At 49.0% G+C, this 143076-nt stretch overlaps 1 protein-coding gene and 3 long non-coding RNA genes across 9 annotated transcripts in view; 1 reads left to right on the top strand and 3 right to left on the bottom strand.

The window, feature by feature from the left end:
* Nucleotides 1-12311: 12311 nt before the first annotated feature.
* LOC119871508 lies at nt 12312-21636 on the bottom strand. Its single transcript, XR_005358179.1, has 3 exons — nt 21547-21636; nt 15164-15341; nt 12312-14245 (listed from the first exon to the last, which is right to left on the bottom strand). It is a non-coding gene; the product is annotated as an uncharacterized LOC119871508 (long non-coding RNA).
* Nucleotides 21637-42973: 21337 nt separating this feature from the next.
* Nucleotides 42974-82852, top strand: NEURL1B (neuralized E3 ubiquitin protein ligase 1B). 2 transcript variants are annotated; one of them, XM_038534747.1, is made up of 5 exons: nt 42974-43118; nt 62398-62943; nt 74615-75334; nt 77425-77550; nt 77926-82852. In XM_038534747.1, exons 1-5 carry the CDS (start codon nt 43088-43090, stop codon nt 78168-78170), a joined length of 1668 nt encoding a protein of 555 aa, XP_038390675.1. In that variant the 5' UTR covers nt 42974-43087; the 3' UTR covers nt 78171-82852. The 2 variants fall into 2 exon arrangements, with proteins under 2 accessions (XP_038390675.1, XP_038390676.1); XM_038534748.1 differs by lacking the exons at nt 42974-43118; nt 62398-62943 and adding an exon at nt 68694-68718.
* LOC111095541 lies at nt 61577-107836 on the bottom strand. 5 transcript variants are annotated; one of them, XR_005358175.1, is made up of 8 exons: nt 107590-107836; nt 88627-88745; nt 84896-85097; nt 79131-79238; nt 77110-77210; nt 72211-72355; nt 64740-70804; nt 61577-62313 (listed from the first exon to the last, which is right to left on the bottom strand). It is a non-coding gene; the product is annotated as an uncharacterized LOC111095541 (long non-coding RNA). The 5 variants fall into 5 exon arrangements; XR_005358178.1 differs by having other exon boundaries at nt 64740-64864; nt 107590-107813; XR_005358176.1 differs by lacking the exon at nt 64740-70804 and having other exon boundaries at nt 61577-63044; nt 107590-107809.
* A 29189-nt stretch (nt 107837-137025) lies between these two features.
* Nucleotides 137026-143076, bottom strand: part of LOC102156464 — an 8023-nt gene continuing 1972 nt past the window's right edge. Inside the window, exons 2-3 of the long non-coding RNA XR_005358172.1 lie at nt 138806-138906; nt 137026-137238 (exon numbers count right to left, since the gene is read on the bottom strand). This is a non-coding gene — a long non-coding RNA (uncharacterized LOC102156464). The remainder of the gene's footprint in view (nt 137239-138805; nt 138907-143076) is intronic.

Below are 143076 nucleotides of genomic sequence, written 5' to 3'. Positions count from 1 at the left end.
CTCTCCACTACAAAGTTCGACTATTTTAGATCTCACATATAAGCGAGATCAGGTAGTGTTGTCTTTCTGTCTGGCTTACTCCACTGCATTACATCCTCTAGGTTCATCCATGTTGTTGCAAATGGAAGATTTCCTTCTTTGTAAAGGCTAATCCTCCATTCTATAAATATATGCCATTCTTTATCTACTCCTCCATCAATGGACATTTAGGTGGTTTCCATATCTTGGCTATAGTGAATAATGCTGCAGTGAACATGGGGATGCATATATCTCTCTGAGACACTGATTTCATTTCCTTCAAATTTATACCCAGAAGTGGGATTACTGCATCATAAGGTACTTCTATTTTTAATTTTTTAAGGAACCTCCATCCTGTTTTCCATTATGACTATACCAATTTACATTCTAATCAACAGTACACAGGGATTTCCTTTTCTCCACATTCTTACCAATGCTATTATCTTTTGTCCTTTTGATAATAGTCACTCTAACAGGATGAAAGAAAAAAAACTACATAATTGTCTCAATAGATGAACAAGTTCAACATCCATTCATGATAAACACTCTCAACAAAATAGGTATAGAAGGAACTTACCCCAACACAATAAAGGCCATATATTAAAAGCCTACAGCTAACATTATAATCAATGGGGGGAAATGAAAAGCTTTCCCTCTAAGATCCAGTATAAGGCAAAGATACCCACTCTCACCACTTCTATTCAACATAGTACTGGAAGTCCTAGCCAGGGCAATTAGAGAAGAAAAAGAAATAAAATGCATCCAAATAGGAAAAGAAAAAGTAAAATGAGCTCATTTTGCTGATGACGATCATATATACAGGAAACTTTAAAGACTCAACAAGATAAATCTGCTAGAACTAATAAATTTGGTGAAGTTGCAGGGTACAAAATCACCCTACAAAAATCAGTTATGTTTCTATATATAAACAACAACCTATCTGAAAAGAAAAGCAAGAAAACAACTTTTTCACAACAGCAGCAAAAGAGATAGAATACTTAGGAATAAAATGAACCAAAAAGATAAAAGATGTATACACTGAAAATTATAAAACATTATAAAGGAAATGAAAGAAGACACAGATAAATAAAAGACATTCTATGTTCACAGATTGGAAAAATTAATATTGTTGAAAAGTCCATGCTACCCACAGTGATCTACAGAGCCAATGCAATCCCTATCAAAATCCCAATGGCATTCTTACAGAAATATAAAAAGAATTCTAAAATTTATAAGGAACCACAAAGTACCTCAAATAGCCAAAGCAATCTTGAGCAAGAAGAACAAAGCTGGACACACCATTCTTCCTGATTTCAAACTATATGGCAAAACTACCATAAACAAAGAGTACAGCATTGGCATTAAAAACAGACATATAGACTCATGGAGTGAAACACAGAACCCCAAAACCAGGCCCATGCACCTACAATCAACTGATCTTTGGCAAGGGTGCCAAGAACATACAACAGGGAAAGACAGTCCAGTAAGTGGTGCTGGGAAAACTGGATATCCACATGCAGAAGAATGAATTTGGACACTTATCTTAAATCACATACAAAATCAATTCAAAAATGGCTTAAAAATGGATTCCTGGGTGGCTAAGCGGTTTGGAGCCTGCCTTCAGCCCGGGGTGTGATCCTGGAGTCCCGGGATCAAGTCCCACTTCGGGCTCCCTGCATGGAGCCTGCTTCTCCCTCTGCCTGTGTCTCTGCCTCTCTCTGTGTGTGTCTCTCATGAATAAATAAATAAAATCTTAAAAAAAATGACTTAAAAACTTAAACATAAGAAGTGAAACCATAAAACCACTAGAAGAAAACATAGCAAAAAGCTTCTTGACATTGGTCTGGGCAAAGAGTTTTTGGATATGAAACCAAATGCATAGACAACCAAAGCCAAAAGCTTCTGCACAGCAAAGGATAACAATCAAAAGATTGAAAAGGCAACCTATGGAATGAGGGAAAATATTTGCAAACCATATATCTGATAAAGGGTTAATATCAAAAAAATATAAGAAAATCATAGAAATCAATAGAAAAAATTCCAAATAACCCAATTAAAAAATGGGCGAAGGACCTGCATAGACAACTTTTCCAAAGAAGACATACAAATGGTTATCAGATATATGAAAAGGTGCTCAAATGACAATCACCAGGGAAATACAAATCAAAACCACAGTGAGATATTACCTCATACCTGTTAGAATGGCTATTATCTAAAAGACAAGAATAACAAGTGTGGGACAGGGCATGGAGAAAAGGAAACCCTTGCACGCTGTTGGTGGGAATGTAAATTAATGCAGCCACTATGGCAACAGTATGGAGTTTCTTCAAAAAATTGAAAATAGAGCTACCATATGAGCAATTCCACTTCTGGGTATCCATCCAAAGGCAATGAAATTAGTATCTCAAAGAGATACCTGCCCTGCCACATTCACTGCAGCAGTATTCACAATAACCAAGACATGGAAACAATCTAGGTGTCCATCATCTACTGGGTAAAGAAAATGTGGTATAGAGCTTCTTATCCACACTACCCTTTGTATTGAGAAGCATCCCCATCTTTGCCCCCAACAAACCTGATTAATTTAGATTTTTCTTACTATCTAAATCTTTTTCTCAAAGGGACACTTGTTCACATTATCTTCCTACTAGTAGATGGCCTGACAAACTCATCTTGGCGAGTGTTAGTTCTGAATGCTTTATCTACAGAGTATATACCTGGTATTGAGGTCACTTAGAAATGGTTTCTTGTGAAGATTCTTTCTTCATCATATTCAACCTGAGTGGTTTTATCTTGTAACTGCTTTTTGTGAATGAGGCCTAGTCTGATTTTGATAAATCTAAAGCTTTCAGTTGCTGAAATGACAATCCTCTTTCTTATCTACCATGGGGACCTGTGGTGTGGATATGAACCCAATGGGACACATCCAACATTTTAGGGGCTTCTTAGTGTTCCATTGTGGGAATGTTCCTGTTTTACTTAACCAATGCCTTGTTGCTTGACATTAGTTGATTTTGGTCTTTCACTATTATAGTTAGTGCTGCTATAAATTTTCTTATACATGCATTTTTTAGCATTTATCCAATTACTTTAAGAGTAGAATTTACTGTGTCTAACTTAGAAGTAGCTGCCAATAATAAAAAAAGAAATCACATTCTCATAAAAATCTGATTTCTGACTGATTGACAAGTGAAAAATTCTGGCTGTTCAAATCTTCCTGGGGATAATCACAGCTGCCAGGGGCCTGCTCTCTCCAGAAGTTGGTTCCTTATGATCTTTCCCAGCTCTTGCTCCATTCGAGAGACCTGCCTGGCTTTTGTAGAGTCTGAGTTTACAAATTCTGGTTTTAATCTCTGCTGATTTGATGGCTTTACAATGACATCTGGTTGAAATTTTAATTTACATCTACAAAATTATTGGTGCAATCGATCCTGTCTTTGTGCTTTTATTAGGTGTGTCTTATTTTGTGACTTGCCTGTTCATGTTCTTTGCTCTGTTTTCTACTGGGTTGTCTGTAAGAGCTCTTTATCTATTTAAAGTTAAAAGAAAAGAAAAAAACATCTCTGCCCTAAATTAGCCTCACTGGGACATCAGACAAATATTGGCTGCCTTGTACATACCCAGGAAGCTTCTGAAGTTGTCTGAGCCCAGGTTTGAGGGGCAGAAGTGGACAGACTGGCAAGCAGGTGAGTTGCCTCTCACCATTATCCATGCCTGGACATAACTGGTGCTGGAAAGTCTACATGGACTGAAGGCAGAATCTCTGAATAATATTATTTTAGGTCAACCTCCTGTGCCTTGATAGGACTGTTGTTTTACAGCCCATGGAGGGACTCTGCTCAAACGGATTTCAGTTTTAATCCCAGCTCCACTGCCTCCTAGTTGTGTGATGTTAGGTGAGTCACTTCACCTCTCTGAGCTTTTCTTTCCTTCCTCATGCTGCCTCGAGTTCTTCCTAAAGCCAGGCAGAGCAGCGGATCCTTCCAGCCATAGTCTCCAAGAAAGAAAGAAAGTAATCTTGTACTGGGATAAAGAAGTTTGAAAATGTAGACTGAACTCTGATATTTACTACCCTTGGGCCTCAGTTTCCTCTTTTGTAAATGAAGCAGGGGTCTTGGATGCCATGAGGATCCAAAATGAGAATTAAAAACTGCTGACTATCACTATCTGGAATTCCGGGTTAAGTCAATCACTTACATTGGATTCATTTAGTTCGGTTTAGTTGATTTCGTCTTGATTAGGTCATAACTATGACCTGAGCCCCTTCAATGCAGCAGGTACAAGGTAGGTCAGCAGCTGCAGAAAGGGACAAAAAAGGTGGGGTGCCTGCCCCACAGAACCCACAGCTAGACCAAGGAAAATGAACAGGTTGTAAATTTCTAGGGCCGAGGTGGTATTTACTGAGCTGGGGGTGGAGGAAGGCTTCCTGGAGCAGAAGCCATCTGGACCCAAGAATAAGTGGGAGTCAGATACCCTTGAAGGGGAAACAGCATGGGCAAAGGCTCAGCAGTGAGACGAAAGCGGGAATGGACTAAGTCCAGGGGTGGCAAGCTCCGGGTGGGGGGCAGCCACTGGGGTCTTTGCAAAGACGTTAAGGAACTGGGCTTCCTTCTGGGAGGGAGAAAGGTTTTGATCAGAGGACTGATCAGGCCAGATCCGGATCTTCCAAACAGGACTCTGGCTGCAGAAAGGATGCTGAGCGTGGGCTGGAGGGAGGGAGGCCAGTGAGCAGCCAAGTGGGGATGGAGAGAGGTGGTGGTCTGAGGGACGTTCTGGAGGCCAAATGCTGGTTTGGATGTGGGAGGAGACACAGAGGAAGGCAAGGAGGGTGGCAGCCAGCTCCCTACTCCGGGTGGGGCCTGGGAGAGCAGCTCTGGAGGGAGGCAGACAGCCTGGTGAATGGGGTGGTTGAGAACATTTGGCAGGGAGGACCACCTGAAGTCCTGGAGGACGGGCTCTACAAGAGATTCGGTCATTCACATTGTGTGTGGCCCAGCGGGCGGGTGAAAGAGACCAAGATCGCCGCCCTCAAGGGGCCTCCGTGTGAATTCAGGAGGCCAACAATGATGAGAGACAAGGTCTATGAAGTCTGTTAGGATGTGGAAGGAACTAGAAAGAGAAGAGGGCAGAGACGTGGGTGGAGAGCCACTAGGCTAGAGGAGGAGTGGCAATTCTACATGAGGGGACCAGGGAGGATCTTGCTAGGAAGGAGACTTGGAAAAAACTATCCCTCTGTCCTTGCATCCACCCATCCATTCATTTATGTGTGCCTCGAAATCCAGGGAGGGGCAGCTCAGGAAAGCACTGCAGGACGTACCCTGGGATCCACTGGGGGTGTTCCTTCTCTGAGAGTGAGTCTAAGGAGGGACAGGAGACCTTACTCTGGTCAGGGAAGGGGGCAGAGTAGGGAACCTCCAAAGCTAGCAGCATCCCCCACCAGCTTGCTTTCAAGAATGACCAAAAACTTAAAAAAAAAAAAAAAAAAAAAAAAAGCAGGACAGCTGTTGTTTTACTTGGGATTTTTTTTTTTTTCTATTTATACATTTATAAATCAGGTCTTCTTTTCAACTTTATTTCAAAGGCCTGTGGTGCATCATTCCCCAGTATCCCAGCCCTGGCTCATCCTCCTGTCCCCTCCCTGTGGCCTGGCTGGCCTCTTGCTTTTATCGTTTATAGAATGGCTGAGTACAAGCCTGTCCCCTGCAGTGAGCAGGCTGGAACATAAGATCATGAAGCACAGTTGCCAAGAAAACATCCACAGACTTCAGAGGTTCAGGCCAGGATTCAAATCCCTGCTCTGCCTCTGGCCTGCCATGTGGCCGTGAGGAGGCTCATCACTTCTCTGTTTCCATCTCTGTAAGATGGGCACAAAAATCCAAACCAGACTATCTCCAGAGAGTGGCTAATAGGATCAGATGAAGGAATGGGCTTGGGGCAGAGTACAGATGCTTCTATGTCCCACGCCTATGAGGTTTATGTTTTTTGGAGGAGGGAGACATTAGACAGCTTAAGTCCTGAGCTAGGCTCTGGGGATAGCCTCAGGAGACACAGACGTCTAAACCATGATGAATTAGGACAGAAGATGGAGTTGCAGGAAGCCATCATAAAGAGCAGCACCCCCCTCCCCGGCCTCACACAGAGGCAAAGACCAGGAGCAGCACCCCCTCCCCGACCTTCTGGGGCAAAGAACCCAGAAGGAACCCAGGCAGTGTGGTGAGGCCATGACATGAGATCTTGGAAATGAGCCATTATCGATGTTTTATTTTTATTTTTTTAAAGATTTTATTTATTTATTCATGAGAGACAGAGAGATACAGAGAGAGAGGCAGAGACACAGGCAGAGGGAGAAGCAGGCTCCATGCAGGGAGCCCAACGCGGGACTCGACCCCGGGTCTCTGGGATCAGGCCCTGGGCTGAAGATGGTGCTAAACATCTGAGCCACTCAGGCTGCCCCATTATCGATGTTTTAAAATTAGGTTTTGTTACTGTTCAGGTGTAGCAACAACAGACAGGAGATGGCTGCCCTTGAAAAGCTAGGTTGTGATTACTCATAGTTCCAAAGAGGAGGGGGCGCGCCATGCCATGCAGGGCCATCCAGGGGAGTCCAGGGCTTGTCATGCGGCAGAGAGGAACAAGGGAAAATGTGGGCAAGAGCCCTTCTGGGGGTTATGGGAGGAAGGAATGGGCAAAGCACAATAAGCAGGCTTGAGATTGCCTAGTTTGAATAAGTCCAGCAGGCCTTGGGGTGTAGGGGCCTGCCTTTGTGGCCTGGTACCTGGACCCAGGATATTAGGGCAGGGGTAGAGGCCCTGGGTGTGAGAGGTGGTGAAGCAGTGGGTGTGAGGTTGGTGAGCTTGGATATGGAAGGCATGCCAGAGGTGAGTGGTTTACTATCCTAGAAAATGCTAGTCCCTGCTGGGACAATCTCTTCATGCTCAAAATGGCAAGGCCCCAGGTATCAAAGCTTCAGAAACACCTGGTTAACACAACCAGCCTCTGGGTCCTGCTGCGTGGCCAGAAGGGACTTGCCTTCTCTTCGGCTCAGCTTCCTCTCATTTGTAATACAGGAGTGATCATACCTTTCCCCAGGGTTTTGTGAGTGACTGGAGGTGCCCACGTGCTAGTAGAGGTCTGGCACATGATCAGCTGCTTCTGCCCCCTGCTTCCCAGCGTGCCCACTGGAATGGTAAGCAGGGAGGCCAGCACCCCTTGGTGAAGGCTCTGCTGCTTGGGCCCTTAGTCCTCCACTTGTAGGCAGCATCCTTGACATCTTTCTTCTGACTGCAAGGTTTAATCCTTTCCCAGTGTCCTCCCACTTTGTGCATCGCAGAGCCCTGAGGGGTCTCAGAGAAAGCCAGCCCTAAATTCCTGAGCACCTGCCGTGGGGCTGGGCTCTGACAGCTTTTAACATCATCTCTGCAAGACTGTGTGGTCAGCTTGTTCTCCCCACCTTACAGATGAAGAAACCGTGGCTCAGGATGAAGTGGCTTGCTTATGCCCAGTCAGCAAGCAGGAGCTGTCAGGGCCACGATGTGGCCTGGACACGAGGGCGAATGGGACTGAGGTCCAGCACACACCCTTTGACCGAGCTGGGTGCTGTGGGCTGCCTGTCAGCCAGGAGGAGGGGTGCCTTTACAGCTGGTGGCCCAGAGGATGTTAGGCACAGGTCCACTGTCCCCTCTGCTTCTCCTCTACCAACAGGGGCATTCAGGTGAGTAAATCCCAGCCTCTTCAGGTGAGGCCTTTCCTAACTCAAGTGCTGGAATTGTCTGTCCTGGGTGGGTTGTAGACAGGGGTTGCCTTTGTTATTCTGGGCCTACAGGTTCACTGTGGCTTCCCCCGCCCCTGTCAGGTAAGGCCTAAAGGTGGCCTCCTATACATGCACATCTCAGCCACACACACATGGCCCAGACATACACACTCACTGGACACACACACATACACACACATCAGACATACACATGCATATACCCATCATGCATATGCACACACACACAAATGCATACCAGCCCTGTGGGCTGGGCTGGTCTCCTTGAACTTAATTTTCTAGGCATCCAGAACTGGACTTTCCCCAGCTTATTCCTATGCGGTGTCCTTGGCAGGAGGCCAGGCCTGGGTGTATGCCTGTGTGGGGGCGAAGGTAGATGATTCCCCAGGTGTGTGTGTGTCATGGATAGAGGTGTGTTTTGTGTGATGTTATTGAGAATGTAAGAGGTGTGTGTGTTGGGTGCAGGGTGTGTGATGTTTCACGTGTATGGGGTATGATATGTGCACTGTGGGGGTGGGGGTGTGTCATTTATGAGCAGGCAGGTGGGGGATGCATTGTGTGGGCAGTCTGCTCAGCCCCAGGAGCAGTTTCGTCCCCTGGAATCAAGCCTTTCAATCCAGGTTCTTTCCAATTACTAAGATCAGTCTGGTGCCGAAATTCAAGGCTGGTAGAATCCTTGGGTTCTGGAACTTTCTAGTAGCCAGCTGCTTCATGGGCAAAGTAAGAGGCAGAGAACAATAGGAACACCTACGTCTAAGCCACCAGGAGAGTCAGGTGTTGGGTGGGCAGGGCACTCTGGATACAGGGAATGGGACTGACCAACAGGGATCATTTTCTCATTCAATCCTCTTCATAACTGTGGGAGGAGAGTCACTGAATTGGTCAGGGACACAGCAGAGGGGAGACTGAGGAGGAGTCACTGGGCTTGCTAGCTGTGGGGAGCTGTTACATTCACAGGCCTGGCAAGGCAAGGTGGGGAGGTGAACAGGAGCTGTGGCCTCCTTTAAATGAATGCAGCCACTATCACCCCCTGCAAGGATGGAGCTGGGGATAAATACTCCTGCGTTTCTCTCCTGCCACCCTCTGAGCTCTCCCAGAGCCTCCAGTTGGCCAACCCACCAGGAGTCAGAGGGTGCAGGGGCCTGGGCCATGCCTTGATGGAGGTCAAATTCTGGGGCTCAGAGCATGGTGCTGAGTGGGTTTGGAGGGGCAGGCAGAGATTTCCCAGAACAGTTGTCATCTGGTCTTTATGGAGGGGAACTCGAGGTTGATTCCCCATGTCTCTGGCCCAAGGTCACTTGCCCAGGAGGCTGCAGAACCAGGGCTGAGCCTGGCTCTGGCTGACCACACAGCATACCTTCTGGGTGTCCATGGGCTGGTCACTTAGCCTCTCTGAGCCTCCAATCAGACCCTAAACCAAGTTGGGTCTGTGTCTCAAGACTGCTGGGAGAGGTAAATAAGGTCATGAAATATAGCAAAGCATCTATGATAGACATGGCAAGGAAAAATGTTTTTAGTGCAGCTGCTAAGGGAATGCGGGTGATTGTGAGTAAGGAGAGGATGGATAGGAAGGCAGAGTGCCAGAGGACTTACTCCAAGCCTTGATTTTCACAGGTGGGATGAAGCAGGCCCAGAGAAGTTCTGTGACTCGCCCTAAGGTCACACAGCAGATTAGAGGCAGAGCCAGGGCTAGAACTCAGCAGGGAGCCCTCTCTACACCACTGAGAAGATATCAGCCAGGGGCTAGGAGGTCTTCTCCAAATACTTCCCCAGGGGCCAAGGCAGAACCAGCTTAGGATCCGTCCCCTGCCCTGGAGGTATTCATTGCCCCCTCAAGACAGGATATCATCCAAGTGTCATCAATAGGGGAGTAGTTAAATAAGATATATCTTGGGAGGCCTGGGTGGCTCAGTGATTGAGCATCTGCCTTCGGCTCAGGGTGTGATCCCGGGGTCCTGGGATTGAGTCCCTCATCGGCCTCCCCGCAGGGAGCCTGCTTCTCCCTCTGCCTATGATTTTGCCTCTCTCTGTGTGTCTCTTATGAATAAATAAATAAAATCTTTTAAAAAGATAAGATATGTCTTATAGGGAAATGCTGTATAGGTATTGCAAAGGTTGAAATGGGTCTGTGGCAGGGAAACACCTCCAGGATATATGAAGTGGAAAAAAAAAAAAGTCCATTGCTAATAAGAACCACAATGAGATACCACTTCATACCTAGGATGGCTGTAATCAAACAGATAACAAGTATTGATGAGGAATTCAGGAAATTAGAACCCTCATTCATTGCTTATGGAAATATAAAATGGTGCAGCTGCTGTGGAAGACAATCTGGCAGTTCTTGAAATAGTTATACAAAGAAACACCATATGACCCAGCAATTCTGCTCCAAAGTACATACCCAGAGGAAATGAAACTTGTATACGAATGCTCCTAGTGGTTTTATTCCTAATAGCCAAAGGTAGAAAAAAACCAAATGCCCACCAATTTAAGAATGGATAAATAAAATGTGGTATAGCCATATAATGGACTATTTATTCAATCACAAAAAGGAAAGAGGTATCGATCCATATTACAACATGGATGAACCTTGAAAACATTATGATAAGTCAAAGAAACCAGTCATGAAGAACCATAGACTAGTATTCCATCTACATGAAATATCTGGAATAGGCAAATCTATAGAGATGGAAAGGAGACCAGTGGTTGCACAGGGGTGGGGGCACAGAGGAACTGATGGCTAAGGGGTACAGAGTTTTTCAGAGTACTGATTAAGACAATGGTCACACAACTCTGAATATACAAAAAGCCATTGAATTATACATTTATTTTTAAAAATATTTATTTATTTATTTGAGAAAGAGAGAGAGCATAAGCAGACGAGGCAGAAGGAGAGGGAGAGAGAGAACTTCAAGTAGACTCTTTGCTGAGTGAGGAGCCTGGCATGGTGCTGGATCTCACAACCCTGAGATCATGACCTGAGCCAAAACCAAGAGTTGGACACTCAACTGCACCACCCAGGCACCCTGAATTATACATTTAAATGGGTAGATTTTATGATATGTGAATTCTAGTTCAATAAAACTGTTTTTAAAAAAGCAAGTTGTAGAAGTACTCTCTCTATATAAGGAAAAGGCATATATGTGTATGCCTGTCTGGGCTTTAAACTATTGTCGGAGGAAAGTCACCAACACACTGTCTGCTATGGATGCTCTGGGAGAAGCTTGCTTTTATTTCCTAGACACTGGCCTGACCCCTATGCCCCTCTCTAGTGTCTGCTTAGGATCCTTCTGAGACACCTTTGTCCCCTTAGGATCCAGTCCAAGCCTGTTGGCCAGGCATCATTATCCTTGGAACCCTACCTTCTGCCCACTGCTCCAGCCACTGTCTCCAGAAGGGAAGAATGAGTCCCTATGCTTAGATGGAAGCATCCTGCACCCTGAATGGAGCTGGCTTCCCAAACCACATGGATCCCTAAATAGAAACAGAAGTTACTAAGAGAGGGAGCCGGGAAATGGCTGCTGGGGGCCAGTGGTCAAACATCTATTCTGCATCCTCCCAAAGCTCCCTGTTTGTGTGCCCTCAGGCAAGCCTCTTCCCTTCTGAGCCTCCAATACTCCATCTGTGAGATGGGGGGTGGGGGTGGTTGAGAACTCACCTCCTGGGGCAGAATCTGCACTCACGGAACATTTTGTCCCAGAGCCACTGGCCTGCACCTCGACTTCCCTGCTTATCACCTTCGATCCTGTAGACTCACACATGTCTTTCACCCCTGCTGTCCCTCACTCATGCCCTGGCCCTCCTCAGCAGAACAGGCTGCCGCCAGCAATCAGCCTGGCCCACAGAGGCCTATTTCCTAGCCCGGGCCTCTCAAAGGGGTGGATGAGTCCTACAGGCTCCTTAGAGAAATTGGGCAAGGGGCAGCAGGCCCTCGGCATCCCTGGCCAGCAGGGTTCCCACGAGCACTTTGCCACTGTTCCTACAAATAACCACAGTGTGCATCTTGTCGGCCTGGCAATGCAGATGGGCAGGAGAAACCCTCATAAATCCAGGATAAACCCAGGGCCAGTTAGAGAAACACCGAAAACCAGAAGAAGGTGGTGATGGCCACAGACTCAGTTTCCCTCCCTGTCCCTCTTCCTGTCTCTCTCCAGGTTCTCCCTCTACCTCTGTTTCTCTCTCTCTCTGAATCTCTGTCACTCTCTGTGTTCTGTGTCTCCATTTCCCTCTGAGTGTCTCCTTATCTCACTGTCAGTCTGTCCTTCCCATTTCTTCCTGTCTCAGCTCTTTCCCCCAATTATTAAGCTGCTAGAGAGGTCCCAGCCTACCAAACGCCCACAGAGCACATATTTTAATGCGGCTTCCCAGTCTTCCAGAGAAACAGATGCAACAAATGCGACAGTCTTCCTGCTCCCTAGAACAGCAATTAAAGAGAGAGGCTTGGGTGAGGGGGGTGCAGCGGGGTGCGGGGAGGGGACGGGATGGGGGGGAGAGGCTGCGGGAGAGGATGAGGCAGAGCCCTGCGTGATGGTCTTAGTGCTGGGATGTCCTCCTCCCCTGGACGTCAGCTTGGTGAGGGTGGCCAGGCTCACAGTGGCTCTGTGGGCAAAGCTTAGCTCTGCAGAGATAGGAGGACAGTGGGTGGTCCAGACCCTGGCCGAGTGATATTATAGGTGAGCACAGGATTCTGAGTCCTGCTTTCAAATTTGGGTTGTGCTTCTTGGGCCCATGTGAGTTCAGACAACTTGAATCTACTTGCTTGTGTATTGGTTCACCCTCCCACTCACTCATTCATGAATGTGTTCTGAGCCCCAGGTGTGTGCAGGTCAATGGGTACATGGCAGGACCACGGGTAATAATTACAGAACAACATGAGGGCACATGAACATACCCTTCCGGAGGGAATGAGATGGTTCAAGTCTAAAGAATGGGAAAGATTTGGGTGAATGGGGTGGGGTGAGGATGGGCGTCCAAGGGGGATGAAGTTGCCACAGAGGGGACTGCAACTTACAAATGGGAAAACCAAGGGTCCCTAAGAGCATGAGGGCCCTCCAAGTTTGCACGAGATAGCAGAGGGCCTCCAGGGAGGCAAGAAAGGAGGCTTGGGTCTCAGAATCATAAATATCACCATCAGCCAGGGTTCAGCCTCAGTCACCCCCAGGGTCAGGCAGGATGAGGTAGAGCCGGCAGCAGGGAATCAGCATAACACTCCAGAATTTATGCCCATCGGAAGAGGGCACCAATGGTTGCCATGTGGGACTGGGGGCCCAGAGTTGCCCAAATGTGTAGTTTTTCATGAGAAGATATAAAATACATGATCTGCATTATGTGCATCCAAAAAGAAGAGGATGACACAGATGTTGGTGGGGGAGCCAGTGCAATCTCTCCTACTCCAGAAAATGGAGTCTGAATCCTCATGCCAGCAGCCAGTGAGGCAGCTCTCACACCACAAAGTCTCCCTCTGATCTAACACGTCTGTGGCCAAGCAGCACAGGAAATTGGCACATTGGTCACTGACCTTTAGTTTTACAGACATTTGAGAGAGCAGAGATATCTCGGGTCAGCTATTTCCTCTCCTATGGCTAAGGCAGAGAGCACATTTGAGTTCTTTGCCTTCTAACATTTCATCAACTCATCCACTCAGCTTAACTGTGGGGGGAGGGGAGTGTCAAAAAGTGCCTTGGAGACCATCCCTGCTCTTGAGGAACCCACCATCTCACTAAGGAGATGAAATAGCCACATGTGAGCAGAATCTTCTCATCCAAGATACCAGATCTCTTACTAGAAAGATAAAAGGCAACTTCGAGGACATGTAAGTTAGATCGAGCTACACACACAAATAGTAGAGCAAGAAACAAATGATAATAAATGGATCCATAAATACCACCCATTCACAAAAATCACATTTGAAATTTGCTGTGGTTGGTTCAAGACTGATGTTGAACTTCCTAGCAGCCAGTGTGAAAAGGGAAATTTGATCAGTGACATAAACCATAACAATCACGCCATTTGAACAAACCAGTTGCCCCAGAGACTTATAATAGTAGTTTGCATCAATTGGGTGTTTACTACTCCTCATACTCTTATACAAGAGAGGCACTATTATTATCTTCCCTAATGGGGAAGAAAAAGCTCACAACTTGCCCGTGGTTAAACAGAGGGTGGAAGAAGGATTGGAATACAGAACATCTAAATTCAGAGCCTTGGCTCTAATTCATCTTGTAACTGTTCTAAGATAAGAATCTCTCCCAAGGGTTCTCACAAGTATGGACGCTTTATCATAACCAACATTCTTGCAGTAGACACAGGAGAGGCTTCCCATTTTATCCCTCCTTTCTACACATTGACAGAAAAGTTTTTTTGTCAATCCACATCTCAAGTCCACAACCCAAGTTCCAGTGATGAGCCTCCATTCCAACAGCTGCCATCCGGCTGCCTCCAGGGTAAATTGGAGAATATCTGGAAAGGAAGGTGGACAATCAGTTTTTTAAGGAATCCTAGCTCAATACTGCTCACTAAGTTTTGGCTAAATATTGCCTCACTCATTCCTCAAATTCATCTTGAGGATATATGCTGCTAGGCATGATTCTAAGCCCTGGCCTCACTGCCATGAACACAGCAAGTAGTGTCCTCACCCTCATGAAACTTAAAATCTTGCAGAAAAGACAAACATTAAATGAGTAAAAAACACAAACAAAACAAAATAAAACAAAACACAAACAAAACAAAGGAAAACACATCTTTACATGTTATGAAAAAACTATGAGGGAAGCATAATGAAGAAGGCATGATTTCAGTTGGGGTAAGGTAATGCAAGTCCCCTTGAAGGAAATAGCATTTAATCTGGAAATTTAACGATGAAAAGAAACAGGCTAGACAAAGAGAGATAAAAGCCCTCCATGTTGAGGTAATAGCACAGAAGGCCCTGAGTGGGAAAATAGCTTAGAGTAGGCATGAAAGTGAAATTGACTGTGTTGCTGGAACACAGTAGATAAGGGGAGAACGGTAACGTGATCAGAGATGGGCAGGGGTCAGATTGTGAAGGTCAGGGTAAGGATTTCTTGTTTTTTAAGTTTGCTTGGAATTAGAGTCCCTGGCAAGTACATGATTTCTGTGATTATTCATCATAGCTGAGAAGAGATGTAAGCAGTTTATTGAATGAATGGGATGGGTGGATGGATGGAAAAATGGATGGATGGATGGATGGATGGATGGATGGATGGATGGTTGGATGGACTGGTGAAAGGCTGCGTCCTAAAAGACTCATGAGGCTATCTCAGGCAGGACAATTGGCTGGGGATGGGGGGTAGATATAGGAGGCAGGAGTCCCATTAAGACACTTTTGTCCTTACCCAAGCAAAATCAGAAAGGACCAACCTGTTGGAGGAAGCTCCTAGAGAAGACTTCCACTCCACTCTAAGAATGGTCTTGTTTGGTCAAGTGAAGGTGTTGAATCCAAAGAACCCAAAGAGGGTCCATCCCACTTCATGGAAGACTGGCTTTTGAGATGAACAGGTGAGGTCTATGGTGACCTTTTTGGTCCAGAGCAGAATAGCTAGAGGAAACATGAAGGATCATAGTGTTATCACTTCACATTCATGTAGAACCCCATGGTTTACAAAGCACTTTGACAATGTGATGATGAGGGTGAGGTAGAGAGGATGATTATTGTCATTTGTTGCATGCCTACTGTGTGCCAGCCCCTGTGCTAAACCCTCAAGATGCATTTGCTCCTTTCATTCTCAATGCAGGGGCACCTGGGTGGCTCAGGTGCCTTCAGATCCTGGGGTCCGGGATCGAGTCCCACATCAGGCTCCCTGAGGGGAGCCTGATTCTCCCTCTGCCGGTATCTCTCTCTCTCTCTCTCTCTCTCTCTCTCTGAATTTCTCATGAATAAATAAATAAAATCTTTTTAAAAAGTCTCATTGTAATCTTGCATGGGCCATACTATTATGACCCCACCTCCACCCCGACTTTGCAGATAAGGGCACTGAGGCTCAGAAAGATGAAGTAACTTATCCTAGGCCACATAGCCACCTGCAGGACACCTCCCTTATGCTTTATCTGTAGAGTACTTTGGGTATTCCCTACTGCCTAACTCGACTCTTTCTAAACACAGGTCTTACCTAGCATCAATTTCCATAGCAGGGCTAAGTGAATGCTCTGGCATTTCCAGACATGTTTGCCTGAAAGGAAGGTAGGAGGGCGGTGGTGGCACAGAGAGTGGGTGATTGGGACAAGATGGGGTGGAGCAGCACAGCAAGGTGGCCTTTGGGAAAAGCTTTGATGCTGTTTGGTGAGTGAGCGTATCTCCTATTTGATCTTATCCATTAGCAAAGCAATGCACCAAAGCCATGATTCCCAAATTGTTTTCTGGATACCTCTAATCCACAGAAACTTAAGGAAATGTTCTTACAGTTGCCCAAATAAAATTTCAGTGCCCCTTAGAAAAAAATTTTTTTAAAGATTTTACTTATGAGAGACACACACACACGGAGGCAGAGACACAGGCAGAGGGAGAAGCAGGCTCCATGCAGGGAGCCCAACATGGGGCTCGATCCCAGACCCCGGGATCACGCCCTGAGCCAAAGGCAGACACTCAACTGCTGAGCCATCCAGGGATCCCAGAAATTTTTTTAAGTTATTCACCAAAAGCAATGCAAATGAAAATAGCAATGAGCTACTGGTACTCTATCTAGCAGATGGACGAGATGAAAAGGCCTGATAAAAGCCATTGTTGGAGGGGTGGGGTGAGATAAACAGGCATCACCTAGGCCAAAGGAGACACCTAGGCCGTGTGTCTTTCTGGAGGGCAATTTGGTGTTCTCATTAAAAATGCTATGATTATGCATATGCTTTGGCAGCCATTTCATTTTGGAAAAAATTAGGGATGTGCACCATGGTACCATGGTCATCGGGTAAGGGGGTGGGGGTATGCTGGAGGTGGCTCGCACCAGCTTTCAGGGACTGTGCTCACTCAGTGATGTTCTATTTTAGCAGCTTGAAATCAACCGTGGTGGGAATATTTACACCACAGGAATGATAAATGCTGCAAATCGGAGCTATTTTCCCTCTCAGAGTACTGAACATTTATCCACGTAACAACACTGGATGGTCAAGACAATTTATAATTGGTAACAGCTGAAATGTCCAACAATTAGAAATTGGTCAGATAAATGAAGGTGGTCCATGCAACAGAACATTGTGGGGGTGCGGGGGTAGTGCATTGACTGACAGGGGAACAGATCCCAGACGGTGCTAAGTGGAAAAGGTTTTTACAGAACAGTAGGTACATGCTGACCTCAAACACGCACACATGCACTCACACAAGCATGCACACACACACTTGTACAAGCATAGACTGGATGTCTCTACAAGAGGATGTGGCACTGGTTACCTCCAGGGAGTGCAAACAGGGTGACTGGGGCAGGGATGGGAGATACACTTTACTGTAGAGATTTGATTCTGAGCATGCTTTCCTGAAACCTTTGAAAACTACCTTCATTAAAATATAACTGCCCCTTCCCAACTCCTGCAGAGGGCAAAAAGACTGGATGTATACACACTGAAATGTGAGTAGGGACTGTCGAAGCCTAAGGAGGAGTTTTTAAAGTTTTCTTTCTTTCTCTATCTATCATCTATCTATCTATCTATCTATCTATCTATCTATCTATCTATCTATCTAATCTTTGTTTTTCTTTTCTTCGTGCCTCTCTGAGTTTTCTGCATATAACTATAATATTATAGTTAGAAAAATAGCAACCTGATTCACATGCTAAGTCCTTTTTTGAGAGGAACAAGAGTGTCGCAAGAATTAGGATCATAGTTTTCATCAGTAGCGCCGATTGGAACAAAACAACATTTTATGGCGATGATGTAAAAAATGGCTTTCCGGCTCCCAGAGTCCCAAGGGGCAGCTTGTAGAACTGCTGAATTCAAACACGGGCTGGAGCCTCTTGACTCTGTGGGGCTTTCGGGACAGATCTAAAATCAGAGGCCTTACTGCCCAGCCTCCTGTGGATGGGGGTGGGGGTGAGGCTGGAAGGGGAGATACTGGGTGGGAGAAGCAGTCTTAGGGAAGCCTAGGTGCCCCCTTGGAGAAGAATTGAGATTGGCAAGCCTGGGGGAGGTGAACTGGCAGGACACAGCTTTATGATCAAATACATTTTTCATTTTTTCAACAGATAGGTCCTGGGCACCTCTTTTGGAGCAGACCCGGGTTAGACAGCTGACATAAACTGTTAGATCTAATCCTTGTAATTGTCCTGGGAATTATTCCCATTTAACATTTGAGGAAACTGATGTCCAGGGAGATGACGTCATTTGCCCAGGGGTGTCTATAGATGCAGATTCCCTAATGCCCAGAGGACATAACTTCCTTCTAGGCTTGAGGGGCTCCTACTGGGAGTCATAGCCAGGTGATGATCTTGGAAATTCACCCTTCTTCCTCTTCTCTGTTCTGTCTGCAGTGGCAAATACAGTAGCATCCGGGACGCCTGGGTAGCTCAGGGGTTGAGCATCTGCCTTTGGCTCAGGTCGTGATCTTGGGGTCCTGGGATCGAGCCCTGCATCAGGCTCCCTGCATGGAGCCTGTTTCTCCCTCTGCCTTTGTCTCTGCCTCTCTCTCTGTGTCTCTCATGAATAAATAAATAAAATCTTAAAAATATATATATAGGTAGCATCTCAGGGGAAGAAGGGTAACAGCTCTGGCCTCACCCTCACCAAGACCACAGCACCTGAAATGGTCTTTTAGAAAGGTTCACTGATGCTTCAATGAGTCAGAAGAATGAGGTGGCCCAGGGCCCTTCTCCCTCGTCCCACCCCCCAGTCATGCAGGGCCCAGAGGTGGGGGCCAGGGCCCCTCCCATTGCTCTTACCTCCACCTATTTCCTGCACAGGGCAGCCCCACTCCCATTGCTGAGGCCTGACAGGCCCCACTCCTGACCCTCCATATCACCAGGGTCCAGGGGATGGAGTAAGTAGGCAGGACAGCTCACTTGGGTTCCAGAACCCCCAAAGGCCTTGTGCTACCTCAGTGTGGCCTTCAGTCCCAGCCCTGCCCCACATTGGTGAGCAGGAGTCTTGGGACTTGAAGCATAAACCCTCTCCTTGCTCCCCTCTTCTCCATTACTGCTGGTTCTGGCCAGCACCCTGCCCAAAGGCAGTAGTTTGAACAGAGAGAAGGGACTCTGGATCAGCTGAGCCCGGAACTAATCCTGGCTCCACCACCTACTAGCTATGCAACCTTAGGCAAGGCACTTTTTAGCTCTCTGTGTCTTGCCTTTCCAAAGACCTTGGGCCCTGAAAAAGGACCAGAGCATGAGGATTCATGACAGCCATTAACCATAGCTAATGCAAGGACTACTGCTTCAGGCCACAATGAAGTAATGGGATCTGGATTTACCCTCCTGCATGAAACAACCAAAAACCGGACACAACATACAAAATATCAGTTTTTAAGACACTGGACGTGAAGCAACAGACGAACGGTGATCTCCAAGTGTCAGGAAACAAATTTGGCCAAGATTTCTGTCTTGAAGGAGTCCCAGGCTATGGCACGGGGTGCCAGGAGTGAGGGAACCAGGCAAACCCCAATGGCTTCTCTGAGCTGAAGAGCCGGATAGAGAGTCCAGGGAGGTCAATGCGGCTAGAGTTTCCCCACCAGAGTATTGGCCTGGAGAGAGCTGCACACAGAGAGACCCCAGGAAAGTCAGAGGGACCCCTTGAGTACTCAGCCACGTATACACCAGTACCCACATGTGAGCAAACTATCCAAGCCAGGGAAAGAACTCACTCAGAAGGATTAGATGCAGCAGTGCCTGATGCCCGTGCAGGGCCAGGAAAAGTGTCTCTTCTTACCAGCCAGACTGGAAAGCTCATGATTCGCAGAGCATCAGGTAGGCCACCCAGAAGGGTCCTACTACCTGAGTAGTGGAGAATAATGAGCCCTGTTGAGTTAATTCCTAAGCTTTGCTCCCCAGTCCAGTCTAACAAACCTTAAAAGCCAGACTTAAAAGGATGCAACTATTTCTAAGTAACTTGATTTCCCCCTAGAACACAGGAATATGAAAATATCCAGTCCCCGACAAGGTAAAAGTTACAATCTCTGGCATCCAATAAAAAATTTTCAGGCATACCAAGGGGCAGGAAAATACAACCCATAATAAGGAGAAAAAGCAGTCAGTGAAAGCTGCCCTGGAACTGACACAAATGTTAGAATTAGTGACAAAGACATTAAAACCGTTATTTTAGCTGCACCCCATATGTTTAAAAAGTTAAATAGAGACTTGGATGATGAAAAACAAATTTCTAGAGATGACAACTAGGATGTAGAAGAAGCCACACGGGGAGGGATTAATGGCAGAAGATTAGTAAATGTGAAGACATAACAATAGAAACTATCTGAAGTGAAACACAAAGAGAAGAGGATTACAAAGAAAATAGAGCATCGGTGAGCTGTGGAAGAACTTCAAGCCGCTTAATATATGTGTAATTCTGTAGGACAGAAGAATATTTGAAGGAATAATGGCTCTAAATTTCCCAGCCCACAGATCTAATAATAGTGAACACTCACAGGTTGTTTGCTATGTGCCAGGTGCTACTCTGCGTGCTCACATATATTAACTCATCTACTTCTTACAACTCCTAGAAAAGCTCTAGAATTCTCGATTTATCCCCACTTTAAAATGAAAACACAGAGACCCAGAGAGTTAACCAATTTCCCAAGGTCACCGAGCTGGTGAGTGGTTGAACTAGTACTGGAATTTGGGAACTTCATAGACTGTTCAAATCTTGGCTCTGCCATTTGTGAACATTTTTTAAAAGATTTTATCTATTCATGAAACACAGAGAGAGAGAGAGAGAGGCAGAGACATAGGCAAAAGGAGAAGCAGGCTCCTTTCTGGGGGAGCCCCATGTGAGGCTTGATCTCAGGACTCCAGGATCATGACCTGAGCTGAAGGCAGACGCTCAATCCCTGAGCCACCCAGGGGTCCCCATTTGTGAACATTTTAACACCTGTAAACAGCATCCAGCCATTATTTGTAATGGTTGCATAGTATTCTATTGCCAGAGTTTAACAAGTTCTGCCCCTAAAAAAAATAAAAATAAAAAAATAAAATAAAATAAAATAAAATAAAAAAAACAGAACAAATCCCCACTGGTTGAACTATGGCTTCTAGTTTGTCACCATTATAGCAAATGACTTGCACATAGCTGAGCTGTTGAGACTCTTGACGATAATCCTGTTTCCAGAGTGGAGCAACTGGGTCAAACGTAGGCATATTTTGAAGCCTTTTGCTGCATCTTGTCAAATCGTCTGAAGGAGGTTTGTACAGCTCCTCCAGAGCTCCCCCCAACACTGACTTCCTGCGCTGCCTCGGGCAAGTAACTTAACCTCGCTGAGCCTCCCTGTCCTCCTCTGCGAGGAGGTACACTATTCCCTACCTCTCAGGGCTGCTGTGAGGATTAAATGAGACACTGAGTAGCCAAGTGTTTATCATGTCACATGGTGGGGCATGAAGTAGGTGCTCCCTTTCTCTGACATGAATGGTGTAGCAGGAGGGGGTCAGTGCTTCCTGCAGAACTGAATCGTGCTGGGGGCGTGGGAGGAGCACAGAGGGACACACAGCTTTGAGGCCAGGCCCCGGGAGTCTCCCTCAGACAACCAAGCGCTGCCTTGAGTGTCTCCAGCTGGAACCTTCCCCCCTCCTGATCCGCCCGCTGACTCACGGTCTCACCCAAGCTGTGGAAAAACAAACCCTCATTGTTTCCTTTGTGTGTGGGTCCCTCCCCTGCTTTTCTATCAGCTTCTTTCAGGTAGAGGAGGTTTACACTTCATACGTCCAACACTCACCCCCCCAGACATGTCTCCTCCCCTCCCCTCCCTCATCCTCCGTGGGGTGCCATTATGACCAAAGAGCTATTTTTCCACAGAGACTGAGCACAGTTAATGCACAGGGGTGACGCTGACGGTGGGACGCTGGCTGTGTCCCTGTCCCCCGAGCTGCAGGAGCTGGCCGTGGTCCACTGGCCACTCCCATCATGCCTTCTTCACAGTCAGTGCTACGGGGCCCCAAACAAGGATTTGCTCCCTCACACATTGTTTCCCATGAAATCAAATTCACAAAGAAATGTCTTCCCTTCCCTTTCTTTTCTCTTCTCACGTACACAGTTTTTCAAAATATGGTGTCAATTTGTTTTTTAAAGCCTGCTAGCCAATGTGAAGAGAGATACAAACCCTGTGAGAAGCATGTTCTCCTGATGGACTACATGTATATTTGCAACAGGAAGGAAATGAACATTTATTGAGCACAGACTGTGTGCCAGGTGCAGGGCCTGACATTCTGTCCCTAATCGCTCCCCTCAACCTCCAACAATGCAGAGGGCAGCTGTATGATACTTCCTAGATGAGGGATCTGAGGCCCAGAGAGGCTAGGGGACTTGCCCAGGTCACACAACCAAGTTGTGTGTGGGCCAAGCAAGTGGGTCCAGACGTCTCTGCCTCAGACATGGGGAAGAGTCCCCTCCTCTTGGGGTTATAGGAACCAATGTTGGCCTCTGCCCCCCCTCACTGCACCCTTCCAGATCTCCCTGCTCGACTCAGCTCTGTACACATAGTAGGTCCTTCTTTCCTAATGACTTCTGTGCTTTGCCCATCCTTTCCTTTGTCCACCCAGCCAGCCAGCACTGATTGAGCACCTACTATGTGCTAGCCCCATGCCAGGAGACAGGAACGCAACAGTGAGCAGATGGCTGTGGCTGCTGCCTCTGTGAGTTCACAGACTAGGGGAAAAGGCAATAACTAAATCATCTCATGAGTAAATGCACGCTTGTATCCGTGAGAGGTACCACAAAGGAAAAACGAGAGGATCTGTGAACTCAGGGCAAGGTGCAATGGAGGAGGGGTAAAGGCCAAGCTTCCTTGAGGTCTGAGGGATGCACTTGGGGGAAAGGTCAGTGATGAAAGTCATTCCAAGCAAAGAAAACAGAACGGACAAAGAGCAGGTGCCTGGAGGGAGCAGGTCCCATGGATGGATCCAAGAGGAGAGATAAAGTCAGAGAACAGCAGAGGTCAGGCCACAAGAAGCTCCATGGACCACAGAGAGAAACCAAGGGTGGATCCCAAGAGAATAGGAAACCACTTACCTTAAAGCAGGAGTGTGACATGATCAGATTTGCATAGAAGAGAGTCTAGGTGCGATGGAAAGTGCGTATAGGGCTATCTCTGGCTGGCTGGGAAAATGGAAGACACTGGGGCAATGACCACATAGTACTGTCTTGAGGAAAATCAACCTCCTTCTCAAATGTCCCCCTGCTCCGTCTGCACCTCCTACTCATTGACAGACTTGATAGAAATGCTCCCCCCTTCTTTCTACCAGCATGCCCTCTGACATGTTCCCTATCCCTAATCCATACAGGACACTTACATTCCAGGCATGGCCACATACCTCTTTCCTCCTTGGAAGCTTCCAATAAGACTGCGAGGCAGATTTTATTTTGATGCCCATTTTATAGAGGTAGGAATTGAAGTTTGAAGCACAGAATCAAATTGCCCAAGGTCATTGACCTCTAAGAGGGGGAGCAAGAGTGATGTTCCAGTGGGCGGATTCTTTCAGACTTGCCATCAGTTGTAAAATAAACTGGTTTTTCCTGGAAGAGCCAGAAAAACTGCATGTCTGCCCGTTCATAAGTGGCTGGGTTGTGGGCTCTTGAGGGCGAGGACCTCCTTTATTCACCAGAAGGCACTCTACACATGCTGGATGAAATATTGCAACAGCCTCCTCACTGGGGCACATGTCTCCATCCCATCTGAACTCCAACCGATTTGCCATTTGTTCAAAATCCCTCCATGGCTTCCCATTAACCTCAGACTAGTGGCTTAACTTCCAGGCCTAGGGCTCTCATCAACCAGGCTCTCCACTCACGACTCTGGCCTTGTGTGCTGGCTAAGTGATACTGGAGAAGCTGTAAGAACATCCAGCAAGGCTGTAGCTAGGAAAGCTCAAGAGTAGGCCCAGGCCCTTTGTTTTTTCTATAAATTGTTGGTAGACCACCTCCTAAGTGGCAGCAAGTGACACAAGCCCCAGCACCTGCCACCAGTGGCCCCTGCAGTGCCTTGAGCTCTGCCACCAGAACCACTCCTCTGCACGAAAGTGTTACCTCCAGAAAGCCTTCATGAACGTGCAGTGGACACCTACGCCTACACTATCCACCTCTATGCTGATGCCCAGAGACAGCTGGGGCATCAGGGAGCCGGCTTTCAGCCAGCAACACGCAGGACTCTAAGGGATGAAGGAATAGGAGGGTTAAGTTTTAATTCAATTGGGAATAAACAGGTGGATCAGCCTGGTAGGGGCTATACAACATAGTACTAAACTTTGGGGGCGATAATAAATAATAGTACAACTGTATTATAAAATAAAACGAATAAATCATGATAAAACATTAGGTGTTTATTGTATTGCTTTCCCATCGTATGAGCAGGAGAGCACAGATTACGCCTTTTGCAGGGGCCGAGACTCCCTTGGGACCATCCTGCTGGTCAAGCTGACCTCAGATGAAAGCTTTGAGCAGTGGTTTGCAAAGTCTCCCACCACAGAATCATGGGGTGGAGCTGTAGAAACCCAGATTCTGGGGTCTTGCCCAGACCTATCTGATCAGGAATTCTAAGGGCGAGGCACAGGACTCTGCATTTGACACACACTGCCCTTTGTGATTCTTTTGCCCATTGAGGTCTGAGGGTCCCTGATGGTGATTCTATGCTGCTGCTGACAGACAGAAGGGAACAAGACTCAGTGACGGCCCACAAAGAACTGTTGACCCCCTTTCCAGGCCAAGCTGCCAACCAGAGACTGGTCCACGGAGTGCAGAGGCCAGGGAGGACCGAAGTGGGGCTCAGCGTCTGGGCTGGGCAGGGCCACAGTGGACAATGGCTCACCATGTTGAAGTGAGGCAGGTGACTGGGAAGGTCACTCCAGGCCGGAAGCCCCAGGAACGGTGGGAACGAGACAAGGCAGTTTGGAGGGCCACCATCACGGATCACCATTGCTCCTCTCTGAGCTCGAGTATCTTTGTAAGATGAAAATTCAGGTTTCATCAATTCTACAAGGCCTATCCATTCACGTTTTGGTGTGTCTGAAATCAGAATGCATTTTATGGTGGGTGGCCTCTTAGGTTTGACATAATATATAGCAATAGCCCCTGCCTCCCATGTCACTGGGGGGATTGGATGCAAGAGTGTAAGGAAAGCACCTAGTGTGCATTTGACACACCCTAGGAGCCTGGTAAGCATGAGTTCCCTTCTCTCTGAACTGGTGATCTGGGGAGTTGGCATCGAAGTTTCTAAAAAGGCTCCTCCCCTTTCACCTTCATCCCAAGGCCCTTTATGGTGACAGTAATGTTCTTTAATAACCCGACTTGATGACAAGGTCAGGAGTGCTGCCTGTCAGAGCTGCTAGACTGAATGACACAATCATCTTATAGATGCAGGTCTTGTCCTGTCACCCATGGGCTGTGATCAAAGGCCTGTCCTCTGCATGACGGCCTGGCACCGGTTAATTCAAGCAAGCTTTGCCTAGCCTTTCACCACATGCCTCTGAGGAGTGACGGAAAGCCTGGGCTCAGTGTTGGACTCCCAACCCTAGAGCCACTGGGAGGATTCTCCACATACAGGTTGTGAGACCTTGGACAAGTCACTTAACCTCTCTGGTCTCAGCTTCCTCACTTGGAAAATTGGAGAATAGCAGTAGCATTGCTGCGGGTTGATGTGAGAAATATCATTCATTCACTCATTTACCAGATGTTTACTGAGCACCTATTATGTGCACATAGACTCTGAAGATAGAGCCATGAACAAGGGAGATGAGATTCTTGCTCTCATGCTGCAGACCTTCCAGGGGGAAGGAAGACAATAAATGGGTAATCCTATCATGATAGTTTCAGAAACCCTTTGGAGAAAATAAAACAATGCTAAGCTAACCCACCCCTGAGGGAGGAGGAGCAGGAAAGTTAAGTTCAACTAGTCTAGAGGAACAGAATCTCGAGAGTCTCTTTAAAGAAATGACACTTGAGCTGAGACCTGAGTGATGACATGGAGCCACTTAGGAGACCTAAAGGAAAAAACATTCCAGGCAGGGTGAACAGAAGGTGCAAAGGCCCTGAGGCTAGATGAAGCTCAGTGCACCTAAAAAAACAGAAGAATTGGGCAGCCTGGGTGGCTCAGCGGTTTAGGGCCACCTTCGGTCCAGGGCCCGATCCTGGAGACCCGGGATCAAGTCCCACATCAGGCTCCCTGCATGGAGCCTGCTTCTCCCTCTGTCTGTGTCTCTTCCTCTCTCTCTCTCTCTCTCTCTCTCTCTGTCTCTCATGAATAAATAAATAAGATCTTTAAGAAAAAAAAAAAACAGAAGAATGTGGGACACCTGGGTGGCTCAGCGGTTGAGACTCTGCCTTTGGCTCAGGGCGTGATCCTTGGATCGAATCCCGCATCGGGCTCCTTTCGGGGAGCCTGCTTCTCCCTCTGCCTGTGTCTCTGTCTCTGTCTCTGTCTCTCTCTCTCTCTCTGGCTTTCATGAATAAATAAATAAAATGTTAAAAACAAAAACAAACAGAAGAAGGCTAGCGTGGCGGAGACCATAGTAAGCGCAGGTGACTGGTGGGAGGGTAGATGGGAATGGTCCATAAAAGCCACATCAGGGTGGCCTTGTAGGCATCAAAGAGTGGGCTTGGGGTTCCCAATTTTTTTTAAAGATTTTATTTATTCATTCATTCATAGAGATGCAGAGAGAGAGAGTAGCAGAGACACAGGCAGAGGGAGAAGCAGGCTCCATGCAGAGAGCCCGACGTGAGACTCAATCCAGGGCCTCCAGGATCATGCCCTGGGCTGCAGGCGGTGCTAAACTGCTGCACCACCGGGGCTGCCCGGGGTTCCCAATTTTGAAGGGAACACCAGGAGGGGCCATCGCTGCAGGGGTTCAACCAGGGTCGTGTCACAGAGTGAGGACCCTGGCTGCTGTGAGCAGAATGGATATGGGAAGCCAGCTCAGTGGCCGGTACACCTCACTATGATTGCTGGCTCCTGCCAGCAGGATCAGGAGAACCCAGTTCCCTCACACAGACCACCAGGATTGAGCACCAGGACCCCCCCCCCCCCCGACTGAGCCTGCCAGTCTGTTCTTGTTATCGTGACACCCCAAACAGTGGCTCATGTAATAAGGCAGTCAACAGCTGATGCACTTGGGTTAAAATTATGCAGACTGCATGTGATATTAAAAATCCAAGGAGCATACATTTCGAGCTCAGGGGATGCCAAAATGTAGCTATTTTATTTAAGGAATTATTTGGCTAGTGTGAACGGATGTTTATCTGAGATTTTGTTCCTAGTGGGGGGGAAACAGGTACGTGCAGCTTGGTTGCTAAAAATAGGGGGATCTTCAGCCTGTTTTCATTTGATAGGTCCTAAAATATTGCCCCCCACCCCCACCCCCCGGCCCACTGCCTTTCCCACGTCAGACTGAGGATCAGAGCAGACTCTCAGAGACCTGGCCGTGGATGAGCTTTGCCTGGGAAAGGAGCCCTGTCACAGAGGCCCTGCCCCAGGGGACAAGTGCATGCCTCGGGTCTCTGGAGGCCAAATTCTGGACAGGACTCTGGTTCCAGGCCCCTGTGTAACCTTGCGCTGGGAGCCAGGTCCAAGTGGCTGCTTCTGCCTGCCCCTGGAAGCCAGAGACAGTGATACCCTCTCGGGGGCTGTTCAAAGGCTGATGAAGCAGGCCCGCGGGGCTAGGATCTATACTATAAGCAGGAACTGCTCATCTTGGGGGGCTCCCCTCTTGTGTGCAGGGGTTTGGGTGGGGGCAGCTCTCTGGGCCTGATTGCCTTTGGCCAGAAGCCAGAACTGAACCACGGGGAGGGAGGGAGACGCGTTCACTGACTGCAGAGTCCATAATGGATCCATTTTGCCGAGGGCACATCAGCTGGAAGGGCAGGGGTAAGTCCAGCCCTTCACGGCATCCCCCTCTGACCTCCTTCTGGAGCCTGGTAGCCTGTGCTCTCCTGTCTGCTTGAGCATCCCTTTCATTCATTCATTCATTCATTCATTCATTCATTCATTTGCTCATTTGTACTCAGCAACTCCTCTTGGACTATTTCAGGCCCTGGTTAAGTCCTCAACTGTGGTGCCTGAGGCCAGAGAGTGGCCTGTGCTGGCAGGAGACCCAGGCCAGGGAGCGCTTCACACACACCCCCCGCCCCCAGCTGTCTGAGTCCTAGGAAGGGCCAGGACCCCAGCTGGGCTGGGCAGGAACCCCACTCTCTGACGGAGTGGCCCAAGGTGGCTGGCATGTGTCAGAGGGATGCCTGGTCCTATAGCCCCTCTCGTGGGGTATAGCTCAGGGGCAGCTAGAGACTAGACAGACCAGAATCTGGAGGCAGGGAGGCTCCCTGGGTCCTACCAGGGCAGGCTGAGCAGAAAGTCCTCCTGCACCAATTTCCCCCATCCCATCCCCAGCCTTCCAGAGGGGAGAGGAGCACTTTGACCTTTTGTCACCGTGGGGAGTACCAGGCAGTGGTGTTCAGCTATGAAGACCTCAGGGTTAAGAACTTTGGGGTCAGAAAGGCAGGGGTCAAGGTCTCTCAGCTCAGCCATTTGCTTAACTAGGTAGCCTCGAATGAGTCTTTGCTTTTGTTCCTCCGGGCTCCTCTTTCTTCAGGTAAGGCCTTCGTCATGGGCAGGACACTGAACTGCCTCCCAGATCCTGCCGTGCAGTCCCTTTGCCTGGTGTGCCCTGCCCGTCCCCCTGTCCCCCTGGCCACCTTCCTGCCTCCCTTACAGACCCCTCCGCAGAGAGGCCTTCCCAGACGGCCTGGCTGGAGAGGCCACTCCCACCGCCTGCTCATTTGTTTTCCCTCACTCCACGCATCACCCTGACATTATACTAGACATCTGGTTTCCTGTCTGTCTCGCCCACCAGACTGGACTTTCCTTGGGGCAGGGACCTCAGCTCCCTCTGAGTGTGTATGTGGGTGTCAGCGGGCAATGAGGCAGGGGGACAGTACTGAGCGTGTCCCACTCTCCTCTCCAAGGTGGGGACCTACCCGCCACCTTCACTTTTGGTGGAGGAGGGACAGGGGAAGCAAATTTATTCTGTGGAGCATGCGGAGTCCTCTCATCAATCTCCTGAGTTTGGTACCATCCCTAGGCCTATTTAGCAGACAAAGAACTAAGGCTCAGAGAAGTAAAGAACTTGCCTGAGGTCGCACAGCAGTGACAGATCTAGGATGCACACACAAGCCAGCTGACTCTGAAGTCCTGGCTATATTCTCTTTTGGGGAGTATTTGACACGAGGTACCAAGATGACCAGAATACGTAGCAAGCTGCCTACAGTGGAGACTAACAGAGAGAGCGGTCTCACTCTAATCTTTCTGCCACTTTTGGCACTCTTTAAAACTTGTATCTTTATTATAGCTACCATCTTTTGTATTGACAACATTCCGAAGAGAGATGTGAAGGATAAGGTGGCCCCCAGCAGTCTCCATCCCAGGCAGAGGGCTAGGGGGCAGAGTGGCTTCCACCTCCCTCCCTGCCCCCCAGCTGGGAGGACGAGGCAACTGCCCCGAGACTCTGGCAATGGTGGGGGAGGGGAGCTGGTGGCAGATGGGAGGGCAAGAGACCTTTTCAAGGCAGCTGCCGGAGGAGGGGGTTCTGCCTTTCAGGAGCTGTGGCCACACACAATGGGGGGCCGGGGATGCCCCTTTTCTTTGCTTTCTTCTTTTACACCTGCTCTACCACCTGTTCCTCAGAAGGCTCCCAGTTCTTTGCCTTTTCTTCCTGCCAGACCCACTGGGCTCTATTTCCCCGGTCCCTGGGCCTCTTCCTGCTCCCTTTTCCGGCCCCCACCCCAGGGGAACTCTTCAGGGCTCCCTAGCAGGCCAGATACCCACTCTCCTCGCCACCCCTGCAAACCCCCCACTCCACCACACCACCCCCCCCCACCGCCATCCTTCCCAGCGTAGATTGGCTTCTAGGCCTTGCCTGAGCTCTTTATCCTCCCGAGGGTCCTTCTTGCCTCTCTCTACCTGCCAGTCCACTCAGAACACCTATGAAACCAGGGGTCTTCAAATTTGGGGCTCATGTGGCTCTTTAAAAAAATTTTTTTTGAAGATTTTATTTATCTATTCATGAGAGACACAGCGAGAGGCAGAGACACAGGCAGAGGGGGAAGCGGGCTCCCTGCGGGGAGCCCGAAGCGGGACTCAATCCCAGGACTCTGGGACCATGACCTGAGCCAAAGGCAGAGACTCAACCACTGAGCCACCCAGGTGCCCCTCACGTGGCTTTTACAAGAATTCTGAAAACTACATACAAGGCACAAACATTTTTAATTGGCATCTAAATGTTTTTATTGCAAATGTAAACAGTTGCAAAGGATGTAATTTCTAGCTCGCTGTACACTGAACAAGAGCTTTAAATAAAATTTCATCAAAACCTCGGAGCTGTAGATTCTGCTGATTCATTTTCCCAAAAGCTTCATCATGCAAACCAAATGGTGAAGCCAACCTTCTTAGACAAACCGTGAGGCGGGTCAGCCTGACTTCTTGTCAGAAGATTATAGGAGTTATTTTTATTTTATTTTTCCGATTTGTAAATGTGCTAATGTACCTGTGCACCCTCTGTTTTAAATTCTATTTCTATTCTAAGATGGATAAGGCAGGTGACTCCTGGATGAATAGAGGCTTTGGTGGCTTCTGTGTTTCTGACTACCACTACCTTGCTTCCCTGCCCCAGGGCTACTCCCTTAGGAGCTAGGCTCTTTCAAATTGCCTTCAGTGCCCTGCAAGGCTTTTTTTTTTTTTTCTTTTCTTTCAACCCTTTTATTGTAAAATATAACACAGGGAGAGAAAGCCTTGTGTGTGGCTAAAGCTCACGTTAAAACTAAAATACGCGGTTCAATAGTATATCCAAAAGCAAACACCCACATCAAGAAATAGAACATTTCTAGCCCTTCTGAAGCCCTGGGCCCATCCTAATTGGTATCCCTCCCTGCTGTTCAAAGGTGACCACTCCCCTGAATTTTAGGATGGTCATTCCTTGCTTTTCTACACAGGTTTATCACCTACGTGTTCCTGTGTTGGAATGTCATATGAATGGAGTCATATAGTAGGTATTCTCTGGTGCCTGGCTTCTTTCACAGAACATTATGTTGGTGAGCCATCCAGGCTGGTCTGTGCAGCTCTGCTTTGTTCATTCTCATCATCATATTCATTCCAAAAATGAGTGTATCCCAATTTTTAAAAATATTTTATCTATTTTATTTATTAGAGAGAAAAAAACATGAGCCAGGGGAGTGGCAGAGGGAGCAGTGGACTCCCTGCTGAGCAGATCCCAGGAGCCCAGGAGGATGACCTGAACCTAAGGCTTAACCAACTGAGCCACCCAGGAGCCCCAAGCATATCTCAATTTTCTGATCCGTCCTACTGTTGGTGGACATTTGGGTTGTTCTCACTTTCGGACTGTGTTGAAGAAAACTGCTCTGAACAATCGCAGTCTTGAAGTTCATGTAAATACGTATTTCTTTGGGTGTTTATCTAAGAGAGGTTTGGCTGGATCATGGGACTAGATCTATGTTTACCTGAAAAGATGCTGCCAAATACTCTTCCAATAGCACACAGTATTCCCATCAGCATTGCCTGCTCCACATCCTTGCTACTTTCCTGGTACTGTCAAAATTTTTAATGTTAGCCAATCTGGCTGTAGTGCCATGTTGTCTTATTGTGACTTTAATTTCTCATTTCTTTGATTATTGATGAGATTCAGTACCATTTTATATATGTATTAGTCATCAAAACATTCTCGTCGTGAAGTGCCTGGTCTCTCCCATTTTTATATTGAGCTATGTTAGTCTTTTTCATATCAATTTGTAGTTGTGTTTATTCTGGAAACAAGTAAGTCCTTTGCTGGTATATGTGTGTGGTATATCTTTTCCCCCTCCGTACCTTCCTTTTTTATTGTCTGCTTAGGTCTTTTAAAAAGCCTTTAATGTAATTATTTTATCAATTCTTTTTTATGGTCAGCACTTTGTGTGTCTTGTTGAAGAATCTTTCTACCACTTTGAGGTCATAAAGACGTTCTCTTATGTTACTTTCTAGAAGTTTAACATTTTGCCTTTAACATTTAGATCTACAATCTCCCCCCAAATTGATGCTGTGAATAGTGTGAAATAGGAATCAGGATTTATTTCTGTTCTTTTTTTTAACTTTTTTTTAAAGATTTTTAACTTATTTATTCATAGAGACACAGAGAGAGAGAGAGAGAGAGGCAGAGACACAGGCAGAGGCAGAAGCAGACTCCATGCAGAGAGCCAGACGCGGGACTCGATCCAGGGTCTCCAGGATCACACCCTGGGCTGCAGGCAGCGCTAAACCGCTGTGCCACGGGGCTGCCCTTATTTCTGTTCTATATAAATTTCCATTTGACCCAGCATTAGCCATTGAAAGGATCATCCTTTCCCTAGTGCTTGGCAATGTCATATAAGCCTGGCATCTCTCTTCAAGTCCATTGGTCTATTCAACTATGCTTGCAAAAAAAAAAAAAAAAAATACCACATTGTCTTGCCTACCAAGCTTTATAATAGTTACTGGAAGCAAATCCTCCCACTTTGCTCTTCTTTTTCAAAAAAAAAAAAATAGCTATCCTTCACCCTTTGTGTTTGCACATAGATTTTACGATCAGTTTTCCAAGTTATATTCACACACACACATGTGCATATACCTGTGAAGATTGAGATTTGGGCTGTATGCCTTGAATCTATAAATCAGTTGGCAGAGAATGGAATTCTGTAACATATTGAGTCCTGTCCATGAATATATGTCCCTTCATTTAGTTTAGCCTTCTTGGATTCCTCTCAATAATGTTTTATAGTTTTCTGAGTATTTTTAGGTGAACCCATTTTTTAAAAACTGGAAGGGAGTGGAAGTGCAGACAACATTTGGATACGGCAAACCCATGAAGACAGCAATGTTCCCAGAACATTTGCTTTGTACCCCCAGCTGGCGTGGTATCACAAGTACTCGGAGCTGTGCCTGTGTCTGGGCCCTGCCCTATACCCACACCTTGTGCACACTCCGAAGCAGACCCAATACCAAGGCCTAGTGAATATGGATGGAGTGAACGCTACCTGTCACACGCCCCTCCTGCAGCGTTCAACTCATTGCTAGAAAATTGATAATCTGATCCGTGCCAACATGCCAAGAACAGATCAAGCAGTGTTTCAGCTCCGAGATAAAACTCTATTCCTGAAACGTAATTTATTGAATCCTCTCCTGTTATAGAAGCCTTGTATGTGCTCGTTAGAGAACATTTAGAAGTTGCCAGCAGGGAGACAAAAGGAAACACCACCACCCGTATTCCTATTACCCAAAGATAATCGCTGGTCATATTTTGATGCATTTCCTTTCATATTGTTTCTATACACATTTTGTGTTTGCTTATTTTGTTTTTACAAGCTTGACATCATTCTGAGTTTACGGTTCTGTGTCCAACCTTTCTTACCTAACGTTAAAACACCAGCCTTCTCTCCTGTGACTCTATAAATTCCTTGGAAACATCACAGCCAGGAGCTCTGTAAGGTTCCATCAGTGACACCTAGTTACTAAACACTACACTACGGCGGGAGATTGTGACTTTATGCTGGTGTACATAGCGTGTAGTTAACATCTCTGGGCATTTATTGCTTAGTCCTTATCTAGCTGGAATTCTATCCTCAGGATAGATTCTCAGAAGTAGATTCCAGACTTGAAGAGTGTGAAAAGAAGCTTTTGAGGAGTTTAAGGCCTAGGAGTCAGAAGCTGCGACTGTGGCTACCTGGGGCATGTATTTCTTGAGGGCTAATGATTGCCAGACCCTGGGGTAAATGCCTCAGGCCTGTGAGCTCATTTATCCTCACAACCCTCTTAGGGAGGGTTTGTATCATTTACCTGCTTTTACAGGTACAGAACCTGAGGCAGTTCTCTATGTCACGCGGCCAGGCCAAGGTCAGAGCCAGCGAGCTGGCACCCAAGCTGGGGGCTACTGTTGGCTCTTGGAGACACTCAGGCCTCCTCTCATCGGCTCCTTCCTTTTAACTGAAGGAGCCTCTTCTTTCTGCGAGTGAGGAGTCAATGAGATGGAGGGACACAGCCTTAAGGACGGGCCCTAGTCCACCACGTCCAGCTATGTGACCTCTGCAAGGCTTTTCCTCCTCTGAGCTTATGTTTCTTCATCCATGAAACAGGCCAAAAGGCCATGACAGGGAAATGGCTCTGTGAACTGGAAAGTGCTCCGGGTTTCCACAGAGGGTTCATCTGCGTGAGCTCTGGGGCTGGAGGAGAAGACTCCCTCCCAGTCACCACCCCCACTGGCGCAGGACCCCAGCTTTTTCCACCTCACCTTGACTGACCAATTCTCTGGAACTGGCTGGGGTGCAATAGGCAATCCTTACTGGTGGCTCAGCAGGAGTGGCTGCTCACCCTGGGGTCCCCGGCGTCTGACACTAGGCCTGGCACAGAACAGGTGCCCCAGCAATGCTGGTGGGATGGAGTTATAAAGAGCCAGATTTCCCCCAGTGGTGGCAGAGCAAGCAGAGACTAGAAACTGTCAGGGAGAAGGTGGGAAAGAAGGCCATTCTCTTTTAACACTTCTGTGAGCATTACTGGCCCTCATTCATACAGGGTCCTTGTTTCCTAAGGGTTTAGGCTGTCACTGAGTCCTCAGTGCTCTGAGACATAAAGGCAAGTAAGACATAAATCACAGGGCAAGTAAGAAGGAAAATCAGGATTTGAACCCAGGTCTATGAGACCAAAGTCTGGACTGCTAGCCTGGCCCGTGCATCCGACCGTGGGGTTGAGTCACCTGTAGCTTGAATGTCATGGTCCCACTAGAATCTCATCTGATCCCCACGGCAGCCCCACAACTCTTAAATTTTGTCATGGCCATTTCACAGACAAGGACACTGAGATGTACCTGAGGCCCCCACAGCCCTGAACTGACCCTTGGCTTTCCAAGTCCCAATCAGTGCCCCAGCTCCTCTAGCCACCCAGCATAGGCGTCTCCCCTCAAGCTGCACAGGCAGTGATGAAGGACAGGAATCTCGGAGCATAAGCCAGGCCACCATGAGACGGTTCCAGCACATGCAGGGGTGGTGTCTTGGATCCCTAAATAGAAGCATAGTCCCTCAGCACAGTAAGCAGACAGAGGCCCCAGCCTTTCTCCTCCTGGGACAGTCGTGGTGGTTCCTGAAGCGGAAGAGCTTGCTCGGTGCCAGGCTTCATGCCAGGCTCTGAGGCAACAGAAGGGCCACCTGGCCTCGTTTACTTTTCCTATTAACCAGGGAGATAGACCCTGCCACCCTTCTCATTTTTCAGGGGAAGAAAGAGGCTCAGGGAAGGAAGCCTCTTGCCAGAGGCCACATGGCCAAGGAAGGGCAGGGGGTGGGGGTTGAACCCTGGCCAGCTAGCCCCAGGGCCCAGACCATACCCTGCTGCACCTGCTGTGGCCCCCTAGCTTCCATCCTTCCACACATCTTGTCCCACTGAGGTCTGCCCCCATTCTCTGGCCTTGTAATGCGTCACCAAGCTCCTGGCAAGGCCCTGAGAAATGTAGCCAAATCTTGCTTAATGCTACACAAGTGTTTTGGAGGAAAGGTGTGACATTATGCTGGATCTTATTCTAAACGTGTGGCTATTCTAACCTCTTAGACGAGGAAGTCGGGAAGACAAGGAGCCTGAGGCTCTGAGTGGGCATGTGACATGCTCAGGGACCTCTAGCTGGGCAGTAGCAGGCTGGACCTGCACCCAAACCAGGGGCCCCAAGTGGGACTCTCCCATCTGCAGCATCACCTGCCAGAGCTAGAGGAAGCATCGTGTCTGCCCCCCCATCCTGGAGCCTACCTGAACCCATCAGCAGTACAAGCAGTCCTGCCCTATGAACAAGCAGGACCCGGCACATTAAGGTGTGGTCTAGGATGACACGCATGTCCCAGCTGCCCACGACCCCAGTCTGTGTCAAATCCTTACCAACCTGGGATGCTCAGCTCACTCAGCGCTGGTGCCTCAGTGACCCCCCTGATGCTTGGGGCCAGCGCAGAGCTGGCTGAGGGCAATTGAGATAGCCAGAAGGACCACAGGATAACAGGCATCCCAGCATCTGGTGTACCAGGTGTGACCCACTCCCTGTTATCAACCCCAGGCTGGCACAGATCGTCTGGTCTCCTGCTCAGTCTCCCCAAACCTGGATTCTCTCACCCGGCCTGGAGGAGATGCCCTAAGACATGGAGACACTTCAGTGTTTAGGGCCAAGGGAGGTGGCTTTCCTCACTGGGCCCACCTGAGTCCCCTACTCCATTCCCCTCCTCTAGGAAAATGTGCCTCTTTGCTGAGCAACTGACCAGGAACAACAATAATCAATAATGAATAATAATGGTGGCTTAATTTTATCATTTACCATGTGCAAGGCATCTAAGCATTTGACACGTAAGGATTTAATCCTCAAAGCAATTTTATAAGTCCATTATTATTAGTCATTATTATAATAGTTATTATTAGTACATTTTATGCCGGAGGAAAGTGAGGCACAGAGCAGTTGAGTAAGATGCTCGAGGTCACACCCCTGGATAAGAGGGCAGCTGGACAATGAACCCAGTACCCCGATTGCAGGGCCTGAACCCTTGGCCAATACCTCATGGCCTGTGAGTGAGACCCAGTTCCTGCCCCTGGGATTCGTCCATCCATTCATCTGCTAAATATTTATTGAGCGCCTGTTTGGTGCTAAGCACGTTCCAAATCTCACTGAAAGTTTATATCATCTATTAAGTAGGTATTATTACCATCCCCACTTTAGAAATCAGGTAACTGAGGTTAGAGAGGTTCCGTAACCACAAAGACACACAGCCCACAAGATGGGAGGGTCAGTGGAAGTGAAGGACGCAGATGCCCAGCGGAAGCAGGCAGCAGAGGCCAGGAGGCGGTGGGCCTGCTGTGCCTGGCCAGGGCCTGCCTGCTTACAGCTGATCTCTCCATCTTACAGAGAAGGAGGTAAAGCTTCGGAGGGGTGAGATGACCTGCCTAGAGTCACCCAGCCAGGAAGAGGCAGAGCTAGGACTTGAACCCAGCCTGCTGTGACTCCATCTGGACCCTCTCTGCAGTGGAAAGGGCTTGGGCAGAAAAGGGCTGCAACCAGCTTGTGGGCCTGCAGGGGTGAGTCGAGGAACGGAGTGGGAGAGCAGGGAGAAAGACGAGCACTTCCCAAGCTCACCTATCCTGACCATTTACTATATGGCAGGCCACCTTGATGACACATCTACTCTTCCAAATAACTTACGAAATACGGACTCCTATCACCTACATTTTATAGATGCAGAAACAGACACAGAGAGAACATGAAACCTGTCCAAGGCTGCCCAGGTAGTAGGAGCCAAGCTGGCATCCGAACCTGGACTCTTAAGCCCTTCACAATCCATTATTCCAGTTTTTGTTTGAAAGGCCATGTTGGGTTCTCCACAGCTTCAGGGAGTCAGCAGGAGCGATGGGCTGGGCACTGGACTCTGAAAATGGATCAGCACAGGCCTGCCAGCAGGTCACTCTAGGTAGAAGAGGCTGGGCTCTGCAAACTCTCAGCTACCTGAGGGGCCAAGAGGAGGGGTGCATAGACCCTTAGGTCAGAGTGGGCTGGGTCCCCATCCTGGGTGTGAGGCCTGGGCCAATCACTTCACCTCGCTGAGCTTCCCAGCAGACCCCATAGAATGGAGATGAAGATTTCAAAAAGCAGCCATGGGGCACCTGGGAAGCTCAGCGGTTGAGCGTCTGCCTTCTGCTTAGGGCAAGATCCCGGGGTCCCGGTATCGAGTTTCACACCAGGCTCCCCGGAGGGAGCCTGCTTCTCCCTCTGCCTGTGTCTCTGCCTCTCTTTCTGTGTCTCTCATCAATAAATAAAGTTAAAAAAAAAAAGGAAAAAAAAGCAACCAGTACAAGGACTGGGATGCAACAGTCCCTTACCCCTTAGCTCCCTTCCCAGCTCGTAGGGTCATCGTGAGGATGACACAACAAGTCGGTCTCATATGTTCAATCAGACCACTCTGCCTGTATGCTGGTGGCTAAACTACCTACACTCTATGAGCTTTGGCTTCCCCTCCATAAGATGGGCATACTAACAGTACTACTGCCTAGGGCTGTTGTGAGCTTAATACATCTAAAGGATGTGGAACAGCTTCTGGCACTCAATAAATGGTAGCTATCACGGTGTCATAATTATCGCTGTACCTGCACAGTGAGTGCAAGTTATCAGGATCATAAATTAATTTCCCTTCAGCTCCTGCCTCAGGCTCCTGGGACATACCCCAAATGATCACATGTTTCAGCGTGTCTAAGCTCTGTCCCTGTGCTATGAGAAAGCTGAGTTCCAGGCACCTACGACCCCAGCCTCGAACAGAGCTGCCTCTGTTGGATCCCAGGAAATGGTCAGCCTTGACCTTCCCTGGTGGCTAGCGTGGGATCCATCCAGCAGAATGCTGCCCGTGCGTTTTGGGGCAAACTCGGAAGGAAGGTCCTGCCCATCAGCCTTCCCGTGCGCCAAGGAAGAGCTCCCCTTGGCACCAAGCGTGGGTCTGCAAGGGAACAGGCAAGGAAAGCCCTGGGATGAGTCTCTCCTCCCTTTCTGCCGTGGCTGCTCTAACACTCAGCGGATTCTGTTCCACACAGACATGACTGGTCCGCCCAGTGGCTTCTCTGCTCTGAGCCTGTTTCCTTCTCTGTAAAAACACAGGAGGGAGAACCCTCTGAGCTCTGTGCCTCCCGGTTGTGTGGGGAGGGGGGGGGCAGCCCTGCCCCCTGCTTGGGCCAGTCCCTCGGTGGCAAGGTGGGAACTGTGTCAGTAACCACGCCGCCCGCCCGTTAGACTGTGAGGAGGACCGCTCCTAGGGCACAGGCTGGTGCCCACTCCCCAGTAGGCACTTTGTAAACGGGAACTTTAAAAATGTCACTTTTGTGGGTGAAGACCTGCTGGGGCCAGAAATGGAGGGTTTGATAGGCAGAGTCTACTGAGAAGTAGAGCCTTCCTGGAGCAATTAAAAAAAACCAGCTTTGTGGTTTGATTGCAAACTGGATTGTGTGTTCTTGAGTGAGTTGTGGGGAGGAGTGGAGGCAAACACCCTTCAGTTCCCTGAAAGAAGGGGTCTTTTCACCCATACGCCCCATCCCCGGCTCAGTGCGTGCCCTTTTTATGAGATGCACCTGACTGTCGGCTATTGCAAGGGGAAGGGCCTGCCCTGGCAGGCTCTGTGGGAACACTGCCAGCAAGCCTGGCCAGGGCCTTCCCTCTACCCATTGCCCTGGGAGGCTGTGCCAACACTGCAAAGTCAAGAGAGTCAGCCCCACCCAGGGGCCCCTGCAACCCAAGCATGGGTCCTGATGCTAAGGGAGGGTAGCATAGTCTGTGAGGTTCTGGGTATGGTTAAGGGAAAGGGTCAGAGTGTGTGAAATTCAAAGCTGGGAGAGGTTGTGACCAGAGGCTGCTGCACAGATCCAAGGATGCTCCCCTACCCCTGCTTCTGTTTGCACACCTCCTATGACAGGGATCTCTCTCTCTCTCTCCCAAAGCCACCTTCTCCATCTTTGTGGACCAGCTTTGCCTTGCTTCTCAAGTAGGGTGCCCAAAGCCAAAGCATCTTCTCCCCGAATGGCCTAATCAGCATGCACTGGAGCAGCAAGCCCCTCCTTTGTTCTAGAGACTATAGTTCTGTTAATGCATCCTGATTTGATTTGTTTCTCCCACACATCTCACTATTGATCACACCAGAGTCCGGGCCACAATCAACTGATTCTCATTCCTTCACAACTCTTTCTACCCCTTCCTCCCTCCCTCCCGTCCTTCTCTTCATCTGCCCTTCCTTTTTCCAGTTCAGAGCAATGCATCTCTGCAGTCGGTTTATTCAGAGGTGTATTGTGCATCTGTGCATATGCCAGTCCTGTTCTGAGCACTGGAGATTTAGAAATGAATACTACCTGTGTCCTGCCTGCAGGAGGCTTCCCATCTGCCAGTGGAGTGGATGGAAGGGTAACAGCACCTGCCCTAAGGGTACAAGTGAGGGACAGGACAAAGTGCAGAGGTGCCTCAGAGGGGTGAGCAGCTTCCGTACATGCATAAACATAAGGCAACCCAGATAAAGGTTAAGGGCAATCTGTATTCTCCTAATGAGAAGATGCACAAGGAAGTTAAATAATATAAACTTTAAAAGATGGAGAGGGATCCCTGGGTGGCGCAGCGGTTTGGCGCCTGCCTTCGGCCCAGGGCGCGATCCTGGAGACCCGGGATCGGGTCCCACGTCGGGCCCCCGGTGCATGGAGCCTGCTTCTCCCTCTGTCTGTGTCTCTGCCCCTCTCTCTCTCTCTCTGTGGCTATCATAAATAAATAAAAAAAAAAATTAAAAAAAAAATAAATAAAAGATGGAGAAAAAATAGACATCGACCTGCAATATTTATTTCTTTATCAAGACATACATATTTTAAATGACTTTTACATAAAACATTAATTCAAAAAGACTGCTTTTGTCCACTCTCAAACTTCAAGAAACTATTTGGTTCAAATTCTTTATGTGTGGCTTTGATGCCATTGTCCCCATCATCTGGTGTGTGTGCGCGCACACGGGGGTGGGGTGGGGGGGTATTTGCTTTTTTAGTTTTCCGCAGATCTTATTCATGAGGACCAAGATGCTAAAACTCCCTTTTAGATCCACATGTCAATTGGCCACTGGACAGGATACTGTGTCCCCTCCGCAGGTGCCATCTGCATAATAACACTGTGGCAAGAGGCTTCATTTGCTGCAGATGCGCATTTGTGCTGTGCACAACACAGCCACTTACTCGGATGCTCTGAAAGTGACCAGTTAGAAGGTCTGTTTATACCACCCTCCTTTGCAGTCACCCTTTGTGACCCTCTCGGTTACAAATTCCCATTTGCACCATATTGCCTTACGTGAGAAAAATTTCCTTGGCTCCTTTTGTAATAATGCTGACCTCTATATGCATCCCAAACTCCTATGCATCAAGGGTGTTTTGAGCCCAGGTATTTTTCCCAAACAGGACTTGAGTCTAAAAATTAAGTAACTGAGAGAGCACCTGTAATATAAGAAATTTGTAACTCAAATACAAGGCAACCTTATGTTCAGACACATATGAGTCAGGTTGGGTGGGGTATAGAGAAGGCTTCCCAGAGGCGGAGGCTTTGAGCTGATCTTGAAGAATGAGAACCCTCCGGGATGGGTCAGCAATCGTAGGCAGAAGGCACTGGAGAAACAGAGCCGGGGGTTCCGTCCTCGATACCTCTTTCATTCACATAGCTCCAGGCCAGCTTTGCCTCTTACCAGCTGGGTGATCTTGGGCACCTCTTTTCCATTTCCAGAACCTCTATCTCCCTATCTGTGAAGTGGGGGTAATAACATATATTTCATAAAGGATACAAGAGCATGGAAAGCAGAGTTGGAAAAAAAAAAAAAAAAAACTGGTTTAAAACTGGGTCTTCTCCAGTAAGTCATTGCACCTCCTGAGCCTCAGTGTTCCAATCTGCAAAATGGAACCCAGTGAAGGCAGGAACTAGCAGGCTTCACTTCCCCCTTGAGTTTGGTCTGGGTTCCTGTGCAGGAGAGCTGCTCCGAAAATACCTGGGGTGAATGAATGGATGGATGGATGAAGATTGCTTGTTACTCCCTCTGCCAGGAAGGCTCTCCCAGCTCCTACCGTGGCTGATTCTTGCTGTGTCATCAGATGGAGCTGGTGGGCCCCCAGGTTCTCCCTGAGGCCCCCAGACAAAGCTACCACAACACAGTTATTTATTTTGCTGGCTTTGATCATTATACTGTGTGATCTAAATTGCTTGTTATTTGGGGGCACGTGGGTGGTTCAGTCAGCTGAGCTTCCCACTCTTGATTTCAGCTCAGATCATGATCTCGGGGTTCTGAGATGGAGCCCTCAATCCGAGCCCCATGCTCAGTGGGGAGTCTGCTTGAGATTCTCTCCCTCTCCCTTTGCTCCCCCCCCCCCCCCCGCACTCCCTCTCTCTCAAAATAAATTAAAAAATAGGGGACGGGGGAATCCCTGGGTGGCTCAGCAGATTGGTGCCCGCCTTTGGCCCAGGGGGCGATCCTGGGGTCCCGGGATCGAGTCCCGCGTCGGGCTCCCGGCCTGGAGCCTGCTTCTCCCTCTGCCTGTGTCTCTGCCTCTCTCTCTATGTCTATCATAAACAAATCAATCAATCAATCAATCAATCTTAAAAAAAAAAAAAATAGAGGACGCCAGGGTGGGTCAGCGGTTGAGCGTCAGCCCAGGGCGTGATCCCGGGGTCCGGGGATCGAGTCCAACATGGGGCTCCCCACAGGGATCCTGCTTTTCCCTCTGCCTATGTCTCTGCCTCTGTCTGTTTCTCATGAATAAATAAACAAACCTTAAAAAAACGAAAACACCCAGACTCTAAAAATAAATAAAAATAAAATACTCAAATAAATAAGTTGCTTGTTATTTCTGTTTTCACCCCTTGCCTGCCTCGTCTGTATCTACAGTGTCCAGTACGGTGCCTGGTATGTGCTTAATAAATACTCTAATATGCTCCCTCCTCCCTACCTTTGGATACTGCCTAGGTTTCTATTTGTAGTAGAAACCTACGTCCCTCACCGGGTAGGAGGCAGACCGCACCCCCACCGGTCACCGACTGGATTGCCCTCAAGCCCTAGCCCTGCCGCAGGTGACCTGCCTGCGTGTACATCCCCCAGCCCACCCCTGCACCCTGCGTAGGTGCCCCGCCTGGGAGAGGGCCTGGCACCCCCTGGGCCTGGTCCCAGGGCTGGAGTAAATGAGTGCAAGGCCTGGCGGCCGAGGGCACCCCGCTGCCGGCGCGTCTTCCTGCCGCGGGCGCGGGCGCGGCGGGAGCGGCGGGCGCGGCGGGCGCGGCGAGAGCGGGAGGCTCGGCGGTCCTGCTCCCGCCGCCCGGTCCAAACTTTCAAAAGATGCGGCGGCCGCCGCCCCGCCTCTCCCTGCGCGGCCGGAGGCGGCGGGAGGCGGCGGCGGAGGCGGAGCCGGCGGGCTCGGGCCGGTTGGCTCCGCCTCGTCCTCCCGCCGCCACCGCCTCCCTGCAGGCGCCCGCCCCAGCTGCCGCCCGCCGGCTCGCCCGTGCAGCCGCGATGCCCCGGAGCCCGGCCCTGGCCCGGGTCCCCCGCCCGCCGCCCTACTAGCCTCCGTGCACCCGGAGCGCGCCGCCGCCAACGCCGCGCCCCGACGCAGGGATGGGCAACACGGTGCACAGGACCCTGCCAGGTACGCCGGGGAGCCCCGCCCGGGAGGCGGGCGCTGGGGTCCTCCGGTGCCCAGGGGACCCGCCGGGTGACTTCCGGAGGGCCGCCTCACCCCCCTGGAGCCCTCGGCGCGCAGCGGGCTGCAGCCTTCCGTCGCCTCCTGGACCCCGGCTCCGCGCGCGCCCTCGCCTGGGCTTTGCGCTCCGGGAGGACGGGTACCGCGTCCTGGTTACCTTGGGGACCCCAGTCCTCGTTCTCCCTGCTTGGCCAGATGCGCCGAGGGGCCGCTGGGGCGATGCCGCTCGCCCCCTCGCCTTTGTTTCAGCCCGAGGGTGCTGAGGAGGGAGCCCGGGGCGTCCTGGGGTGGGGGTGACTGGAGTCCGGGCTCCCCAGAGCTTCCGACGGCCAGAACCACCCGTGGTGCCGAGACTGCAGCTGCTGAAGGGGGGGCGCTTGCAGGGGTACCCCAATTTCCAGCCACCAGCGCCCCCGCGGCACATGCTGCCTTGGTTTGGCCATGTTCCCACGCGCACCCTGGCTGCGCCCCCCTCTGGTGTCCGCCCAACTGGGGGCTCTCTAGTCCCTCGGAGTCATCGCTGCAGAGTGCATCGCCCCCTAGTTAACCTCACCCTAGGATTTCGGGGGCCAGAGTAAGGGGATGGGGGTGGGGTAGGAGGGTGGGAGTGGGGGGCAGAGGAGGACTTACTACAGAATTACCTGCTAATTTTGGTAACCCATCACTGCGCTGGGGGCTGTGTCCGGCACTTTATATACCCAGGGCGGCGTACAAAGCAGCTTTTTATTATAAAGATGTTTATCCCGATTTTACAAATGAAGAAATTGAGGCTCAGAGGAGAGAAATGACTTGCCCAAGGTCATACTGCTAATAGGGGGTGCGTGGGGTTGGGCCCCGCGACTGCCTGACCAGCCATCCCCCACTCTCCAAGTCTTTAGAAAAAGTCTTTATTTTGGCTTCAAGCAAGGCATTGGTAGCGTCTTTTGGGCAGAAAGTGAGAGGTGTGTGTATTTTTAAAGTACAAAGGCCCAGCTCAGTGTGGAAGCAAGTCGGCTGCCCGGCTGCTGGACAAATTTAGTGTGAGGTTTCAGGAGAGAGACAGATCACTGGTCTATGCTGTAACACTCCCATATAACGCCCTGCCCCAGGCATTATATAAAAAAATAGTTGTTTCTTCCCCTGAAGGGGATTGCAATGGATGATGCCATGCCCGGGATTCCCAAGGCTGGCCTATGAAAGAGGAGCCAACTCCTACTTCATAAGCTTTGGGGCAGCTTTAGGGCCATTGCATTCAAAACCCCCATATTCTCAGACAGGTGGAGTCACGAGCACAGGGTCATCAGCTAGTCAGAGGCATAGGTGGGATTTGAACCCAGGTCCGCCTACAGGGTGGTGGCCTCCACCTCCTATGAGCAGGGATATTGGCTGGATGGGGATGGACCCACCCAGTCCAGAGGTATCCAGGGATGTTGGCAAATAGGGCAGCAAATATTCTCCCAGCCACAGACACCTGACTGCAGCATGGGCCCCTTTGAACAATTTCTTAATTAAAAATATTTATGCTGTTCTAATAAAAAAAAAAAAGAGCCATTCTGCCACCTGTGGGTCAGCCTTAGGGTGGGTGAAGGGACAGACACAGCCAGGCAGGCTAAAAATAGCTGGAGATTTATATATTCTGCATCCCACAGGGCTCTTGCTCTGTGGACTGGGCCACCCTGGGCTAGGGGTTGGAGGTTAAGGTTGTCACCCACTGCAGTAGCTAAGTGTGAAAAATTAAAACTCTCCCCTGGGGCCGAAGCTTGCCCTGAGTTTGAGGAAGGGGACAGAGCTGGAATTCCTGAGACACATCAAGTTGCTGTGCTGAGACTATGAAGGGCCATTGATTGTTTTCCAACCTGTGTGTAATCAGTTTCTCACACACATTGTGCCTTTTTTTACAACTCTGTGATCAGTATATGATGCTCCTCACACTTGGAATATCCTTCCTTGTCTAGTCCATTTCTTAAAATTCTGCTTGTCACCTCCTCCAGGAAGCCTTCCTTGACCATCCACACCAATCCCACCCTTTGTTATGGTACCTAGAGACCTTCTTAAGTCTCTGCTTGTTCATCTGATCACATTGCATTGTCGTCATCCCTCTCCACAACCTGCCTTGGGGCTGCCTGAGGACAGAAACCATGTCTTGATTATCTTGTATCCCTGGTTGCCCAACCCAGAGCCTAGTGGCTGGCAGGGGCTCAAAAACCAGTGGTAGAGCTCACATGTTGCCCGCATCTTAGGCTGAAAGAACACTTGGCTCAGTCTTGCCCTGTAGAAATCCTTGTGCTTTCGTTCTCAGGAAAAGGACACATGCGTGGGGTTCCTTCTACGGGACTTGAAATAGAGAGCTGGCATTTGCTGAGCACCTGGATTCCATGCCAGGCTTCCTGCATATGTGGCTCCATTTACACGCCAAGCATGCTTCTCCTTAAGGCTCCTGCACTTGCTGATCCTTCTGCCTGGAGCATTCTTCCCCCAGACCTCCACATGGTTTCCCCGATTTCGCTCTCTGCTCCAACGCGGATCCTGCCATTGCCCCTGCCCCCGGCATGGCTCTCTTGCTCTCTCCCACCAGGTGTCTCTCCTTAGCATGATCACCATGTGCCACACGGTAGGTGCGATTAGCTGTTTAATCACCTATCTCCCCAGGGAGGACTTTGTCTTTTTATTCACTGCTGTATATTCAGCACCTGGAGCACTGGCTAGTATGTAGATGTTCTGTACATATTTGTTGAATAAATGAATGAATTTAATTCCCGCAGCAGCCCTGCAAGGTAGGGATCATCTCCATTTACAGTTAAGGAAACCAAGGCTCAGAGAGATAAAATGACTCATCCCTGCTCACATGGCTCATCCAGTTGGTAGAACCAGGATTGGAGTCCAGGTTGATTTAGCTTCAGAGTTCTATATTCTTCCTCCTATATGCAGTATCCTTCCAACCCATGGTTCAGATAACATTTGTTGGGTGCCCCGAAGGAGAGATATCATGTTATTGTGTGCAGGGATAACATGTCAAAGAAAGGGAAGGTCCTTCATGATTGATACAGGAAGCCCCTCGGCAGTCTTCGCAAAGGGCATCAGCAAATTCAGATGGAAGCCCTATAAATAGAAGTGTCCAGGAGCCAGCACGGGGATGCAGATTTGCCAAGCTCCTACTGTGTGCGTTACCCATTCTCTGTCTAGTTGCAGTTCAATACTGCAATGTAAGCTGCTCTTCTCCATTGTATAGATGAGAAGAATAGGGTATAGAGAGGTTAAAACACTTGACCCAACTCACACAGGCAGTGTGGCAGGCACTGGCAAAGCTGGGTTTAGGAGACCCTGGTCTGTCTTATCCCGAATACCACATGGTCCTTTTGTCTGGACTCCATTTCCCTTCATCTGGGGTTTGTAAGGGGAAAAGATAAAAGTATAAACAAGCGAGGCTGAGGGAGGCTAGAATTCCAGGGTGGTGGGGCTCTCCCCTCTTCTCTCACCTGCGCGTTGCAACCTTTCCCTCCATGCGCCTCCAGGGCTCACCCATAGTTCTGGTTGGAGGAGAGGCTGAGTTCAAACTGCCAGTTGGGTTTAATCATTAAGTGGGTCCGTGCTTGACCATGTCAATGGCCCTTTATAGTGTTAGTTCAATAGTCAGGCATCCTGGAGCTTGGAGTGGGGGAAATATGTTGACCTTGTTCTGTGCCAAGCTCTGAGTCAGGGGCTTTACCCACATTATCTATTTTAAATCCTTGCAACAACCCTTTACAGGAGCTATATTTGTCCCCATTTTACAGGCAGCCAGCATCTGTCCTTAGGTGCTGTGTGCCCAGGCTGGAGGGACTCCAGTGTCTGTGTGCTCCGCATTTTCCCGAGTGTGCGCCTTCATTCATTTAACAGACATCGTTTGGGCACCTATCGTGTGCCAGGCCCTGGGGGTTCAGTTGGGAAGGGATGGAAGCCCTGGGAGGCCCCCATGGAGCTGGCCTTTAGTGGAAGAGGAATCGGATGCATGAATAGAACAGGACAAGTAGCTGGCTCTAACACTGGAGAGCACCAGGGGCCGCTGCCCTGTGCCTCAGAGAGGAGGAGTGGGTGCCCAGTGCCCTGAGCAAGGCCCAGCCACCAGACCAACTGGTCTACCTACTGTAGGTCATGCATGACCAGCTTTTTAAAAAATCTTCAATGACATAGAATTTTTAAAAAATCAAGTGCATTGATATAATAAGGAGTATTTTTGCTTCATAGACTCTGTCAGTTTTGTGTGTGTGTGTGTGTGTGTGTGTGTGTATGTGTGTGTGTGTGTATGCATTGGGCTCCATGGGCCCCAGTGATTAATAAGAGTTGTCATGAGACTATTCACTGGTCCACAGCAGTGGGAAGTCTGGTGTTTGGGGCTAGAACGCAGATCCTAGAGTCCAGTTACCGGGCTTCAAATCTCAGCTCAGTCATTGCTCAGTAGAGTGACTCTGGGCAAGGTACTTCCCTCTGAGTGCCTCAGTTTCCTCACGGTCAAGTGGGATTGACAAGGGGAGCTCCCTTATGGTTGGGGTAGCAAGAATTAAATGGAATAGGGCAGATAGTCTTAGCACAATGCCTGGAGCTTTCGCGATCATGGTTCTTGTTGCTGCTATGGAAAAGGGAGGATTTGAGTGTGCCCATGGGGTCCTTGGATGGGGATGGATGATAAGTGCCCTTCACTTCCTGGCTTGAAAGCCTGGTCCCAGGGGATCGTGAGTCTTGAACTCAGGGCTGGATTGGGAGGCATCCCTTTCGTGTGTACTGACAGCCGCAATGCGCAAGGCTTCTCCAGCTTTGTCTGACATCGGATTTCTCTTCTTGGCGGGTTCCATTTTGCCATTTCCGTTTGTTCACTAGACCTCCAGGCGGACTCTCTGCTGCACCTGGGGTCACAGCCTGGGTTAGGGATTCAAGGTCTAGTGGGAAAGGCCAACAAGGACAGGACAGTTACAGTAAGTGGGGGAGATGAGCCCTGGGGGCCGTGAGAGCCCAGAGCTGGGTGCAGGAAGGCTTCCCGGAGGAGGTGCTGTCTGGTCAGACCAGAAAGCAGATAAGTTAGCCAAGAGAAGGAAATGAGAAAAGCTGTTCAAGACAGAGGGGCTAGATGTGCAAAGGCCTGAGTGGAGGGAGAACAGGGCATATGTGGGGAGCTGTGCATTCTGGGGTCCCAGTGCAAGTAGGGGTGGTACATGGAGTTAGAGCGGTGGGCAGAGGCCATGTCAGAGGAGGGGATGGTTTCTTGCAGCCCAGCCCTCAGTCAGGAGGCTTAGATTTCTTAGCTGCTACGCTCCCTGCCGGGATGATGTGCCAAGCTTGCCAGCAGGGGCGTAGCATTTTCACTGGGCTTGGCCATAAGGACTGTTTAATCTTCCCTACGGACAAGAAGTGTCAGCTCTGCCCTCTTTTGGACCACAAGGCTTTCTGTACTTCATGGTGCTCTGTGAGGGCTTAAAATAGAAGCCCAGAAGCCAGGTGTGTGCTTCGAGCGGTGAGGGAGAAGGAAGGAGGCCTGGGTGCAGCCCTGTAGGTAGTGAGCGCTCACCTGGGCTGTAGTAGAGTGGTCAGAGCCTCAGTGTGCTGGCCCCCATCTAGTTCATCCTCTTTACACTGTCGGGATCAGCCTTCCCGAAGTAGTCTCCCATTCCGCAGATAAGGAAACAGCTCAGAGGGAAAAAGAGACACGCCCTGAGACAGGAGGTGTCACCAGGAGGTGACAGTGGGATTGGACCCCCGGCCTGCCCAGCTCCAAAGATCCTGCTCCTCCGTCACCAAGGGGCACTGTGCCCTGTGGCCTCCTGGGGCTGTTGCCCCCTGTCCTCATCCTGAGCCCTGCCCCTCTCAACCCATCTTTCCTGCAGGTGCTTCTTCCCACCCTCTGTCCTCGGAAGATGAATTACTTACATCTGCAGCAGCCAGAATGAAGCTGCCTGTGGGAAAGGTTCACCCCAGGCCTGCAGACTCTATAGCTCAAAAGGCACAGGTGGCCTTTGGGAGTCCTGCCCTGGAGGAGGGTGAGCTTGAGCTCTGTACTCCTTCCTTCTGTCCCTCTGAGGCTCAGGCTCCTGCTGTTTCGGCCTGATAAAAGCTGGCCTGCGGTTGGCCACCCCTACTGCCCGTTGGCGGGCGTCATGGTGCATCCACACCCTCTGCCCCCGAGCCCAGCTCTTCAGAGGCCCTCCCGCCCTGAGTGCCAGGCAGTCGGCAAGGGCACGGGACTAGGGTGAGAACCATCTGTGGTCCCGCACCCAGGCTTTCCTGCAGGTGAGGAGCACCCTGCCTCCCTGCTGTGCTGGCATTCTCGCCACAGTTGGTAACCTCACAGGCTGCAGCCCTGCATGCCTGGGTCTCCGTCCTGCCCCTTGGAGCTGGACAAGCAACTCGGTCTCTCTACACTTCAGCTCTCTCTTCTGCAAAAAGAGGATAATGATGTTACCTCGCAGGCATGTGGAGTGTCTGACAGTACGTGCTCATGCGGGGCGCCTGTTAGGATGATGGGGAAGCAAGCCCCTGCTCTGGGCTGAGCCCTGCACTCCTGAGAGACAGACACAGAAGAGGAACCACCAGTAACTCCTATCACGCAGCCGGTCAGTGCCAGCCGCTACTCTAAGTGGGTTCCTGCATTTGACCCTCCGGACAAGCCTCAGGAGATGGCTACTGTTGTTGAGAGAACAGAGAGAGGCAGAGAGAGGCAAAATAACTTGCCCCGGGGCACACAGCCCCGAGAGTCCAGCATGGTTCCTGCTAGAAGGAGAGGCTGTTGGTCTGAGACGGATGACTGTGGGTCAGGGTGGGAAGTCAGGTGGGAGCACTGGAAGCCTTCGTGGTGTTACGCAGAAATCTCTAAGTATCCTGGTGGGTTAGTTTTTCATCGTTGACCTATTTCTTTAGTAGCCTGTCTCACATACTGCCTCTAGGTATGGCAGGGTGAGGACACTCTCCAGGTGACCGGTGGGCTCACTGAGATGACCCCAGCTGATATCCCCTGAAGTCTGATGTGTAGATCTCCAGCCCCCTTGCAAAGCAGGTCAGGGGAGAGCTGATGTCCTGAGGGCTTTATAGACAGCAAAGCAAGGGCCCTATCATCCCCGGGGGCAGAGACTCCTTAGCAATATGGCCTGAGAGCTCTCTGCAGATCCCTGAGGTCAGAGAACAGACCTGATGGGGAAGGGCATTGTGGACCAAACACAGACATGACCAGTTGCAGGGACATCACGTGGAGGCAGATTTCAGCTCAAACGAAGAACTTTCTGTGGAAGCAGTCTACAGGTGGAACGAGGGCAGGGAGGAAGAAGTGCCCTTTGCTGGAGTGGCACTGGTGTTTTACCCACCTAGGACTTGACATGAACATTGTAGTGGCAACTGAGCATCAGATGGATCTGGGATGAATTGTTCATTAAGGTGCCTTTTGACCCTGGGGTCCTATGGGTTATGCTGTCCAGCATTCATCTGCTGAACACCCTTCACAATCTTTCACTTATAAAATCCTCCTGCCAGTTCTGCAGGTCAGGAGCTCTTCGGCCCATTTTATAGATCAGGAACTGAGGTGCAGAAAGTTGAAGCCACCTGCCCTTGTCTGGGTCCGGTTCCCCCTACCCCCACCCCTGCAGCCTCCCAGCCTCAGCATTTTTGCAGACTCAGTGTCGGATATTTCTGAGTGGGGTTTGAGATAGTTGTTCTTGGACATCAGTCCCAGCTCACCCTTGTCACTTTTTCTCTCTTCATTCTTTTTACTGAGACTCAGCTGGCCTCTTGCCTCACCTCTGGGCAGTGGGGAGAAAGTTCTTTTATGAGTAAGCCATTTGGGGAAATGGGTGGGATGGGGGTGTCTGGGGCGGTATTGGCACTCGGCAGGATGCCCGCAGCCATTAACAAGTGTATTCTGTTTATATCCTCAACATTACACACTGTTTGTATTGCAATTATATTCCTTGGGCATGTATTTTCTTTCCTTCCCCGCACCCCCTCCCACCCGCCCAAGGATGACAGATTTAAGAGATGGGTGGGCATGTGCATACCCTGTGTCTCCAAAGCCGGGTCTGCTTGGTGACTTTCCACTCCACAGAAGAGCTTCCCTTTCCCTCGAGATTCGGGGCAATTCAAGGTCAGGAGATGGGACAGTGGAATTTCCCTGACCCTGACAATGACCCAGACCTTCATCCCTGCAGTTTCCCAGGGGCTCTGTTCCTAGGACCAGAGAGTGCTTGGAACCTACCTATTTGGCAGATGGGGACATTGGGGACCAGAGCTTTGTGCAAGTTCATGGAGTAATTATAGATGGGGTCTTTGGCTGGAATCCCAAGAGAGGTGGTGGAAAGAGCACTGGTTTTGGAGGCCGTCTTGAGTTAAAATAGTTCTACTGTATCTAACCTGGGTCACCCTGGGCAAGTGGTGTCCCTCTCTGAGCCTCTACTACCTCATCCTGAAAATGAGGGTGATGGTGGTACCTCCCTTATAGGAGGCAATGAGATATAAATAGGGAACTCCATCTAGAAGTCTGAGCCCAACACAAGACAAGGACTCTGTAAGTCTCCTTGAAGGCTCCTGAAATGGATGGGCTGGGATGGGGGGTGGGGAGGAACAACAGGGCCAGTAGTCCTGTTCCTCTCCAGTCCCTGTGATAGATCACTAATGTAACCGCTGGTTGGCTAAAGAAGCAATTCCGCATACTGATCAAAAGCATGCACGGATTTTGGATTCACATCTGAGTCTAATCATGACCCAGCTGTTTACCTAAACCATGAGGGCTTCCTGCAGCATCCTCAATCCTCACTCACCTGCTCTCATGAACCCTCAGGCACTGTGTCGGGGTGATGGGGAGAGTAGAGGGAAACCAGAAAGCTAGGTCTTCAGAGAAGGAAGCAGAGTGGGAGAGGCACCCTTCAGAGTCGCTTCTTGGCAGGCGTCAGAGCCAAACGCAGCAGGGAGGGAAACATTAGGTGAGGACCTACTGTGTGCCAGGCACTGTGCTCTGATCCTCCTGTGCAGGGATGACATCAGGGATGACATGATGACATGCAGCCCCAGTCTCCCTCTCTAGCTTCTCCTCTCCCTTCTGCCCTGAAGCAGCCTCTCAAACCAGGCTGGTATGAGTTCAGAGGCTAACTCCACCATTTCCTGGCTGTGTGGCCTTCGGTGCCTCTCTCAGCCTCTCAGAGCCTCCCTGCCTCACTAGCAGCAGGTCTTGTGGCACTAGTCACCTCACCCAGGAGGAGCACAGGAGGCCTGGTGAGTGTCGGGCCAGCTGTAGTCTCTGCATTGCCCCCTGGAAGGTCTATCTCTCTGATGCAGCCCCACCCCCAACTCCTTGTCCAGGCCCAGGGACGTTAGGCATGGGGTTCCGTCCCTGCCCCACTGTAATCAGTCACCCACCCGCTTTCCTTTTTTAGATGCTACTTATTGTTCATCTCAAGTTCTGCCAAACTGTGGCCTTTGGATAGCTCAAAACAAGCTGATTGATGACATCCACACACACACACCCCCCCGCCCCCCGCCAAGACCAAGCCAGGGCATCAATCCACCTCTTCCCCAGAAGGTGGATTAGGCTTCTGGTACATAGTCTAGCTTTTCTCTTGCAGGTCAGGAGGTTAGCAAGAGTCCATGGGGTGGAGTGAGGCATGAAACAGGAAAATGCACAGCTTCTCTTTTCAGAGCTTTGACCCTGAAAAGCAGGATCAGTGGATCTAGTGTTCCCTAAGAGTCAGGATGGAGCCCCGCTGGTTAGTGGGCAGTCAGGCTTCTGTGCCCCACCCAGGCCAGGGGAGGGGCTGCCCCCAAGGCAAAGGGGGAGAAAGCTGGCAGACTGAGCCAGCTTATCACCAGACGGCTGCCAGGGGCTGCCTGGAGGAGAAGCAGGTGCCAAAGGGCAGGACCATCCCAGCAGCTGGAAGCCACATTCATAACCCAAACCAATTTTCTTACTCCCGCTATGCTGGATCATTTTGATAGGCTGAGAAGAGAGAGGGGGGCAGACAGTTTCTATGGGAAGAAACTGGGCTTAAATCTCATTCTTTGGAGAGATGGATCCTCAGGGGTTTTCTCTCTGCTCCAAACACTTAAGGGATTCCCAGAACTTGAGAACTTAACCCCCTCTGCACGGCCTTTAAGACCTTTTGTGATGCAGCCCCAGTCTCCCTCTCTAGCTTCTCCTCTCCCTTCTGCCCTACACTCCTTATAGTTCCTTGAGTGCATTCCACTCACTCTAACCTCGGGGCCTTTGTGCTGCTCCCTCTGCATCACACATACTTTTCCACCCCTATCATCCTTCCAGCCACTCCTGCCTCAGGCCTGTAATGTGGCTGCTCTGTGAAGTGTCCCCATGGCCCCAGCCCTACCCCCCCCCACCCTGTGCAGTCGTGGTGTCTGCGTCCATCCCCCTGCTGGTCTCAGCTCACAGGGCAGGGACTGTGTGTGACTCCTCAGTACATGGGTTCCTGCAGCCAGTGCAGGCCCTGGCATGGAGTGCATGATCCATAAATGTCAGATGAAGGAGGAAGTGATATACTTGAGAAAGAATGAGGGCACATTTCCCCACCCCACCCCCACCCTGTCCCGCTATGGCAGTGGGGCCCTAACCATGGGAACTGGCAACCCCTCTGGGGTTGGAGTTTCTCGGGGCAGTTTATCAAGGAGAAGCCACAGTGAAGGGGCCCAGCAGAGGATCAGAACAGGCTAGGAAGTCTTGACTCCCCTGAGCACACTTCGGAAGCGTCGTTGGGATGACCTCACCCCCTGGGAACTTGGTGCATCTGAGCCCACTTGAGCCAAGAGGGCTGCCACTCAGGCCTGGTAGGAGTGGGCTCTGCTCCCAACAAGCAGTGTTGTGTGACCTCTGGCCTCCCTCCCCGGCCTCCTTGCAGCTGTTGACAGGAGTGTGGGGCCTTCCCAGCTGCACTGGGGTGACCGGGTTCTGTTTGCAAAGAAAAGGGGAGGGGAGGAGCAGGGTGGCGGTTTCCAGTGTGGGCTGGCCCCTTTCCATCGTGGGTGCCAGCCTACTGGGCCTCTGAAACAGAGAACAAAGTCCCATTACGCAGGCGTCTGCCTCCTGAGTGCCTGTCACTGCCCCAGTTGGCAGAGGTGAGGGAAGGGAAGGTTGGTTAGTTTTTTTCTAGCCCACATTCAAACCCACCAATGGCAAAGGTACTTCCTGTTGCCAAAGAAGACCGATATTCTTGTCCTGCTTTGGGTGGAGGGAAGCCTTGCCAATACTAGCCTTGAGTTTTCCTCTCTAAAGCGCGCGCGCGCTCTATCTCTCTCTCTCTCTCTCTCTCACACACACACACACACACACACACACACACACACAAAATCATGTTGCTTCCTACTGCCAACAGGATTGACTGAATTGTGGACCTGAGCAAATGTCACTCAAACCAGCGACTTCTCACTGGAGTTGTACCATCTGAGGTTAGAGGTTATGAGAGTCCAAGAAGCCCCTGAAAATGGGTGCCGAATTGTGTGCAGAGAGTGTGGTACTTTTCAGAGAGAGGCCTACACAGCTTTCATCGCCCTTAACGAGGGCCACGACCCCTGCTCCCAGCAGTTACGGGGGGGCTGCCTTGGAAAAGAAGTGCGATGACGTGGGAGGAAGGGCCCAGCCCTGCAGTCTTGGTTTCCTCCCCTGGAAAACGAAGGTGGTAAAACCTACCCTGCAGGGTTGTCCCAAGAACTAAATGAAGTAATACACAGAGGCACACACTGGCACATACCAGGGGCTCAGTAAAAGGCTGCGGATGAAAGGAGGGTACAGAATAGACCGTTCTCTCGGCTGGCGATTCCCTTTCCCTGTGGAGTGGAACCCGCTGAAAATTTCAGCCAGAATGCCATCTGCTGAATGCCAGCACGCCGGAAGCTGTCATCTCGGCGGCCAAAGAAGCTGGAGTGTTGCTTCCTGCCATCCTCTTGGCTGTAAATGCCATTTGCTCAGGCTCTTTTTAGATCAATGGAGAGGCTGGGCTGGGGCAATGAGCGGGGAACGTTCTGGAGGTGGCACAGTGCACATTTGGGACACTGTTGGGATGGCTTAAAATCAGGCCTCTGTCCTTAGACACTAAGGGAAGGCGACTCCAGGGCTTTGAAGAGGCCTTTCCTGGCCAAGGTCACCAGCCCTCCATGGAGGAACATGGCAAGATAGATGTATTTCCCCAGACCTACAAGTGGACATCTCTGATGTCGAAGGACGTCAGAAACCTTTTCTTTTCAAAGGAATGAAGGTGGCTAAAGGGAGAGACCATGTGTTTAGTGAACACCTACGATGTGCCTGCCATGCATCATGTCTGATGGATTTATTTCCCAAGTTCAAGACTCCTCACAGCACTCTTGTGGGATGGTGAAGACTCCCACCAGTTTTGTAGGTCTGGGTGGGGAGACCCAAAGAAGTTAAACAGGGGCCCTAATATCACACAGCTACGAAATGACAAAACAGATTTTAAACCCAGATCTGTCTGATCCTAAGCCTGTGTTCTTTTTAACTGCTTCTCAAACCGAGATTTAGAAAATAAAACCCCAGGAGAGATGGAGGTGAAGGGCTCACCCAGGAGTTGGATCTGCTGCTCCCACGGGGAAGGAAATGAACGTTTAGTTGATCATCTACTATGTGCCAGGATTTCTGCCTGGATCTCTCTGTGCTCTCACGGCCTCTCAGCAGCCCAAGATAGGGGTCTAAGGTCACATACTATTCCATATGATAAACAGCAGCGCTGGGAAGTGACGGGACTGCCCAGGGATCCCAGGCAAATGAGTAGTAAAGCACAGGCTTGAACCCAGAGCCCATGAGGGATGTCCCAAGACACTGATGTGGGAAAGCCACATAACTACCACCTGAGCTGCTCTTATTCCACCTGTCTTACCAAAGGACTTGCCCAAGGCTGGCAGTGGAAACATTTAGACAGAATAGAGTCTTGTCCTCCCTAACTGTCCACAGCCACTCAGTACATATCCCCCGCCAAATCTCTGCTTCTACATTTAGAGTCCAAGCCTGGCTTCCTTGACAAAACGTTGGGAAGACCCTCCCCTCTGGTCTTGGCAGGGCTGAAACAGCCCTTGGTCAACTGTGAGGTTGGGCCAAGAATGTCTCTTGCTCCCTCCTATACATGGGATGGGCTACTGCAGAGGTCTCCTGGGCTCCCACCTCACAACACCCCCTCTGCCTTGCCTTGTCCTTAGAGTCCCCAGGTCCGATTCCTGGCCAGAAGGGGAAGGGGCTCACTGGCCGTGAAAGGCCTCACAAGGCCAGCGTGTGCTCCATGGAAGGAAGGGGTCATGGGGCCTCTTCCTGGCAGAAGGTTTTCTCACTGGTGACAGCATGCCCGTTTGAATCTGGTGCTGGTGCCAGCAGCTAGGAACCTCTGTGGCCACAGACTTGGCCATTTGGGGGAACGATGGGGGATATTCTGGCCCTAGATGGAAGATTCTGCAGCCATGAAACGTAAGCACTGTGAATGTTCCGGAGCCATGTGGGGAAAATGCTTTTTATGTAACATTGAATTAGAAAACGAAAAGGCAGGAAGGAAAACTGGATGTGGGTTCTGATGGCAATGAAGTTGTAAAAAGTACTGAGTACTTAGTACTCAGCACTTCTGCATTGCTTATGGAAGAAAGCTAGGGGATGCCTGGGTGGCTCAGTGGTTGAGTGTCTGCCTTTGGCTCAGGTCATGATCCCAGGGTCTTGGGATGGAGTCCCCCATCGGGCTCCCTGCATGGAGCCTGCTTCTCCCTCTGCCTGTGTCTCTGCCTCTCTCTATATATCTCTTATTAATAAGAAAGAAAAAAAAAAGAAAGAAAGAAAGAAAGAAAGAAAGAAAGAAAGAAAGAAAGAAAGAAAGAAGAGAAAAGAAAAGAAAGAAAAGAAAAAAGAAAAGAAAGAAAAGAAAAAAGAAAAAAAGAAAAGAAAAGAAAAGAAAGAAAAGCAAGCTGGGACAGGAGGGAAGAACACTGTTTTGGGATGATCAGAGATTGCTGACTTTACATTTCAACACTGCTTCCTGCAGCTGAGGGGGAAGGGTCTCCGCTGCCTGGAGCTCTGGTTTTTGCCTAGAAAATCCTGCAGGTGAAAATTTTGAGAATTAGCTACAGTTCCATACAGAAGACATCTGGCCTGAGGCTCAGCACACAGTGAGGGCACAGCCAGTGGCTCTTCCGTGGCTAAGGGCTGGGCAGGGACAGTGCATAATGCCTAGGAGTTAGGCTGTGAAGGCAGGGAGGAAGGAGGGATTTTTCTATATGTGTCTGTGGTGTTTCAACTTCAGGTTTTCCGCTGACATCTCTGAACCAGGGTGTTCTACGGGCCCCCATGGCTCGCATTCACATTTTTCTTGCGGAAGCCACTTTCCCGGAGCCGAGCTACAAGCAAGTGGTGGTGTACCATTTGGAGATTATTGTTCTTTCATTTTAAGCATTTTCAGTTTGTAGAAAATAACATATCCTCTGAGGCACTTTCACTCTGGTCTTTCTACCTCCCGTCAGCCTCTGAGGCTGGTAGACACAGTGTTTATCCCTCATCCCTGAAGGAGGTTGGATCATATCATCAAGACTACACAAGTATGTAAACTTCGCAGGCCGCCTGGCTATATTGTGTCCTAACATATAGCTAGTTTTACAGGAAACTTCCCCTTGTAGTGACAAAGCAGTGTGTCTCCCCAGCCAGCGTTCTGTTCACTGCACCTGCCAGGTCACTCTGAAAGAACATCTCCCCAGGACTCCCAAGCTGTTTGGTAAAGAAATTCTCCAGTTGAGAGGGAAGGATGGGAGAACAGTGAGGTCAGGGGAGAGGAAAATAATCACGTGACCGTGATTATTGTGGGCTTTTCATCTGTGGTCATAGTGAATGTTTCCTGGAGAGTTTGCCAGCTGTGGGCACCTTGGGGAGAATTCGGCCTGTTGACACCAGAGAAGCCTGTGTGCACGCAGAACGCAGGCTCTGTGCTCCCTGGGCCACCTCTCCTGATGGTTTATATTCGGGTCATAGGCCTCCTACCTGTTTTTGTCTTCTGAAATCGCTCTCTCTGGTGAGCCTTGACTCTTATCCTTGTGGTTCTGGATGTGGCCTGCAGTCTGGCTCTGGGTCCACCCTCCTCACCGCCTTGGGGTCCCCCTCCCTAGCAGGTGCTGCTGGCCTGCTCTGCTGAAAGCCCTTTGGGGCCCCCGTCTCCCTCGTGTCCTGTGCAGGGTTACTGAGTGACTCCTATCAATCAAGGAAGTTTGGGTTGCAAATATCAGAAACCTAGCTCAACCGGCTTGGAAGCAGAAGAGTGTACTTATCCTCCTTGGGTGGAAATAACCTCTGCCATCCTGCCTCCTGCCTTAGGGTGGCCTGCCCAGACCCCTACAGACCTTGAGCTTGGCAGGCCCCCCTCCCTCTTTGGGCCCATTTACCCACCTATAAAATGGGCTCATCAGGGGAAAGGATTTCTGAGGTCTGCTCTAGCTCTAACATAATAGAGGTGGCAGCAGCTGGCGTTTATCAAGTACCCAGTGTGTGCCTGGGCTTTGCTCAGCATGTGGGAATCAAAGATGAAATGGAGGGATGCCTGAGTGGCTCAGCGGCTTACCGGTTGAGAACCTGCCTTTGGCTCAGGGTGTGGTCCCAGGTCTGGGGATCAAGTCCCACATCAGGCTTCCTGCATGGAGCCTGCTTCTTCTCCTCTGCCTGTGTCTCTGCCTCTCTCTCTCTCTCTCTCTCTCAGGAATAAACAAAGATGAAATGGAAAAGCCCCTGCCTTCCAGGATCGGACCCTCATACCTCTCTACCCCTCCTTACCACCTCTCTGCTTCCCCATCATTATTTTGTCATATTTAGTGACTATATTTTATTTTATTTTATTTTATTTTTTTCATTTTTTTTTTTAATTTATTTTATTTATTTATGATAGGCACACAGTGAGAGAGAGAGGCAGAGACATCGGCAGAGGGAGAAGCAGGCTCCATGCACCGGGAGCCTGACGTGGGATTCGATCCCGGGTCTCCGGGATCACGCCCTGGGCCAAAGGCAGGCGCTAAACCGCTGCGCCACCCAGGGATCCCGAGTGACTATATTTTAAACATCCAAAACAAGTATACTGAATGTTTCTTATTAAAATCTCAAAGCCCTAGGGCAGCTGGGTGGCTTAGTGGTTGAGCGTCTGCCCTTCTCAGGTCACGATCCCAGGATCCCAGGATCCCGGGATCCCAGGATCCCTCTGCCTATGTCTCTGCCTCTCTCTGTGTGTCTCTCATGAATAAGTAAATAAAATCTGTGGGGGGAAAAAAACCTCAAAACCCCAAATCTCTACTACCTTCAAAACACACCCAGCATTTGACCCCTTCTCACCACCTTTACAGGTAGCTCCCCAGCTCCCAATCTCAGCCATCACCATCTCTGACTGGAATAATCCAGTAGCCTTGTCCTAGCTCTCAGCTTCCTTGCCCCCCCACCCCCTGGCCCCAGCCAGCAGTACCCCCACCTTCACACAAAAGCCTGAGCAGTCCTGCCACGTCTCTGCTCTAAACCTCCAATAATGTCCCTCCAGCTCAGGGTAAATTGGTTCAAGAAAAAACAAGCAGCAACCATGCCATCTCCTCCCCACCCACCGCCCCTCACTGCTCCAGCTCTGCTCTCATTCGCTTCCACCTCCCCCACTCGCTCACACCATCCCAGCTGGCTTCCTTGCTGTTTCTCAGCCACACTGGCTTATTCCCACCTCAGGGTCTTTGCGCTTGTTACCCCTGCTGGGAACGTTCCTCCCCCAGATACCCTCGTGGGTCACTCCCTTCACCTCTGCTCAGAAGGCACTGCTTAAAGAGGCTGCCTTGAGAATCCTAACACTTCTCTTCCCTACTTCCTGACTGCGGTTTTTTTTCTTTGGATTGCATCCCACCAGGTAGAGTACGTTTTACTTATTGTCTGACTTTGCCCCTCCCCCACAAATGTCCGTCCACTCCATCAGAGTGGGAACCTTATCCTTCTTGGTGATTACTGGATTTCTGGTGCCTAGCGTGGTGCCTGGCACATACTAGGTGTTTACTAAACATTTGTTGAATAGATGAATGATTCAAGTCCCTCAAGTTTTGTTTTTTTGTTTTTTTTTTTTTCTTCTTATACAGGACTTTGGCTTAAGTCCTTGTATTTCCTTGGACTTCAGTCCTTGTATTCAGTCTTCTGTGGATCAGTGGCTTCTGCTTGGAGAGGGGCCTCCAGGTTCCCAGCATGGCTTTCTGCCTTCTCACTGGGGCATCCTTCCCCACAGGCTGGGGAGGGGAGCCATGGCTTGCCTGCCTCATCATCACACTTCTCTCTTCCTTTTTCTTTCTTTTTTTTTTTTTTAATTTATTTTTTATTGGTGTTCAATTTACTAACATACAGAATAACCCCCAGTGCCCGTCACCCATTCACTCCCACCCCCCGCCCTCCTCCCCTTCTACCACCCCTAGTTCGTTTCCCAGAGTTAGCAGTCTTTACGTTCTGTCTCCCTTTCTGATATTTCCCACACATTTCTTCTCCCTTCCCTTATATTCCCTTTCACTAGTATTTATATTCCCCAAATGAATGAGAACATATAATGTTTGTCCTTCTCCGACTGACTGACTTCACTCAGCATAATACCCTCCAGTTCCATCCACGTTGAAGCAAATGGTGGGTATTTGTCATTTCTAATGGCTGAGGAATATTCCATTGTATACATAAACCACATCTTCTTTATCCATTCATCTTTCGTTGGACACCGAGGCTCCTTCCACAGTTTGGCTATCGTGGCCATTGCTGCTAGAAACATCGGGGTGCAGGTGTCCCGGCGTTTCATTGCATTTGTATCTTTGGGGTAAATCCCCAACAGTGCAATTGCTGGGTCGTAGGGCAGGTATATTTTTAACTGTTTGAGGAACCTCCACAGTTTTCCAGAGTGGCTGCACCAGTTCACATTCCCACCAACAGTGTATGAGGGTTCCCTTTTCTCCGCATCCTCTCCAACATTTGTTGTTTCCTGCCTTGTTAATTTTCCCCATTCTCACTGGTGTGAGGTGGTATCTCATTGTGGTTTTGATTTGTATTTCCCTGATGGCAAGTGATGCAGAGCATTTTCTCATATGCATGTTGGCCATGTCTATGTCTTCCTCTGTGAGATTTCTGTTCATGTCTTTTGCCCATTTCATGATTGGATTGTTTGTTTCTTTGGTGTTGAGTTTAATAAGTTCTTTATAGATCTTGGAAACTAGCCCTTTATCTGATATGTCATTTGCAAATATCTTCTCCCATTCTGTAGGTTGTCTTTTAGTTTTGTTGACTGTATCCTTTGCTGTGCAAAAGCTTCTTATCTTGATGAAGTCCCAATAGTTCATTTTTGCTTTTGTTTCTTTTGCCTTCGTGGATGTATCTTGCAAGAAGTTACTGTGGCTGAGTTCAAAAAGGGTGTTGCCTGTGTTCTCCTCTAGGATTTTGATGGAATCTTGTCTCACATTTAGATCTTTCATCCATTTTGAGTTTATCTTTGTGTATGGTGAAAGAGAGTGGTCTAGTTTCATTCTTCTGCATGTGGATGTCCAATTTTCCCAGCACCATTTATTGAAGATCTCTTCCTTTTTCTGTCCTCACTCCCATTAGTCTCAGTATTCATGGAAGCCCAGCAATGTGTGCCCATGGCACAATGAACCCCACGGCTAGTGTGGGAGGAGTGGTCCCTGCAGCGGCCTCTCCTTCCCTGGGTGGCTATTCTCCTGCCACGACCACAGACCATTGTGTGCCAGAGGTTGCCTGCGATTTATAAGCACTTGCCATGAAAATTGTACTCAGCTGCTGTTGTGAATGAGCGGCAGAGACTCGTACAGTAATTATCCACCCTGCCATCTCCCAGGCTGCCAGAGCCTCCCAGGAACTGCCCTTGGAATGGAGGAGGACAAGTGGGAATGATGAAGCCCCCACCTCAATACTAAGCCCCCTGGGTTTGAGGCCAGCAGCCAGCAACTTTGAGACCATCCCAAGATTCTCCAGGTCCTTTGGGACAAAATTCCCTTAGAAGTGAATCCTGAAAGGTGCATGTTCTAGAAAAGCCAACCTTGCTTATAAAAAATGCCTTCATTTTCTATGGGTAAATGGGAGGGAAAATCACAATATGGTGACTGTGTTGTGATAGTCTTGGGCACTGGCGGTAGCTGGAACCTTCTCAAAGTTTATCAATGACGGGTCTAATTAAGATGGAATCTGAAATAGAAATGACTATTAAAAAACGAATCTGTTCGTGTTGTTCTGAGAGGCCCTAACCTTCCTGCCTGTGTCTTCCTGCAGACCCGAGCCCACCAGCTCGCCTCCTGGCCACCCGGCCGTGCTGCGGCCCCGGCCCCGAGCGGCGCCCAGTCCTGGGCGAAGCACCGCGCTTCCACGCACAGGCCAAAGGCAAGAACGTGCGGCTGGATGGCCACTCGCGCCGGGCCACTCGACGCAACAGCTTCTGCAATGGCGTCACCTTCACGCAGCGGCCCATCCGGCTGTACGAGCAGGTGCGGCTGCGGCTGGTGGCGGTGCGCCCGGGCTGGAGCGGCGCACTGCGCTTCGGCTTCACGGCACACGACCCGTCCCTCATGAGCGCCCAGGACATCCCCAAGTACGCCTGCCCCGACCTGGTCACGCGGCCTGGCTACTGGGCCAAGGCGCTGCCCGAGAACCTGGCGCTGCGCGACACTGTGCTGGCCTACTGGGCGGACCGCCACGGCCGCGTGTTCTACAGCGTCAACGACGGCGAGCCCGTGCTCTTCCACTGCGGCGTGGCCGTGGGCGGCCCGCTGTGGGCGCTCATCGACGTCTACGGCATCACGGATGAAGTGCAGCTCCTCGGTAGGTCGCGGTCCGGGCCAGGCCGTGGTTCTTTGTGCGCATGGATGTGTTATTTCTTTGAATGTCGCCAGCACGAAGGGCTTACTTTGCCAAGCCTTGCTCTAAGCAGTTTACACATTTTAACGCATTTTTATTTTTTTTTTACCACAATCCACCATCCTCGTTTTACAAATGGGAAAACTGAGGCACGGAGAGGTTAAATAACATGGTGTTGCAAAGCCTGGACTGGAACCCACAAGGGGTGGGTTCAGAGTCCATGCCCTGGCCCAGGTTCATTCATACAGCACGTACTTGCTCATGCAACTCACTCATTCTCCTGTCCATGCCTTTGCTAAGTCCTTCACTCTCTTGTTCATTTGCTCACACATGCACTCATTTATGCATGTTTTTGCTCACACAGTCGTGTATTCAGTCATTCACACACGTGCTTATTCATCAGCTCATTCATTCAATCACACATCCACTTACTCAAGATGAAATTTATGCCCCAGTGGCCACCCGTTAAGGGTCTCAAGGTCCATTGCCCAGGCAGGCAACAAGCCTGGCTAGCTCTGGTTCTAACGGAGGAGGCAGCCACTAATGCTGAAATCCTGGTAGTGAGAATCCACAGGGGCAGAAGCCCTTATCTTGAGACCCTTTTTATTACTTTTTAAAATGATTTAAAATTCACATAACATCATCACCATTTTAAAGTGTACAATTCAGTGGCATTCAGTTGGCAACAATTACCTCTAGTTCCAAAATATTTTCATCACTCCCAAGGGAAACCCATACCCATTAAGCTGTCAGTCCTCATTCTCCCCTACCACCAGCCCCTGGCAACCACTGACCTGCTTTGTATTTGTGACCTTAGCTCTTGAACTCACAGGTTACATGTGAGCCAGCCCAGCCTCGATTTCTGGGGCAGGGGGAAGTAAAGGTAGATAAGGTTTCTCAGAGGATCTGAACCCAGCCCTACGTGTCATTTACCTGCAGTAAATACACAGATCTGAAGTTTGGGTTGTTTTTTGTTTTGACTGATTTCTATACCTGCCATACATAACCCAAGAGAGTTTCCCCCCCTTCTTGGAGGCAGCCTGTGTTCTGATTTTTTACCATCGATTAGTTGCACCTATTCTTGAACTTCATGTAAATGGAATCATACAGTATAAAGGCATTTCTGCCTGGCTGCTTTATCCCAGCACGGTATTTTTGAGACTCATCCATGTTGCTGCCCTGTGAATCAGTAGTTGTTCCTTTGTAATCACCAAGTAGTACTCTGTGATATAGATGTACCATAGTTGGTGTATCTGAATGTCTGGGCTGTTCCTGGTTTTTCTGTCTTGCACCTTGAAGGGAAACTCTGGCCCCGGCTCCTTACCCACCACTACCATCCACACCACCATTGGGCAAGGAGGGAAAATGCATACATCCCAGCTGTGCCCTCCTTTCCCAGAAGGCAGGCAGAACTTCTGAGTGGTTAAGAGTAGAGGGTTGGGAGTCACACAGACCTCTGTTCTATACCTGACTCCCGACTTGCCAGCTATGTGGTGTTGGCCAGGTGACTAAAAGCTCTATGTGCTTCAGTTCCTTCAACTGTAAAATGGGTCCATGGTAGCACCCCGCCCCCCTACATGGCATTGTTTGCAGGGTGACTGAGGGGGTATATGAAAGGGACACAGCACAGTGCCTCACACATAAAAGGTACTCAAGAAGTAAAAGCTTAGAAGTCAGAAATCTCATGCATATTTGCATGTGGGGGAAGCACATGTCTGAATTCCAGGCTTAGGCAGACTAGACTGTGAATAGCTACCCACCTTGCATGGTGGGCCTTACTTGGCCATTTTAACCATGTTCCCCCACACTCTTTTCCGTAGGTTTTGCATGCAGGTTTCTAAAGCCTCCTAGATCTCCTGTCACTCTTCTTTGGAGTTCTTTATTCCTACAGAGCAGGGAAACAATCACTACTCTTTCACCTGCTCCCTCATGTCCAAGAAATCATATCCATCCCATAATCTGCACAAGTGGGTTAGGGTTTTTTGAAAATACAAAGTGGAAGCAGCCTTTGATGACTTAATGAATCTGAATAAGCCTGTGAGGAGTCGTGGATTCTTCCCTCATTCATTTGTTCACTTAGCAAACTTTTACTGAGCCCCCCTGGAACACTGGTGTAATGTGGTAGATGTGATCCTCAGTTTCCTCATCTTTAGGTAGTGCCTGAGATGTGCTGGTTGACAGAAAGCACCTCTGCTACAGAACCAAGTTTATAAGTGAGATTCAAAGAATTCCATTTGAGTGATAGGATTCTAGGTGAATTTCATTTCATACCTCTAGGAGTTACTTTTAAGAAAATCTGTCTGAAGAGCTTATAGTGCTCTTATATTCAGAAAGGGCAATAAAGTTATTTTTCTTTCTGAAGGTTCTCGGAGATAATGGAGGAAGTTTCTGGCATGTGATCAAAGCATAATGTTTCCTTCCCAGGGGAAGAATAAATTGCCATTGGTGACATCTGGGTAAAGGGATTATGGGTAATTCCTACCACCACCACCACCACCAAAGTTGCCAACAACTCATGATCAGAAAAAAAAAAGTTATAATGAAAATAAGCTTCCATGATTTTTTATGGCTTGAGTTCAGGCAACAGGTACCCTAGTTGCTAGCATGAAGTGAGGCAACATGAGAACCACAGAAACCCCATCATAAATGGATCTCCCTCTTCCAATTCTTAGAATTGGGCTTTCCAATGGTGGTGTCTAAGGTGCCAAGTGGATAAATACAAGGCAACCAGTGTTTGTGTAATCCAGAGCCCTCTGATCTCCTTTTCCTCCAAGGAACAAGGAGGTGATGTAGTTCCTTTAGATTGTCAGCTGTGAAGCTCCAGAATAGAAAACTTCCTTCACCCCTCCCTCACCTCTCTCAGACCCTACTAAATAAAGACTGAAACCCAACAAGCTCAAGTGTCATCTAAGGTGGTCAAATTGAGCAAATAAAAATACAGGATACCTCATTACATGTGAATTTAAGAAAAATAACTTTTTAGTATAAGTATGTCCCGTGCAATATTTGGGACAGATGTATAAAAGCATTTGTTTTCCTGAAATTCGAATGTCATTGGGCATCCCAGATTTTATCTGGCACCCCTCATCTGGGAAGCATCCTTCCTGTCTTGTGGGACAGGGGGACCCTCTATTTGCCCTGGAACTTGAGCTAAATTTAAGTCTCAGAAATAAAAAGGTTCATACACTTCACCTATTTCTTTCACTTGATGGAATTATGTTCCTAGCCAAGCCTCCTCCTGCAAGGAGGTCAAGCTACAGATCTTGGTATCTGGTGTGCTTCTCTCGTGACCTTCTCATTTTCTCAAGATGGGGATTTAACCCCTTTTAGATAAAGAATTTTAAAACCACTATGCTTATGAGTGGCAGAGCCAGGATTTGAACCCAGGTACATCTGTCTATTGTTAGTTCAGTGGATCTCAGTTATGGCTGCACCCAGACCAATCCAGTCAGAGCTTCAGGGAGTGGCCCCCAGGAATCTAGATCCCTAAGGCTCCTTAGGTGATCCAGGGGTATAGCCAGGGTTGTGATCACAATAGTCCCCTTTGCACTGGTGCCTGACTCCTCCCTGTTGGTGCTGAGTTCTTCAGACATGTCAGTTCAAAGCATGGTGTCATCCCTAGACCATGAAAGCCCCTTCTCTTTTTTGACTTTTCTACTTCATCCCCAGCCCCTACTCTACCCAATCACACCTTCCCCTGCCCAGATAGGCACCACTCTGGTGTTGAAAAATATGTAGGTTTTACATGCATAGATAGATGGGACTGTGCTAAGACTCACTGTTTTGGGGTTTTTTTTCACTTGCCCCACTTTTAGATTTTTCTGTGCTGTTGTGTATCTCTCTGGTTCCTTGTTCCCTAGCAGCTCCTGGATGGACAGACTAGGGCACCACCAGTTCCCCCCATCCTTCCCAAGCAAACTACACTGCACTGTACCTTCTCCCACAGGGCTTTACTGTGGCTGCTGAAGTTTACCATTGATTCTTTGGGGCAAAGACCAGGATGGGCTTGCTGAATCCTGGAGAGGTCCATTTTGAGAACCTATAATTTTTCTCTAGATGCTCCTCTTGGCCAAAGAGAAGGGGCTAAACCCAGGCAAATGACTTTCTGTTCAATTTAGTAGTTCCTGGACCCAGGAAAGGAAGGTTTGGCCAGATTTCCCCCTCCTCTCCCTGGCTCCTCTAAGCTCTTTGCTAGAGCTCTGGAGTTCAGGCCCCATGTCCTCAGGCAGTTCTGTCCCTCTTATAGAGAACTCCGTAGTGGTCACTGTCATAGCCCCTTGGTCCTTCATCTGCCCAGTGGTGGAAGGCTGGTCAGACCAAATAAGCAACACCCAGTCCAAGGCCATGGCGTTACAGGCTATGTTGTCAGAAATCTTTGGTTTAAGTGGCAAAAACCGGTTCAATCGTAAGCAAGGAAAAAAAAAAATCAATGTCTCATGTGACTGAAAATTCAGGGGAACACTTGCCTGTAAGCCTGGCTTGATGCAGGGGCTCATTGAACAGCACCTAAAATATTAGCCTGCCTTTATTTCTTGCCCTGACATCTTTATTAGCACCATCCTCAGCTGTACTCCCTTCTGGGGGCAGGGGGAGGCCACCAGCAGCTCCATTTCCAAGTCCCACATCCCACCAGATTAACAAATCCAGCAGGCCAGTTGCTTTCCTACAAGGTCTAGCTAAAGTTCAAGGTTTAACCTCATTGCTCTCTGTAGCCAGGAGGATGGGACAGAGTGGCCAAGTTAAGGCCTCCTCCTCAAGTAATCAGTGGAATTGGGAGGTGGGAGTGGAGCAGTTCTCTCAGAAGAAAAGCTGGGTGCTGGGACAAGAAGAGGGGTGGGATGCCATGCAACAAAAACAGCAGCTCTGTATAGGCCTTGTAGGGGAGTCATTTACCCTTCTTGAAAGCCTTGAGCCTCTTGATTAATTTAGTTACCTACTGTGTGCCAGGCACTAAATGCCAGGAGCTTTACCTGGGTGATGTTTCCCAGTCCTCACCAGAATACTATGAGGCAGGAAATAGCACCATCCCCACTTGCATACTGGGCATGGATGAATGATTTGGCCAAGGTTACCTAGCAGTTGGTGGTGCTAGAGTTGGTGTTTGTTATTTATTAGCATTATGAATAGCGTCTTGACAAAGACTTGAACTTATGGGTCCAAATGCAGGGCTCGGAGGTCAACTGCACCACTCCACGCTTCAAGTGAGGAAATTGAGGCCTAAAGAGACAGGGACTTGCCCAAGATCACTGAGCTGATAAGTGGTCATGATAGGGGAGGTTGGGCCCAGGACCCTGAGGGGTGCCTCAGCATGGGATCTGTGCGCACCCCACATCACACAGGGAGGAATGGCTGCAGGTGGCTTTATCTAGAATCTCAGTGGGAAGCAGCACAAGGCAATTGGCTTTTGCAGTTAATGTACTCTTTCCAAACAATACAGGCCAGCACCCAACTCCCTGTCCTAGTAGTAAGACATGTGCCTAGCAGGGTGGCCCAAAGGATTGTCCTTTTCCAGGCTCCTGAAAGCCTACTCTGTGTCAAACACAGTGCCAAGTACATTGTTAGTCCACAGATCTGCCATAACCTTCCCCCTGGCCTATGAGATAGGGCTGAGGAGCACCTCACATTGCAGAAGGAAACTGAGGTCACATCTGGGACCAGCCAGAGTCCAATGGAGGCCTGTCTCTCTGGGTCCAGGCTTCTTTAGTTGGAAAAGCATGGGCTCAGTGGTCCACAGACCTGGCATCCACACCTTTCCTTCTTAAACTCCAACACCCCTACCTTGCTGCTTGCCTTCCTGTGGCCAGGGCTGAAGGAGCTCTCTCCTGTACCTTCCTGCCTGTTTGGGGACATTGCTCCAATCATTTGTTCCTTTCCCCAGCTTCACTTTCTCCTTCACAGAATCATTCCCATGAGCACACAAAAGAGGTCTGGTAGTTTCCATTAAAGAAAAAAATTGCCCTTCAGGCACCTGAGCCCTTGGCTCAGTTGGTTAAGCTTCCAACCCTTGATTTCAGCTCATGTCAGGATCTCAGGGTCATGCAATTGAGCCCCATGCTGGGCTCTGCATTCAGTGTAGTCTGCTTAAGATTCTCTTTCCCTCTATCCCTCTGCCTTTTACTCTTTCTCAAATAAATCTTTTAAACATGCCCTTGACAATCTTCTCCACCAGCTACTCTCTCATTTCTCTGCTCTTCTTCAGAGCAAAATTTTCTCAAAAATCTCTTTCCCATCCTCTCAACCTCCCTCTTCAGCTCATCCCAATCCTCTTTAGCTCATCCCAGTAATATATATACTTTTAAAAGTTTAACGTGAAATTTAAAATACAAATAGAAGTCCACTTTCTTTAATGTACAAAAATGAGTAGGAACAGTAGTAAACTACGTATTATGTATTTATGCCATATACTTATATATGACCATATATAATATGGTTCTCCAGGTTAACTCTACTATTCTTCAAGCAGAAAGTGGGTAGCACTTTAGGGAGTGGGAAAGAGATAAATCCCAGAAAGACTTTTCTACCATGTTTATTCTACACTGTGTATGGCTGTGTGCTCACTTCTCCATTGCACAGAATTCAGTTGTATATAAAATTGAACCTGAAGTTGGAGACAAGAAATGAAACAATGGCGTAACTAACTACCAGCTTGTTAATTTTTAGGGACTATAAACAAGGCTTTCTCTTGAAGTTGAACCAAAAACAACTCATGTTCCTTAGACTTTGTAATATGTACAGGAAAAAAATGGATACTGAGGTTCAGAATTTGGCCTCTCCCAGTTACCAATGCAATCAGCAATGACCCAGTCTGGCGGGACTTGATCTTGATGACGAGCATCTCGGTCAACATTTTATTCCTACAATTTCATCTTCTCCTGGGTTAAGTTCACCACCAGTTACTTTGAAGAAAGCTGTTCTCAGCTACAGCAGAGTGACATGTGGGGTACAGTGCTTATGTACCTCCTCACAATGATTTTTTCCTGCCTTATGCACTGAAACCCGGCTGCTACCAAGCTGTCCTGTTTCACCAGACTTCAGCCTGCAAGCTCTCCCTTCAGCCCCATGCTGCCAGATCAAGCTCAGCCTCGTGCAGATCAAGCTCAGCCTTGTCCTCTTACCTGGTCTCTCACTTTTGACACAGGTGACCTCTCCCTGCCTCTTTGCCCTGCTCATGCCTCCTGGCTTCACAAGGTTCTGGTTTTCCTCCTGCCTCCCTGCCTGCTCCTCCTTGGCTTCTTTTCTGGCTCGTTCCCTGCCTGTCTCCATACGCTGAGAGCCCCAGGGTTCTATTGTCAGCTTTCTCCTCTATCATGTAATACAACAGGCATGTAGAAAAGTATACAAAACATCTGTGGAGCTTAACAAACCATCATAAAGCAAGACCATTTCCCCATCCACTCTCTCCCCAGATGACTATCTGAGCCCGTCACTGGGCTTTGAATCCCATCTTTAGGTTGTTGGCTCCCAAGTCCATACTCCTAGCCCTGATGCCTCCCCTGAAGTCCAGACTTCCCTCTGGCATTCCACACTGAACACATGTAGGCAGCCATCCCCACTGTCAGTGAAAGGCACCAGCCACTTGATTGGCCTAAAACCTCAGGAGTCATGCCCAATTCCTCTTGTCCTCACTCTACATCCATTCTGTCAGCATGCCCTGCCCCTTCTGCCACTAGTACATGCCTGAATCACCTTTGGAGACAATGAAGTGATAGATGGCCCTTTCTGTCTCTAATTCTTCTAAGCTTCCTGCATCTTCACACAAAGATGGTTTCTATTGAGACACAAATTCTGCTCTACTTCCAGCCCAGACATATTTGACCTGAGAGACCTAGGGAAAGGAAAGAAAGGAACGAATGCAGCTTTCTCCCAGTTCCAGAGCCAGGTCCTGGACATGGCCAAGGGAGAGTGGGAGGCTGTGGAGCCAATCCTAGCCATCCCAGTCTCCCTGTGCCTGGCCTGGGACTGCCATTCAGAAGATGCTTAGGGAGGGGACAGAACTGTTGGACTCTTCCTCTTGGGAGTCATATCAGACCTCTGGGGACTGCACCTCCAAGAGCCGCTTAGCTTGAGGCTGAGTCCACATCGCTGGCAGCTCTAAGGGTGGAACAAGGACAGCTGAACTCTTGCAGGCAATACTGCTAGTAGGGGTCTGGTTTTAGAGTCACAGCCTGAGATGGAATCCCATTTCTGTCATCCCTGGCTGTGCGACCTTAAATAACTCACTCTACCTCTCGGGGTCTGGATGTTCTCCCACTGTGAAAAGTGCCCACTTTACAGAGCTACATGAGATAGTGGTGCGGACTAATGGGGATAATGCATGAAGTTGCATCTGGGAGGTAGGGACTCAAAAAAATGGCTGTATATACTTTCCTTGGGTCTAGAGAGTCTGAAGGCAAATCACCGGTTAGAAGTTAGGAAGTCTTGGGGCAGCCTGGGTGGCTCAGCGGTTTAGTGGCTCCTTCAGCCTGGGGCCTGATCCTGGAAACCTGGGATCAAGTCCCAGGTCAGGCTCCCTGCATGGAGCCTGCTTCTCCCTCTGCTTCTCCCTCTGCCTATGTCTCTGCCTCTCTCTCTCTCTCTCTCTCTCTGTGTGTGTGTCTCTCATGAATAAATAAATCTTTAAAAAGTTAGGAAGTCTTGATAAGCTCTCTGGGTGGCCTCTTGGTATTGTGGGATTTCTGTTCACAGAGAATCTTTTGAGGGGTGAATTCTGAAGTGTCAGGCCTAGGCCAGAACTCTGCTATCTTGGGCCTGTCTGTCTCATTCAGGACAATGCCTGATGTGGACAAAGCTCCTTGCATAGAGATAAGTGAGGAGACCCAACCTTTTCTGAGTGGCTGCTATGTGCCAGGTACCAGGCTAAATGCTGTCACATAGGTTGTTACACCAGCCTCACAGGATAAATCTCACTTCAGAAACACTGTTCTTTCACATAATCTATTCCTTCTGCTTGGAATGGTTACACCCCACTTCCCAGGCACACTCTATAGTCCCCTGGCCTTCAGTTCTTCACTCCATCTTCACTGACACAGAGGTCTGTTCTGGCCTCACTTCTGGCCAAGTCCCCCTTTCACATACTCTCAGAGAATTCCAGTTCTGTCACTCCTTGGTTGCCTGACATGGAGTAACTCACCCTGCCTTTCACAGCCTAAGTTCCTCCACTGAAACATGCTCATTTTACAGAACCATGCAGGACAGTGGCTCTTAGTAGCACTCATCACAGTTCGTACTTACATGGTTTTATGTCAGATGCTTCATTAAAGTCTGTCTCTCCCACTGGAATGGGAGCTCCATGGACACAGGAGCTGTGCCTGCTTGTTTACCTCTCTTCACTCAGTTCCAGCACAGCATTCGGCACATGGCAAGTGCTCTATACATTCTGTTCAGAAAATGTTGAAGGAATAATGATAATTAACATGTTTTGAGCACTTACTTTGTCCCATGTTCTGTGCTATTCATAAAAATACCTAATTTAATCTCTGTAATAACATGAGGAAGGGGGACCAGGGTTATTCCATTTTAAACTGAGGCAGCTGAGGCTCTGAGAGATTAAGTGATTTATCTAAAGCCACATGGCCAGGAAGGGCTGGAGCCAGGACCTGAACCATCTCCACAGGCCATGCTCTTAATTAGAATGCTGCGCTGAAGGATGGGCTCTTTTGTAGATCTGTTAGGGGCAAGAAGGAGGAGTGCTGGGGTGCAGGACAGAAGCAGACGCTGGCAAGGGCAGAGGCCCAGGGTGAGCCATGGCCAATGCCTTTAGGCTTGGCCTAGCAGGATGGGTGGGACAGAGAGCCATGGGAAAGTGCATCACACCAGGAGGCTCCACCAAAAACATCCACTTATCTAAAATGCCTTTTCAAAAAAATCCCCACTTGTTTTATCTTTCATGTGTGCCTTTTTTTTTTTTTCTGATTATAAAACCAATACATGTTCATTAGAGCAAAGTGAGAAAATCTAAAAACTGTAATGAAGCAAATTTCCAGCTGGTGATAACCACCCTCAGATTGTTATGTATATCCTTCCTGTATTTTTCCTATGCATTCTATACATACATTTCCCACACAGTTGGAATCAAATAATATATTTGGTTTTGCATCTTCTTTTGTCCACTTAATGTTATATCATCAGTGTTTTCCCACATTAACTAGTAATTGAAAAAGACATTTTAAAATATTGAGGTTTCTGATAAGACTTGTAATATAATCATTGTAGAAATGGATAATAGACCAGTAGGCCAAACAGGTCTGTGAGCCAGGGTCAAAACTTGGATGGCCAGTTTACAAAATCTGCCCTGTAGACCGCTACTGGTGGGGTAGGGAATACCATACCAGACTCTCACTAGGAGCTAGGGCATGCTTTTGGAAAAAGCATGTTCATTATTAGGACTTAGTTTTATATCTGGAAAACTAAAAAAGGAGAAATACTTTTTTCCATGATATAAATTATAGGATGACAAATCTTAGCCAGAAGTGTCCAGTTAGAGAAGTTTGAAAAACACTTTTTCTTGCTTTATTTATTATGGTTAATGAGAATCTTTTTATCAATAAAAGAAACTCCACTCCTTTCCCTGACTTGTTACCCAGAGTGGCAGTCAGTGTTTTAGAAACCTCATTCATTCATTTATTCATCCGATAAAGAATGAAGGTTCTCTATTGGTGTCTTTTAGAAGCCTCATTCATCCATTTATTCATCCAATAAAGAATGAAGGTTCTTTGCCCAGCACTCTGCTGAGCCGGGAGAAGGTGGTGGTGAACAGACAAGCAAGGACTCACATTCTAGTTGGGGAGACAATTGGCAAGTAATCTACCAAAGTATGAAGATCTGTATTACCTAAATGAAATGGGTTTTTTTGAAAATTTAACTATAATATGTAGTATCAAGAACGTTTTTCCAAACCACTAAAAATTATCCAAAAATATTTTCATGATGGTGTCTTAAAACTCTTAGTTTTCTGTCTTATAAAATGAGGCCACCTCTTACAGAAAGCTAACCTATCCAATGTTTGGGCTCTGTGCTGCCTTCTTTCAGAGTCAGCGTGTGTGGAAGAGCCTGGGTTCTTCTCATGGCTTTGCCCGTTTCTGTGTGACCTTGGTCGCATTCCTTAACTCCTCTGTGCCTCACGCCTCCCTTCTTTGCTAAATGGCTGGCAATAACAGCACACAGCTGAGTGAGAACTCGTCACACTTGAAGAGACCTTAAAATAATACCTGTCACATAAGGCCACAAATAAAGAGCAAAAGGACTCACTTCTTGGAGCTTATCCTCTAGTTGGGGAGGCCAACAATAAAGGGTCTTCAAATGTTCCATAGCATGAAAGACGGAAGAAGGAAGGAGAACCAAAAAAAAAAAAAAAAAAGAGGGAAGAAGGGAGGGGGAAAAAAGGAAGGAGGAAGGGATGAAGGGGTGGGGGGTGGGGGTGAGAAACAGCCTTATCTGCCCATCCCAAAGAGGGGTCGCCAGGACTGTGCTTCCTGATTCGGTGCACCGGTGGTTCTGGAGGCGGTACACACCCCAACTAGAAAGAGAAGCGAGGGGCTGTGCGTGGGGGCTGTGCGTGGGGGCGCCGAGGCCTGCGGGTGCCCGGGCTCCCCGCCCGCGGCCCGCCCCTCACCACCACCCTTCTGCCCCGGTCCAGAGAGCGCGTTCGCCGACACGCTGACACCCGCGCGCCTCAGCCAGGCCCGCTTCAGCGCCTGCCTGCCGCCCAGCAGCCACGACGCCGCCAACTTCGACAACAACGAGCTGGAGAACAACCAGGTGGTGGCCAAGCTGGGCCACCTGGCGCTGGGCCGCGCCCCGGGCCCGCCGCCCGCCGACGCCTCGGCCGCCGCCATCCCGTGCGGGCCCCGCGAGCGCCCGCGGCCCGCGTCGTCGCCGGCGCTGCTCGAGGCGGACCTGCGCTTCCACGCGACGCGCGGACCCGACGTGAGCCTGTCCGCCGACCGCAAGGTGGCCTGCGCGCCGCGGCCCGACGGCGGCCGCACGCTCGTCTTCTCCGAGCGCCCGCTGCGCCCCGGCGAGAGTCTCTTCGTGGAGGTGGGCCGCCCGGGGCTGGCGGCGCCCGGCGCGCTGGCCTTCGGCATCACGTCGTGCGACCCCGGCGGGCTCCGGCCGGCCGAGCTCCCCGCCGACCCCGACGCCCTGCTCGACCGCAAGGAGTACTGGGTGGTGGCGCGCGCCGGGCCCGTGCCGAGCGGCGGAGACGCGCTCAGCTTCACGCTGCGGCCCGGCGGCGACGTGCTCCTGGGCGTCAACGGGCGCCCGCGCGGCCGCCTGCTGTGCGTCGACACCACGCAGGCGCTCTGGGCCTTCTTCGCCGTGCGCGGCGGCGCGGCGGGCCAGCTGCGCCTCCTGGGTGAGTTCCCGGCCGCGCGCGCGTGCGCGTGCGCGTGCGCGGGGGCGCGGGGGCGCGGGGGCGCGGGGGCGCGGGGGCGCGGGGGCGCGGGGCGCGGCTGGGTAGGGCCTGCCCGCGCCTGCCAGGCTGGAGGGGTTTGAGCACCCGCCTGCCGCCGCCCAGAGTCTCTGATTCAGTAGGGGCGGCCCCGAAGTGCGGCTCTAACAAGTGTCCCAGGGATGTCCGTTTTGCTGTTCCCAAGTCCACACTTGGCCCGCACCGACCTAAGTTCCCCCTGTTTCTGTTGTTATGATTTATTATATCCCTATTAATTTTTAAATACGTGATGAATCTTAAGTGTAGGAGAAAAAGTAAATACAACTACACTTAAAAGAGGACACGAGAATAACAATGTCCACAGAAAATGGAACGGAGGCCTGAACCATCTTATTTGGACATGATTTTGCCTTCTTTCGTGCCACCAATAGACACGGAGCACCCGCCAGCTGTGGGCCAGGCCCTGGGCTCCAGGATGGGGCACAGCAGAGGACAGGACACAGGCCATGCACAGGAGGAGCTCATAGACACGCCTGAATGGAGAGCTGCGCCCTGTGATGTGTGCCACTGCAGAGAGGCTTCTCTCCCACTTGGTAGAATGGGGGTGGTGGTCAGGGAAGGTTCTCAGCACAGCCCCATTTTCATGATTCAAGAAGTAAGCCCCAATGGTAACAGAAACAATGACCGTTTCATGTTATATCATTCAATTTTATACTCCGGATGCCTCTATGAAACCAATATCATTATCCCATTGACAGATACGAAAATTGAAGCACAGAGAGATTAACTGCCTATCCCAGTCACCTAACTGGTCAGCCATGAAGATGCTGGGGGGATCACAGACCCTCTCTGAGCTCAGATTCCTTCTGTGTAGGGAGGGAGTAACTACCTGTATCCTGGCATTGTCAGGAGGATGAAATGACCAGGTGCATATAATGCTTTCAGCAGGCGCCTGCCACACACAACAAAGCAAGTTTAAATAGTAGTAACAGCAGTGACTGCTGTTTTCAGGCAGAGGAAGAACAAGGGAGTGGTGGTCATTGTTGGTTGGTTGTTTTTTTTTTTTAAAGGATGACCAGACATAATCATCATTTACCCTGAGATGAGTTGCCTAAGTTCCCACTGGGGCTTTGACAAGAACTAAGCCTAGAATCAGTCTTCCTTACCCTCCTCCTTCCCGCCCCCCTCCTTGGCACCTCCAGAGGGACCAGGATGAGTCCTTGAGTGGTCAGGAAAAGAAGGTAGAATGGAGGTGATTATTTTTGGAGACCAGTAGCTTGCCCTCTTGATTTCTACTTGACAGCAACCCCAGCACTGCATTATCTGTCCAACCTCCTCAAATAGAGTGAGGGAAGGAATGTCTCTCTCACCTAAGAAATAACCCATTATTATCTATACCAGCAGTGAACACAAGAAGAAAACTCATTCGTATTGAATACTACTAGTCAGGAATCTTGTAGTTGCAAGTGATAAAACCCCACTCGAAGTTACCTAAACTAAAAGGGAAATGTATGGATACACATACCTCAAAAGTGTGAGAGTATATTGGATGGATCCAGGTTTTGAAAGCATGTCATCAGGATCCAATCCCAAAGCTCACTTTCCCCTATGTTGGCTTCACTCTCAGGCGGGCTCTACAGGGCCAGACTTAACCTCCCAGTGGATGGGCCCCTTCTTTCCCAACAGTTGTAGTGTTCTCATGAAGGCCTCTTTGACCTGCGTTGGGTTTGTAGCCTTACCTGAACCTTCATTGAGACCAAGGGGTGGAAGTTCTTGGCCTGGCCTGGATCATGTGAGTGACAGTGAAGTAAGTGCCCCAAAACAAGATCTTTTACTGTTTCTGAAAAAAAGACAAGAATGGCAGAGAATAGATATCTACCACATGTGTACGATTCCATCAGTCCTTAGCAGAAACCTAGGAGGTAACTCTTATCCCCCCCCGCCCCGTCCCGTTAGACAGATGGGAAAGCTAAGGTGCAAAAGTGTGAAGAGCCAGGGACTAGCAGAACAGGGCCCACTTCCCATCACCCCTGATGGAGTCTCTTTGGTCTCAGGCACCCTGCAGTCCAGCCCTGCAACCGCGTCCCCATCAGGGTCCCTCAGCGGCTCACAGGATGATAGCGATTCTGATATGGCCTTCAGTGTCAACCAGTCGTCCTCAGCATCTGAGTCATCCCTGGGTAAGGAGGTATAAACCCTTGAGGGGGTAGGAGCTGGTGGCTGGCCTGGCTCCTTCAGCTTTGCCAGAGCCTTCCTGAGGCTAAGCAAGGGTGGCCACCTTTCTCCGCTGCATCTTCTCCTTCCTCGGCTATACAATCATCTGGAGGTAGGAGAAGTCTACATATGGTATCCTCAAGGGTGGTAATGGTACTTGATGCTTGGGGGAAGCAGGGTAGGGCAGGGGGCAAAGCCCAGTAGAAAAACATCAAACTGGTATCTATTGAAATTGTTTCCCACAAGTTCGGCCATGGAAGCTCTGCCTTCTTGGGGTTGCCCCAGCAGAACGCATCTGAAAACCACATTATTAAGGTCTGGCTTGTTTTCCCTTTCTGCAGTGACGGCACCCAGCTCCCCGCTGAGCCCCCCGGTGTCCCCCGCGTTCTCCCCACCGGAGCCGGCAGGCAGCAAGAATGGTGAATGCACGGTGTGCTTTGACGGTGAAGTGGACACAGTCATCTACACGTGTGGACATATGTGCCTGTGCCACAGCTGCGGCCTGCGGCTCAAGAGGCAAGCCCGGGCCTGCTGTCCCATCTGCCGGCGGCCCATCAAGGATGTCATTAAGATCTACAGGCCATAGCCTGGCCCACCAATGGGCCTGGGCCAGAGCCAGGTCACCTTTCTGAAGGCCCCCTGGGCCAGGCAACCACTATGGCCAGCAGGGAGTCCAAGGGCAGCAGCCATCCCATCTGCCACTCTTCAACAGTGGGCAAGGCGTCACAGTCATGGAGATGAGGCCCTGGGAGGTCTGAGCCCAGGCACGGGCTGCTTCTGGCTCAAAAGCGCTTTGCCCCCCAGAGGCCATCCGGACAGCAAGCTCAGGAACTGCCTAGCAGACCACCCTGTCCCTCGGTGACCTCTCAGCTGGGAAACAGCATTCTCTGTGCAATGCTTTTCTCTGGAGTTGGGTCAAGTGTGTGTGAGAGAGGGTGAGGGGAGGGAGTGGCCAGAGAAGAGAGAGGGAATGTGTGTGAGAGAATGAGTGAGAGAGAACACATAGGTATTTATCCAGGGATCCTGGCCCTAGGAGGTTATTTAACACTAACGAATGTGCAATCCCGAGCCCAGACGGTAGCGTGACTAGAAACCGTTCACTTTCTGGGGCTGTAACGTCAGATGGTTTTGAATGTATGAAGCCTGCACCTAAACAGAACTCCCTTGGATGGTATAGAACAGGGACACTCAGATTTTCTAAGGGAAGGAAAAAAATAGCTCATTGTTTACAGCTCCAAAGCAGCAATGCCTTGGGGGGAAGGTGGGTGGAGAACAGAAAAGAACAATTTGCTTTTTTAGTTTCTTCCCCGGTCCTGGAGAGGAGTTTTGATGGGTGCTGCGGCCCACTGAGAGCTCTGGGTGGTGTCATCCCCAGAAGCCTCTTCACCCCTTCACCCCAGACAGCCTAATAATAAGCATAGTGCACCTTGACTCCGTCCCACTAGATGCTTTTTGTCTGTACCATCCCTTGTTGTCCCCAAAGAGAAGACAAGCGGCAGGTTCTCTTTTCCTGGGGGAGGGAAAATCCTGGAGGCAGGTGACTCACCTGGAGTTGGAAGGGCCACTCCATCAGGCTGACAACTCTCCACATTTCCTGTTGTAACCCTGGGGCCTGGCATTCACCAGCAGCTGTGGGCATCACCAGGGCAGCCTACTGGTGAAGTAGGAGGAAAAGACTTTGCAACTGGTTCTGACACTCAGCTTCTCTTTCACTGCTGATTACTAAGATGTTAAATGATCATTAAGATGTTAACTAATAGCTGAGACATTAAAATGCTGACATGGGAACCCCCCCCCCTTCCCAGAGCCATTTGCAGGCACTTCCTGGGACCTGGCCCTGTCCCCCACTTCCTCACCCCTGCCGAAGCCCATCTCTGCAGACTCCCAGACCGCCCTTGGGCTGATAGGCTGGCCCAGGCCAGCTCCTGCCCCCAGTTCTGGGCCTAACCTCTGCCCTAGCTTGTGCTGTCCCTTTAAGGAAGCCCTTGGGCCTCTCTGATTCTCAGTTCCCAATCTGTCCAAGATGAGGCCCAGTATCTGCCCACTCCAGAACCCACGATAGGACCAGCATAACATTGAAAAAGCCTGAGACACCCTGCAAAGAGCAGATAACATTTTTATTACAATTCCTAATCTGTTCCTCTGCCGCACAGATGATGACAGGGAAAGAACATTCAGAGAGTTTATGCATTCATATAACAAATGTTTGCTGGGTTCCTGGAGGCCCAGAGCCCAGCCCAGTTGGGCCCTCATCAAATCAAATTCTTTAAGACCAATTGGTCTTTGTGATGCTCTAGGTCTTGGGCCACCTATTGCTTCTCTGTCTGGAAGTGGTCATAGTGTTCTGACCTGATCTCAACTTCAGAAACTCTACTCTTGCCCCTACAAGAACCCCTAACTGGTTATTTTCCCTAGTGAATCTGGGAAACATGCCTCCATTTAAATTTTGTGATGGAAGTTTTAGGGGAGCATCTGGAACCCCAGGTTAGGACCTGGAGAAGCTAGGTGGCACTCAGTGCTCAGCTGAATTTGGCCAGCAGGAGCCATTTCCCCTATGTGGGGTGGGGCACACAGACCGTGTGGGAGAGGACTCATGACCTTCCCCACCCACCAGGACTGGTTCTCCAGCAGTAGCCCTGGCTGGATTGAGCCGGTCACATGGTGGTCTCAGATGCCAGCAGGAGGCAGCTTGTCTCTCCTGCCCTTTGCCCTTCCTAATGGTCCCCACCTGGGTTCCAGCCACCACCAGGAAACCAGTGACAGGGCCTGGACCTGTGGTGGACCAGGCCATGCCCCTGGTGACCTGTTACCTGCAACAAAAGGAGCTGGTGGCCTGTCTAACTTGCTCCGCAGCTGCTATAAATAGCCTCCCTGTTTCTAAGAGAAATTAAGGGGGTGTTTATCTTCTAAAAACCAGAAATTTCCTGATGCTCTGATTTATTCAGTGCTATAGAGGAGCTGCTCACATGCCCTCACATGGCGGGAGAAAGAGGGAAGGGAACCCCTCTTTTTCATTTCACATCATTATGTGCCTCGGCACTGGGCTAGAGAGGCATCTTCACACATTAATCCTGTGAGGCAGGTCTTATTACCCCCACTGAGTCATATCTAAAATGCTACTGATAATAAAATGCACCATTTTATGTACTGCCAAGGGGAAAAAAAAACATGAATTTTAACTGTAAGATGCCACAGTTATACAATTCATTCTAATCAGAGACTTGAAATGTGAAAACAAACTCTGCTACTTAGAATTGGTAAAACACGGTATTATTCCCATTTGACGGGTAAGAGAGCTAAGATCCTGTGAGTAAAGTGACAGGATCACACGCAGTAGGTGGCAGGCCTGGGATCCAAACCCAGGCACGTCTGGCACTGAATCCCACTCTCTTCACTGCTTGGCCCCAAGCCCCAGGCAGCTTGAGGCTGCCTTGAGTTTTCTTTCTTGAAACTTCTATGGGCTGCCCCTGGAGAGAGCCTGGGCACCTGCACCTGCATAGAGGGTTCCAGCCCCAGGCTGTGGTCTCTCTGCCACCCATACCCTAGAAGGACAAGTGTCCTTTCTTCAGTCTCATCTTCCCACTGTCTCCCTTCTCCTGGCAGAGCTGAGCCATGTGAGATCCTGAGCCCAGCCTGGAGACTTCCTCCCATTGCACAGGGGTGCAAATATGGGGCAACATAGTGGAGGGGCTGAAGGCCTTGTCCCATTGCCTTCCTGAGCCTCAGCACCAACCCTCCTCCCACCCCCGCAGGCAGAGACTCCAGGGCTAAGAAGCAGGAGATCACAAGATACTCCCTTGCTGTGTGTGGTCCTGTGCCTGCTTCTTTCGAACCACCAGAAAAATTGGGCTGTTTGCAAGTCAAAACAAGCTCCTTTTCCTAGTCCATTCCCAGAACTAGGAGTCTGGGATTTAGCTACCCAGGGCAGCTGCTCCCCTAACTGCAGGCACACTTTGCTCAACACCCACTCATCAGTGTGGCCTGTGTTCTGGACACAGTGTTAGGAATCGGGACTAAAGACAAAGTCCACAGGGAGTGGACAGTCCAGAGATGGGCAGATTTGTAAACTTGTATTTGCTGTCTTGGCATTGGGTCCCTGTGCCAGCACATAGTAGGTACTCATTCAAAGTTTATGGAAGAAATCAGAAATCAAGTTATGAGTACTCAGGGGCTTGGTAAAACACCACGTACATATGCATACAAAATCATTCAACAAACATCTGCTGCATGCCAACTAGGAGTGGGGTGCTGGAAATGAGGAGCTAGAGGACAGTGCTAGCTCTACCTTCAGAAGGAGACACATTAAGAGGATAATGAGACCCTGGGGCTTTCTTGGCCATTTGTTGCCTTTGAGGATCTATCCTGGTGAGTGCCCATGACCACTTTCCTGATCCAGAGCCTCCTGCATTCTCGAGAAGCCTCCTTTGCATTAGAAATGCCAGGCACCTTGCAGTTAGTGGGCTGCTGCCAAAATAGCCTTGGGCAGAACCCTCAAAGGCTCCACCACTTGATGATCACCCTCAAGTCCCGCCAGGGAGACATGTAGGGAGGTGGCTACCTGCTACTTTCAGGCTTCTGACTAGTTACTAGAATCAATCCCTAAGTTCCCAGAGAACCCCATCACATCCAGGTGAGAAGAATGGGCTTGTGCAAAGTCTTGGTGAATGAGAGGCAGTAACCTCCCCTGCTCAATCCCATCTCTGCCCTAGTTCTGGCAGAGGGACGCCTGCTCAGGAACACATGGCCTCCTGGCATTTCTTGGTATTTAGTTGTTTTTCCCAAGCCCCTAATGAAATGACTTGTACAACAATCTGTCTGTGCCTTATGAAAGTGTCTGTGCACTTTTTATCCTTTTTAAATGCAACTTTAAAAAGTGGGCAGGGGACTAGCATACATAGTAGTATTCTAGAAATATGTGCTAATCACTGAAACCCTTCTGCATTATGTTTTTGATGTAGGAGTGATGAAGTGTATGTCTCTCATCCCATCCCCCCACAACCTGTGTACAGACCTTTTTAAAAATGTCTCTTATTCTTATTTTTCTGATTCAATACTGTGACTTCTCCAATACAATCTAATCTTTGGGGATATGTAATACAGGTTTTAAAACTTGGGGGGAGTGGTGGGTTGGGAAGGGTTTGCACCCGTCCTGTGTGTTGTGCTTTTGTGTGTTGTGTGTTTTTGGTTATGTCTATTTTTATCTGTTTTATATTAACATGATTTTGCTGTTTAAAACAAAAATACAACTTTGGCTTGTTAAAAAAGAAACCTTCTTCAGAACTCAATTTTAAGACTCACAGTTGCACATACTGTTGGGGAGTGAAGGTGAGGGATACAAAGCATTGCCAACCTTGAGGAAACAATTAGCAAAATGTCCATGAAGTCCTAATAATGTTTGAACCTTTGGCCAAGCAATTTTGGTGAAAATATCACAAGGAAATAATTCTTATCAAGGATAAGCTCTGTATGTAAAGATGTTCATTACAGCATTATTTATGATGGTAAAAAATTGTATAAGCCACACTAACGTCCAACAATGAGGGTGGACTTGCAGAACTCTCAGTTGCAAGCGACAGAAACTGAACTCAAATTGGTTTAAGGGGATTAAAAAGCTCAGCTAACTGAAAAAGTCCTGTATCGTGAACCCAAGAGCCCTCACTTCAGGTGCAGTTGGATCCAGAATCTGAAATGCTCCAATAGGACTTGGTCTCTCCTGCTTGTTGCTCTGACCTCCTTTGCTCCGGCCCGTTCCCAGGCAGGTTCTCGACAGCTGGCCACAGCACAGCGCAGATGCAGCCTACAGCCTCCCTGTGTGGGCACACCTGGCCCACGGCCCCTCCCTGAGCCAATCACAGAGGCCAGGGAGATACGGGGCTCTGATTGGCCAGACCCCACATTTGCACCCAACTCTGCGCTGTAGCTGCTCTCCTAGAACTGAGAGTAGGGGCTCGCAGTCTCCAGGGCAAACGGGCACGGTGAAGACCTAGTACCAGGCAGGGAAGAACAGCAGGCATCTATCTCTCTAAAGAAGGTTGAGCGAACCATGATACAGATATACCTAGGTAATAGTATGGCCCATGAAGCCAGACAGCCTGATCCTCACCATGACATCGGGGGAGACACTTAATCTCTTTGTGCCTTGGTTTGCTCATCTTCAAAGCAAGAATAGTAAGGACTCCTGATTTTAGGATGGTTGTGAACATTCTTGAGATCATGCCGGTGACGTGCTAGGCACCGCATCTGGCACTCAGCAAAGAGTTTGTAACACGGGAATATGTTTATGTCAAAACATGGTGGGAAAAATCAAGATATAAAAGATAAAGATATAAAAGATATAAGATATAAAAGATATAAAAATATAAGATATTAAAAAAGATATAAAAATCAAGATATTAAAAAAATCAAGATATAAAAGATATATCACATACACTTTGATCTCATGGATGTAAAAACAAGCAGGCAAACAAACAACAGTCCCCCAAATCAGACTGTTGGAATGACCAACAGGAAAGAAGCAAACTCTCCATGGGGGCTGTGTCAGGATACAGATATTATTGGACTTTTCCCCTTGTGTTTTCTAAAGTTTCTATAATGACAAATTACCACTTTTAATTTAAACTTGTTACTTGGAAAAAGTATTCCCCTTGTCTGCAAAAAACGATGAAAACAGCTAGTACTTGCTGGAATTTGTCAGGAGTTCCGAGGCTGATTGTCTGATTTTGAGATCCAAATTTAGTCACAGTGTATGGTGATAAAGGCCTGCAAGCTTCCAGTGGAGACCAGACCAGGCTGACCAGTTTCCTTGGGCTTCCTCCAGGCCAGCTTTAGGGCCCAGATTTCTGGGGGTGGAGCCTTGCAGCAGCATCAGGAGTAACAAGGGAAGGGAGAAGGTGGAGCTGCTCAGGCCTGCTTTTCCCTGCATGCTAAGTCAGGGACACCTGATTTAGTGACACCAAGTTTTGGGAGCAATGGGGTAAGAGTAATGAAGTTGCATTTATGAAGCTGAAGAAGTCATGATTTTCCTACTTTTCTCAATGAATCTTCACAACAGTGCTGGTCTCCTCATTTTACAGATGAGGGAACCAGAGTCCCTTCAAGGCAGAAGTAGGATTGAGCCCTAGATATGCCTGTTCCAGAGCTAAGGCAAAATGTGCCTCGGAAATATATCATTCATTTCTACTAGGTCAGGGGATATTTTCATAGATTTTATTTGATAATCAAGACTTTTTTTTTAAATGAAGGAGAAAGACCATGCTAATCTAGACTCTTTGGGTTTTAAGAGATTGAAAGCCAACTTAAGAAACAACTCACACAACTAAAGTGGTCCACTCTTGCTTCAGGAAGGGCTGGATCCAGGGGTTCACATGATGTCATCAGGTGTCTGCTTCTGTCTCAGTTCTGCTTTCCTCTGGGTTGACATCACATCACTCTCAGGCAGGCTCTCCCTCTGTGGTAACCAAGATGTTCTCCAGTGACTCCTCATATCATACCAGCTTAGTGACCCTTTAAAAGCCTTTCAGGAGAAGTCCCAGGGTGTCTGTCTTTTGACCCCTTGGATCAAAAGCCCAATTCCTAAATCAGTTTCTGCACATACCCACACTTGACACAAAACCAAGTATGGCATGGCCCTTGCCCTCAAGGACCAACCAATCTAGAGGGGAAGGCAGACTCATAAACAGACATATTCAGAGCAGTGTGGTTCTGCAGCTGCTAGGACAGATTGAATTCAAGGCATAATGGCTATAGACCATTTAGTGATATAAAAACATCCTTCTTTTTCCTGACTGTTCAGGCTTTCACTAATGCCTGGGTCATGCTTCCTGGTATATATCATATTTCCCTTCTGAGGCTTCAATGTACAAAGCCTGTGCCCTGACCCTCACCATCCTGCTGCCCAAAGCACAGGTAGCCTCAGAGGAGTTCTATATGGAGACTTCTCTGTCCTTTATTCCCTAGGTTCCTGCAGGACAAACAAGAATAATAAAAATCATCTAATGAACACCTACTATGTGCTAAGGTTGTCCATGACATCTCTGACTCCTCACTCTAGCTCTCTGAAGTAGGTCCCATCATTACTTCCATTTTACATGAAGGAGGGGCACCTGGGTGCCTCAGTTGTTAAGCATCTGCCTTCAGTTTAGGTCATGATCCCGGGGTCCTAGGATTGAGCCCTGAGTCAGGCTCCCTGCTCAGAGGGAAGTCTACTTTTCTCTCTGTCTGCCACTTCCCCTGCTTGTGCTCTCCCTCTCTCCGTCGAATAAGTAAATAAAATCTTAAAAAAAAAAAAAAAGTAACACCCATTTTATAAGACGGAAAACCAAGACTCAGATGAAGTAACTTTATACTTAATGTACATAAGCCCTCAAAGACAAAAGGATTTCTTGTCTTTTTTTTTTTGTATGCAATTCCCAGGATCTAGACTCAGTAGTTTTCAAGGGCAAATGGTCCCAGAACATATGCACTTGTGATTTCACTGACCCCACAAACAGCCCATCAGATAGATATTATAATCCCATTTTACAGACAAGGGAAGAGAGGCTCAGAGAGAGCAACAACCTGCCTCAAATCATACAGCTGTGAACTGTGGAGCGGTAATCTGAACCAGGTCTCTTTCCACAGCATCGCAGTTTTTCTGTGGGTAAACTGTCTGAAGGGGGCTGGGGGGGAGGAACAAGAGGAGGGGGAGGAGAAAAGAGAAGAAAGGTGGGGAGATGAGGGGAGGGAAGGAGGCTGTGCACCTAGAAGGACAAAGGGAGAAAGCCACCCAGTCAGGGACATACACAACAGCCACCAGTCCAGTTCCAGGGCCAGAGAATCTTCCCCTCTCCCTCCAGGCTCAATTCTCCTGGCTCTTGGAAGCTGGTTCTGGATCCCACACAGGGATGTGGAAAACATGAATATTCCAGGCATCCACAATGGGAACAGAGCCCCGACCTTGGCTGTTAAGTACACCCAAGGGAAGCTTCTAGAAGCCCAGGGGCAGCGGCATCGACAGAGTGCCTGGGGCAGCCCGGTCTGCTTTCCTCAGCCCTCTCCCCTCCTGGCCTGGCCAGGGGTGACCTTCTTGCCCGACAGCCCTCTCCTCCTCCACCCAGCTGCCCAGGTGCAGAGGGCCTGTTTAGGAGTCTGCAGGTCACACCCATACTTTGCCCCAACAAGCAGGGGCCCCCAGGGTTGCCATTCATCCTGAAGCTGGCAGGGCTCTAGCCTCTAGAGTTGTGCAACGGGAAGCCCCCTTCTCTGTGCCTCACCCCCCTGCCTCTATCAGGTGGGGCCTGTAGGACCATCCCCTAAAGCCCGGAGCAGAAGGAAGGGAGGCTGATTGTGGCAGAAAGAAAATGTCACATGGGGACCTTTGCCCAGGGGAGGCTGCATCCTGGCAGCTCAACTTGGAGCAGCTGTTTCCCCGGTGTTGGTGCCTAGTGGGGAGGAGTAGGGGGGTAGGAGGTGAGGGGGTGATGAGAGCTCACAGGAGACCTAGAGCCTGGGGGCAGGCCTTCCTTTGCTGTGGGATTTTGGACAAGCTCAGTTTGAGGATCTTTGAGGTCTCAGCCCCCTTGCAGATTGTGTCAAGATGAACCATCCGAGTCAGGAGGTGGCTGGCATGTAGGAGGTGCTCAGTCTTAATGGTTATTCTTTTTCCCAGTATCATAGGCTGTGCTCTATCACTTCGCTACTTGGTTCCACTACTCCCCCACCCTGACCCTCTGTCCTCCAGAGCCCCCTGGGCCTCCTTCCTTCAGGCCCTATACTGCAGCCGGAGTTGGCCCCTTCGTGACATCGTTAGCAGCATCTACAGGTGATCAGCACAGGATCTACCAAATAGTAGAACCTTGCTGTTTATGTCCCCCTCCTCCCGGGTTCAATTTCTGGCATCAGCACACCTCCTTCCTACAAAGAATGAAAGTAAGGGGCAAATCAGATGGTGGGGGCTGGCCAGGCCTCTGAGTCTGCCCTGGCCCCTCGCCCCTTGCTTGTTTTGGCTTCCCATCAAGAATGCTGGACCAGGCCTGGGAGGCTGACTGACCTCAGACTCCAGAGGGAAAGTCACACTTCTGCTCAACTCCCAGGAGCAGCCCTTACATTCCAGGAGGGGCGTGGGAAGGGCCAGGCCTTCCTCCTGCTAAACTGAGCAGGGAGCCGCCTGCAGCCTGGCCATGCTCACAGCCTCACACGGGCCATGCCCACCTCCAGGTCCCCCGGGGAGATCTGTCCCACTATGGAGGCATGGAGGGAGGGACGTGGAGGTAGAAGATATGCATTGCCACCACAGGACAAAAATGGAAGAAATTTCCCAGTAAGATGTCTCTGGCCTTCCCCAGTCACCTTGGTCTCCCTTGCCAGCTAGTGCTTTCTCCCTTCTGGTACCACCCCCCACCTTCAAAAAAACCCAGAACCCTCTGCATTGTTCTGAGCAATTCTAGTCTCCCTTCAGCCTCTGCCCCCTCTGAGAGGTAGTTCCAGGCAGTCCTAAGGGCTGTCTAGATTTGACTTCAGGGCCATCCCTCCCAGCCCAGTCTTCCTGTCTTTCCACCCTTGAGCGGGGGTGGGGAGGTGAGGAGGGGAAGGGATAGGCAGGGTGATGGGCCAGGAAGGGGATTCAGCTGGAGTTGTTTCAGTTGGCCTTTGTTAACAGAGGCCAGAGTACTGGGTGAAGTTTCCCTGAGCAAGTCACACAAGAGCTGGGCCTTGGAGGGTGGATAGCAGACAGTGAGCAGAGACCGGCCCAAGCACACTCTGCAGAAGGGAGCTGCTCCAGTGCAGAGGATGCCAGGCAGCATGCTGGAAGAGCAGACCAGGGCCCGGAAAGAGGTCCCCAGGAGACACTTTCCTTCTGCTACAACCAGCCTCTCTTCCTCCAAGAGGATCCTGGGACTCTGCTGGCTAGTTGACTCCTAGGTGGGTTTCCTCCCACAGGCCAGGCTTCCCAAGCTCCAGATAGGGCACAGAGCAATGGAGTAGCTTGGGCAGGGGGTCAGGAAGCAGGTTGGCCCTGGCAGGGTCCCATCCCCTTGGAACAACGAGCTTTCCCCTATTCTCACCTTCCAGGCAATGAACCTACAAGTCCAGAGGTCAAGAGAAGAGGGCTTTCTGGGCTCCTTCTCTGGAGGGTCTGGCAGTTTCTTCACAGAAGATGGAGCACTGTCGCCCTCTTGTGGTTCTGGGAGAGTGCACAAAGACGTGAGCAGAAACTGCTGGACAGGCAGTCAAGGTCTGTGTGCTGGATGAATCTACTGCCCCCACCCGACTCTTAGCAAATCCTCGAGATGTCACCAGATGACCTGGGAACCGCAGCGCCTGCGAATGGCCTTGCAGATCCAGGTAAGCTTGAGGAGGACAAGTTAGGGTGACACTGCGGGACCGAGGTTACCTCAGAGTCTGGGGTCAGGCTGAAGCTGTGGTGGGGAAGGACTGGGGCTGGAACCAGGACGGCTTCCTTCCCCTAGACCCTGCAATACCAGGAGGTTGCTACCTGGCCCCTAACTCTGGGCCCCACTCAGGCCACTGATCTGACTGGCTCGGTCTAACCACCCCCCCCCCAACACACACACACACACACACACACACACAACCCTGTGTCAGGCATATTAAAATTAAACAAGTAGGGAAAAATGCAATAAAAAGAAAATGAAGACATAACACTGAGTGAGATGAGCCAGTCACAAAAAGTCAAACACTGCATGATTTTACTTACATGCGGTCTCTAGAGTAGTCAAGTTCATAGAGATAGCAGAAGAGAGGCGACCAGGGACTGAGGGAAGGGTGGTGGAAAGTTAATGGTTGATGGGCACAGTTTCTGTCTGGGAAGATGTTCTGGAGATAGAGGATAGTGACGGCTACACAATGAAGATGCACTTAATGCCACTGAAATGTATGCTTATAAATGGTTAAGATGTGGAGGGCACCAGGTAGCTCAGTCAGTTAAGCAGCTGACTCTTTGCTTTCAGCTCAGGTCATGATTTTGAGATCATGGGATCGAGCCCTGCATCAGGCTCTGTGTTCAGTGTGGAATCGGCTTGAGATTCTCTCTCTCCCTCTCCCCTTCCCTCTGCTCACTCTTGCTCTCTCTCTCCAATAAACAAATAAAATATTTTTTAAATGGTTCAGATGGTAAATTTTGTTATATGTATTTTACCACAGCTTTTTATTTCTTAAAAAAACATAACATTTTATTTATTCATGAGAGACACACACACACACAGAGAGGGAGAGGCAGAGACACAGGCAGAGGGAGAAGCAGGCTCCATGCAGTGAGCCTGATGCGGGACTCGATCCCGGGTCCCCAGGATCACAACCTGGGCCGAAGGCAGGCACTAAACTGCTGAGCCACCCGGGCTGCCCTACCACAGCTCTTTAAATTGGAAAGAAAAAGAATCCTCAATTATAGATGAGGGTAGTGCTGCTAGAACTGCCTCTTTGGCCATTGGGAGGGGGTGCCTCCCCTATACTTGTGTCCCAATTTTCTGGGGCTGCCATAACAGAATACCACAGACTGGGCGGTTTAAACAACGTAAATGTATTTTTTTCACAGTTCCAGAGGCTGGAAATCCAAGGTTAGGGTGCTGGCAGGGTGGTTGGTGTGTGGGTGACTTTCCTCCTGCCTTGTCATCACATCCTGGCATGCTTTTCCTCTGTGCACATGTAGAGCAAGAGATCTCTGGTGTCTCTTCCTCTCCCTATGAGTACACCAGTGCTACTGGACAAGCCCAGCCTTACCACCTCTTTTAACCCTTCTTACTTCCCCAAAAGTTCCATCTCCAAAAGCAGTCACACTGAGCGATCAGGGTTTCAACGTATGAGTCCTAGAAATGTCATTATCATGGTTTAATGCAAGAAGGGTCTGGACAGTGGGAAAAGAGATCTGGCAGGTCGAGGTGGCCTTCTAGAGAGAGAGTTGGCCGAGGGGAGCCCAGCCGGGGAGCAAGTTAATCTAACAGCACACATTCGGCCTCACCAAACTCGCCACTAGGGGGGCGGAACAGAACCGGATGCAGATGTTAGAGCAGAGTGGTCAGGGTAAGTCCAGGAGGATGTGGGAGCCCTGCTCTACCCTGAGAGGGTCAAGGGAGGCTTCTGGGAGGAGGCAAGTCCTGAGGAGCATCTTGAAGGGGGAACAGATGGTCTCCATGTGGAGAAGAGGAAGAAGGGTTTTCTAGTAGATGGAACAGCTTCATACCAGTGTGGGTGACTCATCAGGCCAATAACAGCAACCAAAAAAGTATAAGAAGGAGCTGGTTTGGAGAAGACGTATACTGCACCTTGAGGATAGCCTTTCAATATTTATTTTATTTTTAAAAAGATTGTATTTATTTATTCATGAGAGACAGAGAGAGAGAGAGAGACAGAGACAGAAGCAGGCTCCATGCAGGGAGCCCGGATCACGCCCTGGGCTGCAGGTGGCGCTAAACCACTGGGCCACTGGGGCTGCCCTCAATATTTATTTTTTAAAATAGTCCTTGTTTTTTCCCCTTCTTCCTTTGCATAAAATAGAAAACACTTAAGCCCCGATTCACCTGTTAAGCCTCTTCCCAGAGCTGTGGTTTTCCTAATAAATTGCAAAATTGCCCAGCTAATGCTAAGCAGTTAAATCAGATTAAATCAGGACAATGAGTCTCTAAGGGCTATTTATCATTCCCCATTTGTTTGCAAGGGAAAAAGGCGTTGTGTCCTGGCTGGGGGCTGAGAAGTGGGCTCTGGTATCTCCGTGACCCCAGTAAAGTGATTGGCACTTAGCTGTTACCCTTGGTTTCTATGGTAACATAACAGGTACGCAATAGCCCCCAACTCCCTAGAAGACCTCTCACTGCAGGACCCGGGAAGAGTGAAATTGTGAGACCCCCAGATGGCCTTCAAGAGCCCACCCACTGCTGCTGGAAAGAACAGTGACTCTCTCAGGCTCAGGCTACCCCCTCCTTCATGGACGAAAGAGAAGATGTGTGGCCCACCCCAACTCTGCCCCTCTCTTGCTCCCCTACAGTTCCCACCCCTATCACCCTGACCTTGCACTTTGCCATGCCCTAGCCAGAGTAAGCCAACTTTATGAAAGTGGAAGGCTCTTACTTTTTAAATATTAACTGAGTCTCCTTGACCCCTGGCACTTCCCTCTCATACCTGGGATCTCCCCTCCCCTCGACAATCACAGGAAAGATGCCACAGGACGGAAAGCAAATCAATCGTGTGCAAGAGCTCAGCACGTAAGTGATGCTCTAGGATCCATCTGGATCACCATACGGATGGAACGGACGATTGGCTCTTGAGTTTTATGCCCACTCCCCATCAACATCCTGGCATGATACAGCCCCTGGAACTTGGCCATGGCCTTGGGGAAAAGGGAGGGAATCCCAGTGGAATGGGGTCTCAAGGTAGAAATGAAGTTGTGAGGAAAATAAGCCCATTGCATGCATGCCTGGGTTTATGGATTGAGATTCATACCCCTTGTGCACGTGCTTCCCTCTCTGCCCCCACTCCAAGTGCATGCACTCACACATTTTGCCTGGGTCACACCTACTCACTTGCTTTCCATTCAGACCTCATAGTTTCCACATGACCTCCTCCAGAAAGCCTTCCCTGGAAGACCCCACCCTTCACGCCCACACCACCAGGCTGGGTTAATCTGAACTAACTCGCTTACTTTTCTGTCTCCTTCGGTAGGTAAACCATTAGCTCTTCAGGGGCAGGGAGGAAATCTAGTTTACTCTTGTATCTCTGGTGCTCAGAGCAGTGCCCAGCTCTTAGCAGGCACCCCCAGATGTCTCTCCACTTGAACAAATGGAGAACCCGGTAGGTGAGGAAGACAGACCGTGGGAAGGTGTCCAAGAAGGAGTTCTTTCTGATAGCTGCTGAACTTGGCTTCTCTTAGCCTGGACCGTGTGGACCACAGTCTCCTAAGCTTGAACACTTTCGAGAAACCACCCTAGAACATCGCTAATTCTTCTTCCATCTTCTGAATCAGCAGCAGAGAAGAGAGATCTCCCCTTCTGGAGTGCACAGCCCTCCATATTTTACACCTGTTAGCTCTTCATTCAATAACTTTCATTGAGCCTCCACATGTCCCAGGTGTAGATGGCCCTTTCCTTCCTTGTACTCTTCACCTCCATGATATTCCCTTTGATACCTTCCACTCTGGTCCCTGACGTGGACACCCATTTTTTCCTGCCCAGGCTTCATTCCCCTCCTTTTGGAAACAGCACCTCTGTTTTCCTCAGGGGACACATCCCACCCCACCCCCGTCCCTGTGGATCCTGCCAGCTGGCGTCACTGCCCTGGCTGAGAGCTGTGCACACGGCCTGGCCGGTCAGGGCTTCCCACCTCCTCCTGACCTCACCCCACCTTGTCCATTGTCCACATAGAGGCTGCAGGGAGTTTCTCAAAACGTAAACCCAATTACGTAATGCCTCTGCTTAAAATCCTTCAAAGATTCTGCCATCAGGCCCAGAGCTCCTCACCGGGCCCGCCAAGGCCTCGTCACATCAAAGCCTCAGCTTAAATGTCACGTACTCAGAAATACCCTTCCTGACCGCACCATGCAGATATCTGTTCCAGCACCCCGTTTTCTTCCTAGCATCATCACATTTTGTCGGCTTACTTTCTCTCACCCTATCAGAAGCTGGGTGGAAGCAGAAACAAGTCTGTCCTTACTCATTTTACCCCCCGGCACCTGGCACACAGTAGGTGCTCAATCCAGCTCTGGGGAAGCTGTGGACAGTGACCTGTGGCTGGGGAGAGGCCAAGCACACAGACGTGCTGGGCGATCACAGTGGTCCAGGCCACAGATGGAGGTGGTCGGCACTCAGGGCGCTGGCAGGCCCGATTTGGCCCACGGGTCATAGTTTGTGGACTGTGCTGTAGGGAGATCAGCTAAAAAGGAAGGTATCAATGATTTTGAAGAAAGGGATAATCAAATGAGCAAGGCTTCTTGAGAAAGCCAGAGGGGATCCAGAGCCCAAAAGGCTGGGTGGCTGTAGTGAGAGGACAACATCTGCTGTGTGGCAGGAGGGAGGAGGGGTCTACCACGTGGGAAGGTGGTAGGTTTGGTGGTGGGAATGTGAGCTTTGCCCCTGGAGAACCCCTATTACTCCATGAAGAATGAGCCGATTTCATCAGCTGCGAGTAAGGGAGAAGTAGGGGGCTTGAGAAAAGACAGCCGGGGGGAAGCTGTGTTCTCAGAATGGGACAGGAAACCTAGAGAACCATGGAGGATTGCAGGGCAGCAGTTTCTAATGATGACAGGGTCCCTGGAGGGCAGTGGGAGAGAAGGTCACTGGAGGTGGAAGGGGATGAAGCTCAGGACCTGGGTGGACCACTCCCGTGAGCATCCAAGTCCCCCCACATGAGCTCCAGTCTTCTGTGACTTAGGGGGTCTCCGGTGGGGTGGTGGATGGCAGCCACAAGGTGGAAGAGAGGGCAGTGTAGCCAGAAGACAGAATCTCAAGGAGAGGGAGCTGGGGGTCTGCAGATCCGTCCTCAGCCCCCAGCCCCCCAGCGTGAGTGTGGAAATGTCCTCCACCTCAAATACCTAAAGGGAGCCTGCCCTCAGGGGCAGCCCAGCTCCAGTCCATGTAGAAGAGGAGGGGACTGCTCAGAACAGCAGTATCTAATCTTGGAGAGAAGGGTACGGAGGTGCATGAGTGTGAGTGACTGTGTCAAGTGTGAGTGCAGGAACATGTGTGACAATGTGTTAGTGTGAGCATGCGCAAATATGTGGGTGAATGTGCGAATGTATGGGTGGGAGTGATGTGTGTGTATGTGTGTATGGGTGGTGTAAGGATGTGTTGAGTGTGGGTGTGAAAGTGTGTGTGCATATGAATATATGGTGGCTGAGTATATCTATGTATATGTGTGAGTGTGTTTGTGGGTGCATGGGTGTCAGTTTCTGGGAGTGATAAGTGTGTGAATGTGTCTGTGGGTACATGTCAGTGGGGATGTGTATGAGAGAGGGTGTGAGTGTGGTATCTGAGTGTGTTAGTGGATGCAGGAGTGCGTGTTGTGTAAGAAAGAGAACAGGAAGGGAAGGAGAGAGAAGGGGTATGGACAGGATTGGGCCAGCTGAGGGGTTGTACAGGTGTTACAAGCCTGAGTGAAAGTCTGGAAAAAGACAGAAGGCCCAGAGGGCTGGGAAGTGTGGCAGGATCACCCTGAGGGTCTCCCAGGGAGGAGGCCTCTCACCCTGCTCTACTCCTCTGGCCCTGAGGCTTCTTCAGCTGAGCAGTGGCTTCTAGGGCAACTGCCCCCCAGGGCTCCTACCATGTATTAGTAGTTTCTGAATTGCTACCATATATTTTTTATCATTAATTCTAAGAATTGGGGACACCTGGGTGGCTCAGAGGTTTAGCGCCTGCCTTCGGCCCAGGGCATGATCCCGGGTCCCAGGATTGAGTCCCACATCAGGCTCCCTGCATGGAGCCTGCTTCTCCCTCTGCCTGTGTCTCTGCCTCTCTCTCTGTCTCTGTCTCTCATGAATAAATAAAATCTTAAAATAATAATTCTAAGAATTGCACAGTATTCCATTGATTGGATGGTCCATAATGTATTCATCATTCCCTTATTAATAAACATTTTATTTGTATGCAAAATTTTCCAGTTATTAACAGCCCTATTATGCAGGTCCTTGAAGTTCTTTTTTGCTCATCTCACAATTTCTACAGAATTGCCATAGGAGAAATTCCTTGAAGAGGAAGTGTTAGGTCAAAAAACATGCAAAGACCTGAGACATTAGACCTCTGCTGCCAAATAGCTCTCCAAAAACACTGAAACAATTTACAGCTTCCCCAGCAACATGGGGCTATCTACTTTCCTATAACCTCACTAACTCTGGGTATCATTTATTTTTCATCCTCAACTAATTGGATACTTTACATATATGGCCTCTCCTTGATGTTGTAATCACCGTTTATTATTATTGGCAATTGCTACGTTTTATTGTTTGAGTATTGCCTATCTTATTGTGAATTGCCTTTCCTTGTTCTTGGCTGATTTTTTGGCAAAGTGTTATTGCCAAATCGTTAAGAATGCTAGTAAAAACAATAATCCTTTGTTGGCCAGATATATTGGAAATATTTCCTCCTAGTCTCTTATTTGACTTTCAATTTTGCTTAGGGGTTTTATTTGTAAAGAGAAAAATTATAATTCATGTAGCCAAAACTATTAATCTTTTCTTTTGTTTTTTTGCCTTGGGGGTGAATCTTTATTTATTTATTTTTAAGATTTTATCTATTTATTCATGAGAGACACAGAGAGAGAGAGAGGCAGAGACACAGGCAAAGGGAGAAGCAGGCTCCATACAAGGAGCCCTATGTGGGACTCAATCCCGGGTCCCCAGCATCACGCCCCGGGGCCGAAGGCAGCGCTAAACGCTAAACCACTGAGCCACTTGGGCTGCCTGGGAGTGAATCTTTAAAATAACTTTTCGGGCAGCCCGGGTGGCTCAGCGGTTTAGCACTGCCTTCAGCCCAGGGCCTGATCCTGGAGACCCAGGATCGAGTTCTGTGTTGGGCTCCCTGCATGGAGCCTGCTTCTCCCTCTGCCTGTGTCTCTGCCTCTCTCTCCATGTCCTCACGAATAAATAAATAAAATCTTTAAAAAATAAAATAAAATAACTTTTCAACCCAAACATGATATAAATATTGACTTGCATTATCTTCTAGGACATTTATATGGTTTTAATAAACATTTAGGTAATAGAGTCCTCTAGAATTTATTTTGCTTAAACTCTTAAAGTGCAGCTCTAACTTGACCTTTCAAGGTGATTATTGGCACTCCCCCCTGCATGCTCCCTCTGCCACCTCCCACTTGCCCGGTACCCATTTCCTGAGCACCTACTGTGTGCCATCCTCATTCTTGCCTCTGCACCAGAGTTACCTAGGAACCTGTCTGGGGGCTCCAGGAGGACAGATTCTCCATTTCTGGACCTCATTCTATCTTAGTTTCTTCTCTAAAGGCTTTCTCTCCAAATACAGTCCCATGCCAAGGTACTTGGAGTTAGGACTTCAACATATGAATTTGTGAGGGAGGAACACGATTCAGCCCACAGTACATACATGAAATCTATTCTCAAAGGAGAGAATAATGAGAAAAGTGGAAGCAACATTCAAAGAGATAGTGGCTAAAATTTTATGAACGTTATGAAAGACCTCAAGCCGCCGTTATAAGAAATGCTAACATCCTCCCAGCAAAACAAATCCAAATAAAAACTCACCCGGGGAACATCATAGAAAACTAAAGACGAAGAGGAAGTCTTATAAGCAGATAATAGGATGCATAGAGAGGAGCTGAGGGTGTGGGGCATTTGGTGAGATCTTTACTATGTGGGCTGTTTGGGCCACACAGAGGAGGGGTATGGAAAGAGGAGGGAGGCAAAGGAGTAGAAAGTATTACTGAAATGACCTCCTGGTGGAGGAGAGGCAGGAAGGGAGGGGCGTCTAAAAGAAATCGGGAAATAAATAAATAAGTAAGTAAATGAAACAGGGAAGGGGCGCCTGGGCGGCTCAGTCAGTCAGCCTCAGTGTCCATCGAAAGATGAATGGATAAAGAAGCTGTGGTCTATGTATACAATGGAATATTCCTCAGCCATTAGAAATGACAAATACCCACCATTTGCTTCAACGTGGATGGAACTGGAGGGTATTATGCTGAGTGAAGTAAGTCAGTCGGAGAAGGACAAACATTATATGTTCTCATTCATTTGGGGAATATAAATAATAGTGAAAGGGAATATAAGGGAAGGGAGAAGAAATGTGTGGGAAATATCAGAAAAGGAGACAGAACATAAAGACTCCTAACTCTGGGAAACGAACTAGGGGTGGTGGAAGGGGAGGAGGGCGGGGGGTGGGGTGACTGGGTGACGGGCACTGAGGGGGGCACTTGACGGGATGAGCACTGGATGTTATTCTGTATGTTGGCAAATTGAACACCAACAAAAAATAAATTTATTATAAAAAAATAAAATAAATAAAAGAAAAAATAAAAGAAATAGGGAAATAAATAAATAAATAAATAAACAGGGAAGGGGCGCCTGGGCGGCTCAGTCAGTTAAGTGTCTGATTCTTGATTTTGGCTCAGGTCAGGATCCTAGGGTCCTGGGATGGAGGCTGCGTTGGGTTCCCTGCTCAGCAAGGAGTCTGCTTCTCCCTCTGCCTCTGCTGCCCTCCCCCTGCTCATGCTCTCTCTCCCTTTCTCAAATAAATAAATAAAACCTTAAAAAAGAAAAAGCAAGCAAGTGGTGAATTGAGCTGAGCAGGCCCTTTGAGGAAGAAGGTTCGGGCCTGGCAGACAGAGATGCCATTTCCTAGGCTAGGTGCTGTTAGGTACAGAAACCCTAGCCCCAGGGGTCTTTTCCAGCTCACCCTTCCCTAAACAGCTGTTGCTGGTAGGCTTTCCTAGGTGCTCAGAACTAGGCCTTGCTTCCTTCCCATCTGCATCCTCTCCCTCAAGGTGGCCGCCCTTGACCCTGGCTTTAGTAACGGGCTCAATGAAGGTGATCCAGAATCCTCTCACCTGGAGCACTGTGCCTCGCAGCCATTCTCTCCCAGACACCTCTTCCAGGCCACCACCCCACAGCTACACACTAGCCCTGGACTCCCTGCATATCCCAGCACACCCCCCATCAAGCAGTTACTTAATGCCAGTCAATTGAATAACAACCCCCTGGTCCTCATCTCGTGTTCTGTCCAGTTGTGCAGTTCTGGGTCTTGGGAGTCATGTTGGACTCACGCTCTCCCTCACGCCCATGACCCCACCATATGCAATCCATCAACCAAGCCCCATTGATCTTACCTCCTCATTGCATGTGGGATGTGTCCTCTCCTCCCCATCAGCCCTTCAGTCCACAGGACTATCACTCCCCCTCAGGGGGGCTGCAGCAGCCCCTCCTTGCCCTCCCTGATTCCATGTCCCTTCAAGCCACCCTCCTCAGAGGCCAGACTCCTATCCCTGGGATTCTGACCCTGTCACCTGGCCCCAGAACACTCCAACAACCAGAACAACAGCAGTAACATCCACCAGCACTCACAGGGCACTTCCAAAGGCCCCCACTGTTGCAAGAGTGTTCCTTGTGCACACTCATTGCTCACAGGAGCCCCATGAGGGGAACTCTAGTTGGCTTAACATCCCAATTGCCCTAGTGAAGAAACAGAGACACAAAGAGCTTTAGCAACTCAGAGGTCACCCAGCTGGCATAAGACAGGGACAGAATTCAAACTCACATGACCTGGGGCACGAAGGAGACAAGCAAACTTCCCAGTGAAGCTCAGAAGGCACAGTGAGGTTGGGCGTGACCCCCCTCCAGAGGCTTTCTTCCATCAGCGTCCCCCTCCCATCTGCCCCACCAGGCCCAGACCCCACCAGCTCACTCACAGGGTTTCTTCCCCACTCTGGGCCTTTACACCTGCTGAGCTCCCTGCCTAAAACCCTGATGGTGAAATTTCTGTTCCTGTCCTTTGCCCATTTCATAATTGGATTATTTGTTTCTTTGCTGTTGAGTTTAATAAGTTCTTTATAGATCTTGGAAACTAGCTCTTTATCTGATAGGTCATTTGCAAATATCTTCTCCCATTCTGTAGGTTGTCTTTTAGTTTTGTTGGCTGTTTCTTTTGCTGTGCAGAAGCTTTTTATCCTGATTAAGTCCCAATAGTTCATTTTTGCTTTTTTTCCCCTTGCCTTCATAGATGTATCTTGCAAGAAGACATACACATGGCCAACAAGCACAAGAGAAAATGCTCCGCAGGGCAGCCCCGGTGGCGCAGCAGTTTGGCGCCGCCTGCAGCCCAGGGATCGAGTCCCATGTTGGGCTCCCTGCATGGAGCATGCTTCTCCCTCTGCCTGTGTCTCTGCCTCTCTCTCTCTCTCTCTCTCTGCATCTCTATGAATAAAAAAAAAAAAAAAAAAATCTTAAAAAAAAAAAAAAAGAAAATGCTCCGCATCACTGGCCATCAGGGAAATACAAATCAAAACCACAATGAGATACCACCTCACACCAGTGAGAATGGGGAAAATTAACAAGGCAGGAAACAACAAATGCTGGAGAGGATGTGGAGAAAGGGGAAGCCCCTTGCCCTGTTGGTGGGAATGTGAACTGGTGCAGCCACTCTGGAAAACTGTGTGGAGGTTCCTCGAAGAGTTAAAAATAGATCTGCCCTACGACCCAGCAATTGCACTGCTGGGGATTCACCCCAAAGATACGGATGCAGTGAAACGCCGGGACACCTGCACCCCGATGTTTCTAGCAGCAATGTCCACGATAGCCAAACTGTGGAAGGAGCCTCCGTGTCCATCAAAGGATGAATGGATAAAGAAGATGTGGTCTATGTATACAATGGAATATTCCTCAGCCATTGGAAATGACAAATACCCACCATTTGCTTCGAAGTGGATGGAACTGGAGGGTATTATGCTGAGTGAAGTAAGTCCGTCGGATAAGAACAAACATTTTTTTTAAGATTTATTTATTTATTCACTCAGAGAGAGCGAAGAGAGAGGCAGAGACACAGGCAGAGGGAGAAGCAGGCTCCATGCAGGGAGCCCGATGTGGGACTCGATCCTGAGTCTCCAGGGTCACACCCCGGGCTGCAGGCGGCGCTAAACCGCTGCGCCACCGGGGCTGCCTGGAGACGGACAAACATCATATGGTTTCACTCATACGGGGAATATAAGAAATAGCGAAAGAGATTATAGGGGAAAGGAGAGAAAATGAGTGGGAAATATCAGTGAGGATAACAGAACCTGAGAAACTCCTAACTCTGGGAAACGAACAAGGGATAGTGGAAGGAGAGGTGGGGGGAGAGGGGGACTGAGTGATGGGCACTGAGGGGGGCTCTTGGCGGGTTGAGCACTGGGTGTTATGCTATACGTTGGCAAATCGAACTCCAATAAAAAATATACAAAAAATATAAATAAATAAATAAAAATAAATAAAACCCTGAGGGACACCCACCTCCACCCCTATTCCAGCCTCTCATCTCCAGGCGTTCCTCACTCACCACTAGAGGGCGCCGTAACCTGAAAAAATCGCCCTGCAGACCCGCGCAGGGGATGGGGCGGGACCCTGGGGTCTCCTCCTTGGGGTGAGCGCGGTGGTCTCCCCGAGAAGCACTGCGATCTGCTAGAGACTGAGACCCAGTTTGATTCCCTCCCCTGCCATCTTCCAGCTGTGTGCCCAGAGGATGCTCAGCCACCTCCAGTATCTGTCAAATAAATGGGGTGATGTTGAACCACCAGCACCTGCCCCACAGAACTAGTGCTTTAAGTTCCACAGAAATCAGAGAGATGGCAAAAATCCTCCCTGCCCCTGGGAACTGGAGCCCAAGAGCCTCAGGAAAGAAACAGATGCCTCTGTTCAGAAACACTGTGGAAGGAACCAGTTGAAAAGGACTTTTGAGTGGGAAGAAAAGCGAAAACTAGTCCCTTACTCTCATGTGCCGTTCAAACCTCAGCACGACTCTGAGACAGGGATTCTTGTTTTCCGTGTGGGTCGTTGAAGAAACTGAAGCACAGCTGTACGTGGTAGAAAATGGTGATCCCCACCCCCACCCCGCCCCACCCCACCCATCCCCTGCCTGCTGGCTGGCCTCCCGGGCATCTCACATCCTCTGCACCTGTGGTTGTCAAGGTGTGGCCCTGAAGTAGCTGCTGCATCACCGGAGACTTCCAAATCAGAGCTTCAGGGCGGCGCCAGCCATCCGTGTCTACAGCCCTCCAGGTCACCCTACAGCACAACCTAGCCCTCCTCGCGCCTGCGAAACACACCTACTCCTGGGGAAGGCTGAAGTAGTCCCTGCAGGACCCTGAGGGAGAAGGGGAGTGAGAAGTCAGACTGTTCCTGGGAGGTGGTCCCCAGCTAATAAGAGCCTTGGGTGGCTTGGCCCCCTAGCTAGAAAAGCACCCCCAGATGAAGTCTTCACAGTTTCTGCGACAACTGGGAGTCCATCAGACAGCCTTGGTGGCCGCAGAGCATTGGGAAGCAGAGATGCTCAAACTCATGGGGAGAGATCACTGACAATGCAGATTCCCAGGTCCCTCCCTGCGTCTCCCAGGTTGGGCCCAGGAAGCTGCCATCTGAACAGGCCTCGTAACATTTGGGACCCTTGGACATGGAAGGCATTAGACCAGCTACACCTAAGTATGAATTCTGACTGTCCCCCATTGGTTCTATGGATTTGATACCAATCCCTGATGGCTGTCCCCTCTGACCATCAGATTCCTCCTCTGTGGTCTTTATGAAAAAAATAATGGTTTCCAGGATCAGCAGTGGCTCAATACACTTAAAGCAGGAAGGCTGACTGGGGAGGTGAGGGTAACAGGAGATAGAGGACATAGAATGCCAAACTCAGAGCACAGGTTTTTGTCCCTGGGGCAAAAGGGAGCCGCAGAAGAGGGGTTAGCCCAGGAGAGACAGGCTCAGATTTGCATCCCCATCCCCCCTTCCCCGCAGCACTGCAGCAGGCCGGGCCTCTGTGTGCCAGACACTCTGGGTCCAATCCCTGCCCTGCCCCTTCCCCACTGCTGTGGGATTTGGGGCAAGCAATAGAACTTGCCAGTAGCTCAGTTCCCTTATCTGGTGAAGGAAGAGAACGGGATTGTCTATGAGAACTAAAGGAGAGAACTCACAGGAGGCGCTCAGCCCTTGGTGGCCATTATCGTTAAACTGTGAGATCAATCGTAGTCAATGCAAGTGCAATCGCTAGAGGACACCCACAGGGAGGAAGTCACCGAGGGCCCTTTGTGAATGCCTTGGGAACAGTGTGTCCCCGGGGACACATTATACTGCCAGCCCCTGGCCCTCCCCAGGGGCCCCAGGCCAGGTAGGAAGTGGCTGGGCATGAAGGCTGGATGGGGCCCCACCCCCTCCTGCTGCTGCTCCACCCCAACCCACCCACATGACCCAGCTTCCTGTTTGTGATGCCCAGGCTGGAGGGAGGAAATCAGTGCCCCCGCCCTGGGACTGGAGGGCAGGAATGTGGATATGTTGACGTCAAAGCATGTCCTACTTCTGGGGAAGTCGGGATGGGAAGGGCTTCCTGCAGGTCTGCTTTTGATCCCAAGCTAGAGCTGGGGGCTTAAGCTAGCCCTGAGGGAGGCCAGCCACACGGAGCTTTCCCTGATGGATGCCTTTGGGAGGTGATTCAGGGTGCTGCTGTCAGGGTCCTACCCTAACAGAGCTGTATGACCATGGGCAAATCACCTTCCCCCTTCCAAGGCTCCCTTCCCTCATCTGTAGGGTGTGGATAAATATGTGCATTTCAGAGCATCATTCATTCATCAGATATACATTTTGAGATGAGCCTGCCCTGGCCCTGTGGGCTCTTTCAGTTAACCTAACTGGTGCAGTGAGGAGGGAGAGAAGACCCTGAAGCAGAGAGAGGCATGAAGCATTTCTGGAGGCAACTGCCAGGAGGTTCCCAGCATTAGCATTCAGGGTAGCTGGAAGATGTCCTGAGGAGGGCTCAGAGCAAGGCCTTGGGACACTGCTCAGCTCTGCTTTGGGACCAGAGAAACCTGGGTTAGAATCCAGATTTGGCCATTCACTAGCTCTGTGACTTTGATCATTCTTTCTGTTTACTCATCCCGCTGTGTAATGCGAGGATAACCCCAGCCGCATTTCAAGGTTGTTGGAGATTAAGACATCATGTCTTTAAAGCACCTGGTACAATGCCTGACGTAGAGTACTCGTGGCTGTTGCTCTTGCAGTTGTTGGCATTTATTTATAAATGACCAGATGTCCGGAGGGGTTCTTTGGGCATCTTTCCCCCAGATGCCCAGTAGGTGGCGATAGAGGCCCTTTGTTCAACAAAATCTACATTCACTGATGAGAAGCCAGATTTAGAAGTTTATGGGCTTTTTTTAAAATTTAATTTTATATTATTTAAATTCAATTAATTAACATACAGTGTATTATTAGTTTCAGAGGTAGAGTTCAGTGACTCATCAGTTGTATATAACACCCAGTGCTCATCACCTCAGAGGATGCTTCCTGAGCACCCCAACAAAGCAACCAGGCCCAGGGGCAGTGGGAATGGCGGAAGCGGGGACTAGTGACCTCTGCCCAATAGACATCTGGAGAAGAAGAGTCCTGACCACTTCAAAAGAAAGCTTGATTTCAATTCATTTGGATACATATACCCAGAAGTGGGATTGCTAGATTATGTGATAGTGTGATTTTTAATGTCTTGAGAAACCTCCATACTTTTTCCACAGTGGATGCACCAGTTTGCATTCCCACCAACAGTGTGCAAGGGTTCCAATTTCTCGACATCTTCACCAACACTGTCTTTTTAATTGTTTTTTAGTAATAGCCATCCTAACAGGTGTGAAGTTTTGATTTGCATTTTCCTGATGATTAGCCACATTGAGCATCTTCTCATATACCTGTTGGCCATTTTAGTGTTTTCTTTGGAGAGATGTCTATTCGAGTCATTAGTCCATTTTTTAGAGGGCTATTTATTTTTTTTGCTATTGAGTTGTAGAAGTTCCTTATATATTTTGGACATATATCCCTTATCTGACTTATGGTTCATAGATATTTTCTGCCATTCCACGGGGTGCCTTTTCACTGTTCACTGTTCCCTTTGCTGTGCAGAATTCCAGTTTGATGTTCAGTGCAGCATTAGTCACAATAACCAAGATGTGGAGACAACTGAATGTTCACGGATAGACGAATGGATCAAGAAAATGTGGTATAGGGCAGCCCAGGTGGCTCAGCGGTTTAGCGCCGCCTTCAGCCCAGGGCCTGATTCTGGAGACCCGGGATCAAGTCCCACGTCAGGCTTCCTGCATGGAGCCTGTTTCTCCCTCTGCCTAGGTCTCTGCCTCTCTCTCTCTCTCTCTCTCTCTCTCTCTCTCATGAATAAATAAATAAAATCTTTTTTTAAAAAGAAAATGTGGTATAGACATACAGCAGAATATTATTTAGCCTTTAGAAGAGGAAATCCTGCCATATGGAACAACCCGGATGAACCTCAAGGACATCGTGCTGAGGGAAAATAAGTCAGTCACAGGACAGAGGGATACTGCATGATTCTAGTTACATGAGCTGTGGGACTCGTAGGAGCAGACAGTAGAATGGTGGGTGCCAGGGGCAGGGGCTGGGGGAAGAGGAGTTATTCGCCAACAGGTATAAAGTTTCAGTCACACAAGACGAGTCCATTCTAGAGATCTGCTCTTCAACACTGCCTGTAGTTAACAACGCTATATTGTGTGCCTAAGAATCTGTTAAAGAGGATGGATCTCATCTCAAATATTCTTACCACAATAAAATAAAAATTAACAAGGAAGCATGTTCAGGTGATAGGCACCATGGAAATCTGCAAAAGGATTCTGTGAGGAAACAGAGGAGGGGGTGTGGGGCTCCCCAACCTCTCCACCGCCAGCCACTCCTCCTCACCTCCAGCCACAGATCCTGCTACCCTCACCCTCCTCCTTCATCTCTTCTGCTTCCCTCCTCCTTCCCTTCCTGTCCTCCTTCCTTCTCTCAGCAAATATGCACTGTGCACCCAGGCTTGTACTATGAGCTGGGATCAGAGCAGGGAGCAAGATATATATGCCCTCTAGAACCTTCAACCTAAGGGGGACAGATCATAAACAGATAAATAAAAGAAATAAGAAAGATCCTTACAGATCCTGATGTGATAGAGTGCCCAAGGACCTGGAATAAGGAGAACAGCAGGGAGCTGGCTAGAGGGAATGGTGAGCTAGGCAGAGAGAGCTGCTTGAGCAAAGACCCTGAGGCATTAAAGTCCATGAGACCATGGGGAGGAGGCAAGAGGTGGCAGCGAGGTCAGGGACTGATGCAGTGGCCAGACTCAGAAGGGGGTCTGCAAGGTGCAGGCTAAGGGGTCATCTGGGTGCTGAGGCTATCACAGTGGCCACTAATATTGACCAAGCACCCATTCACCAGGCATTGTCATTATCCCATTTTACAGATGGGGAAACTGTAGCAGGAGCCACAGCCAAGCAGGGTCTTCAGGATTCCTGGACATCTTGATGGCCACTGGTGAGAAGAAGGAAGAGAGTATGGACTGTGAAAATTAACATTCATTTAGCATCTCCTGGGTGCCAGCACTCTGCTGAGTTATTTGATGTTATCTGATGTGAATTTATCATTTTCACTCAAGAGGACAGTACTATCATGATTCCCATTCTAGAGATAATAAAAAGAGAGTCCAAGAGGGAAGGTGATCTGTCCAAGGTCCAAGGTGTTGAACATGTCCAAGGTCTTGAGTGGCAGACTCAAGATTGGAACCCAGCTCTCCATGCTGGGGCAGAAGGTTCCCTATGCCCAGAAGTCTCAGAGCCGCCTGGAGGGCCAGCCAAGTTCTCTGGCTGCAGCTCACCAAGATTCTTGGATCCCCCCCCCGCATCAGCAAGTCCAGTCCACATGCCCCCTGGGGCTTTGCTCTTCTCCACTGCCAGCACCCCCAACAAACTCTGCCATCTTTCCTTGGAGGGCTCCATTTCCTGCCCTCCTGATACTGTGACAGCCTAAAATGATCTTGTTTACCTGGGTACAGTTATCTTCCCACCTGCCTAAGCCCTGACCCTTACAGACCTCCCAGCTTCATGCTTCCCATCCCCAAATTCTGAACCCTGCACTCCCTCACCCAGATATGCTCATGTTCTCCTGAACAAACACACCGTGCATGAGAGCAGGTACAAATCCATCTCATTCATTCATCTCTCTCTCCTCAGAGCTTAGCTCTGTGACTGGCAGAGAAGGGACTCAGTGAAGGTGAATGGATGCGTGGAGGCTGAATGGAAGTGAATGGATGGATGGATGGATGGATGGATGGATGGATGGATGGATAGATGGATGAACTACGGACAAAAGACTATTGACCTGAGCTTCTGTTGTCCTTGTGACTCAGGAAGGAGATCAAAGTACAGATGGCAGCATGACTTATGTAAGAGGGTCCTCTAGTGTGGGGCTATCCAGGGTAGGGGCAGGTGTCAGAGCCGGGGATGGGCTGTCAGCAGGGGACTTGATGAGTGAACCCTGAGACATGACCTAGAGCATTTACTGGAAAGGACAAGAAGGGTGGAGAGCCTAGAGCTGGGAGCCAGCATGTTAAGGCCCTGACTCAGCCAGGCACTATGGGAGTTTGAGAAACTGGGAGCAAACACCCACCCCATACACAGACATGGCCCTATACAAGGCATGAAGGACTCTCACTTATAGTTCCATGACTAAGCCTCACTGTGGCCCTTGAAGCAGGTGGGATTCTGCCCATGGTGCCAATGAAGAAAGTGACTTCTGGAGGGGAAGAAACTTGTTTAAGACCACCCAGCCAGAGAATGGCAGAGCTGGGTTAGGGTACTGGATCAGGGTGACCCAGTCTTTGCTTTAACTTGCTGGATGGGGCCTCTCTCTTGAGAGCCAGGCTCACAAATGGCTCAGGAGGGAGTGGGTCCAAATTTCCCTGGAGGGGGAAGAGGCTTGGGGTATGGGGACTGTGGGGTCAGGCTTGAGAGACTCCCCAAGTGCAGACTCCAGGCCTGCCCCTCCAAGCTGACTGCCCAGCATCTGAATGACCCTCCCCAAATGCAGTGTGCCAAGTCATGCTGTACTTCGCTCTTGCAGGGGCTTCAGGGTAGTATAGGATCAAGCCCAGGATTCTGACTTGGCCTTCTGGTTCCTTCATCACTGACCCCTGCAAACTGCACCCCCCCACCCCCCACCCCCGCCTTGTGCCTTAACCTAAGCCCTGCTCCCCGCACCCCACAACCCCACAACCCCACAAGCCCGACGCACTTGCATTTTTCTGAGCAAACACACCCTGCTTGCTCTCTAAGGCCGCACAACCTTACACGGGTGGAGTTCTCCGTGGGAAACACCTTCCCAATCTTTACCCAAATAGTTCCTACTCAGTGTTCGAGATCTCGAGATCTCGTTGTGCCTCAGCAACCCTCTCTGACCCACCCGCACCTCTGCAGTGTGAGGCAATCCCACCCCTCTCTGCTCCAATTACATGCTATGCTGAGATCTACCATCAGGGCAATTACGGCACCGTCATAATTACCTCGTTACTCGTCTGCCTCTCCAACTAGACTGTGAATTCCAGGAGGACGCTTCAGGACTTATTCACCTCTGGAGCTGCAGGGCCAGGCAGAGCACCTAACTGGAGTCTTTATTTATTTACTTGTGGAAGGAGGGAGGGGGGGAGGAAGGAAGATAGAAGGGAGGGAGGAGGGAGAGGAGAGGGAAGAGAGCACTCTACGGCTTCCAGTGCTCTTTCATGCACCTTATTTTGTTGAAGGGTAGGGGCAGCAGGCCAGCTGCAGATCTGCCTGTCACCCCACAGTGCTTGGCTATTTGTGCTAAATCTGTGGACCACTGGTTTTTAAACCAAATCTTTATTTTTCATTGGCTCACGGAACTAAATATATCTTTTTAAAAAAAATTTAAAGATTTTATTTATTTATTCATGAGAGACAGAGAGAGAGAGTGAGAGGCAGAGACACAGGCAGAGGGAGAAGCAGGCTCCATGCAGGGAGCCCGACATGGTACTCGATCCCGGGTCTCCAGGATCATACTCTGGGCTGAAGGCAGGTGCTAAACCGCTGAGCCACCCAGGGATCCCTGAATATATCTTAAAAGGAAATGCTGCATCGTTGTCCCGAACAGAAAGGTAGAATCACTTCCCATCAACAGAAGGTTGTCATAAAAATGAATGTAGCTGATGCTTACCATGTACCAGGCACTCGGCTAGGCACATGACTAACATTAACCCGTCCATCCTATGGTGGGGTGCCACTGTATCTCAAGCATCTAGATGGGGAAACTGAGGTACAGAAACCTTAAGTAACTCACCCTAGGTCACAACCGGAAAGCAGCAAGGCTGCCCCTGAAACCAGGCAGTCTGGCTCTAAGAAACAAGGAGATAAATAAGCCAGGGTTGTCTTCTACCTAAATATCATTGCCTTCTGCAGGCTCTGCGTCTGAGGCCTCCATCCCTTGTGACGAAGAGAGATCAGCAAGTGCTAGAGAGGCAATAAAGCCATAGTAGCAGCACCCTGAGACTTTCCTCCAGAAGTTAGCAGAGAATGAAGGGGAATCCAAGAGAATGCATATCTCACCAGGTGATTTTTTGGTATTTAAATGTAGTCAATCGGGACACCTGGCTGGCTCAGCAGTTGAGCATCTGCCTATGGCTCAGGGCATGATCCTGCAGTCCCCAGGATGGGGATCGAGTCCACATCAGGCTCCCTGCATGGAGCCTACTCCTCCCTCTGCCTAAGTCTCTGCCTCTCTCTGTGTGTGTCTCTCATGAATGAATGAATAAATAAATCTTAAAAAAAAAAAGATAAAAATAAATGTAATCAATCTCTGCTCTTTAATGCCAAGTCTGTATAAAAGTCATCTCTGCCAGGGGCACCTGGGTGGCTCAGTCAGTTATGCATCTACCTTCAGCTCAAGTCATGATCTTCAGGGTCCTGGGATGCATCCCTGCATTAGGCTCTCTGATCAGTGGAGAGTCTGCTTCTCACTCTCCTTCTGCCCCTCCTCCTGCTTATGCATATTCTTTCTCTCTCAAATAAATAAAATATTTTTAAGAAAGAAATAAAAAATCATCTCTGCTAAAGATGTAGAGTGCAGCCCACACGTTGGTTAAACTCTGTAGCACAAGGAGCTCCCAGCAGCACCACCCGCACCACCAGCACCAGCTCAGGACATTGTCCAACATCGCAGGAAGTGGAGGCAGAGAGGAATTAAGCAAGGTGTTAAATTAAATCAGTAAGAATGGGCAAAACCTAAAATTAAATTCAAATCAAAGCAAAGTAATCTGACTATAACAAACTGAGATCATATCCCCATGATAGCATGGTACTACGGAGAGAGGACAAAGAACAAATCCAAGCAACCTCTTAACACAGCTGAGAGACTATGCTCCCCTCAGCCTAAAAGCAATCAAAATGGAAAGACAGCCTGAACTTTACTTAATAGGGTTTCCTGTTGCTCACTAGGTCTGAAGCAGTTTTGCAGTTATTGTCACACTGAGCAAATACGTTAATTACCATAGGGGTGCTAGGGTTGTCAGCAGGGGAGGTGCAAATATGGGAGGAAGATGATGAGAAAGAAGCCTGTGGTGTTGGACTGGAATTTGAAGTAAAAGTATGAGCTCACAATGTAAAAATATGAAAACACAAATGAATGTTGATTTCTAGTTCTTTCTGTTGAAGGGGTCCCAAATCAATGACAGCCCAATAACAAAGAGCCCACCCAGCACACAAACCTTGGCTTATAAATATCATTCTTCAACAAAAAGAAGCCAGGGCAATTTGGGGAAATGGATGGTTCCAAGGCTGAAACAGGAAAAATACAAGATGAGCCTGGAACATCAAGTTTTGGCAGAAGGTACAGAAATGACCAAAGAATGATGGAGATGCACCAGAAGGGTGCAGGAGCCAGACTGAAGAGGCCACTGCTGCCAACCATGGAACAATTTGAGTATTGACTTATAGGAGACAATTGAGCATTGAATAATGATGGCAAGGGATTATGACATATTGAATAAAAAAGAGTCCATGAATTCACCCTGATAAATACAAAGAAAAGAGAAAGGAAGGAAGGAGAGGGGGAGGGGGAGGGAAAGCTCTTCCTTACAGAAGAATGCCAACTACTCAGTGAAGAGGGAATGATGGATTCATAAAATCATCAACTGACAACCACTGTGGTAAAAATGAATCCATTTATCATCAATGGATGCTGGCAAATCATTGGGTCAGAATCATCAAGGAACAATGGAGTGAGGAAATCATTTAGCTCCATAAGAGTAAAAATGGATTTAGGTAAGAATCATCACAGGGGGTAGTTTGCTGGGGGTGGGCAGGATATAGACACAGTCTCCAAACATCAGCCTCCCTAGTACTTAGTAATCCCAAAAGGTGAAAGCGAACCTTTGCAGGGGAGAAGTCTGGCAGACACCAGCTTAGCCAAGAGATCGGTTGGGACCATCAGACATCACATGCATCCCAGTGTGATTCACCGGAGGACTCAGCAACGCTGTCGGGAGTCCTTGCCAAAAATGCAGGACCTGGATCTGATTATGAGGAAACAACCTGACAGACCCACACTGAAGGACAAGGCTGTGCTACAAAACAGTGGGCGTGGATGCTGCAGAAATGTCAAGGTCATGCAAGCTGAGAACTAACTGTTCCAGATTGAAGGAGGGCAAAGGAACAGGACAACTGGATATAGACCCTACTCTGGGCTGGATTCCAGTGACAAAAAGAAATACAGTCAAGGATATTACTGGGACAGTTAGCAACGTCTGAGTATAAACCGTGTATGAGGTAATTGCCTTGCATCAAGTGTGTATTGTGGTTATGCAGGGGGCACTGAAGTACGTAGAGACAAAGAGTCCTGATGTCTACAACTTAACTCTGAAAGAGTTAAGCAAAAGGAGAGAAATGAGAAGGAGGAGGGCAAGAAGAAGAAAAAGTACAAGAAGGAGAAAGAGAAATAAAAAATAGAGATTAAAGTAAATGAGTCAAATGTTTACCATTGGTTGATTTAGAGCAGGATTTCTCAATCTTGTCATTTTTGACATTTTGGACCATAAAATTCTTTTTCTTTCTTTCTTTCTTTTTTTATTTTAGAGTTGGACATGGCAATTCCAAATTCATCATTTTGTTGTAAGAAGTGAGCTGGCATTAATATGTCATCTCCAAGGGCTGTTAGGGGACAACTGCCCAAATACCATGAGATTTAGTACCACACTGTGTAAGAGGAAGTCCCCTAGCCTCTGCTGGGGTATACATATGTATATGTATTTATATAAAATGAAGATCCTATATTTTGATGCTAAGATAGTCTAGATTCTCTCTCCTTTGATTGACAGAAATGGAGTAAAAATATCCCCAGTTAATTATGGATTTGTAAATTTCTCCTTTTACATATGTAGAAGCTTTGCTTTTAGGTGCCTACACATTTATGATTGTTGTGCCTTTTTAAAGAATTTTCTCTTTAATTCTATGTATTTTCCCTCCTGTCCTGGCCTTAGTTGTTTCATAGCAATTATCATCTCTCTTATGCACTTACTTATTCTCTGTCTCTTGCTAGACTATAAACTTTGGAAGGTATGGACTTCATGCTATTCACAGCTATATGCCCTGCACTAGAACAAATGCCTGGTACATAGGAGGTGCTCACAAAGTATTTGAATGAATGAAATACTTTAACTGATTTTCCCTCTCTTCTTTGGTAAGATTATTCCCACCTCCAAAGGAGACAGTGACTCTACCTCTCTGCCTCTTGAATCCTTGCTTAACCAGACCCTTTTTCCCTATATCAAGGTGGAAAAGGTGATAAACATTGTCTTTTTTTTTTTTTTAAGATTTTACTTATTTATTCATGAGAGACACACAGAGAGAGACGCAGAGACACAGGCAAAGGGAGAAGCAGGCTCCATGCAAGGAGCTGACATGGGACTCGATCCCGGGTCTCCAGGATCATGCCCTGGGCTGAAGGCAGGCACTAAACTGCTGAGCCACCCAGGGATCCCTAAAACATTGTTTTTTGAAAGGTACAGGAGACCACAGTGAGCATAACATTGGGCATCACTTATTACAATTTTGCTGCTAAAAGTGGATTCCCCAAATGCAGATTCTGACCAGCCCTGGAAAACCCAACATCATCTTGAATATCAGTAGACTGGAAGTGGCCAGTCCTTCCCTCTTCCTCTCACTCTCTGCACGAAGACAGTCTGCTAACCCTGCAGATATTGGCTCAAATGGCATCTTCTCCGAGAGGCCTTCTCCTTAGCCTCCAAGCCACATTGATCTCTTCTGCAAAAGGCAAATTCCCTTCAGAGCAGGTCTCACATTTGCAACTCAGTATCATGGGTCTGCTCCTCATGGATTTCCTGCCTCCTGCGCTAGACTGTTAGCCCCTAAGGGGCAGGGGCCTGGTTTATACTTTGTCCTCTGCACGTCCAGTCCCCGACATGGTCCTGCCCTATAGTAGGTGCTCACTGAGCTCATATTGGAGGAACTGGTGAAGAAGCTCTCTGCCCAGAGGCCTCCAGCACATACAGCCACCTCACTGCCCCTCACTGGGAACCTGTCTGTGCCCCTCCTGCAGGTCAGGGAGCCACATAGTCCAGCCACTCTCCCTTTCTCCCTAGCATGCTGGGAATTTTGCTGGGAGACTGCCAGAGATGGGCTCCTTGCTTCCTCTCTAATGCTGGGCTAGCACAGGGCAGAGTCACTGGAGGAGCTCTCTTGCTCTGCGTAAAGGCCCCCTCACCATCGGGGCCAGAAAGGAGACTGTCCTTTTAGAGAGGGCTCAGGTGCTTGGTAGCCCCCACTGCTGCTGCAACAGAGCTTCTGATTCAAGGTCATGACCTTCACCTTTAAGACCTCGAAGGGCACAGGTCTTGGTTTTCCGAGTCTTCACACCCTTTCCCCACCCAGCCCCACCCCCACTCAAAGCCTTCCTGACACAGCTCCAGTTCCTTGGCCTGGCATTCCAGGTGCTTCATGACACAGAGCTGCAGACAGCCTGGCCTCATTTGGGCTCCTCCGCCACCCCACACCTGCTCACCTGGCTGCTCAGTATTTCCAGGGCACCCAGGGGCCCTTTCACAGTCCTGGAGTCAGCATGTGGTGTTGAGCCTTCTTCGGGACATCCTTCTGGCAGGGGCGGAACTGGCCTCTCCTTCCACTGCACTCTGAGCTCTCTGGAGCTGAGCTCTATCTGTAGCCCCAACAGCAGAAAACCCATATTGAGTGCTTCCCTCAAACTACTTTGCATTAAACACGTTTAATCCTCACAACAGGGATCCCTGGGTGGCGCAGCGGTTTGGCGCCTGCCTTTGGCCCAGGGAGTGATCCTGGAGACCCGGGATCGAATCCCACATCAGGCTCCCGGTGCATGGAGCCTGCTTCTCCCTCTGCCTATGTCTCTGCCTCTCTCTCTCTCTCTCTGTGACTATCATAAATAAATAAAAATTAAAAAAAAAAAATCCTCACAACAAACCCATGGTTTGCATTATTCTTTCTTTCGACAACATTAGTTAGATATTTACTGTGGGCCTCATGCCATTCTAGGTTCAGGAGATAAAGCTAAGAACAAAAGACACAAAATTCCCTGCCCTCTGCAGTTTACATTCTAGTAGAAGGAGTTACCAGCAATTAAAGTAAAATAGAAAATGCATTAGTGATTAGGGCCACGAGGAAAAATAAAGCAGGAGGGGTATACAGAGGATCAGGGGGAAGGCTGGGCTGCCCTTTAAATATTGGAGTCAGGTAAGACCACATTTAGGCAAAGACCCAAAGAAGGTGAGAAAGCAAGCCAGGCCTGTATCTGGAGAAGAGCATTCCAGACAGAGAGAAGGGCCAGGGCAAGTCATCAGGGCAGGAGTGTGCCCAGCATGTTCAAGGGATCCCAGTGTGGCCAGCAGAGTGAGCAAGGGGCAGGCAGGAGGCAGAGCAGACAGAGGAGATGAGGCCACTTGCTGTGGACCTGTGGGCCACTGGAAGGACCTCGGTTTTCCCTTTGGTTGCAGGGCAACCAAAAAAAGCCAGCGTGAGAAGCAGAAAGAACAGGGGGTTGTGAGATACCGTGGCTCTGAGCAGTGAGGTAGAGCTGGAGAGGGAAACAGGTCTTTGGATTCTGGATATCTGGGTATATCTGCAGGTAGAGCCTACTGGACTTCCTGACAGATCAGATGTGGGCATGAGAGAGCAGAATCCAAGATGTTTCTGAGGCTTTGATCTAAGCACCTAAAAGGACAAGCCTCTAGAAGGTCAGTTCCTTTACAGATTAGGAAATGAAGGTGCCCAAGTCAAGTAACATGCCTGAGATCACACTGCTGGTCATCTGCCGAGCTGGGATTTGAACCCCGGCCTCTGGCTTTGGAACTTTGAGTTCCCCAACCTGCTGTGGTGCTTGGCAAATGTCAAACCTTGAGAGTTTTCAAGAGAAAGAAAAGAGATAGTGCCTGGATTGGAAATGCAACTACTTTCAAGGAAGGCTGGCCGGACAGCGAAGTGTTAGAGAATACAGACTTGGGCTTAATGAGCGCCCATTTGCTGGATCCTGGGAAGGCATGAGTGCTGAGGCCTTGCTGCTCCTGTAGGGTCGCTTAGATGGGATTGGCCCACGCCAGCCAGTGGGAGCCAGCCTGTTTCCTGCAGTGTCCCAGGGATGGGACAGCACCTGTGGGTGCCTGAGCACAGCCCACTTGGGGTGCCGTCACCATGGAGAGGCACCAACAGGCCTCCACAATATTTGGGCAACCCAGGCTGGAAGGGCTCCTCCTTGTTCAGGGCCCAGGCCCAGGCACGTTGTGGTGTGGGCTGGGGGTGGGGCCTGGGGAATTCTGGGACTCAGCCTGACACCCCAGAGGAGAGCAGAGCCAGCCCTGGTGCTGCAGTGCCAAGCACACTTCATGCCAGCCCTTCCTCCCTCAACCCTGCCAAAGAACAAGTGCAAATGTCAATCTACAGTTGGGGAGACTGAGGCTCAGCAAGGCAAGATCACTTGGCTGAGATGAAACAACTAGGAAATTGTGGAACCAGTTTGAATCCTGAAGCCTATGTTCTTCCACTCTGTCATAGGCTTCTTATTGAAGCTGGCACAAGGGCAGTTCATCCTTGAAAACCAAAAGGCACCTGGATGGCTCAGTGGTTGGGCCTCTGCCTTTGGCTCAGGTTGTGATCCTGGGGTCCTGGGATTGAGTCCCACATCGAGCTTCCTGCAGGGAGCCTGCTTCTCCCTCTGCCTGCGTCTCTGCCTCTCTTTTTGTGTCTCTCATGAATAAAGAAAGAATTAATTAAAAAAAAAAAAAAAAAAAGAAAACCAAATTATTTTTGTAAATTTGACCCCGAAACTCATTTGGCAAGTCCCAATCCCCTTCCCCCACCCCTGCCACTTAGCTGAGGGGCCCCAGGCAAGGAATTTCATCTCCCTGAGCCTCAGTGTTCTGTAAAATGACCACACCTTCCTGACTGGCTGCCAGAAGGTCCAAATGACTGTCTATGGAGTTCAGCGCTGGGGTTACCAAGCCCTACGGGAGATTCTGATGAACACCCATGCTTGGGCACTGCTGTTTTAGGCCATCAACCTGACCGTATTGTTCCTGTGCTCTAAGCCTTTCGATGGCTCCCTTCTGGAAAAGTCCAAGAGCCTCATCATGACTTGAACTGATGAGAAGGTATTTATTGATAGTCTTTATCATCTGCAGTTACTTTGCATATTTATACATTTTGGTACAGAAACATCAGTGCTGTTGGTTTTTTAAATAGAAATACTACTACCACCACCAATTGGCTTTGTTGTGTTGTATATGGTACATTTCCCTTTCTAAAATCTGAAAAACTCAGAATTCTAAAACCTCTGGCCGAAATTTTGGGATAAAGGATTGCAAAGCCTTGATTCTCTAAGGCATCTGCCAGGCACCAGGCTGAGTACTTTGCACAGGCAATCATACTTAATCCTCACAGTAACCTAAGCAGACACTATTATTATGCCCATTTGGTAGATGAGGGCACTGAGGCTCCATCTGGGGAAGCAATGTGCCCGGTTCACCCAGCAATAGAGTAAAGGCCAGCATCTGAACCTCAGACCGCCAAAAGGAGCCACACATGCAGTCAGCACAGCCATCATTCTCTCCCGCCTTCTGTGAAGTCCGCCAGCCCAGCTGGGGGCCAGGCACACAAGACTGATGCATGAGTCACCGTCACTGCCCTCCAGCAGCCTGCCATCGGATTGGGGAAATAGGCCACGTCACATCAGTCAGGCCCATCAAGGCAAGGGCTTCAACCACTGGTTAGATTCATTGGACTTTATCCAGAAGGCCATGGGGAGCCATGGAAGGGTCTGGAGCAAGAACATGACACAGTCAGGTTGATGCCCTGAGAAAGTGATTCCCAGACACAGGCAGGCACCAGAATCCTCCAGAGGGCTTGTTAAACTAAACCAGGCCGCTGGGTCCCACCCCGGAGTTCCTAATTCAGTAGGTCTGGGGTGGGGCCGGGGAATTTTCATTTCCAACAGGTTCCCAGGTGACACTGCTGCTGGCAGTGTCGAGAACCCCGCTTTGAAAAAAAGCTGCTTTAGAACACACAGAGGGGGGCAGAAGCACCCACATATTTACTGGAACAGACGGTCATGTATGTGGTACTGGGAATCTGCCACATTGATCACTTCTCACAGCTCACAGATGATGAAGCACTGAGACAGAGCGGGGGAAATTGGTTGGGGGGAGGTGACTACCCACACAAGGCCACATGGCTAGTCGCTGCTGGGGCAAGGACTCTATCCTTGAGACTTGGGGCTCCAGAGGGGCCCCCTAGCACTGCCTCACCTTTGAGATGGAGGCCTAAGGTGAGGTCCTCGGAGGACCAGACTGGATCCTAATCCTTAATAAGTTGCACAGCCACTAAAGTCAGAGCCCATGAGTCAGGTACATAGGTGTGGGGGTTGTTGCATTCCTAGGTTCTGGATCTTCTCACTCACATCACCTGGGGACCCTCAGCTGCAGAGTCTGCTCTAAACACCCCACCACTGCAGCAAGGTCATGAGCAGATTCAACCAGGGCAGGGGTGCCTGGGTGGCTCAGTGATTGAGCGTCCACCTTCAGCTCAGGTTGTGATCCTGGGGTCCTGGAATTGAGTCCTGCAGGGAGCTTGCTTCTCTCTCTCCCTCTGCCTATATCTCTGCCTCTCTCTCTGTACCCCTCATGAATAAATAAAATCTTAAAAAAAAAATCAACCAGGACAGGTTGCAGGAGGGAAAGGGATCACCAGGCTGAGCCTGGAGACCCCCACCCCTGGAGGAGCCCCTGCCCCTGCCTCGAGTTTCCCAAATGATTGCATCAGGGAACTCAAGGCAACTTCCCTGCAGTCACTGTTCTCCAGTGGGTTCTTACCTTCAGCACCTCTTTGGAGGACTGTACCCTGGACACAGCCCTCTTCCCTGCACCCCCAGGAAGGGAGGGCCCTGGGGTCAGGGGAACCAGTGGCTGTCCTCTCTCTGCTCCCAATAAGGCTTATAGTGCTAGTCCCATTCCTAGATGAGTGACCCCAAGCCTGGTTCTTGGCATCTCTCTCCCCCTTTGCAAACTGCCTGCCTCACAGGCTGCATGAGAGGGGATGGGATGCAACAGTATCAGGGAAACCACTACTTCCTGAGCACCTACTATGTACCAGATCCATTGTCCAGAATCTGCTAGGAACCCTCTTGTCAGCAGGACAGACATGATGGGCTTCAATATGGCAGTATTCTCCCTTTCAGAGCCCTCTCTCCAGCTCTGTGGGTCTGCTGTCTCCCTAGCCAGGCCGGGAGATCCCCGCCACTGCCATCTACCATGGCTGGCCTCACAAGGGCGTCCTACATTTAATATCTTCTCTTTTTAGAGGGGAGGAGAAAGATGGAAGCAAATAAAGTGAGTCATTGAGTTAAACAGGAGTGAGGGGGCACCTGGGAGGTCAGGCGGCTAAGTGTCTGCCTTCAGCTCAGGTCATGATCCCAGGGCTAAGCCCTGCACCCTAACCCTGCTCAGTGGGGAGTCTGCTTCTCCTTCTGCCCCTCCCTCCACTTGTGCTCTCTCTCTCTCTGTCTCTCAAATAAAGAAATATAATCTTTAAAAAATAATTAGTTAATAAAAATAATAGGAATTTTGTCTGCAATATGATTTTATGACCTTTTCCATATGCCTGAGATATTTTATGATACAGTCCTGCCGGCCCCGTGAGTATGCAGCTGGCCCGTTGGAGGCAGGAGGAACTGAGAAACTGGGTTAGGAGCCGGCCAAGTTCCTTGCTGGACAGATGTGATGGTGAAGACGCGAGGCCGTGACTCACCGAGGAATGCTGGGATGATTGGATGTTTCTGAATCTCTGAAGTCCCCATGCTCTTGTCAGCTCCTGGCAAACGCATGGACCTGGGGAGCCCACCAACCAGCAGAGGGAACCAGGGGGCCCGATGTGGCCAAGGCTGGGGACAGCCAGCAGCATTCCCTTCTCAGGCTCCCCCGAGGGACTGTAAGCCATTTCTGGGAGTCCTTGTGGTTCCAGCACAAGGCCCAGCTCCACCACCCCGACAGTCAGTAGGGTGGACCTTGGGGCCCTACGAGCCAGCCAGGAGCAATAGAGCCGGCTCGGAGTTCCCAAGTGCTGGGCCTGGTGGAAAGCCCCTCGCTGCACAAGTGGGCTGGCTATAGCTTGTTGTGCTGTTGCTAAGTTCTGTGCTGATCAATCTGGGCCTCATGGGTTTTTTCCTCTGGTTTCATGTTCTGACGGGAACTGTGCAAATCTGGAGCAAGTTAATCGCAGCCACAGCATTCCAGAGGGTGTGACGCTGCGAGTTCCTCCTTGGCCTCAGATCCTGAGTCCACACCCTCCTGGCTCAGAGGATGGTCAGGAGAGCAGCTCAGGCCAAGGCTGGAATATGATCTATAGGATTTGACCCTCACTGTCCTCTCCAGAAGGTATAATTGCCTTCCAGCAAGAAGGAAGAGGCTTTAGAGCCAATACTGAATTCTGCTTCTGGGTTCCACAGCTCCCCTTTCTGGTATTTAAATCTCCAAGTATTTTGTTCCAAGAGTCAACCCCAGCCTCATTCCACAGTATTTCCAGGTGGAAATAAGCACTCTGAAGGAAAACTAAGGCAGGAGAGGGGTGAGGATGGGATTAGGGTGTCCCTGTGAGAGTTTAGGGTATTGCAGATGGAAGTCCTGGGAAGCTCTAAGGAGGTGATATTTGGGCAGAGATCTGGAAGGGAAAGTACCCACCACTGGAGCATCTGGAGGAAGACATGTCGGGGGCGGGGGAGGGGGAGGGGGGAGTGGCAGGTGCACAGGCTCTGAGGGGGACAGCAATGAGGCCTGTGTGGTTAAAGCAGGTGAGCAAACAGGCAAGGGGAGAGGAGGCTGAGGGGAGCTGGACTCTGAGGTCTGAGCTTGGTGAGCTACAAGGATTTGGGGTTTTCCTGCAAGTATGATGGAGGTTATCAGGTTGTTGAGTGCAGAGAGGTGGCATTATCAGAGTTGGGTTTTGAAAGGATCTTTCTAGCTGCCTGTGGCCCAACTAGAAGCAGGGACTCCAGATAGGAAGCTCCTGCTGCAGAGACTGGCCAGGCCTCGGGGGCAAGGGCAGTGGCTCCTGTGAAAGGTGGTTAGCTGAAGGATACATTTTAGAGGGGTAGCCACCTGGTTACAGGCTGTAGGGTAGGAGAGAGAGAAGGAGCCACAGACCGCTCTGGGTTTGGGGCTGAGCCGCTGTTGGGAGGGGGAGGTGGGTCATGAGGTCGTGGTGGGGAAGACGTGAGCAGGGCAAGTCTGTGGGGGTGAAACTAAGAGGTTAGTATGGGTCCAGACTGCGTGGAGCCTTGCGAGCCATGGAAACAACAAACAAACCTTGTCTGGGTTGGTTCTGTGGAAAGCAGAGAAGTCATTGGTGGGTTTGAGGCAGAAGCATTCCATAACAGTTCAGATGTTACCCCCTCTGAGAATCCTCCTGGTGCAAGTAGTCTCTTCCTCGTCAGAAAGTGACTTCACCTTGGAATCTTGACTCGGTTTCCCTAATATTTTGTTTTGCTCTGAAAGTTTTTTTTTTTTTTTAAGATTTTATGTATTTATTCATGAGAGACACAGAAAGAGAGGCAGAGACAGAGGCAAAGGGAGAAGCAGGCTCCATGCAGGGAGCCTAATGCAGGACTCAGTCCCAGGACCCCGGGATCATCCCCTGAGCCAAAGGCAGACGCTCAACCACTGAGCCACCCAGGTGTCCCTGCTCTGAAAGCTTTTGCTACATTCTGGGCACTGTGCTGACTCCCGTACCAGTGCTGCATTCATCAGGAGGTACGGACTCCATACAGAGGAGACAGGCACAGGGAGGTATAGTAACTTGCTTCAGGTCACACAGCTGAGAAGCTGGGATTCAGTCCCAGGCGGCCTGGCTCCAGAGTCTGTGTGTCAAGTCACTGCACTCCAGCATCTCTTCTACCACCACTGCCCCTCCCTGCCCACCCCCCGCACCCCCCCCCCCCGCCAGCTGCCCCCCACCCCCGCCACACACTCACAGTGCTGTGCAGCTGTGCAGCTGTGCACGCTAGAGATACCTGTGGTAGGGGACTTGGCTCCAGCCTGGCTTTCTCTGCAGGCCTCCTCCTCCCTGTGTTTATTAATTTGCTAGACAAATATTTATATGTGAAGGCCAGGGCTAGGGGCCCATGCTTCCTGCCTGGGAGGGGATGGAGGAAGGAGGTGCAGGGGAGGGGGAGGGTGGAGGGTGGAAGGGAATGAAATGCTTAGTGCCTGGAGAGAGGGAAGCCACATACAGGGCCCTGATGGCCCCAGGGCTGGGGCAGGAGAGCCTAGGGGTGGACAGTGCCCATCTTAGAGTCACCTCAACCCTGTGTGACCATGGACAAGTCACCCCACCTCTCCCAGACTCAGTATCTGCCTGGCTGGAAAGGGGGCAGTGACAGCCACCTCCTAGGCCTATCACGAAGGTTCTGCAAGACTACTCATAGCACCAAACCTCTCACAATTGTTCTTTCTTTTCTAGTTTGGTGAAAAACTGGCCACTGCCACTCAATAAGGAGAACCTGGACTTCTATTTCTCAGGCTGGGTTTCATGTTTCATATATTTCACACACTGTTCTCTCTCAGAGAGGTTAGAGGGTGGCAAAATGCTGTGTGATGGGTTTTGGCTTTCCAGTGCCCCCACCCCACACAAACCAGTCTTGGGCCAGGTGCAGAGGACACTGGGCCACATGGATTCTCAGCTGTCTCTTGACACAGCAGATTCCAGGGCCTTATTTAGGAAGTATGACCCCATCCTCCCCTCCCCCCAAGTAATTCACCTGCTCTCTCCCAGCTCTCCCATCAGGTGAGCAAGGGCTCTGGTTCTGGAGCCACGTCGATTCCCCAACCTTGGACACAGCCTCAGAACCCTAGTCTTGGGCCTGCCTGGAAACCTTCACTACCATGGGGTTGGAGGGTTATGCCCCCAGGCTCCTGAATTTAGTAGCCAGGATGGGGTGAGGTGGTGACCCAGAAAGGAAGGAAAAAATCGAGGCCTTCCTCTGGGAAGGCAGGTGTAGATGCTTCATCCTCAGACCCCTGTGCCTCTATAGCATCGTTAGGATTAAACACCATGTGAAACTAGCTACGTCTTCATGAAAAGAAACATGACATTACATACAGCCTAGAAAAACACTAGAAGACTGCAACAGGTAGACAAGTCCTGTCTTTGGGTGGTGTGGAAGTATGCACAATTTTTATTTATGCATTTCTTTTTTCTGTATTTTCCAATTTTTTCCCTTGAAGATGCACTGTCATTAAAATCATGAAAAAATCCTTTTTTATTTTTTATTTTTTAAAAGATTTTATTTATTTATTCATGAAAGACACAGAGAGAGAGGCAAAGACATAAGCAGAGAGAGAAGCAGGCTCCATGCAGGGAGCCCAATGTGGGACTCGATCCAGGGACTCCAGGATCACGCCCTGGGCCAAAGGCAGATGCTCAACTTCTGAGCCACCCAGGCATCCCAATTAAAAGATAAAATATATTGCTAAAAACTCAAAGATACAGTAGAAAGCTATAAAATATTTTTATAAGAGAAGTAAAAATATAACAAATAAGACAAAAATAACATGCAAAATTATATATAACTCAATGAGAACAAAATCTATAGGTGACTAATATATATATACATGTGTTTATATACTCTAAATTAGACAATTATATGCAAGGTAAATGGCAACAATATTGTCTCCTGTGAGGTCCCCCACTACAGCACATACTCGGGGCTCTCTGGAATTTACTTGGCTTTGTCTCTTGCTAGACCAAGAGACACTCAGGGGCTAAGGGAAAAAGTCCTACCTGTACCTGTGAAGACCTGGCACACAGTAGGTACTCAATGAATATTTATGAATGAACAAGTGAATATCTTCTCTAAAAATAAAAATACACATGAAAACACTTAAGAACAAAAAGTATACCAGCAACGGATATAAGAATGTGTCTGACAAGCTAACCAAACAGAGGGTGTGCATTCTCTGACAGGAGCCCCAAGGGGGCTTGCACTACCAGGGTCTCCCTCTGGGCTCTCTTATCCCTCTGGGTTGCTTGTGGATCCTGTGCCTGGCCAGGCTGGAAGCCCAGGTGGGTGGAAAGTGTCTTTGTTCATTTCTGAACCAAGCTCCCCACAACAGCTTACTGTTCTCAGGAGTACAGCAGGAACAGGTAAAAGTAAGAACAAGGCAATAGGCAACATGCTCTCTAGGCCATGAAAGAAGAAGATAGGTCCTCGATATCAGACAAAAGGACAGGACCATGGGCACCCCAGAGACGAGTCCTTCAAGGCAAACCAGGTCCTCCTGAAGACAGAGCCTTCTTGTCGCACTGCTGCTTCTGCCGTGGGAACAAGGAGCATCCCACGCCAGGAACTCGGGGTAGGGGAAGTGTCTTGGGCAGACAAGAGATCTGTTTGCCTTCCTATGTCGTGGTTCTGGGATTACTTGTCTGTTTTCCCTTCTAGACTGAGTGCCTCACACAGAGACTGGGGCTTCTTCATCTTTGTCCGAGAAACCAAAGAGCTGATGAAATTCAAATGGCATTTAATGGACTACTATGTGCTACTATATTTATTGAATAAATGAATGGATAAAGACCCAGTTCTGTTACATTTCCACATCCAGGCCTTTTCACTGAGAATATCAGAATGAGTAATATTTTGGGCATTCTTTCAAAAATATTCATTGATCTTCTAGCATGTGCAAGGCCCCCACGTTCACTTGTTCCATCATAGCTGCAAGTGACATTTTATTTTTTCAAGAATTTTATTTATTCATGAGAGACAGAGAGAGAGAGAGAGAGAGGCAGAGACACAGGCAGAGGGAGAAGCAGGCTCCATGCAGGGAGCTTGATGCGGGATTTGATCCCAGGACTCCAGAATCACACCTTGGGCGGAAGGCAGGCGCTAAACCGCTGAGCCACCCAGGGATCCCATGCAAGTGACATTTTAAACCTACTCCATGCTATACATATTTTGACTTCAGGGAATTTTTTTTTTAATTTTAGAAGAAAATAGATTCCACTCCTGGATATATACCAAGGGAAATAAAAACATATGTCCACATGAAACTTGTTGATTGTTCATGGCAGCATTGTTTGTAATACTCCAAAAATGGAAACAACCCATGTGTCCATAAACAATGAATGAATACATATAATGAATATACCATGGCATATCAATACACTGGAACATTATTTGGCCATAAAAAGGAATGAAGTCCCGATATATCCTACAGCATAGATGAACTCGGAAAATATACTACAGTGCTCGCTTCGGCAGCACATATACTAAAATTGGAAAATATACTACATGAAAGAAGCTCAGTCACAAAAGATGATTCAATGGGACACCTGGGTGGCTCAGTGGTTGAGCATCTGCCTTGGGCTCAGGTCATAATCCCGGGGTCCTGGGATCGAGTCTCGCATTGGGCTCCCCACAGGGAGCCTGCTTCTCCCTCTGCCTGTGTCTCTGCCTCTCTCTGTGTGTCTCTCATGAATAAATAAATACAATCTTTAAAAAAAATGATTCCATTTATGTTATGAAGAGAGAGATCTATAGAACCAGAAAGTATATTTGTGTATTTGTGGTTGGCTAGTGTTGGTGGGAAGGGAAGCATGGGGAATAACTGCTAATGGGGAGGAGGTTTATTTTTAGGGAGATGGAAATGTTCTCAAGCTGATTGTGGTGGTGGCTACAAAGCTGTGGACAGACTGAAGACCACTGAACTGTACATTTTAAATGGGCAAAGTATATGGTATGTGAGTTATATTTCAAAAAAGCTGTTCTAAAACAAAAAAGGGGAAAATTTCTCCTTTCAAGCATGCAAAATGTCATGGAAATAGATTTCACAACCAAGTGGTCTGCTTCAGTTTATGAGCAGATTTTTTCTTTTTCAATAGCCTTGAACTCGTTTTTCAAGGCAACTTCTCCCAAGGTTTGTGCTCAGAGGCTCCCCTGGCCACTGCCTGTCCGCAGGCCAAGGCACCCTACTAGTGACCCTCAGCCTACCTCGTTCCAAACACCCAGCTCCCACCACCATGCCCATACTGTTCAGTTGCTGCCAGCTCCCAAATGTCAGAGCTGCCACCTGGGGCCCTGGCGACGTAAGAGCCCACAATGTTGTGATGTGTTTGGATAGGGAATACATTTGGTGCCAGCGTTACCAGGCTCCAAGGGTGACTAATTCCATCTGCATTTTCGGTTTCAGCTGCCTGGACTGTTCCGCTGGAGAACCTCAAACCTCTCAGCTGTTTTTGGAGAAGCTCGCTTCCCAGTTGTGGATCCATGAGATTGATTAAACCCATTCCACTGCCCTTTCAGCCGCCACTCTACTTGCATGTGTCCAATAAATCCTTATTAAGCACCTATTATGTGCCAGCCACTATTCTGGGGACACAGCAGTGGCAAGACAGGATTTTTGCTCTAATGGAACAAAAATGACACAATTTTTTTTTTAAAGGAAAGGAAAAAAATGTAGGTAGTAGTAGAGGTGCTGTTTATCAATGAACCAGTGTGAAGTGATTGCAAGCCCTTCTTTTAGTTGTAGAGGGTAGGGGAAAGTGGGCTTCTCTGGGGAGGTAGCTGAGAAAGAGACATCTATATGAAGATCTAAAAAAAGAATGGCCTAAGCAGCAGAAATAGCATGTGCAAAGACCCTGAGGCAGGATTAGCAATGACAGCCACATAATATCCACCTAACGGCCAGTGAATGAAGAGAGAAAATAGGTTGGAACAGGCTGGGTTATATAGGGCCATCTCAGCCCTGGAGAAGAGTTTTCTTTCCCTTAAATGCAACTGGAAGCCATTGGAGGGGTTCACAAGAGAGGAAAAGAATGTGGCTTACATTTTTCAAAGGGCACTCTGGCTGTTGGGGAGGATAAAGGGAATGGACAGGTGGTAGGTATGGAGAAAGCTGGGACCAGGACAGCCTTCAATGTCCTTAAGGTCTGGCTGCCTCTGTCCTCCACCTTTTCCGTTGTCTCCAGGAGACCACATGGTCATGGGCAAGAGATCTGCTCCCATTCTAGATCACTGGAGTGGCCTTTTCTTTTCCTTTTTTTTTTTTTTAAATAAAGATTTTATTTGTTTATTCATGAGAGACACACAGAGAGAGAGGCAGAGACATAGAGGGAGAAGCAGGCTCCCTACGAGGAGCCTGATGCGGGACTCGATCCCAGAACCCTGGGATCACAACCTGAGTCAAAGACAGACACTCAACCACTGAGCCACCCAGGTGCGCCTGGAGTGGACTTTTCAATACCTTTACTATTTTTATTTGAAATTTTCATTTAAATCAATTGCTATTTTTACTTAAAGAACATTTTTTAAAGGAAATAATATGGGATCCCTGGGTGGCGCAGCGGTTTAGCGCCTGCCTTTGGCCCGGGGCGTGATCCTGGAGACCCAGCATCGAATCCCACGTCCGGCTCCCGGTGCATGGAGCCTGCTTCTCCCTCTGCCTATGTCTCTGCCTCTCTCTCTCTCTCTGTGTGTGTGACTATCATAAATAAATAAAAATTAAAAAAAAAAAGGAAATAATATCAAAGCCAAAGGTCATGAGTTTGATATATGATCTACTTTATTTTACTTCTACTTTAATAAGACACATTAACATAAACACACAACTATTAAAGGTTTCTAAATGAACAAGTGAATATAGTCTTAAGACTAAAGGTGAATAGTGAAATTATAAGAATAAAAGTTTACTGGAAACACATGAATTTGATACACTTTTTTTCCTAATACACACTCAGAAAAATAGTCATAAAAAAAAAAAAAGCTAATATAAGTACCAGTTCAAATCATCTCATGCTGGTTTGAGGAACAGCAACATGTAAGTTAGGACTAGGACTTTGGCATTAAACAGGACCTGGCTATGCTATTTCCCAGCTCTGTGGCCTTCAGCTGGTTACATTACCTCTCTGGGCCTCAGTTTCCTCTTCAGTGAAGTCAGGATAATAACCCATCGTCATGAAGCTGCTGCGAGAAGTATTCAGAACAGTGTCACACACAGTACAGGCCCAACAAACGCTACCTAGTTTCACAAATCAAACAGACCTCAATTAAATTCAGGCTTTCCTGAGCACCTCCTGTGTACTGGGGCCTGTAGTAAGGGCTGAGAGTCCAAAGAGAAATATGAAAGGTCTCTGCCTTTACCTATTAATCATTTAGACAGCCAAACCTACAGGTCAGCATAACCATCTGTAATGGGGGTACATGAGAAGGAGGTTATAGGGGGCACAGGTGGGCCAGAGGGAGGAGGGACTGGTTCTGTCTAGGGCAATCATGGACAGCCTCCAGGAGAAGGTGCTGGCTAATGTAGGTTTTGATGAATAAAATGGACTTTGCCAGGCATACAAAGAGAAATCACAACATTCCAGGCAGTAGGAACAGCATAAGCAAAGGTACGAAGGCCTAAAATAGGCAATGCTAGAGCATCAAGCACAAGAGGTTGATTTGGAGGAAATACCCTAGGTACTACCTTTACCTCGAGCTTAGCAGTCACCTAAACCATGAAGGGCAGTGAATGCTGACCCCTGCCCCACTTTATCATGAGCCCGAAGTGGAGCTAAAGAAACCAGTGAAGAATAGGTGAAGAACAGAAAGAGCTCAGTCTCTGGCTGTGGGCTTGAAGCTTCTTTTATCTGTGCAAACTGGGGTCATGGTTTCCTTCATCTGTGAAATGGGAATAAGGCCCATTCCACAAGGGACTTTATTTGTGCATGGGACCTTGGTGAGAGTGAAGGAGATAGTATGAATGGATGTCTGGGCACAAGACTGGCTCACAGTAGGTACTCAATACCTGGCTTCCTTATTCTGGCTCCCACTGCCCTGGTCCCACCCTCACAGCAGTGTGTGGTGGGCTGAGCCACCCCATGGATGATGGGAAGGAGTCTCTCAGCTGTCCGAACACGCGGCCCATCCAGTTCCCAGACTGGCTCAACCAGCCCCGTCCTTCCCCTGCCCCACCGTGCCTCTATCCACACCCTAGGAGTTCCCAGGTTGACTGGCTGGCCCAGGCCGCAGGAGGGAGGGTCATGGCAAGTGAGGTACACATACATTGCTAAAGACAGCCAAGTGACCTGTGTGCTCAGGGCTCAGCACACACAATCCCAACCAAGGACCCCCACAGTGAACATTACAAGGACTCTTTCCCTCCCTCAACATGCAGACAAGAGGCCTAGAGTGGGGGAGGGCTTGCCCAAGGTCTTAGAGTGAAGACCAGGATTTAAACCCAAGTCCGGGGGATGCCTGGGAGTGTCTGCCTTCAGCTCACGATCCTGAGGTCCTGGGATCGAGTCTTGTATCAGGTTCCCCGCAGGGAGCCTGCTTCTCCCTCTGCCTGTGTCTTTGCCTCTCTCTGTGTCTCTCATGAATAAATGAATAAAATCTTAAAAACAAAAATAAAATAAATAAACCCAAGTCCAGGACTTCAGTGTTCCTTTCTTTGCCCATGTGTACATGTGTGTGTTTTCACCCCCTCCAAGGGCCCTCCACCTTCTCCCACTTTCTCCCATACTCCCTGCACCCAAGTCATAGGGAACCACTTGCAGTTCCAGATGGGCCTGCTTATTTCATGGCTTGTGCCTTCAGCTGGCCATTCTCTCTGCTTCTCCCCACTCACTTCCCCTTCAGCCCTCTTCCACCTGGCAAACTCCTGCTCATCCTTCAGGACCCAGGCAACTGCCTCCTGCTCTAAGAAGCTTTCCCAATCCTCAGCCCAGCAGGGTCAGTCCAGTCCTCCTCGTCAACCACAAAGCATCTCTAAATTATGGTAACTGAAAGCGCCTGGAGAGTAGAAAACAGCCTCTTTCTCAACTTTGATATGATTAGTATCTACTAATGATTTCTTAATGAACACAGAGAAAAACAATTCATGAATTAGGTGATTGGCTGTTGCGTGGTCTTAAAGGCGGCGATTGTGTTTAGTGATTTTGCTGCTGCTGAGAGCAGAGCATGGGCATCTCAGCACGTCGCCGTGTGCATGCACTGTGCAGTGCTGGGGACACCGAGCGCACAGACTACAATGTGAATGACACATTGCCCTCTGGAGGTGGGCAACAGGCCAGCCTGACCCTTGGCCATTCTAAAAACACTTGCAGCCCCATCAGACGGTAGAACAGAAAAGGCACAAGCTCTGAATTCAGAATTACTGGGGGTCAAATTCCAGTTTTGCTACTCACCCACTATGTGCTCCCAGAGCAAGCGATTTAACCTCTCTGAGTTTCTGCAGTAAAATGGGAACCCTCCTCACAGGGCTTTGGTGAGAATTAAAGAAGCCAACATGGAAATGCCTAACATGTAGTAGGTCCAGAATAACTGTTCACTTTCTTCCTTGAATTTCTGGAATTCTTGTTCCCCTCCTTTAACTCACAGATGGCACAACCAAGTCAGGTTCCCAGACTGGGCTGCAAAATCTTTTTATCCTGGCCCCAGAAGCCTGGGCAGTAGGACCAGGTCTGACATCAATCAATAAGGTCCTGTTCCTCTAGGGGTTCATCTCACAGATGCCCTTGCCCATGTGTCTGAGAGTATACACAAAGCATCGTGGATAGAAGCAAAAGGCTGGCAATGACCTACATGCCCACCAGAGGAGGCAGATGAATGAATCACCTACATCTCCATGGTGGGGTACCCCACAGCCATAACAAAGAGGCAGCTCTCCATGTGGGAACAATATGCCATCTCCAAGATAAAGTAAGGGGAAAAGAAAAGTATGGAACAGTTTGTTTAATTGACCAGCTGGGGGTCAAGATCTGACCCCAAACATGGAAAATGACATGAGAAAATTCTCAGTTCACTCAAGGGCGGTTCATGACTGGAACCATATGGGATGCAGAGGAGAAAGGCTAACACACAATGATTCCATGGGGCTTTCAGACCTAGTTCTCTCATGAAACCCTAATGGGAAAGGCTAGCCAGACCATCTCTGGAAGGACACATGAGAAACTGCTATCAGTTTCTCAAAAGGAGAATTAGGAGACTAGGGTTAGGTATGGAAAGGAGTCACTTATCACAGATCAGATTCCTGGGTACTTTTGCATCTTTTTTTTTTATTTTTAAAGATTTTATTTACTCATGAGAGACACACAGAGAGAGGCAGAGACATAGGCAGAGGGAGAAGCAGGTTCCCCATGGGGAGCCTGATGTGGGACTCGATCCCAGGACCCTGGGATCATGCCCTGAGCTGAAGACAGACACTCAACCACTGAGCCACCCAGGTGTCCCACTTTTGAATCTTTTGCCATGGACATGGCCTAACCCATTAAAATGAAAGCCAACCATTTTAAATAGGAATTTTTCAAAAGCCAATATGTATGAATTAATACACATGATAAAAATATTGTTTTATTCATTTATTATATAATATTTTATATATGATAATATTGACTATATTAAAAATAAGTTATAAAAATAATAATAAAAAAGCCTTGCTGTTTGACTTTGGGCAAGGCTCCCGGCAACACCATTTCTCCAACTTTAAAATGGAAAGACCATCCAGAAAAGACAACACAAGGCTCACATCCCAGCCCCCACCACTAAGATCCTGGCTCGAGGGCTCCTGCTGGACTTCAGCTGGCTGTCCTTAAAGGGGTGGGGACATCAATCCCCATCCAGGGCCGCCCCGGATTTGGACACATGTGCTATGTCCCAGCAACTGGAGCTCGTTGTTTACACTGTTTCCCAGGGAGCAGGATCACAGCAGCCCCTGGCTCAAGGGGTCTAATTTTAAACACTGAATTCTGAGCAGACAAAAAGAACAGATCCTGGCTACCTACAAGATGCATGTGCTAAAAAAAGATGACCCTGAGTGGAGAGGACAGAATAGAGAAAGCCATCTCTCCCTCCTCCCACAAATGCCAGTGAATGCCTGTCTGCTGGAGTATGCAGGGGGAGGAGGCAGGCAGGTATCTATGCCCTGGGGTAGTTTCCATTTTACCCAAAGAAGTTAGGAGTTTTTGTTTTTTTTTTTAAAGATTTTATTTATTTATTCATGAGAGACATGGAGAGAGAGAGAGAGAGAGAGAGGCAGAGGGAGAAGCAGGCTCCATGCAAGGAGCCTGATGTGGGACTTGATCCTGGGACTCTGGGATCATGACCTAATCTGAAGGCAGATGCTCAATCGCTGAGCCACCCAGGCATCCCAGAAGTTAGGAGTCTTAAAGCTGATCCCAAGAATTCCATCTAGGAGCATTGTTTAAAGTAGATCCCTAGGCCCCAGCCAGGCTATTCTTAGGGATCTATTCAAATTCTTATTTCATAAGTGGTTTTCATCTATTGGAGTTTCTTTGGTTGTTTGACAATCTGTTTAGATCAGAATTCTAAATAAGGTCTACAACTGGTGGTTGTTGGATGTGTCTCCAAATCTCCCCTTACTCTTTCGATTCCCCCTCTGTTTGTTTACTTAATTACTGTTTCTCTCTCATTTGCAATTTATCTGTAGAAGAAAGCAGCTGTCAATCTACATTTTTCAGCATCTGAAGGTGACTGCATCCCTGGGGTGCCATTTAACATGTTCCTCTGTCCCCTGTAGTTCCTATAATTTGTACAAATCTAGGGACTCAATGAGATTCGGGTTTAAGTTTGAGGCAAGACCACATCACGGGTGGTGCATGTTCTTCCATCAGGAGGCTCATCCTGTCTTTTTGTGCTGCCCAAATCATCCATTAGAGGTTCACGATGTTGTGTCTCTAATTCTATCATTCCTTCTACACTTTTAAGCAGGTTTAAATCTATAAATAGAAACTTCCCAGCATCCATTTGATTGTGGTGTGTGTGTGTAACCATTTGATTACCCTGAGGTACCAATTATATAGGAAAGGTAAGATTAATTGTAATTTTTTTCTTTTCTTTAGGAGCTTAAGTCCTTCTTGGGGGCAGCCTGGGGGGGCTCAACAGTTTAGCTCTGCCTTCAGCCCAGGGCATGATCCTGGAGACCCAGGATCAAGTCCCACGTTGGGCTCCCTGCATGGGGCCTGCTTCTCCCTCTGCCTGTGTCTCTGCTTCTCTCTCTCTTTCTCTCTCTCTCTCTCTCTCTCTGTGTGTGTCTCTCATGAATAAATAAATAAAACCTTTTTTAAAAAAAGTCCTTCTTGGTACACTAAATATGTATTTGCAGTATAAGTAGACACATTATTCTGAGCCTCTGTTGGCCACCTGTAAAATGGGGCTGCTGGTGAACTCACAGCCTTATTCCGGTATGTGCAGAGAGCTCAGTTCTCTTATCAGAGGCTGTGTCCATGCATGCTTTCTATGAACTGCAGAACCAGGGCACACAACAAGGGTTTTGAGCCTCTCCCCTGCCCCAATCTCAGTCCAAAAGCACTGCTGGAAGGTGGCGGAAGACAGCAGGGCCAAGCAGCACACACACCCACCTTGTAGCCACCTCTGCACCAGTTTCCTGTGCAGTGAGGGTGCTAGTGCCTCCCTCCCAGGGTGTCTCTGGATACAAGATGAGAAAATGTGGTCGTGACTGACTACCCTACTAAACCCAGTAAGGGGGTCTCTCTTTGTTCTTCCTCACACACACACACACACACACACACACACACACACACCCCACACACATACCACACCCACCCACACATACCCTCCCACAGCACATACTCACACCATACACACCCACATATATATATATATAACCACACCTCCTTGCTCTCCCCCCACCCCCTGCCACACACACACCACACTCCATGTACACACATCCCACCAAACAGACACATCCCACATGCCATCCCCCTGCACACCATACACACACCTCCCACATATACCCCACCCTCTCACACACACCCATCACACCCACACCACACACACATCCCACTACATACATACACCATACCCCTCCACACCCCCACCACATACACACACTATACACTACCCTCCCACACACACCTACCACACCCACACCTCACACACCACACACACGTCCCACCACACACCACCACACACACCTTACTTCCCCTGCTACATACACCTCCTCACACACATCCCACACAACACTCTCCCACATCCCTCTCCTCACCTCACATACACCACACACACACACCACACACACACCCCACCACATAGACACACCACACATACCATACACACACACACACACACACACACACAGGCATGGTCCCTCGGGTGGCTCTATTGTTCAGACACTTCCCCAGCCAGGAGGGCGGCTGGGAACGCAAGGCTGCCTGGCCCTTCCTGCTGGGCGCTGACGTGGGGCCTGCGGAAGGAACAGCAAGTCTCAGCGGGGCCAGCACATTCCATTCATGCCAGGCTGTGCACGCACGTCCGCACCTCCCGTGCCCCCATCCATAGCCCCAGCCCTACCGCCCTCACAGGGTCACTCATGCTCTGGAACTGTCTGGAGAAGGGTGACCTTGGGGAGGGGGGGACAGCAGGTCCCACAGCAGGACCTCCCTGAACCCCACCCCACTCCATTATGGGCTTACTCCCCCATTCTACAGCTGAGGAAAGTGGAGGCCAGGGAACAGGGAGGCCAAGGCCAATAGGGTGGAAGCGGGGTGGGGGCTAGCCAGCCCTGGTTCTCTCTCACTGCAGTCTTGCTTCCCTCCCTCACTGCCTGGCATGGGAGCCCAAGAGGGCGGCAAGTCGGAGGCCTCTGGTGTCCAGGAGCCACTCTGTGCAGACTGTAAGGGGTTGGCCTCAGAACAATGTAGACCAGCAGATCCACACAGCCAGGTCTTACCATCGCAAAAGGGACAGCAGAGGAGAACAAAGCCAGTACTTCCCGAGCACCTACTAATGCCAGGCCTCGTGCGATGACACTTTCCCATTTAATCCTCATGACAACCTGGCCAAATAGGTATTATTTATTCCAAGTTAAGTGTCTAGCTAGAAAGTGAATGAACCCAGATTTTCCTGGATCTAAAAGCATGCTATTTCTGAGCAGCATAACTGAGGGGGCTCTGGCCCCAGAACAGCAGAATTGAAATCCTGGCCAACCACTCAGCTAGTTAGTTGTTCTGCAATAGGCAGGTTGCTTTGCCTCCCCGCGCCTCAGCTTCCTAGAGTGATAGTGCTAACTGTATAGGTTAATTATAAACTGGCTGGAAGATGATGCAGGTAATTCAATTCTTATTCTTATTAATTCACTTCTTGAACCAAAAGAGGTTGAAATGGCACTTAATTGACTGGGACCAACTGTCCCAGTTTACCTGGGTCTGAAAGATGTCCTGGATGCCCTTTTGGTACTAAAACTAGGACAGCCCAGGCGAACCAGGACAGATGGTTACCCACAATGACTCTGGTGTTTTTAAAAGTCCATGCCACTGTCCAGAGGGCAGTAATATAGCCATTTCATGCTCTAAGTGCTGGTGAATTTTCCCAGAAGGCCTCAGGCCTCAAGCCCTTTGTCCTGGTCTCCCAGCTCTGACCTTGCACAGCCAAAGGGAAACCAGACATTCTTAACATGAAAATTTTCCACATCCTTCAGGGCAGTCTTCTGCTGCCAGAAATAGTCAGCAGGATTTGGGAGTTAGCCCAGGCCACTAAAAATAGCTCCCAGGCCCCCCCGGAAGCCCTGCACCATCTTGGCCCCCAGTGGCCTGCCACCCAATGAGCTGCCTGCACCAACCACCACCTTAAATGACCATGAGCTCTGCTGGCCTGGGTGACCAAGTTCAGCCAACACAGAAGAGGCTGGCTCCCACTTAGGCAGGACCACCCTGGCCGTCCACTCAGAGATGTCCCCTCCTCCATCCCATAACATGGCCTTCCCCTCCATCCAGAAAAGATGGTACATCGCATGTGTTCACACCTGAGCAATCACACAAGGGCCTCAGCGGGGCTCATGCAGACAGAAACACACAGCTGCTCCCTTTGTGCCTACCTGCACCTGTGCACCCACTAAACAGCAACACACACACACACACACACACACACACACACTCATGACAGGCATCTCATTTTTACTATGCAAATGTGTCTCCATTCTTAAGGCAATGTTTCCAAATCTTTAATACCTTTGCTTCGATTTCTCCACAACCCCTACCCCACCCCCAAGAAGATTTTGGTCAAACTTGCTTTTTGCTGGTGGTACACAGGGTTTAAAAAAAAAAAAGAAGTTGAATATGCATTTTCAAACTATCTTCAAACTACCTTCAATTCCCAAGATTTGATATCTGCCCCCTACCTGCTTTCCATCGAGCCGGTGAGAACCCAAAGCCAACAGAGAAGGAGGATGCTTGGGAGCATCTGTGGGGGCTCCAGCTTCCTGCCCAGCCTCCTGGCCTGAGCCTCACAGCTCTGATCTAAGGGGGAGAAAGGCAGAAAGGTGTTGCACCCAGCAGGAGGGGCCAGGGCTGAGAGGCCGGTATGCCTGGGGCCACTGCCACATGCTGGAGCAGAAACATGGCCTGTGCTCCCTGTTCTGCTGCCTGAATCCCACCCTAGCCTGCCTGCCTATGTTCTGTGAGGGAAACAGAAGCGGAAGAAGGAGTATGTTCCGCAACCAGTCCCCCAAGGACCAGAGGCCACCTCCCTGTCGCTGTTGGAAAAGCAGAGAAAGGAGAACTGCCCACCAGGGTCTGACAAAACCTGAGCATCCAGGAAGGGCATCAGTTCACAGCCAGACACCCTCATTCATTCATTATCCAAAATACTTCTTTAGCACCTACTATGTGCCAGGCCTGTACTAGGCCTGGGACTGCAACCGTAAAACAAGATGACATAGGACATAGCCCCTGCCCCACAGGCACTTACAGCGCAGACAGGGAGCAAAAATACATGCATGGAAGCCACTGGAACCTTTAACTTCACGTATAAGTTAAAATTCATTTCCAGTGCAAGACATGCCCAGCATAACAATGGTTTAAACAACATGGGAATACAGAAATATAATTTTCTCTCACACATAAAAGCTCACCAGATTCAAGAGAAAGAAGAGACAAGCCACAGCTTGGGAGAAAATACTTGCAAAAGACACATCTTATAAAGGACTGTTAACCAAAATTTACAAAAAAACTTGTTCAATAATAAAAAAAAACAAGCTACTGGATTTTTTTAAATTGCCAAAGATGTGAAAAGACACCTTACCAAAGAAGATATAAGGATGGCAAATATGTCATTAGAGAATCACAAGGTAAAGCCAGATACCACTACATGTCTATTAGAATGGCCAAAATCCAAAACACAGCACAAAATGCTGGTGAGGATGAAAGCGACAAGAACTCTCATTCATTGCGGGGGAATATGAGATGGCACCGCCACCTTGGAGGACAGTTCATCATTTCTCACAAAAACAAACATGCTCTTACAATACCACCCGGTAATCGGGCTTGCTGATACTTACCCAATGAAGCTAAAAACTTATGTCCACAAAAACCTACACATGGATGTTTATAGCAGCTTTATTCATAATTATTTTTAACAGTATTTATGAATTACATATGTAATTATTTATTCATAATTGCCAAAATGTGGGAGCAATGAAGATGTCCTTGTGTGGGTGAATGGATAGATTGACTATGGTACATCCAGGCAAGGGAGTATTATTCAACACTAAAAAGGATGGGCTACGAAGCCACAAAAAGACAGAGAGGAAACTAAAATGCAGGCTACTAAATGAAAGAAACCAGTCTGAAAAGGCTACATACTGTAGCCATCATGACACTATGATGATGGATACATGTCATCATACATTCATTCAAACCCATAGAATGCACCACACCAAGAATGACCCCTAGTGAAAACTATGGATTTAGGGTGATCAATTGTAACAAATGTCCCACATTGGTGTGATATGTTGATAGGGCAGGAGGTTGTTCCTGTGTGGGGACAGGCGGTGTTGGAAACTCGCTGTGCTTTCTGTTCAATTTTTCTGTGAACTTAAAACTGCTCTAGAAAATAAAGCCTATTAAATATTTTTTCTCAAACTGCTGATACATGGTGGAGGGTGGATGGATGAAATAAATAAAGGGGATTAAGAGTACACTTAGCATGATAAGCACTGAATAATGTATAGGACTACTGAATCATTATATTGTTCACCTGAAATGAATATAGCACTGAGTGTTACTTCAAAAAGAAAAGAAAAAAAAAAGCCACAATAATAAATACAGGCATCTGTGGGTTGGGAAAAGATATGGGTACCAAGGAAAGGAAGAAAAAAACCTACTGATGTATAAAACAAGATAGACTGATAGACTAATCTTTTAAAATTATGCTAAATGGAAGAAGCCAGACACAACAAGAGAAAGAATACTATATGATTCCATTTATGTGAAACTCTAGAAACCACAAATTTAATCTATGGTGACAAAAAGCATATGCCTGGCTGGCTGAGTTAGGGAGTAGGGATTGACTGGGAAGAGGTATGAGGGAATTTTTTGGATGGATATGCTCTATGTCTTGGATGTGTTGGCAGGCATATATATGAAACTGCATGAATATGTCAAAGTTCATTAACTTTAAACTTAAAATAGATGCATTTATTGAGGTAAATTTTATCACAATAAAGTTAGGAAAAGGCAGGGAAGAAAAGTTCACTAGAGCCAAAGATTGTGCCCTGTTCCTTGAAGTCCTTGTTAGAAACACAAAAGGTCCAAGATGTCCTTCCTACTTGCAAACTACCAAGTGAGCCCACCATAGTCTCCAGATGCTTGCAGAAGACGCAGGCCTCCTGGGTCAGAGAAAAGGATTTCATTAGAGCACAGCAGGCAGCATGAGGTTCATGTTTACACTGGTCCTCCCTGGTCCCTAAATTCCATGGGGCCAATACAGGAGACCCAGGCGGATGCTGTGCACACTGTGAATTTGTGTCAGAACTGAAACACACTGAATTTAGAAAACTCTTAATCTTCTAAAAAAAAACTACTAGGAAATCTCACCAACATTTGTTCTGGAGAATAATATTCTTTATTATCCTGGTTAGGAAACAAATCTATTCTCTTATCTCTGTTTTCCTTGACTATTTGCCATACAAACATTCTTGAAAAAAATGTCTTCGGACAAAAGTTATCACAAGAAGTATAAAAATTCCATGGAGACTTATCCCCCAACAGTCAGTCCTCAGGGACTCAGACTCCTTTATTTTGCTGTTCTGCCATCATGCCCAACATTGCCTCATGGTTTAAAATGGCTGTTTTAGCACCAGCCATCACATCTGTGTTTCAGGCAACAAGATGAAGGAAAGGGGGAAGAAAAACATTTCCCCTCTCTTTAAGAACACTCTGGAAATTACACACCTATGCCTATATTCAAATGTCCACACCTGGCTGCAAGGGAAACTGGGAAATGTAAGATATACACCTTGGCTAAAAATCTATTACTAAGGAAGAAGAACAGATACTGGGGGCAACCAGCCATCTATGCCTTACATAGTTTAATCATGGTCTATGAATTTATTGAGGGTGCCGAGGACACAGGATTACATAAACCCCCTTCCCAGGAGCCCTAGTGGAAAAGTCTCGTCCAGTTCTTCATCATTAGCACTTTCCACCTCCCCTAATCTTAAAGCAGGATGGTGGGCCTCAGAATGAGGGCAGGACTCATTCTTGTCTTGCCTGGTGCAGAGGAAAAACCCTGACAGATTTGGGCCTGGGACCAGACACTGTTTGCAGCCCAATGTGTGGCTCTAGGCAAGATGTCAACTGTTCCAATCCTTGGTAACTACTCTTTGTGACATAATAATAATAATTGGCCTTGCCAGAGAGGCCAGTGGGGAGCATTAAATAAATCACATATGTAAAGCAAATAGTCCTAGTAGGCACTCAATAAATTAAGAGACTTCCCTTACCTTCTCCCCCGCTGAGCTATCATGGCTAAGTTAGGCACTAGCTCTGGCCTGATATTAGAAACAAGTAGTCCCTAGTCTCTTATAGACTTTACAACATGGTGAGCAATGGTCCAAATGGGACCTCAGGTCTTGTGTCTCCAAGACTGCAGGGCCCTTTATACTAGGGAAACAGCGTTAGTAGAGTAGCCAAGGTTCAATGCTAGCTGTGCCCCATCACATCCAAAGTCAGTATGAGTGGGAGTCCAAATGCTCACTCTGTGCTGGAGGGAACAAGGCAGTCCCAATAAAGTTATCTTCCCTTCATGAGACACTGTACTCTATAGGTTTCAGGTCCATGGTAAGTTTGTCTTCTCCACATTTTATGAGTAGGAAACTAGAGAGGCTAGGTAACTTGCTGAGGGTCACACAGCAAAGAAACACTACACTTGGGGCTAGAACATAAAGTTCCCACCTGAAGCCACTGGCCCTGCTCAGAAAGTATTAGCTGTTGGTGGTGGTGATGACGATGTGATGGAGGGTGGCAAGCCAAGCCTGTGGCAACCCTTCCTTTGCCTGCAGTGAAAGGAAAACAGCCCAAACAATTCATCCAATGATCACATTGAGAGGAGCCTACAGCCAAGGTCCTAGCTAATGCTTTTCAGATTTTCTTCCTTGTAGGTCATTCCCTTGGCCTCACTCAGGGTACTGTGGTGCCCACACTTTGAAATGCCCACTGGGGTGCCTCAGTGGCTCAGACAGTTAAGCATCCAACTCTTGATCTCCGCTCAGGTCTTGATCTCAGATTCATGAGTCCGAGCCCCACATTGGACTTCACACTGGGCCTGAAGCCTGCTTAAAAAAAAAAAAAAAAAGGCACACCATAGGAGGCACAAGGCTCTGGTCCATTTTGTAAGAGAGGGGGACAAGTATAGGGGCTCTCATGAGGGCTCTTGGGAACTTACTTCTAGGCAAGTGGGTCAGTCTTGGGACAAGTCTGGGGCCTTTCTTCCTTCCATAAAATTTACTGAGTAATAAACTGGCTTCAGATCATTCCTCACCACCCTGAGGACAGGAGGCCTTTCTCTGCCATGTCCCCTGGCTTCTAGGGCTCAAGGATCACCCCCTGCAGAAAGCCCTTCCTCCTTGTTCTCCCCTCGACCTGCTCCGAGCACCCTCCACCCCCACATCTCCCTGCCCCCTGCCCTGTCCCCACCTCACCACCTCCCTGTCAGACCACTGCACTAAAATCCTGGGTCAACCCATGAATCTCTGCTCCTTGCCCGGAGAGCCCAAGTTCAGGGACCGTGGCTTCTCCATCCCTGTGGTCCAGTGTCTAACACAGGGCCTGGCCTGAGTTAGCTCAGTAGGGGCTGGTTTCATGACTGGACTGTGGGCTGGAGCACCTATATCAAACAGGACCATCCACCTTAGCCTCTCTAGTATCATTCATAGTGGACATGACAGCCCAATCTGGCTGCCACTGACAACCCCCTCCTGCCACTGCCTTCAGACTCTATCAGGGTGGAAATATCGTAGAATGAAGTCCCTCAAAACCCCCCAGATATTTCTTCATTTATATAACCATTCACTTCCCCAGCTATATGCCAAGCCTCGCATTGGAAGCTGGGGACATAGGAATGAAAAGGGCATGATCCCATCTCAGTGGCTCACAGTCTGATGGGGGAGGCAGATGCCCTTCCCCCACCTCCCTCTCTCCTCCCCGTCTCTTTGCCTCCCTTCCTTTTTTCCTTCCATATGTATTTTTTTTAAGATTTTATTTATTTATTTATTCATGACAGACACAGAGAGAGAGAGGCAGACACAGGCAGAGGGAGAAGCAGGCTCCACGCAGGGAGCCGGACGTGGGACTGGATCCTGGGTCTCCAAGATCACACCCCGGGCTGAAGGCGGCGCCAAACCACTGGGCCACCAGGGCTGCCCACCTTCCATCTGTACTTATGGAGCAACAAGCATTCATCTACATAGCGTGTTGAGTGCCAGGAAGGTGCTACTGAAAGCTCTGTGGGGAGAATCCCCAGCGGTCACTAGAGACCTTGCTAAAGGACATTTCCAGGAGATTCTGTATGGATATCTAATTCTTCTTCTATTAGATGAGAAGCTGTGAGTCATAAGCCCCAAGCAGCCCTACAGACTTCCCCATGAATCACCCACTGCCCCATTCTCCTCATTAGAGGCACACGCCACGGGGATTTCTCCTCTAGACAGGAGGGAGGAAATGTGGAGAGAAGTGGTGGGAAGATGGGGCTCAGAGTAGAGTCCCTGAACAGGTTTTCCCACCAGTATCCCTTCTAGAATCACAGCCCTGATCGCAAGAATGGAGCCCCAGGATAGCAGATCTCAGATAGCCGGGACCCTCATCTGACTTCCCACTTTCAAAGGGCTTTTATCCACTTTATTTCATTTGCACACCACTGTATGTTACTGGAAAGTCTCCAAGGGAAATTGCTTCATGTGGAAGGGAAAGAGGTTGGTTGAACAGAAAAGAATCACTTCCCTCTAGTGTGGGCTCAGGACCCACCCAGAAGGGAGAGGAATTGTCTAGAGGCTTCAGAGTTCTTTCATGTATTCAACAAATTTACTGCGTACCCACCACTGGCCAGGAACTGTTCTAAGAGCAGGAGATCTCACAGTGAACAAGATGGACAAAGTCCCTGCCCCCAAGCCTTTACATTCTAATGAGGAGCTAGACCAAACACAAGTAAATAAAGATTAGGGGGTGGTAAGTGTATGTGGAGAAATAAAGCAAAGAAAGGGGTATGGGAGGCCAGGGCTGGGGCAAGGTGGCCAAGGAGTGACCCACGGATGAGATGACTTTTGAACGGAGAGTGATAGGATGTAAGGGAGCTGGCTCTGCTGAGATCTGAGCAAACAGTGGTCTGGGCAGAGCAAAGAGCACAGGGCTCCGAAGCAGGGGTGAGCTTTGCCCATGCTGAAAGAGCCACAGGCCAGCTCGGCTGGAGGAGATGAGTCGGGGGAAGAAGGGCAGAAGATATGGTCAGAGACCTGTTAGCAAGACAGGCCACGTCAGCTCCTTTAGCCCTTGTAAGGTCTTGGTCTTTGAGATGGGAACCACGAGAGAGCTCAGAGGACAGGAAGAAAATAACCTGATGAGTTGAAGTTTTGCTCTTGGTTTTTAAAAGTCTACCTCCCTTCCAGTCATGGCAGATCACATAATTCTGAATCACCCTACTGCTGAGGAGTAGGAAAGTGGGACAAAATATTTCTAAATATTTAAGACATCCAAACACAATAAGGCAGTGAGGAATTGCGGGATCAGGATCTGGAGAAAGAAAACCCAGAGGGATGAGTGCAGCAGTTGGAGCCTCATCTCCCCAAAGGATCGGCCAATTCTGCAATAGGAGACTCAAAGGCTACAGATTTAAGCAGAGCTTCCAAAAGACTCTAATGGGACACATAACAGAGTTAAAGGCACACGGAGGGGGAATCTGGTACCGCCCCAGGCTTATTTGTGCATTATCCAGAAGAAACAATCAAGGCTGGGGGGGGGGGTCAGGTAAATCCCCCAAACTTTTAGTAGAAACCCCTAAAGGATCCATCCTTGGAATAAGAATGAAGCAGTCATCACTGGGTCTAATACCCAGTATGATCATGGTAATGAGCATTAAAAAGGCTACTATTTATTGTTTGCTGTGTGTCAGGTACTACGTAAAACATTTTCTGTACATTATGTCATTTAATCTTTTTTTTTCTTCAAGATTTTATTTATTTATTCATGAGAGACACACAGAGAGAGGCAGAGACATAAGCAAAGGGAGAAACAGGTTCCCCGCGGGGAGCCTGATGCAGGACTCCATCTCAGGACCTAGAATCACTACCTGAGCCAAAGGCAGACGCTCAACCACTGAGCCACCCTAGTGCCTTTATGTTATTTAATCTTGACAACCCCACGTGCAGCAAATACTTCCACCGCTCCCTTTTTAGAGATGTCAAAACAGGCTTTAAGAGAAGTGATCCACTGAGGGCCATACAGATAGGTTTGTTTTTACCCCAGGTGTTTGGAACAAAATCTTATAATTTGTATGATTTTTTACATCTACTGAGCACTTTCTAGGGGATAAATAACTGTCATTCACTTTTGTATTCAGAAGACATATCTGATAAGTACCTGTGGCTCACAAGCCCTGGGCTAAGACCCAGGAACCCAGAGTCTCATAGGGAAGGACCCTTACCTTGGGACACTGACAAAGATGACTAGCAACACTCACACACTCATGGCCTATTGGCTGGAGCCAGACTGCAGATGTTTTGTTTGGTCCATACAAAGTTTCTGAAAAAAGGAGATTTTACATAAAAATATAAAGTCCTGTCTACTTTTTTAAAAAAGTAAGGTCTAATATTTCTGCCTTGATTGGCAGTTTCCGTGTAGTACGGAACATGAACTTTCTAGGTCACCAGAGTTCCCAGTAGCCCAATTCTCAACTATTTCCCTTGGTTATGGCAATGGGATGAAGTTGTATGTTCTCAGGACACTGATGAGAGATGAGGAAGTTTTAAAAGTCAAAGAAGACTTCATGGATTTGGTGATATTTTGAACAGGGAGACATTATTCAAGCAAAAGAATAGGATGTGCAGAGGTAAGAGTAGTAAGAAAGAACATATTGTAGTATGACAACTACAAGTCTCATCATGCATGGGGGATAAGAGCAGGGATAGGAAAATGATCTGGAAAGGCAGGCAGTGGTCACATCTTGGAGGACCTTG

The sequence above is a fragment of the Canis lupus genome, chromosome 4 (assembly GCF_011100685.1).
Source record: "Canis lupus familiaris isolate Mischka breed German Shepherd chromosome 4, alternate assembly UU_Cfam_GSD_1.0, whole genome shotgun sequence".
In the NCBI taxonomy this organism is placed as follows: Eukaryota; Metazoa; Chordata; class Mammalia; order Carnivora; family Canidae; genus Canis; species Canis lupus.
This window is presented reverse-complemented; position numbering and strand designations above follow the sequence as displayed.

Coding starts and splice junctions, on each gene's coding strand:
- NEURL1B (XM_038534747.1), top strand. CDS start 43,088: ATGGGCAACACGGTGCACAGGACCCTGCCAG. Junction 43,119..62,397: donor GGTGCACAGGACCCTGCCAG/GTACGCCGGGGA, acceptor GTCTTCCTGCAG/ACCCGAGCCCACCAGCTCGC. Junction 77,551..77,925: donor AGCATCTGAGTCATCCCTGG/GTAAGGAGGTAT, acceptor CCCTTTCTGCAG/TGACGGCACCCAGCTCCCCG.